The sequence below is a fragment of the Staurois parvus genome, unplaced genomic scaffold (genome assembly GCF_062004578.1).
Source record: "Staurois parvus isolate SC_StPar_1 unplaced genomic scaffold, SC_StPar_1.0 ptg000564l, whole genome shotgun sequence".
NCBI classification, from domain to species: Eukaryota; Metazoa; Chordata; class Amphibia; order Anura; family Ranidae; genus Staurois; species Staurois parvus.
This window is the reverse complement of record NW_028318360.1, coordinates 7,684,280-7,824,104: the sequence shown is the minus strand read 5'-3', so window position 1 is coordinate 7,824,104 and position 139,825 is coordinate 7,684,280. Positions and strand designations below refer to the sequence as shown.

Genomic DNA, 139,825 nt, shown 5'->3' with positions numbered 1-139,825 from the left:
TTGTTAAAAAATGCTACAGCACCCTCTTACCATAGGGCATGTCTAGGAATGTGTGGCATGGGAATGTATTGTGTGACACCTTGAGAAAACCAAGGATCCTAAATCCCATGAGACTGCGGTGTAGAACAGTAATGTCACCAATGCCTACAAGAAGCCAGGATGTAGGGGGTAGGGAGCTGAGAGGCAGGCAGACCTTGCAAAAAGTATCCACAGCTACATCTCAGATTTAAGAGACATTATCACATTTCATGGGCAGCAAAAATTCAACACCTGAGTGTGATGACCCTTCACCGTTCAAGATCTCTGGAATCATATGACCTCCTACAAGCAGAAGGTCATATTCATTTTTTAAATCTCATCCACCACCTCTTTTCCTCCCCCCACATTACCTCCACAATTTTCTCATTGAAAACTACAATTGTAGGAAGGATAAGACATTTTTTACTTATACATTTGATCACTAATTTTGGATTAGTTCTCATACTGCACAATTTAATGCACAGCTAAACATATTGTTATTTTTAGGTATACTTTTTTTTAACACTGGTATAAATATTTGATGTACTTTTGAATGGTAAATCTATTTAATATATCTTTTCCATATCATCTGCTAATGTCCCTCTTAATGTCTCAAATATAGATCTGTGTAAGAAAAGAAAGTAAGAGAATGAAAAAGAAAGAAATATGTATCTGTGTGTAATGAAATATGGCTGATATTGGATTACCACTCACAGCGGATGACATCTATGCTGTAGTAAATTTGTCCTCACATGCTAAGTATGTGAGGCAGCAGGCTGTTAGATGCCACTGCTGGGATGGGCACTCACACATTATCACAAATAACTGAGGTCACCGAAGTAAAAATAATTTGCCGTATAGTGCTATACAACATAATGACCATGGGGCAAAGTCTGCATCCTAATGTGGTATGTAACAAAGAACAGGGCAATCTTTAATCATAACACACTTGTGTTTAAGTTGAATAGTTCATGATTTGTTAACTCAGCCTGTGGTCTGCAATACAGAACTCTGTAGGTAATTACATTTGACATCAACCTTTGTAAGTGTTCTGCAGGAGATGGCAGAAAAATGAAAACAAGATTAGATTTCTTCTTATTAACGTGTATGTAAATCTTAACAGTGAACTGTTATTTGCTCCCCTTTGCTAAGTATAACATTGAAAGCCTATATTATGTTATATAGAAAGAGGGGGAGTTTTCTGTAGTCCAAACAGGCTTCTGGTCTTATGGTGACAACATTGCTCCTTCATAGATATACCACAGTGAGCAAGAGTTGTGTGTTACTGTCAGAATCACCAGATAAATAAAGGAAGAAAAATACTAAAATGATGAAAACTAATACAGCCACCACATCTAAGGACCAATAAGCTACAATATGTTGCATTTCTGTTCTTGGGTTTAGATATACTTTAAAGTAGTTGTAAACCCTTACATATACCCAGTGAAGTGACTGGCCTCAGGTGACACACAGAGATGAAACAAATCCTCCTACATAAGTTGTACCAGTCTATCTGCAGTCTTTTCTACGCTACATTCATCCAAAGTGCTGAATTTATAAAGCTTGTCTGAGAGTTCAGAAAACAGAGGGTGGAAAGCTGAATTTACACACTGCAGAGCGCAGTGAGGAGACTTTTGAGAGCTGATTGGAGAAGAGAGACACACACCCCTTCACGCAGCTCACAGGAACAAGACTGAGACTGTCAATCTGTTGGAGATACCTCCCATGTCACTATTTTTCTCTTGGTGCCAGAAAAACAGAGGAATGAGGCAGTAGACAGAAATGACACTCAGTACTCTTAATTTAGACAAGTACACAGAACCAATTTAAGGTACCAGTGCACATTGATCAGTTTATCATATAGGAGCAATCTGACTATTTATGAACCCAAAATACACTGCAGCAGATATAGGCAACCATTGGGACATTTTATTGGGTGGAGATCCTCAATATGATGACTAACACATATTGAAGGCTAGTTCTGTAAAAAGTGATGTCTTACTAATAGGTAAATCCCAGTAGGCTGAGTCAACTCCTGGAGCCTTATATGCCATTATCTAATAGTAGTTGGTGCTGAAGGTCCCCCACCCCTGTTCAGTGATAGCTGTTCCAGTTTGAGGTAGATGTCACATCAAACTGGTACAACCATCTTTGAATGGGGTAGGGGCCTTCAACACCATCTGTCTTCCACATACACTCACCGGCCACTTTATTAGCTACACATATTCAATTGGTTGGTAACACAAATTACTAATAAGCCAATCAAATGGCAGAAACTCAATGTATTTAGACAAGTAGACATGGTGAAGACAACTTGCTGAAGTTCAAACTGAGCATTAGAATGGGGAAGAAAGTGGATTTAATTGGCTTGGAATGTGGCATGGTTGGTGGTGCTAGAAGGGCTGGTTTGAGTATTTCAAAAACTGCTCATCTACTGGGATTTCAATGTACAACCATCTCTAGGGTTTAGAAAGAATGGTCCAAAAAAGAGAAAATAGCCAGTGAGCGGCAGTTGTGTGGACGAAAATGCCCAGTTGATGTCAGAGGAGAATGGGCAGACTGGTTGCTGTGACATTCAGATGGTAGGGTCAGAATTTGGCGTAAACAACATGAAAGCATGGATCCATCCTGCCTTGTATCAACGGTTCTGGCTGGTGGTGGTGTAATGGTGTGGGGATATTTGCTTGGCACTAGGAAGGTGTACTTAATATAGTGGCTGGTGAGTGTATAATATCATCATTGCTAACATCATTGCTAACCCAGGAAGCCAAATGCAGACGTCTTATCAACAGAGTTTCTGAGAGATATACCTAAGGTGGTTTTATGGGGTGGATGGACCTTGTAATGTTTATACTTTTAGGGTATGTTGGTTAACCGCTTCACGACCGTCCTATAGCAGAGCTACTGCTACAGAGCACCAGGGCTGCGCAAAATCACGTATTGGCGGCTACAGCTGTTGATCACCAGATCCCGGTCCCGATTCTCCGCCGGCACCCAGCGATCGCAGAGTATCACTAACTGGGGAGAGGTCTGTATGTAAACAATACAGATCTCTCCCCTGTCAGCTCCAGCATTCTGCTTTGTATAGCTCTGCATAGCAGAGCAATACAAAACAGCATGCCTCCTTAGTAAAACACAGCACACAGTGAAACACACACAACACGCAGTTAACCCTTTGATAGTCCCAGATGTTAACCCCTTCCTGCCCAGTGTCATTAGTACAGTGTCAGTGCTTTTTATTAGCACTAATCACTGTATTAATGTCACTGGGGATGTCAGTGACAGTTAGACAGTTCACCCCCTGTGTTAGAATGCCCGCCGCAGTCCCGCAGTCATGCTATAAGTCGCTGTTCGCCGCCATTACTAGTATAAAAGAAAAAAAAATTCCAATATATATACAGTATACCGCCATTTGTAAACACTATAACTTTCACGTAAACCAATTAATTTACACGTATTGTGATTTTTGTTAGCAAAGACATGTAGCAGAATATACTTTGGCCTAAATTTATGCCGAAATTTGATTTTTTTTTTATTTTTTTACTGGATATGTTTTATAGCTAAAAGTCAAAAATATTGTTAGTTTTTTCAAAATTGGCAGTCCTTTTTTGTTTGTAGCGCAATAAATACAAAACTAGAGGCGATCAAATACCACAGAAAGAATAATCCATTTGTGGGAAAAAAAAGACACAAACTTCATTTGGGTGCAGCGTTACAATTGCGCAATTGTCAGTTAAATTAACGCAGTGCCATATTGCAAAAAATGGCCTGGTCAGGAAGGGCGGTAAATCCTCTGGAGGGCAAGTGGTTAATATATGGGGCTGCTGATGTTGGTCTTTTCATGAAGATGCCAATTGACTGGGTGCTAGCCCAGAAAGAATGTCATAACTCCTCATATGTATACTTGTTCCAGGTTAGTGACTCAGAATATTGAAGCAAGAGGGTCAGCATGACAGCCAGGAAACTAGCATTTAGAGAATCATAGACAGCCTCCGGAATTATTTAAGCCTTTTGAGTGTGTGCCGAGAGCAGGGGCGGACTGACCATTTGGAAACTCAGGCACTGTCCAAGGGCCCGGGGTCAGTAGGGGGCCCCATGAGATGCCCCTGGTACCTTTTTCATAGGCTGATTTGAGTTTGGGCAAGGACACAGGGGCCCCATGATCCCCTATTGCCCGGGGGCCCCATGAGTTGTCAGTCCGCCCCTGGCTGAGAGCCAGGTAAGTTATTCTTGTTAGAGGTTAAGTATACAGTTTTGATTCAGCAAGCCTGTCTCCTGTGTCCTGACTATCTCTTAAGGTTGGAATACACGATTAGAGAATTGACCGATCGGTCATCCGACGACCGAGAGGCATTCGTTTGTTGGTCAAAATCATGGCCCAAATTAACCAATCTAAAAAAAAAGTTTATCGGGCAATACGTAGTGTTGGCGTCTTCCGTACAAGTGGAAGTGATAAAATGTGCGTGTGACCTTGTAGCCACGCCTTTCCGGCCAGAACGAGCAATATACACACCAATTAACAGCAATGAGTATAATACAGTTTATTACATGACCTATATACATAAATAGTGATACATAAAATATAACATGCAGAATTCTGGTTTCATTATCTCATTAGCCCAATCTACTTTTAACATTTGAATTTTTCGTTCAAAGATTCCTTGGACATAAACATCCGGATCATCTTCTGTTTCCGCTCATGCGTGATAGCGCTTGATAGATTTTTTTTGTACGACCGTCATACCACCGCATAGAAAATCGGTCGTTCGTATGCGAAACGACAACATTTTTCACTGTTGTTCAACCGGATTTTTTCATTCACAATATCGCTATCATCAACGAAGAGAAAATTGTTCGATCAGTGGTTCCACCAAAGTTTTCGTGCAATTTTCTTATCGTGTGTATGGGGCATAACTGTAAAGCACAGCAAACAAACATTCAAATCAGATGATTGCCATTGTTCTTATTAAGGTACCACTCAGTGGCGACTCAACTAATGCGCTTTTCAATAAATGTGCTTTTTAGATAAATAAAAAATTGTCTTCAGGTCTTGTTCCTGATAGAAGGAATACATTCATCGAAAGCCCTTATGCACAGCTATTGAGGCCAAAATAAAATACAGAAATTCCTAAAACAGCTGCTAAATACTGGATTCCGCTGTGGCTTCTCTTCCTGACTAGTGAAACGTTCCAATCAGAAAATGCTCCTTGTTATCTGGAAAGAGAAATTATCGACAGGATAAACTAGACCATGCTTGCATTTTCATGTTAAAGATGAACTCCAGCCTCCCTTCAGTCTTGTACACTTGTACAGGCTCCACTCCTGTACTGAAATTAATTGCTTTGATTTCACTGTACACTGTGAGCGCCTGCCAACCATGATCTGCTCTGCATTGAATAGATAAGCTCAAAGACCTACTGGTGACATCATTAGATTTTAAAAGAGGTACAAAAAAAAGGTTTTATTGAAAAATATTATTGTCATTTTTTTGGGGGAGAGGAGGGAGGCACAAAAGAAGGATAAAAAAATCCCCAGCAGATTAAACTTCAGTTTTAAAGCGGTATTAAATATTGTAATATATTGCGGCTTACTTATCATTAGATGTAGTGGCTGCATCAGTTTTCTTTTCTTAGTCTTTTTACCCTCTGCTATCACCGGTGATCTGGCCAGTAACACATCTCCTGTACAGGGGCGGACTGACAACTCATGGGGCCCCCGGGCAATAGGGGATCATGGGGCCCCTGTGTCCTATGAAAAAGCCTATGAAAAAGGTACCAGGGGCATCTCATGGGGCCCCCTACTGACCCCGGGCCCTCGGGCTGTGCCCGAGTTTCCAAATGGTCAGTCTGCCCCTGCTCCTGTATCAGAGTGCCCCCACTCTGAATGAAGGATCACAGGGGACACCTTTAGGCAGCAGAATTGTCAGTCTGGGGAGGAGGGGAGTGTTAGATGTACTAGCAGATTTAAATACACCAACAAATTGAAGCTAAAATACAGCTCACACGTTATAATCAGATACAGCAAACTGTTTTGTTATTTTTGGGATAAAGGTTTAACATAAATAAATAAAAGCTGATCATTTTAAGCACCCCTGCCAGGGATAAATGGCTTGTCTCATCTCTGTAAGCTGACACATTTGGAGGAGAGCTTTTGAAAAACAAAAGCTTTTTGATTTACTGGCTGGATCACCAAGTGAAAATAGAAGAAAGAAAGCCTTAAAAAAGAAAACTGATGAAGCCACCATCTAAGAATTGTTAAGATGCAATATAATAAATGCTTGCTTTTGAATTTAATACCACTGACTTGCTTAGGTCTTGCTTGCAAAACATCAGTGCCTACTGAAACTGAATGACTTAACATGTTGGGACTCTATAGCCTCCACCTGGTTCTGGAGGATCATGGGAACCTTCCAGAAGCCAGAGGTGAAAACCTAATGTGCATGTTTGTTGGAGTCTAATACCAGGTTTGGAGGCCCTGGTCGAGCGGTGAACCAGCCCATGCATATGGTTTTGTCAGGCCGTATGGGGAGTCGGGAGTGTTGAGAAGACTGTTGGTGGCCTAGGAGGGGTCCCCTAGGTCTGGGGGGGGGGGGGCTGTCCTCCAGGCTGGGCTTGGGCTGATTCAGAAGGATTCAATCAGCTGAGTAAGTACATCAGCACACCCAGGGATTCACAAGGGGAAAGGCTACCACGTGTGGCAAGCTTTCAAAGGACAGCGTTGGGCCTAATCCTTTATCCTTGTCCTGGGAGATCTTCAGAGCAGCCAGGAGGGCTGGTAGTGTCTGCATGCTGTGGAGCTAGGAGCAGTTCTACACGGGAGAGGAGACATCTCTGCAAGTAGTTACAAGTCAAGTTGATTTTCAGAGGGGCTGCGAGTTCCTCGCCCATAAGGAGCTGTTGCTACTAAAAAGACTGATGGCTTTCAAGGAAGAGAACAGAGCAGGATCTGTTTCTATAAATAGGAAGGAATGCATTGATTCAGTCATGTTAGGCATCCCATAATCCCTATTACCCTATCCAATTTATATTCCCTAATAAAATAACAAAAAACAAGCTCATGGACTATTCACTGACTGTGGAAAGTGTGGAGAATGCATGCACTCACGAGGGTAGCGCTACACTTACAAAGACAGGAGTGATTTTGATTATTCAGAATTAATATTTTTCAAAATGTTTTTATGTACTTGAATTTCTGAGAGTTTTGATTGCTAATCATATTCACAATTATTAAAATTCATTTACATATTCTTACAGAATTTTTTTGCTGCCATCCTTTATTTATTTCTTTTTTATTAGTTTATGATCTCATGGGTAGGCACCCATGAGATATTTGTCCCTTTTTAGTATATTGACTGTGTAGGGTATGTATATTATATATGGCGTGCTTGTTGGAGCCCAACCTCTGTAGCTGTAAGGTGCCAGATGGATATCAGGGATGGATGGATGGATGGGAGCAGTAACACTGAGGCAGCTCTTCTTAGAGTGGAAGCAAGGCTCTAATGCAGTAGCAAGAAAAAGAGAGGAAGGCGCCTCTAAGTGCAGTATTGACAATTTATTTAGTAAACAATGGAAAAATTGCACTTACAAGATAAATGGTTAAAAAGACTCATTGTGTGGTAATTAGATCCAGGTGGGACATCCAGCCGTCCAGCAGCAAACTATGTCTATAGGATCAGGAAGTAGAGTCCAGGATGTGCCTGTGCATCAAAAATGAAGCTTGGAGAGCAGAGTCAGATGTAGCAGGTGAAGGGGGCGGTAATGCATTTTGTAGCATGCTCAATAGGCTCCTTTTTCAGACCTGTATCTTGTAAGTGCAATTTATTCATTGTTTACTAAATAAATTGTCAATACTGCACTTAGAGGCGCCTTCCTCTCTTTTTCGTGACTGTGTAGGGTGCCTTCAGCTATTATAAATGAGTTTGAGAATACTAGCACACACCTTAAAGTGGAACTTTACCCATAACAACTTGATAAAAAATAATGTTACATTCCACATTAATAATTATGCTACCAAAATGAGTGTGTGCTGTAAATTGCCTCCAGCTTTGCTCCTATTTCTTCTTGTCAGAGGCTGCCATTTTGCTGAAGCTCAAAGTCCTGAGTATCATTAAATCTTTAGGCTCTCATCAGATCGGCCTCTACAGTTTTGCCGAAATAAAAACAGTGCTGAAAAATAGAGAGCAACTGAGTAGGCACAGAGCAGGGTGAGACAGTGAGGGAGATTTACTAAAACTGGTGCACTCAGAAACTGGTGCAGCTGTGTATGGTAGCCAATCAGCTTCTAATTTCAGCTTGCTCAAATAAACTTTGGTGATAGAAAGAACCTGGATGCTGATTGGTTTCTATGAAGAGCTGCACCAATTTTAGTAAATAACTCCCAGTGTAATACAGTAGTGATGGCCCGAAAAAAACCCTGTTCGAACCTACCGAAAGTTCGACCTTGAACTTAGAAACAGGGACAATTTACTGAGCGTTACGTTACCACATTTAAGTATGCGGTAAGATGCCGCTGAGATAATAAAATACCACATGAGTTATATTATTAAGTCATGCAGTATTTTAGTAGTGAAACATTCTTTAATGTTTCAGCTGTCAGCGGGGTTCCCTGCTGACAGCTGAATGTCAAAAGAATTGTCAGCTTTGCCCGACAATTAAAAGTTGTTTTTTTTTTAAACGGCATGGGGTCCCCCCTCCCATCCATACCAAACCGTTCAGGGGGAACCCCCACTCCAAAATAAAAAAAAAAATGGGGCGAGGGTGCCCCCCAAAATCCATACCAGACCCTTATCGAGCTTGCAGCCCAGCAGGACAGGAAGCAGAGCCCAAAAACTAAATTTGCCTCACTACTAGCATTTAATTAGGAGGTTGCTAAGGAGGAACTAACCATTTTGTGTCCCATATGCTCCAGGCCTTCCACAGTACTCTCACTTCCCTGGACCAAAACCCACCTTCTTAAATAAAGAATGTCCACATAAGATAATTTTTCAATGATTTACTTAAGAACATCACAAACAGAAACTTGGGACAACATCTTCTCGACTTCAATATCTTTTGTTACGGGGCAGAACACATCAGTGTCACCAACTTGAACCTCCAAAGTCCAGCCATCTTCTCAATTGCTCTTTCATGAGTTCCCTAGCACTGGGTCCTCACATAGAGTCTAGGTCCAGAGGGCCTATGATTCTTCCAGGCCACAAACCTTCATGTTCTAAGTCAAAGGTAGCCAATTGCCATCCTACTTCTGCCCAGGTCCCCACCCACACCAGATTTAAAAAAGGGCAAAGTACTGCACTTTCTAACATCATCATGGGAGTGATCTCTCTAAAAGGGGTACTACCATCTGCTTACAAGCACAGCCATGTCTGGGATACCAGATTTTCCTCTGCTGTAGTGAGGTAGCACTTACAGGTTTTGCCCCTCCCCAGCCTGTGAAAAATGGAGAGAGAAGCAGTAGTCTGATAGGTTCACCTCTCTTCTCTCTCCTCTTATCAGCATATCCTTTGATAGCATATAAGCACTGCAGAACAACTGATTGGCTCCTTATGCTGCTTCTTCCTTCCCCTCTCTGAGCTCTGCTGTATAGGAACTGCAAGAGGCTGACACCAGATCAGATTCAGGTACTTACACTGCTTGTATTTAAAAATGTTTCATCTACAGATGTACAAATGAATACCTAGCTGCATTAATATGAGTATTTTATATCTATCAAAAAAGTGTCAAAAATATGTAGTGAGCGCAAAGAAAAAAGAAATAGTGAATGATCAGCTAGTACAAAATGGTAAACCCTCCTAGTCCACTAAAAACAGAAACATGTACAGAAAGTGAAGTGCTTATGTCCATAAGCTGTGTATTGTGATGGCGTCAGTAGGAGGAGGGTCCCTTTAGAATGGGTGTGTGCACGAAACACGTCAGAGAGGAGCCTACATACTGACGTCATGCCGCCGAGTCCATTCGATGGTCCGGTGGCCATGTTTGTAAATTAAACTGTATTGCTTTTATGTGTTCCACGTGGATGCTAACATTTTTATGCAATAAAATACTCCACTATATGCCACCAACTCTGGGCTCTGGTTTCTGAGCTCTTTTATCTAGGATTTACTATCTCCTGATTGATTTCTTATCCATAGAGCTGATACATCTGCCTTAGAGGGATCCCTATATAGAGCCCAGCCGCACTGGATATTTGACCATCTATCCCTGCAATGGAAAGGTTACATCTTTTGGAGGGACTTCTGTACAGAGCCTAGTTGCCTCTTACTTCTGGTGAGTGCATAGTGGTGGAGGATTGTCACAGATGCACTCTTCACTGATGTCACCTTATGCCACTGGTCATGATTACAACACCATTGGACACTGCACTTTTTGGACTTTATTTATGATTTAAGTTAATCTTATATATATTTTTGTATAATGACTTCCTATATAATTTCACACAGGAATAATTTTGTGTTCTTCATATGCTTTGGACATAAGCACTGCACTTTCTGTATATGTTTCTTTTATATCTGTCTGGATTTTGGCTTTAAGCTACATGGATCATTCTGGATTACTTAGTAATACACAGAAGGCATCAGAGCTCTATTATTAGAAACATTGTAAAAAAAGTTTAAATAGCGTGCCCAGCATTTAGCTTTTTTTAATAATGTTTTCATAGAAATAATTGAAAAATGTATATAAAACATCCTATTATGAGCATAGAATATTTTAAAAATTTAATAAAATGACCCAAATCCTTTAAAGTTGTTAGTAAAAGCTCAAGGTTTTTTACCTTCATGCATTCTATGCATGAAGGTAAAAGACTGTCTGTGTGCAGCAGCCCCTCTAGCCCCTCCTAATACTTACTTGAGCCCTGTCGTGATCCAGCAATGTGCATGAGTTCCGAGGCTCTCTTGGTACTCTTACTCCTCATTGGTTGAGACATTGGTTCCCGCTGCTGCCAATCACAGCTAGTGAGCCAAGGGGGGAATGGGGCCGAGCTATGGCTCTGTGTGTGAAAGGGCACACAGGAGTGAACCTGCTTGGGTGCCCCCTAAGCAAACTGCTTGCTCTGGAGGCAGGGGCCAGAAGCCAGCGGGAGAGAAGAGGATTGCGGCTGCTCTATGCAAAACCACTGCACAGAGGAGGTAAGTATGACATGTTTGTTATTTTATTATTATTTGTTTAATTGCCTTCAACATCACTTTAAATTTGACTGTACACACTACAAAGGTGGGAGGATAAACAGCAACACTGAGTTTCCAAAGCTGAGTGCTTGGCTAGAAAATGGACTATGAAAACAAATCTGAATTCTGAACTTCATTTGGTAAACGTTTCTCCTTGTGCTCACTCTTCTGCTTTGTGGATACAATTTGTCTATGGGTGGCGTACACTGTCTTTTGTTAGAATCCCCCACTTGACACATTAAAGTGGAAGGCAAGTCAAATCCTAACTAAGCTTGAATATACTCCCTCCCCCACATTCTAAACCTATTCTATCTACCCTGCAAAAGGAAGGATGTCTATCCTTACCTATTCTGAAGTTGCACTGGTCTGGTCACATGATCAGCTGTCAGCGGCTGCTTCAGTGTAGAGGAGGGACAGACACCACAGTTGCCCCACAGTAAGCCTATGGGTGACGTCATCAGGCTCTGCAGCCATTGTCGCCGATCTCTCCTCTACACTGCAGCCATTTCTGGAGTGATCATGTGACCGGACCGGAATGACTTCAGAATAGGTAAGGATAGACATCCTTCCTTTTGCAGGGTAGATAGAATAGGTTTAGAATGTGGGGGAGGGAGTATATTCGAACTTAGTTAGGATTTGACTTGCCTTCCACTTTAATGTGTCAAGTGGGGGATTCTAACAAAAGACAGTGTATGCCACCCATAGACAAATTGTATCCACAAAGCAGAAGTATAGGCATCTTTCTTTTTACAAGGTATATGGAATAGACATAGAATGGGGGTCAGAGTAGATTTAAGCTTAGTTGGGGTTTGACTTGCCTTCCACTTTAAAAAAAAGTTTTGATTTTGTGCATTAGAACTGATCATATGGCCTCTCCGATACCCCTTTATCTGCCTTATGTCATTTAAAAAAAATGCTAAATTTTCCAGATTTCTTTCAAGAGTTGCTAAAGGTGGGTAACTAAAAGTTCTTGGAGTAAATAATGCTTTCCACATTTTCTGTGCTGGTTATAAAACAATTTCTGCTGAAAGGGAGGGTAGGCCAATCTGATCTGACCACTCCCTTTGACATGACCAAATGCCTAGCTTTCTAGTGAAATGCGCACCATAGAAAGATGATTGGAGCAGCATGTCCTTCATTATCTAGAAACATTTTAAAGTAGTAATAAAGGCAAAGTTTTCTTTATCATTTTGGATAGAGAAAGGGTGTGTTATAACCCGTTAGCTTTTTTTGTGTGTCCCATTTGGAAGATTTCGCTCGACTTCCCTTCCCATAGCCTAAACAGGAAGTGAGAGGAAATTCCCCAAAGTGGAGGAATCCCTGACTAGTGTTCCCATTGAAAGATTTCCCCCCTATACCTGTTCTGATGACAAACCAAAATTTGGGATTTTCATTCACTTTCACTATCGGTGATAACAGTAAAAACAGGGAGACAGAGATCAGTAAAAACTTGACAGGTGTTCTAACCCTTCTCCACTCTATCCAAAAAATGCCTTTAGTTATTCTTTAACTGCCTCCTGTCCGCCATATAAGGAAATGACGGGCGCAAGGTGGTTCTCTCATTCTGGGAGGATGTCATATGACGTCCTCCCACTCTAACCGCGCGTGCCAGTCAGTGCTGCCTATGAGTGCTACCAATCAGCACCACCTATCAGTGCCAGTCAGTGCCACCTATCAGTGCCTGTCAGTGCCACCTAACAGTTACAGTCAGTGCCACCTAACAGTTACAGTCAGTGCCACCTAACAGTGTCAGTCAGTACCGCCTATCAGTGCCACTCAGTGCTGCCTATCAGTGCGCCTATCAGTGCCATATATGAGTACTGCCTTTCAGTGCCCATCAGTGATGTCTGTGAATTCCCACCAGTGATGCCTGTCAATGCCCATCAGTGCCGCCTATCAGTGCCCATCAGTGCAGCCTATCAGTGCCCATCACTGCAGCCCCATTAGTGCACATCAGTGAAGGAGAAAAATTACTCATTTACAAAATTTTATAACAGAAACTAAGAAAAAACTTTCTTTTTCAAAATTTTCAATTGTTTTTGGTTTGTTCATCAAAAAATAAAAAAACCCAGTGGTGATTAAATACCACCAAAGGAAAGCTCTATCTGTCTCAAAAAAAAAAATTAATTCATATGGGTACAGTTTTGCATGACCGCGCAATTGTCAGTTAAAGTGTGATAGCGCTGAAAGCTGAAAATTGGCCTTGGCAGGAAGGGGGTGAAAGTGCCCGGTAGGCAAGTGGTTAAAGTGGAACTTTAGTAGCGAAAAAATGGTGAACAGGCAGGATTTTAGTGCAGAAGAGACATACTATGTTTCTTCTGCATTAAAGTTGCTTACCTGCCTGTCCGCACAGTACCTAAGCTGTGCATGCGTAGCTCAGTGTACAATTTTTTCATATGTCAAAATGAATAAACTCTTGCGCGTGATGATGTCATCTTGATCCTGCCAATCAAAATGGACAAAGATTAGGAACCCAGAAGAAGACCAGCCAAAGATGTCAGGGACCTTGTTTTAAAGAGCAATTTCAGTCACCCAGTGTTCCCTTCTCCTTACCTGTCATGTAGCATTGTCCTCAAAACTCATACTCACCTGCCCAATGGATCCAGCTTTGTCCTGCTGTGAGCTCCTTGGGTGACAGGTGCCTCTTCCTGGTTTAGGCAGCCCGGCCCCTGATGACTTGCTCCAGGCCTGCCCTCCTCCTGCTTCTGTAAATAGGACTTGAAACACCTTGGGATATATAGCAGACATGTCCCAAAAGGCTTCAATGCGCAGGACATGTCACTCTCCCTAGGCAAAAATGGCAGCTGTGGGGCTTGGTGGAGCAGGAAAAAAAATAAATAAAAAGAACACAAGCTGAGAATGATAAAAAAAATGATTTGATGTTTTGCAATGTGGTGGTGGGGTGAGGCAAAAGTCTACTTTTATTAGTTAAAAACCCCGGCTGTATGGGCTTTTTTTTACAAACTGCTGCTCTTCTATTCTTCTACCAAACAAAATGACCAGGTTCACCTCTATACCTCAGGAGCATAGACTGCAGCTTTTGCATGAATGAAACCTGCATACTGATACTGTGCTTGTAATCTTCATTCATAAATACATTGTAACAATTATAGTTACAATGCAGTTTCATCGTTCTTTTACATGTGGATGGGAGAGGTGTCTTTAATCTCCATAAAATGTCAGTTTCTGCAAGTGAAGAAAAGGCATTCATTGATTACAGGTATTTGTATAGCGCTTACAATTTACGCAGCTCTTTAAATATACTTTGTGCTGTACATACAAAATGTAATTCTCAATACAGATTGCTCCTATTTAATCACCTTTAGTCAACCTTAATGAGCCTATGGCTGTTTTTTGTTAATTTTTAACATATTTCTTATTTTGCTTTTCATAGATAACTTTTTTCTTTTATCTGTTTTTGAATAACATTGCATTAAAGTAGAACTATAGGCAAAACTTTTCCTTTTCATTTTGCATAGAGTAAGAGAGCGCTATAATCCCTGTCAGTTGTTTTGTGCCATCTGTGTCCCATTGGGGAGATTTACCTTTACTTCCTGTCCCATAACCAAAACCAGATGTGAGGAAATCTCTGCAAATGAAGGGAATTCCTTGGGGAAATCCACATCACCAGAACTAGTGTCCTCATTGGAACATTTCCCCTCTATTATTTTTCTGGGGACAACCCAAAATTTGGGTTTTCCTTTGCTTTCACTTTTGTAGCACCCTCCTAAGTAGCTAGGAAGAGCTCTAGCTTCAGTTGTTAGTAGGAGGCTGAGAAGCAGTCTGGGTGTGATAACCTGATAGGTCAAATTTAGGTCAGAGCTGAGAGGCTCTGCAGATCGTCTCTCTGTAATTTCCCCCTGCTTTAGGACTTCGGAGAAAGATCTAGAAGCAGTGGGCGGAGGTGAGGAGTGGATGGTCTGTACTCTTAGGGGATCCTGGCCAATCCCCAACAGGAGGCTTGAAAAGGGGCCATGATAGCCTTTAAGTGTAACTGAGCCTGCTCAGCTGGAGTAGTGTTCGGGTTGAAGAGGAGGATGTGAAGCTGGAGAGCAAGAGCCTGGGGGGGGGGGGGGCAGATGGGGGGGGGGCTCAACTCCAGGCAGGAGGACCTTGAAAGGAGGAAAGCTTGGGACTTCGCTGGTCCCCTGAGAACCACCTGTGAGGCGGGGAATGAGCGGCCCAACTAGAAGGCCTGATAACAGCCACTGACTCACTGGCAACACTGGAGAAGGACTAAGTGAGTAGACCTGCACCACCTTGGCTAGATAGAGGAAGGAGCACTGTCTTACTCTAACGTGGCAGGCCTGGATCCCCTACTCAAGGATTTCCCTCAGATAACTGGATGTGAGGAGGATTCACCTGGGGTCTGGGGGGTACAACTGGAGACACTGGCTAGCTCTCCAAAAGAGACTGTTTTGCTGTAAAAGCTTGTATATAGTTCCAGGAAGTTGTCCTTGGTTTCTCAGTTCCATTGGACATCCCATACCCCCTTACCCTATCCAAGTTCGAAATCCCCTAATAAAACTTCAAAACAAGGACTGGTTACAGTCTCCTGGATGCAAGTTGATGAAGGAAATGTGTGTTGCCTGGCTGTGCAGGACTATAAGGGGACCTAAAACTTCAACTCCTAAGTGGGTAGTGCTACCATTTCAATGATAATGGTAAACAGGACAAATAGAGGGTGAATCTCCCTAACGAGGACACAGACAGCAATAAAAACCTGACAGGTGTCCTAATCCACCTCCACTCTATCCAAAAGTAAAATAAATCCTTTAGTTATACTTTAATAAATGCTTTTGGCCCTGTTCACACCTTTGTATTTTATATGCGATTTAAATGTGGTGTGTTAAAAAAACCTGCTTGTTGCATGTGTAGTGCTACCCATGCAGGAGCCAGGTAGATTGAGTTTTCTGTTCTTCTACCTTCTCTGAGCACAACCGCAGCCCCACTGACACACCAGGTTAAGCAACTGAATACTGCACTGATACTTGGAGCACCAGTATAGATACCTTACACACAACTAAGGTTCAGTAATCAAAAAACATCAGACTGGTTAGTGGTAAATTAACCCAATATATTGTCACTGTTTGCAGTAAATTGCAGTATGCACAGAAATAAGTAAGTAGAGGATTAGGTCAATCATCTTTACTAGACAATATAATCTGTTCATTAGGCTATAGCAGCATAGAATGGAGTTCTATACAGTTAAATCAGCAATAAGTAATGGCATTAGAAAACAGTAACAGCAATGATAATCAATACGGCAAGAAATCCTCTGTGCTCCATAGGCTATATCCACTTTAGAGTGCACTCTATATGAATGGCAATGATAAAATGTAAAACTCCCTAAAAACACCTCTTACTATGGACAATAGGTAAAGTTCTTGTGAAGCAGCTATTAGAATAAGCAGTGTTTAGCCCTAGTTCTTCGGCTGGCTAGCGTTGGGGCCCGGTCTTTAATGTGGTGCACATGAGTACAATTCCAGTAAAGTCTGCATGCAGTAAATAATATTGCCTCTTAGATGGCCAATCCCTATATGCTCAGTCTTTGTTGGCAGCAATAGGTAATGGCAGCAGTGTCCTCTCACCAGTCCCAGTGATACAGCAATAGGGGTCTCACTGTTCAGATGTCAGCTCACTTTTGGATCTGCCTGTAGCGACTCAAGCTCTCAGCACACAGCTGCAGGCATGTGTCAGGTTGATGTGAACACAGGAGCAGCAATGTGCACACCTTGGTCTCCTCGCAGCAAAAAGGAAATCCCCAGCCTGTGAAAATACAGCTCTCTCTTTTTATACCCAGTTCACATTGGGAATTGTAGTCCAATAGTCTATTAACTGCCATTGTAAAGTTTCTCTCCTGAACTTCATCTCTCTTGATTCAATGCTGCTATACATCAAGTCTCTTGAGCACCTTTTCTTTGTCAGCTCCCCCTGGTGAATAAAGGCGAGGTAGTGTTAACACTTTCAGCTGAAGTCCATTGGGAGCAAAGAGCACTACAGCACTACAGCACAGTGTCCAAATGTCCAATACAATGTCCAAAATCGCTCTCTGTCTTTAGCCAAGCACCTGGTTACACATCTTTGATGCACTTTCACGAAAGTACATATTATATAGAGTTCAATGCTAATGCACCTAAAATACAACGCACCTAAAATACAACGCACCTATAACACACCAAACTGATGTCAACCAGACCTTAAAAACGCCTTTCTGTCAGAAGTGTAACTTTAGTGTCATTATAAATGGGACAAATCTCTGAATAACATTTGTACTCTTTATGCACAATAAAATTTAGTGTGGTCCATAATGGGTACACAGGTGCGGAATTGAAAGTAAAATGAGCCACCATGTTGCTTCCCTGTAGTTGCAGCTAGACTATATTGTCTCTTCAGCCACTGAGTGGGCACTGATGTGCTTTGTAACTCCCACGCATGCATTTTATAGCAGAGAAGCAGTTTGAATAGTTTTTTTTTTTTTTTTAACCCGTGAGCTTGTTTTTCAATGTAAGCATCAGCTTTGCTGTTTGTTGTAAATATGATCCGAGTGACTGTATAAAAAATAGTTAAACAAAGTGGTTTAATTTATTCTTATAGCATCATACGAGAGCATTTACATTTGCAACTGCATGACCTGTAGAAATATTCATAAGGCTTTATTTGGTAGAAAATGTATCCTGTATTGAAGGAGTTTGGCGCCACCTTGTAGCCAAATATATTAAGTGCCATCACTAGCTTTTCTGTATCCCTGAGATCCTACCAGCAGAGAATATACTGTGTATATAAAGCAGAATTTAGGAGAAACTTAGTGTGGGCAACAAAATCTTTAAAACACATGTAAATTCTTGATTAATACCCTAAAATGTTTAACTCTGAAAATGAATTTATCACATAAATTAAAAATAAATTCAAATTAAAGATGAACTAAAGTCAAACTGTTTTTGTTTTTGACAGATGTGCGGGTGCTTGGACATAGGCGCATGCGCACTCGTGCATACAGGCGCGCGCCTGTCACTAATGCTGGTGCCAAAAGGGCTATTTAAACTGGCTGTAGTAGTTGTCCCATTGCCATATGGTCTCATCCCTGCTTGTGTTCCTGATTCCTGTGATTGTCTTCTGATACTGAACCAGCTTGCTCCTGACCTCCACTTGACCGCTACCTTCCCCGACCTCTGGCTTGCCTTGGATTTACCCTTCTGTCTCTGCTCCTGTCTGATTGATCGTCTCCTGTGACCCGACTACTCTTCCTCCTGCTGCTTTATGCCTGATCTGCCTGACCAATACCGAACACGGCTTATCTGACAATGCATCCTCAGTACGCTGCTCTCGGGTATCCATCCATCCAGCACGGCTGCATCAGTATCCTGCTTCCTGCCTCTGGCATGTAGCTCATCTGCTTACCAGCTATTACTGGACTGATCACAGGCACTCATACCCCACTGTGCCCCTGCGGCCGCTGTCTCACCATCAGCGGTCCTTGAGCCGGAGTTGTATGGGAGGCCTGCCTCTTCACACCAGGCTCACTATCCAGGTACGTGACACCCAGGCTTGGGCCCTAAATACACTGTGCCACAGGTCCAGTCCCAGTATGTGGGGAACCGGTTGCTAGCGAAGGGGACAAGCATAACACCCCTTCACTACCACAGTAACCATCACCCTACGCTAAGTCACCCATTTCCTCTTTGGTTGGCTGCATTAAGCAACGATACATGTACAGTTGTCCCTAGCAACAACAAAATAGCCTGCGCTAGACAGCAAACTACATGCTAGACTAATGTAGCCCTGTTTTGGGGGGGGTTATGTGAAATGGCCCACACCAAACAAGCTATGGCGCTAACCTGTATGAGTAGGCAATCCTGAGCCTTCGCTATATGGAAGAGGGGGTTGTGATAATACAAATGGCAGTGCCTCCACCTAGAATAGGGATCCTGCAACTGAGGAGACTCACCCCTTTCTAGGAATGTAACAGGTAGACAACTTAAAGTAACTATACATAGCAGTATTAATGCACCCAGCTTATATTTCTAACATGGAAACATGTCACCACACCTGTATGAGATTAATGCAAAGTTTATATAAAGCAGCCACATAAAACAGGATGCATAAGAATAACATTCAGGAATCACAATTTAGCATAAATTAGGAGGTTGCAATTATACCCGGGTATATGTGCATGTAGTATACAGAATACCTCCAACCATGGGTTATAGCGCTGTCCGGTTGCAGGGGCCCCTGGAGAGGTGAGAGTCAATAAGATGCACGCTTCCACTTTAGATGCTGTGATGGCGTCCAAGTAACATGCGGATGATTGCACTGCTTGTCTGAAGATCAGCGATGCATCACCTAAAAGGATAAAATGCCCTATCTATCCTTACTCTTAGTCCCTATCCCTAAACTGGGCTGTCACTGCAACCGGGCCTCTATCTGTCTAAGTGGCCGTCGGATGCCTAACCTACCTCTAGCCTAATCTATCCAACGCTCCCTATGCTAATTCTATCTAAAAGGAGATCCAGACCAATAAGGATGCTATAGCTTTAAGCAAAGAGGCTGCAAAGATACACTGCAATTAACAGAAAGTTCACCTGACAGTCTTATGCAGGTGAAAACACTGATCTATCTATCTATATAGACAACTATAAGGATTCTGCAGTGTGTAAATAGAATAATGATAATGAACCACAACTCTCTCTCTTACAGAGATATTAGGGTTCCTATACAGAAGTTGAAATATAACAGAGGCAGACCTAATCTGCTTCAGTAACAACTACATAGATAACAGCCTTGTTAATCTGGATCATTACTCACAGAATCCCCATACAGTTCTCCCCAGATACATAGCACATGGCAGGCTGGTACCCTCTGCCTGATACTTCCTGGAAAACAACTATATAACATCCTGGGGTTTCTTGACCTCCTTGTAGGGGCAGGAAGCACACCTAGGGACTTGTCTGTAATGGGACCTCTATGGTAGTGGCTGTATATGGATGTAACAAACCACAACTAGTGTATAAAATAACAGTTCCCTACACTAACATGTACTGTATCTCCTCTAACTTACAGTCCCCTTGCTACAAACCCTCTTTTTTGGTTACTCCATGAAAAGCACAACTTAGGAAGACTTCAGACCAGGCATTTAAAGGAAAGGAAACAGTATTTACTGAAGTAATGCAAACATACAGGAAAAGTTCCAGCAAAGCAACCTCTCACATAATTCTGTACGGAGGTGCTCTAGTGGTAGTCATACCTGAGTAAAAGCAAAGGCCTTATAGTAGTCCATTAAAGGCAAGAGTAGATTATTGCCAAATAATTCCTCAGGAGGTAGCAAAGAGCCATTAGAGTCCATGATTGGCAGTAATCCACAAAGACAATAAGTCCATAATAGATATCAAAGAGTTCTACAAGTCCTTAGGTTCACAGGCCCTCAGGGAACCTCGACTGGCCCCCAGCTGCGGCTCAGTCTAGCAGTATTACAGCATACATTTTGGCAGTATTTCAGCAACCTTCCCTTGTAGATGCAAAGAAAGGCTCCTATTTATATGGCATGACCTCTAGCAGGTGGTGGGTCCCAGGATTTTGGTGGGAAAAACATGGCCAGCAACATTAACCTCTTCCTCATGGACCCATCCACCTAACTGATCATCCCTATATCATGTAGAATGTTTTTTCATGGCCATCCCTTCTTTTCAGCATACTCCTGAAGAAAGACTATTGTTCTGAAATGCGTTGGGTCTTTTAGCTGAAGTTAACTCGCCTTTCGCTTTCTTCTGGGTCACAGGAGATAGCGAACATCATCTCTCAGCTCACAGCATGTTTTACAGGCATTTTTCACCATGTTTAATGTATGATTTTAACATTTCCTGTAATGTGTCAAAATGTTGATGTTTCATAACAATCTTGTAATAAATGTATTGTTTTATTTATATGTGTTTTGAGTTGCCTTAAAAGTCCCAGTAGAAATTTTTGGGGAACATACCTCTGGGTTCTTATCAGCTGATGACATCACTGTTTTTTTATGTTGGAGGTGGCTGCAAAGTTGTAATGGTGCACAATGAAAACCTGTGACTTTGTGTAACTAAAATGTAGGCTTCAACCACCTGCAGGTTTGTATACAATTTTTGGGCAATTTTTAGGCATTTTGCCAAGGCACCCCTGAAGATACCTGAAGACACCCCAGGGTGCCTGAAAATACCTGGTGACACCCCTGGTTGAAAAAGGCTAGCTTACAGGTTTTGTCCCTCTCTCTTTCTGTCTTTGATTGGATAATAAAGGAGAAGCAGAAGAATGACAAGCTAATCTCTCTGTCACTCTGCCATCCTATCAGCATGTTCCTTGTATTGATTCCTGAGGCTCTTCCGCATTTGAGTTTCACTGCAGAGTTTCAGTTTTAGTGTCCAAGTTTTATTGCAGAGGGTATTGCAATTAGCTGATACCAAGTCAAATTCAGGTATTTACTCTGTTTACATTATTACAAAGAAAAAGATGTATTATTAAATACAGAGGTGCATTACCCTGCCTTTATCTTATCTGCCTGGAGCTTATTTGTAATGATTGATAAGGTGCATTGGGGTTTATGGGATTCCCAAAAAGATGTTACTTTACTTCCCTAGCATATCCAGCTCTAATAAGGAAGCAGAGGCGGACTGACCACTCGAGCACTGCTCAAGGGCCTGGGGCCAGTAAGGGGCCCCATAAGAAGGGCCATCTTTTTGCAATTCTCTACCAACAGGGAACAAATTGTGTGTGGTTAGAGCGGGTGATCAGTGCAGTGGGTGGGAGAAACAACTGAAACTAATCTTTTGTGGCTATCACTGCAGCAGCCAACATCTCCTGCTCCAGCTGCTGCAGGGAGAGCCACAAAATTATTATTATTATTACACAGCATTTATATAGCGCCAACAGTTTGCTCAGCGCTGTACATTACAATGGGAGACAATACATGAGACAGTACAGTAACAATACAATAAAATACACGAGGGGTTCGAGGGCCCTGCTCCTTGGAGCTTACAATCTAGGAGGGAGGGGATAGTGGTACAGGAGGAAATAGCTGTGGGGGATGGAGTGGTGTGGAGAGCGGAGGAGATCAGCAGTTAGGTGAGGGCAGGGTAGGCTTCTCTGAAGAGATGGGTTTGCAGGGTGCGCCTAAAGGCGAGGAGGGTAGGTGACAGTCTGATGGATTGGGGTAGTGAGTTCCAGAGGATGGGGGAAGCCCTGGAGAAGTCCTGGAGATGGGCATGGGAGGAGGAGACCAGGGAGCTGGAGAGTAGGAGGTCTTGTGAGGAGCGGAGAATGCGTTTTGGGTGGTAGATGGATATCAGGTCAGTGATGTAGTTTGGGGCAGTGTTATGAACAGCTTTGTACGTCAATGTTAGTATTTTAAATTTTATGTGTTACGTTACCGGTTCTGGGTATTTTCCCACCCACTGCACTGATCCGGATTTCTATCCCTGCCTGGACACCAGGGCCGGATCTAGCCGGTTTGATATGGGAGTGCAGTAAAAAATGTCAGGAGGGCAGAGGATAGGAGGTTTGCAGGGCAGAGGATAGGGTCAGCAGTTTGCAGGGCAGTGTACAGGGGGCAGCACTGCAAAGGATAGGAGGTCAGCAGAACAGTGTATAGGGGTCAGTAGGGCAGTCTGCAGGGGTCATCAGAGCCAAAGGCAGGGGTCACTGCTGGCAGGGCAGAGCCTGGACACAGACAGCAGAGCTCCTCCTCCCCACACAGCACATAGCTGAAACTGGATTTCCTTACAGTCACATTCTGCATGGTGTGTAGCTGGCTACTGCAGCTGCACTAGCATTCTGACCTGGGAATTTCACAGGTCAGAACTAAAACATAGCAGACAACTACACACCATGAAGATCTTGGCTGTGTAAGGGAATCCGATTCACAATGTCTGGGGTAGAGGGGTGCATGAAGGGTTGCCAATCCACAGCATCTTTTTGCAGACATGATACATGATACGGTCAGAGACTGCAGACCTACTAGAGGAGACAGGCAGAGACTGCAGACATACTACAGGAGATGGTCAGAACCTGCAGACCTACTGCAGGAGATGGTCAGAGACTGCAGATATATTGCAGGAGATGGTTAGAGAGGCTGCAGACATACTGCAGGAGATGGTCAGAGACTGCAGACATACTGCAGGAGATAGTCAGAGACTAATGATCAGTGGTGTGCTCACCCTCTGGTGTACAGTGTTAGTGTGCATAAATAAAAAAGTAATCAAGTGGGACAAGAGCCAGGGGAGTCATTCTCTACTCAGGGTGACCATTGCCCATGCTGGATGGGTGAACACACTGATCATAGACTTCTTGAAGATGCTGCAGTCCACATTTCAATCTGACACACTATTAGTGGTGATCTTAGATTGTAAGCTTCAAGGAGCAGGGCTCTCCTATCCCTCTTGTATTGAACTGTATCGTTGCTGTATTATCTCCCTTTATATTGTGAAGTGCCAAGCAAACCGCTGCCGCTATATAAATCCTGTATAATAATAATAATAATCTTCAGCTGTTTATATAGAGCTACTGTAGTCCTGTGTGATTTATTTGCTATGAACTTCATCGTACCTTCTAGGGAGCCTGTACTTCTGGTGTTTTGTATCCTCTCCCTCCCCTCCCCATCCACCTCCATTCTGGCTGCCAGAATCTTCTCTTCTGAAACAAATGTGGCCGGCTTAGGTAGGGACAGGTTACAGTGCTGTGTGACTGGCTAAGGAAGTGGTGGGAGGCGGAGCAAGTGATCAGCAGTCCCTCCCTCCTACTCAGAGGAGCGAGCTATTGGTTGACACACTGTTCATCCAGTATTACAATAATTATACAGACGGCCGACAACACTGGGAGGATGGGGAGGGTGGCAACTGACTTTGGAGGGGCACAAATAAAATCAGGTGGGGCGTAGCCCACCCCAGCACCCCCCTAGATCCGGCCATGCTATGAAGCCTAAGGGTGTACAACTCTGGTTTCAGAAGTCTTTGTCCAGAGTTGCACAGCCATGAGCATATACAGTATGTGCATAGAACCACTGACGATAACTGATGCTTTTCACCCATATTAGTGCACACACAGCCAGGCACACTTTCATTGGCTTGAATAGAAGAGACTAGGGGTGTATTTTTGATGTTTTATTAAAATGTTGAACTTGGATGGGGTGAAGCAAGCATGGGATACTCCAGCTGCAGAACTGAACTCTTTGAGGACTCTTCTCTGTCGCTCTAAGCTGTACAAAAAGTCCCACATGACTCTCTACTGCTAATAGGTCACTATGTCTTCTTTCCAAAAACTAAGAGCTACACACAGTCACTAAGGCCTCACAATACTCACAATACCACAGGATAATCAGTTGCCTCCTTCCGATATCCACCAGGCACTCTTCAGTGAGGGAGACACAGACTCACACTACCACAGGACAACTGGACACTCTTTGGAATTTCCTCCTGGAACTCTCCAGTGAGCTTCTCCAGACCCAAACCAACTCCAGGACCAGAATTGGCAAATAGACCCCCAAGCTTGAGTTCCAACTGAGACCTTGATGTCTTCTGAATGGCACCTCCAGCAATCCTGTCCAAGGGGCAGAGCCCCTGCACAGGGGTCCCCTCCAGCAGGGCTGGACCCAGGAACTTCTTACCCCTGCCTCAGACATCAGACTATTTATGAGCTCTCCAGCCACCCACTGGGCACAGCTCCCCAGGGATTGGCTGGATCTCTATAAATATTCAGGCTGTTTGTCTCATGCTTCCTTCCGGTATAATTCTACAATTCTCTAGAATCCAGAGGAAAGTAAGCAGAGCAGCAGCTTGTGAGACACTGAGCAAGCCAGAATAATCCACCCCTGCTCCACTGATTACAGAGGAGCTGTGCTAAATTTTCCCAACAGCCTACACTAACTAGGGTGGTGCTACATGTGTTTATATACAGTATGTACTTGTGTATATACACGTTATGTATAGCTACAGACATCTCTATGTGGCTGTATGCAGCATCTGTGGGCTCCCTGGCAAGGAAATATAGCACTACTCCCTTAGGAGTCATTGAGTTTTGGGTCCTCCTACAGCTCTGCACAGCTAGACAACACACATTTTCTTCCACACCTGCACACTGGAGACAGTAAACAGTCCACAAGCTTGGTTTTGTGATTTTAGGAGTTTAGAACTTGGATGGGGTTGAGGGGTGTAAAGAATGCGCAAGGAAACTGGAAACAGTGAGGACACACTCCTTAGCAACTATGTACAAGTCCATGGATGACAAGTCTCTCCTTTAACAACTTGCCCTCCAGAGGACTTACCCCCCTTCCTGACCAGGCCATTTTTTGTGTTACGGCGCTGTGTTACTTTAACTGACAATTGCGCGGTCATGCAACGCTGCACCCAGATGAAATTTACATCCTTTTTTCCCACGAATAGAGCTTTCTTTTGGTGGTGTTTGACCCGGTGATTGACTGCCAAGGTTCTTGTGCGCACCCTACCAAATATATATATATACGTGATTTTGCGTGACCCTGCCGCCCTGCAGCAGTATATCTTCTATAGGGCAGTGGGAAAGTGATTAAAGAGCTGTCCTGTGTACCTCTTCAGACCCCAGATGAATCCTCCTCTTCTCCCAGCTGCCTGAGGGTATCCCCGGGCAAGGAGACCCAGAAACTTGCAATTTAAGAAACAGACCCAGATGAGGAGCAAGCTGGGTTCTCCACCTGACTGCCCTCTCCTCTTATCTAGCCGAGGGGGTGTAAGGTTACTCACACTGTCCTTCCTGATAGCTCAATGGGTAGGTGGCTGCCTTCAGGCCTTTTGCTGGGCTGGCTCCTTCCCTGCTGTTCAGGCTGTCCTTCCTGGAAGACTGTGGTACAGTGGAGACTCCCTTGACAAGCACCCGCCTGTAGGTAAGCCCCATCCCTGGGCTTCCTCTTAGGCTCCAAACTCCAGTCTTCACTCCATTTTCCACACAACACCACTGCCCCTGCTGATCAGGCTCTCTCATACTTGAAGGGCTGTCCTGGACCCATGCCAAGCCTCCTGCTTGAGGATTAGCCAAGATCCCTTAAGTATGCAGATCAGCTCATCCTCACCCCCACCCACTGCCTTCTCCAGCTTCTAGAGCAGGGGAGGTATCAGGGATCTAACCTGCAGAGCCCTCAGCCCTGACCTAAAATAACCTGGCTGACTCACACCCAGGCTAACTCATCCCAGGCTGCTACTCAACCTCTACCTAAAAACTCAACTAGTTCCCCCTAGCTAAACTTGAGGGGCACAATCGAAATCTGATGCAATTTACATTAAATATGGCAAGATATGACTGCATGCATTCACCCTTAGTGTGTGTTTTGTCTAGATTTTACTATTGTCACTCATGGGGCCTAAGTACCCTATTGCATTCCCATTCATTACTACAATACACAGATTACTACTGTGACTGGATATATGTTGATGATATCACTGCTGATATAGTATCCATATGAAATGTATATGAGAATGAAAGTATCAGCAGAGGGATGTGACAGAAGCAAGTCAGTTTCCTGTTTATGAAAGAAAAAAAAAACATTTCCAGGACTGGGCAGTCAGGATCAGGACCGGTTATTTGCTGAGCTCAGAGCTTTGAGAACAATGGATGTTCAGGTTGTGCACAGTCCTGATGACTGATAAGAACTTATTATCATGCAGCTTTCCTCTGTGCAATCAGCTTTCTTATAGTACCTCTCTAATATACATTTATTTGTGTATCACATTAGGATAATTATAAATATTTTTTTATTGGCGTGCTAATTTTGTAAAAACATAACATAGACTGAATAATAAAAGAGACTGAAAATTAATTTTGATAATTATTAAGACAGTTAATAAGATAATAAATATTATATGGGATTTCAGGTAAACAAATACTACATGTTTCTAAAGACATGAGAGTACATTTGTAGTCAGATGGAGGATATAGTTCATGTCTGTTCTCAATGTGTCTTGGCTGCTGCTGTTGGGGGAAGAATTAATTGCCTGGGATGGGTTTTCTCAGTTGATTACTATAGTTGTGAGGCGAGATGTTAAAATTGCCTGTGTCTCTCACTTCCTGTCCTGGTGACACCCTTGTGTGTATTGAAATGACAGGGTGTCAGTAGGAGGGCAATTAAGAGGAAGTCTCCTCCCCACTCTATACAAAAGTAAAACAATAGTTTTGAAGGAAATTAGGTTTAGAACAATTCTGTCATCAAACTAAACATATTAAATATATTAATGCATACATACCTATAGCAAACAGACATAAAAATATTAAAAGGACACTGCAATATTTCAAGTGACAATTTCAGGTTTGTGCATGTGTTTGCAGACATATTGTAGTGCACCTTAAGATCCCACAAAAACAATGTTTTTTGTCTCTGGTCCACTCCTCCTGTTTTACATGTTTATTGATGTCACCTATCATAGTGGTGGGCCACTAGAGAAGCAAGGGCCAGAGCTGGTGACCACTGGTGCTGGCTTGGTTTTCTGGGGTTCCAGGGTGCCCTGCTACTAATTACAAACCCTGCGCAGGCACCTAGAGGTGCCAATTACATTATATGCAGGGGCGGACTGACCATTCGAGCACTCAGGCACTGCCCGAGGGCCCGGGGTCAAAAGGGGGCCCCATGAAATGCCCCTGGTACCTTTTATAGGCTTTTTTGGGTGTGTTTTGAGTGTGGGCAAAGACACAGGGGCCCCATGATCCCCTATTGCCCGGGGGCCCAATGAGTTGTCAGTCCGCCCCTGATTACATGCCTCTCAAAGTAATGAGTTTATTTTGGCTACAGATTTAGTTTAACCGCTTGCCGCCCTGCCACTGTGTATATACGTGTGCAGGGCGGCAGTGGAGCGCAAAAGCACGTTTTAAAATGTGCTCCGCGCTCCCGACACATTCGCGGGTAGGGGGCGCGCGCGTGCTCCCGCCGACCCGCGGGTGACACGATTTGATCCAGGAGGGATCAATCATTAGATTTCAGCCAGTGATTTCTGGCTGAAATCACATGATCGGTCCCTGTCCTATCCTGTCCTGTGTTGACATTTACACAGTGCAGGATATGATGTCATTCTTCTCTGCCTGGACACATTCCGTTCCAGACAGAGAAGAAGACATTCAAACAGTGAGTAAAACACTACACACTGACAGTTAGAACACTCTAGGTCACATTTAACCCCCTGATCGCCCCCCCCCCCAGTTAACCCCTTCACTGCCCTGTCACCAGTGTCACTGATCAGTGAACCAATTTTTACTGATCACTGTATCAGTGTCGTTGGCGACTTCCGATAGTGTTAGCGCCCCTCCCAGATAGCGCCAGATTGCCCGCCAGTACACTAGTAATCCCGTTTAACCCCTTGATCGCCCCCCCCAGTTAACCTCTTCACTGCCCTGTCACCAGTGTCACTGATCAGTGAACCAATTTTTACTGATCACTGTATCAGTGTCGCTGGCGACTTCCGATAGTGTTAGCGCCCCTCCCAGATAGCGCCAGATTGCCCGCTAATACACCAGTAATCCCGTTTAACCCCTTGATCGCCCCCCCCCCCAGTTAACCCCTTCACTGCCCTGTCACCAGTGTCACTGATCAGTGAACCAATTTTTACTGATCACTGTATCAGTGTCGCTGGCGACTTCCGATAGTGTTAGCGCCCCTCCCAGATAGCGCCAGATTGCCCGCTAGTACACCAGTAATCCCATTTAACCCCTTAATCCCCCCCCCCAGTTAACCCCTTCACTGCCCTGTCACCAGTGTCACTGATCAGTGAACCAATTTTTACTGATCACTGTATCAGTGTCGCTGGCGACTTCCGATAGTGTTAGCACCCCTCCCAGATAGCGCCAGATTGCCCGCTAGTACACCACTAATCCTATTTAACCCCTTAATCTCCCCCCCCAGTTAACCCCTTCACTGCCCTGAAACCAGTGTCACTGATCAGTGAAGCGATTTTTACTGATCACTGTATCAGTGTCGCTGGCAACTTCCGATAGTGTTAGCGCCCCTCCCAGATAGCGCCAGTTTGCCCGCTAGTGCACCAGAAATCCCATTTAACTCCTTTATCGCCCCCCTCCCCCCCCCCAGTTAACCCCTTCACTGCTCTGTCACCAGTGTCATTGATTACAGTGAACAGATTTTTACTGATCACTGTATTAGTGTCACTGGTGACTTCCGATAGTGTTAGCGCCCCTCCTAGATAGCGCCAAAAACATGTAGCAGAATACATTTTGGCCTTAAATTTATGACTAACTTTGAGTTTACGATATATTTTTTATAGCTGAAATAGTTTTTTTTCAAAATTTGCGTGTTTTTTTATTATAGCGCAAAAAATAAAAAGCGCACAGGTGATCAAATACCACCAAAAGAAAGCTCTATTTGTGTGAAAAAAAGGACGTAAATTTCGTTTGGGTGCAGCATTGTATGACCGCGCAATTATCATTTGAATTAGTGCAGCGCTGTATAGCAAAAAAAGGCATAAATTACAGTATCTATACCATAGTTTGTAGACGCTATAACTTTCACACAAAGCAATCAATATACACTTATTGGGATTTTATTTACCAAAAACATGTAGCAGAATACATTTTGGCTTAAATTTATGACTAACTTTGAGTTTACAATATATTTTTTATAGCTGAAATTAGAAAATATTGTTTTTTTTCAAAAGTTTTGTGGTTTTTTTGTTTATAGCGCAAAAAAATAAAAAGCGCACAGGTGATCAAATACCACCAAAAGAAAGCTCTATTTGTGTGAAAAAAAGGACGTAAATTTCGTTTGGGTACAGCATTGCATGACCGCGCAATTATCATTTGAATTAGTGCAGCGCCAAACAGCAAAAAAAGGCCTGGTCATTAAGGGGGGTAAATCCTCTGGAGCTCAAGTGGTTAAACATAGCTACAATCTGTTCCTCTTCAGTGCTCAATTGTCCCTCTATTCCAGTGTTTCTCAGTCAGGGTTACATGGAGCCCTAGCGTTCCTCTTGAGGTTGCTATGGGTTCCTTGAGCAGTAAGCAATTGCACATTGATTTTCCATCTACACTGACCACCAATGCAAGGGGACAATTGTCCCACTTACCACAAATGTGAGGGGTCACCTCCACATTAACCACTAATTTTAGACAACACCACAACTTCTGTGTTTTTCTGTTAATCATTTAGTTTCTTGAATTTTTTTAATTTTTTGGGGGAGTATTAAAAATGATTTGTGATGGGTGTCAGATACGCCCATAGGTATAATCATTGTATCTCAAGATCTGGAAATTATTCCTCAAGGGTATTTGGTTTGATGTAGAAACCTCCACAAATAAATGTACTATTTACCTAATAAAAGTGTTACATTGTATTAAAATAGACATATGGGTGGAATCCAAAATGACCTACATTAGCAGTCTTTATTTCTTTGTTTTATTACCTGGCGATCCAGCCAGTAAGTCTGTTATTTTTCAACTTCCTTTAATAGATCAGGCTGTCCTGCAAGAGTGGCTGTTAGAGAGTTGAGACAAATCATTTACCACTGACAGCCTTAGCATCTAAGCAGGCTCTATTTTTGGGAAATGTGTGCCTGGGGGGGACCTTTGGAGTATTTTTACTTTGTATTCAAGTTCATGTTTCCCCGAAACACACAGACTCTGACCCTTCAGTTGTTAGTGTAATTTAAATCTGCTAGTATATCCAACACACCCCTCCTTCCAGATTACAATGCTGCTGTCCAATTTATTTATTTATTATTACAAGTACTTATATAGTGCTGTCAATTTATGCAGCTCTTTACACATGTATTATACACTGCTCAAAAAAAATTAAAGGAACACTTTTTAATCAGAGTATAGCATCAAGTCAATTAAACTCCTGGGATATTGACCTGGTCAGTTAAGTAGCAGAGGGGGTTGTTAATTAGTTTCAGATGCTTTGGTGTTAATGAAATTAACAACAGGTGCAGTAGATGGGCAACAATGAGACAACCCCCAAACCATCAATGGTTTTACAGGTGGAGGCGACTGACATTTTTTTCCCTACTCCTCTTTTCTGACTGTTTTTCACTTGTATTGCATTTGGCTAGGGTCAGTGTCACTACTGGTAGCATGAGGCGATATCTAGACCCTACAAAGTTTGCACAGGCAGTCCAACTCTTTCAGGATGGCACATCAATAAGTGCCATTGCTAGAAGATTTGCTGTGTATCCAAGTACAGTCTCAAGAGTATGGAGGAGATTCCAGGAGAAAGGCAGTTACTCTAGGAGAGCTGGACAGGGCCTAGATGGTCCTAAACCCATCATCAGGACCGGTATCTGCTCCATTGTGTAAGGAGGAACAGGATTAGAACTGTCAGAGCTCTACAAAAAGACCTCCAGAAGGCCACTGGTGTGAATGACTCTGATCAAACAACCAGAAACAGATTTCATGAGAGTGGCCTGAGAGCCCGACGTCCCTTAGTGGACCCTGTGCTCACTGCCCGACATCATAGAGCTTGATTGGCATTTGCCATTGAACGCCAGAATTGGCAGGTCCGCCACTGGCACCCTGTGCTTTTCACAGATGAGAGCAGGTTCACCCTGAGCACATGTGATTAGCATGACCGTTTTGGTGGTGAGACAGTGATGGTCTGGGGAGGCATATCCATGGAGTGACCACTACAGGCTAGACAATGGCACCCTGACAGCCATTAGGAATCAGGATGAACTCCTTGGTCCCATTGTCAGACCCTAAGCTGGTACAGTGGGTCCTGGGTTCCTCCAGGGGCATGACAATGCTTGGTCTCATGTGGTGAGAGTATGCAGGCAGTTCCTGGAGAATAAAGGAATTTATACCACTGAATGGTCCTCACACTCTCCTGACCTAAATCCAATAAACCACCTCTGGGATATCATGTTTTGGTCCATATGATGCCACCAGTTTGCATCTCAGATTGTCCAGGAGCTCAGTGATGCCCTGGTTCAGATCTGGGAGGAAATACCCCAGGACACCATCCGTCAGCTCATTAGGAGCATGCCCTGGCATTGTCAGGCATGCATACAAGCACCTGGGGGCCACATAAACTACCGAGTACCATTTTGAGTTGCTGCAATGAAATTTCAGCAAAATAGACTAGCCTGCTGCATCATTTATTCACTTTGATTTTCAGGGTGTCTTTGAATTCAGTCCTCTGTAGGTTGATAATTTTCATTTCCATTAAACGATGGGGCATCCTTACGTTCCTAACACATTACCCAGTCCATATCAGTATCGAGATCCAGCAGGAGATTTTTCCCCATTGAGATCTGATGCGTTTTCAAAGAGTTCCTTTAACTTTTTTGAGCAGTGTATATAAATATATATATATATACAGTATATATATATACACATACACACACACATGGTTTGCCTTTCTATTTTAAACTGAATGGGTTGTTTTACGAGGTAAGGGTTCACATATTCTTTAATTGTTTCACATTTTCTAAATAAAAAAAAAAAAAAAAAACTGGAAGCGTACGATATGTGATGTAATTGGCTGTAACACAGACACTTTTAATCTCTGCCACAATGTTGTACAAATAAATACATTCCCTGAGCATACCTAAGCAAACATTCAGTAGCAGAAAGCCTCTGTGAACGCCATGGTCATCCGGGCCATGGTGTTAATGGTCAACTCTTTGTTAGTTCATAGAGTCCGAGCTGAGCTCAGGGTAGTTCAGTCAACAGGAAAGGTAAAGAGGTCAGACAGGAAGGGAAGTATCAGAAGGCAGTTCCTACAGAGCTGTACAGAGAACCCTGCCTATACCAGCCTAGTACTTGTCTGCCTGCTGGAGAGAGTTACTGCACAAGTACAAGGTAAGAGACCTTCCCATCATTCTACCTAGAAGGAGCAGACTGGTGTCTTCTAGCCACCTTGTCTATGTCCTTGTATGTTAGGCCTGCAACAGACTATAAACAGACAGCATGTGTTGGGATTTGTAATTCCTCAGCCCAAATAGCTATATACTACAAAAATGATGGTAAGACAGCCTGTTACATCTCCAAGGTGTAGAGCAAGTCATAGTGGAAGATAGCGGGCTACATCTTTGAAATGTAGAGCTGCGCAATAGTCCGAAATGCGATACAACATAATAGTGTAAGATAGAGGGTTCCATCACCGAAATGTAGAGCATCATCGTAGTGTAAGAGAGGGTGTTACTTCTTGGAAATGTAGAGCCATGCAATAGTCTAAGATACTATTTGTAGAGCAATGCCATAGTGTAAGATAGCGTGTTACTTCTCCAATATGTAGAGCAATGCCATAGTGTAAGATAGCGTGTTACTTCTCCAATATGTAGAGCAATGCCATAGTGTAAGATAGCGTGTTACTTCTCCAATATGTAGAGCAATGCCATAGTGTAAGATAGCGTGTTACTTCTCCAATATGTAGAGCAATGCCATAGTGTAAGATAGCGTGTTACTTCTCCAATATGTAGAGCAATGCCATAGTGTAAGATAGCGTGTTACTTCTCCAATATGTAGAGCAATGCCATGGTGTAAGATAGCGTGTTACTTCTCCAATATGTAGAGCAATGCCATAGTGTAAGATAGCGTGCTACATCTCCAATATGTAGAACAATGCCATAGTGTAAGATAGCATGCTACATCTCCAATATGTAGAGCAATGCCATAGTGTAAGATAGCATGTTACATCTCCAATATGTAGAGCAATGCCATAGTGTAAGATAGCATGCTACATCTCCAATATGTAGAGCAATGCCATAGTGTAAGATAGCGTGTTACATCTCCAATATGCAGAGCAATGCCATAGTGTAAGATAGCGTGTTACATCTCCAATATGTAGAGCAATGCCGTAGTGTAAGATAGCATGCTACATCTCCAATATGTAGAGCAATGCCATAGTGTAAGATAGCGTGTTACAAATCCAATATGTAGAGCAATGCCATGGTGTAAGATAGCGTGTTACTTCTCCAATATGTAGAGCAATGCCATAGTGTAAGATAGCGTGTTACTTCTCCAATATGTAGAGCAATGCCATAGTGTAAGATAGCGTGTTACTTCTCCAATATGTAGAGCAATGCCATAGTGTAAGATAGCGTGTTACTTCTCCAATATGTAGAGCAATGCCATGGTGTAAGATAGCGTGTTACTTCTCCAATATGTAGAGCAATGCCATAGTGTAAGATAGCGTGCTACATCTCCAACATGTAGAGCAATGCCATGGTGTAAGATAGCGTGTTACATCTCCAATATGTAGAGCAATGCCGTAGTGTAAGATAGCGTGTTACATCTTCAATATGTGGATTATTGCCATAGTGTAAGATGGCGTGTTACATCTCCAATATGTAGAGCAATGCCATAGTGTAACATAGCATGCTACATCTCCAATATGTAGAGCAATGCCATAATGTAAGATAGCGTGTTACATCTCCAATATGTAGAGCAATGCCATAGTGTAAGATAGCGTGTTACATCTCCAATATGAGGAGCAATGCCATGGTGTAAGATAGCGTGTTACATCTCCAATATGTAGAGCAATGCCATAGTGTAAGATAGCATGCTACATCTCCAATATGTAGAGCAATGCCATAGTGTAAGATAGCATGTTACATCTCCAATATGTAGAGCAATGCCATAGTGTAAGATAGCATGCTACATCTCCAATATGTAGAGCAATGCCATAGTGTAAGATAGCGTGTTACATCTCCAATATGCAGAGCAATGCCATAGTGTAAGATAGCGTGTTACATCTCCAATATGTAGAGCAATGCCATAGTGTAAGATAGCATGCTACATCTCCAATATGTAGAGCAATGCCATAGTGTAAGATAGCGTGTTACAAATCCAATATGTAGAGCAATGCCATGGTGTAAGATAGCGTGTTACTTCTCCAATATGTAGAGCAATGCCATAGTGTAAGATAGCATGCTACATCTCCAATATGTAGAGCAATGCCATAGTGTAAGATAGCGTGTTACAAATCCAATATGTAGAGCAATGCCATGGTGTAGGATAGCGTGTTACATCTCCAATATGTAGAGCAATGCCATGGTGTAAGATAGCGTGTTGCATCTCCAATATGTAGAGCAACGCCATGGTGTAAGATAGCGTGTTGCATCTCCAATATGTAGAGCAATGCCATGGTGTAAGATAGCGTGTTGCATCTCCAATATGTAGAGCAATGCCATGGTGTAAGATAGCGTGTTACATCTCCAATATGTAGAGCAATGCCATGGTGTAAGATAGCGTGTTACAAATCCAATATGCAGAGCAATGCCATGGTGTAAGATAGCGTGTTACATCTCCAATATGCAGAGCAATGCCATGGTGTAAGATAGCGTGTTACATCTCCAATATGTAGAGCAATGCCATAGTGTAAGATAGCGTGTTGCAACTCCAATATGCAGAGCAATGCCATAGTGTAAGATAGCGTGTTACATCTCCAATATGTAGAGCAATGCCATAGTGTAAGATAGTGTGTTACATCTCCAATATGTAGAGCAATGCCATGGTGTAAGATAGCGTGTTACAAATCCAATATGTAGAGCAATGCCATGGTGTAAGATAGCGTGTTACAAATCCAATATGTAGAGCAATGCCATAGTGTAAGATAGCGTGTTACAAATCCAATATGTAGAGCAATGCCATAGTGTAAGATAGCGTGTTACATCTCCAATATGTAGAGCAATGCCATGGTGTAAGATAGCGTGTTACATCTCCAATATGTAGAGCAATGCCATGGTGAAAGATAGCGTGTTACATCTCCAATATGTAGAGCAATGCCATAGTGTAAGATAGCGTGTTACATCTCCAATATGTAGAGCAATGCCATAGTGTAAGATAGCGTGTTACATCTCCAATATGTAGAGCAATGCCATAGTGTAAGATAGCGTGTTACATCTCCAATATGTAGAGCAATGCCATGGTGTAAGATAGCGTGTTACATCTCCAATATGTAGAGCAATGCCATGGTGTAAGATAGCATGCTACATCTCCAATATGTAGAGCAATGCCATAGTGTAAGATAGCGTGTTACATCTCCAATATGTAGAGCAATGCCATGGTGTAAGATAGCGTGTTACATCTCCAATATGTAGAGCAATGCCATGGTGTAAGAAAGCGTGTTATATCACCTGCAGGGTCTCCAGTATCTCCAGTACCGGAGTGCCATTAATTAAAAAAGTACTAGACCAAGTTGGAGTTATGTATGAAGAAGTGAACTACAGGAAACCTAAAATGTTTTGATGCTGATACTTCCTTGATTTTATTTTTTTCAACACTGAACTGTAAAAGAGCAGATGATTGGTAGCAGTGGGCAAATCGTGCTTTTAGAACACTTTGCATCATCATGCCCTCCCATTAGGGAATATTTATTATAACTGGATCAGATAGACTCTGGAGCAGTTGTGCATGCTGACCAATCAGCTTCTAGCTTCAGCTTGTACAGTTAAGCTTTGAAAATGAAAGACAGGAGCTGATTAGTTGCCATACACAGCTGCTCCATTTTTAAATGTTCCCCCCGTTGTGTTTACTGTTCTTATTCTTTCCAGTTATAAGAATGTGATGCTGGGATTGTAGTGTTCTGGAACATTAGGAAACATTTCTCAAACCGCAGTCACGCTGCCATGCTGAGCACAAGAACATGGGCCAGTTTGATGGCTTCTTTTTTATGACAACAAAATTCTTAGACACTATAGGAAAAATCTGCATCAAGTTGGAAATTCAGAAAGGCATTACTCAAAATGCCTTCAGCCAGCTTTAAAGGAGAAGTATGGACCGCGAAAAAATACATCTCCATACTCACCTCTATGCTGCAGCTGTGCCACATAGGCTCAAAGCCCAAGAAATGAGTGGTCACATGACCACCACTGCTGATCACTCAGCTCCCAGTCTATACACAGTGGAGAACACTAGAGCACCGGGCTGAAGAGGGGCTGGGAGCAGCTGAGAGGCAGAACCAGCTGTCAGTTAGGTAGCCTGGTAGATCCCAACAGTATTGTCGGGACCCTTCCAGAGCCTGGAGCGACTCAACCCTGTCAGCTGAAATGTGTCTTTCTGCACATGTTCCCAAAAGCTTGAAAAAAGCGCTACAAACATACGCTTGCAGTGTTATTAGTTCCTTAAGTGGTAGTAAACCACAGCTTGAAAAAAAAAAATCCCCTGCAAGGTAATGTCATAATGTGCTAGTATGCATCGCATACTAGCACAATATGAAGGACTTACCTTAAAATGAAGTCCTCCAGTGGTGCAGTGTTGCCGCTGCTGAGGCTTCCATCTTCATACGGTCTTCCTTCCGGGTTTGTTAGCTCTGACTGGTCGAGCCACGATGACGTCACTCCCGCGCATGCATGCGGGAGTCTCAGGCCACGGCATAGTGCTCTGAAAGAATGGCATGGGTATCCTGCTCCTTCAGAGCGCATGTCCCGACTATCAAAAAGAGTGAATATCTCCTAAACGGTGCACATTTAGGAGATATTCATTTTACCTACAGGTAAACTTTATTATAAGCTTACCTGTATGTAAAAGATACAAAAGTGAGTTTACTTCCACTTTAATAGCACCCCAAATGTGGCTAGCAGATGCACGTATTGTCATGCGATAAAACGCACAAAGCTCACCTCCATTTAAGTGAATAGGCTGCCCTAAGTGTGCCCTAAAGAAAGCAGCACACTGAGGACATATCCAAAATCATGGCTTTATTCTAGCAAAGAATTTGGCCTTGATCCCAGCCCAGAGAGCTTCCACACTGATGCTTTTCACCACTTAATGCTCAGCTGTGGATTGGTGAAACGCGTTACATGCTCTGTGAAAGTCTGACAGCTGCTGCGGCTGGACAGACCTAGGTGGGACACTCAGCAGTACTACCAATTAGGGCAGTATGTGCCCAGGGATGAATGTCCACAACACAGACTTGTATTTCAGGCATTTATCCCTGGGCACATAGTGCCCTAAATGTACATACCACTAGGTGTACTGCCCAGCCTCAGCAGCTCTCCGACTCTCATAGAGTTTGGAGCCTTTCCCTTTTAGGACATTTGCCAGAATCCTACATCCCATGCTACAGGAATACTCTGATGTGGGCAGTGTACATGGTCATGTGAATGAGCTCTGAAAAGAAATTGTCATGTCTAATTTTATGCAGGAATTGGAATATTCTGCCTTTAATTATTATATCCTACCCTTGCAGGCTTACCTATAAACAGTTCATATTTCCCATCTCATTACTTACCTTGTTTAATCCTGACCCTTTAGATGGGATGTCAGGGGTAGTACTTACCTGTTGATAGCCTGAACTTACATTGCATGCTCATAACTGAGGGGACAGTGAGGTCAGAAAATTTACAGACCAGCAGTGTCCAGCTTCAGATGACCTCTGACCCACTAAATCCATGAACATTCCTAATATTTTCCCATAACAAAATCCTTTTAATAAAAAAATACACAAATATTAGTGTTTGATATTTTTTTTTTTGGTGGGGGGGGCTATACAGCATCAAACAAATTAGTTACAGTATATGCAGTGTCGTGTATCCCGTGTCCTGCATGCTGCCACATCTGTTAAAATACTCCCTGCTTGCCTCATCCCAGCTGCCGCATGCTACCCTGAGTAACTGTCTTCTTATGATGCTGCTACTGAGAAAAGTTGTGCCATCTGCCTACCCCTTTCTGCTGTCTCCATCATTTATACTGTTCATATTCTTACTCTCACATAATGTATGGTGTTCTGTGAATGGACTTTCACAGAATGTGATGCATTTTGGGACAACAATAATATGAGTTCTGTGAATGGAGAGGACAGAAGAGACGACTAAGTAGTGCAACTTTTCCCTGTAGCAGCAGCTGCTGGTAATCTTCACAGAGCAGTAGACAGATGCTCAGTGGAGACACTGTAGGAAACATTTTTACCAAAGGGCAGCCACCTGCAGGCATGTTTTAATTTATGAAGCATGCAGGAGTGAGTGAGTGACCCCAAATGCACACTGTCTGTACTTGGGGGCACACACCCTCCCCTGCATACCTGTCAGATTAGCACATACGGCTGTGTTCCCATTTAGTAACATAGGCTATCTGCACGTAGCTCCAGGTACTTCAGCCGCATAAACAAACATCTCATTTATGCTGTATGGGCCTTAGCACCTATGTGAATGAAGACTTGCATATAACCAATGTGTATGGTGCTGTGTGTATGGTGCTGTGTGTATGGTGCTCTATCCCCCCAAAATCAGAATAAACTTCAGCTTTAAAATGGTAAATACACACCTGTTCTCTAATCACCTGACTAAGCATTCTCTCTGACACTGACTCATGTGAGCAGAGCTGGCACCATATTACTGTGTTCTATTATGCTTAGTGCACACGTGACAAGCTCACGTTAAAGCAAAACTAAACTGCAGCTGAGCACCACAAACGTAAAACACTACTTCATTCATTTTTTCACTTTTGAGTGAAAACCAACAATGTAATATATTGCAGCCTACCAATCATTTGGTGTGGTGGCTTCATTAGTTTTTCTTTTTGTAGGCTTTTTTCACTGGAGTACCTCCACTCTGGATGAAGGAGCACAGGGGGCACCTTCAGACATCAGCATTGACAGTCTGGGGGGATAGGAGTGTTAGATGTACTAGCAGATTTAGATACACTAACAAATTGAAGCCAAATTCCAGTTAATAATGTATAAGCAGTTACAGGAAACTGTTTTTTTTTTCTTTCTGGGATAAAAGTTTTACATAAATACAAGCTGATCATTGTAAGCACCCACACTAGTGTTAAATGGTTTATCTCATCTCTGTAACTGCATAGGTGTGCACAGCATATTGCATTAGGGTGTACACCCCAAAGCTCAAACATGCATGTGTGTAAGTGTGTATATATACAGCATTAATATAAACCTTGACAATTGTGTATAATCTCCTGTTTAGTGAATTAGTGAATACACCCCATTTATGACAATCTAAAGGCTAAGCAGGTAAATAAAGATCAAATATCGCAGATCACATACCTGCACTGCATCTGCATGAGCTTAAATACAGGTTGGAACAACCTAGAAAGGAAGCTAGGGATAAAGGATTTGGGATTTACATCCCATGATCATTTTCTTACCTCTCTTTGCAGAAGTCCTGAGATTATGGCTTTCCAAACAATCAGGGAGCTTGGTTTATGGTCACATGAGTAGCTGCCAGGCTTCCGGAATGGTTGTGAAGCTTGCGGCACTGTGCCGTTCAGAGAGGAGATCTTTCTGATGGCACATGATGGCACATTATCGTCTTGCCTGCAGATTCAGAGTGAAGAAGTGTTTCCACATTCCTCTTGTAAGCAAGGCTGCTCAATGAGAGATCTTTCCCATCTCCCCACCAGCACAGCTAAAGTGGTTGTAAACCCTTACATGAAGTGACTGGCCTCAGGTGGTACACAGAGAAACAAATCCTCCTACATAATTTGTACCTGTTTATCTACAGCTGTCTGGCACCTACATATTTTCAAAGTGCAGAATCTACACAGGATCCCTCAGCTCTGAAAAGCAGGGGGAGGGGAGCTGAAGGTACACTCAATGAGGAGAGTTCTGAGAGCTGTTTGGAGGGAAGAGACACCCCCCCTTCTGACAGCATGCAGGAACAGAGGCTGTTGTCAATCTGCATGAGGTCCCTCCCCTGTCACCATTTTTCTCTTGGTGTCAGGAAAACTTGTCAGAAGTGTCTCATGCTGATAGCTGAGGAACAAGGCAGTAGACAGAAATGATACATAGTGGGGGTTATTTACTAAAACTGTAGATTGTAAAATCTGGTGCAGCTCTGCAGAGAAACCAATCAGCTTCCAGGTTTGCTTGAGGGATGATAAGGGTGTGATGCATTCTGTTGGAGAGCTTGTTTTTTGTTTTTTTAAAAAAAAACAGACTTACTGACCTGATCACCAGACGAAAAAGAAGAAAGAAAACCTTAAGAAAATGAATGTAGCCACCCCATCTAAGAAATGGTTAGCTGCAATATAATAAATGTTTGCTTTTGGGTTTAAAACCATCTAAAGTGGAGCTCCAGTCAAAAAAAAAGAAAAAATAAAGTCAGCAGCTACAAAAACTGTAGCTGCTGACTTTTAAAGAACGTCCACTCACCTGTCCCATGATCCAGCGGTGTGTTCACACCATCTAGGTTCACCAGTTGTCCTCTCTCCCTGGCGCCGGCATCCTAAGTGTAGGCATCCATCCAAGGGCGGACTGACAACTCATGGGGCCCCGGGCAATAGGGGATCATGGAGCCCGTGTCCTTGCCTAAACTCAAAAAAGCCTATGAAAAAGGTACCAGGGGCATCTCATGGGGCCCCCTACTGACCCCGGGCCCTTGGGTAGTGCTTGAGTTTCTAAATGGTCAGTCCGCGCCTGCACCCATCTGTGACAGCTTGCGGCTTTACAGCCGGGTGCCCACTGCGAATGCACTGCACTTTGGGAATGGCCCCATAGTCTTCTGGGACCTGTCACGTGTCCCAGAAGACTACGGGGAGGGAGAGGGGAGGACAACTTTCCACTTCTGATCGCCTAGGTAGAAGTGGGAGCGGGTACCTGTCAAAATCAGGTACCTGCTCCCCAAAGCTGCTGTTCCTTAATGGGGACAAATCCTTAAAGTGGAAATTCCCCTTTTGGGTGGAGCTCTGCTTTAAACAAAATATTAAAATCTTTTTCTGTACTTGTACCTAAATGGGTATCAGCTGTAACAAAACTGCATAGAACAGGAGCCAGCAATGTAGTAATCATGACCCAGATGAAGTCACGAGTAGACGGTGACGTAACGCGTAGGTACGCGAGTCCGTAGTTCCGGTGCGTGGTGACGCACTTCCGGCGTGAGACGCCATCTTGCTATACCCGAGAGGTCCCACTCGCATGCAGTACACCCACACATCAGTGAGGAGGGAAGTTTGGCTGCAATGTGAGTGTTAAACCTTTTTACTCTATATTTAATAAATGAAGTTGACTCAATACTGCACTTAGAGAGTTTTTTTGGCTCACTGGATTGGTGAGCTATTACTCTTCAGGACCGCCCTGACTGAATAAGGGTATTTGGAACCCTGCAAAGGAGCTCCAGGGAAGGAAGGAAGCTGCTGGCCATTACATACTAAGGATCCAGGGTGATCCTGCAAGCCTGTTGGCCCTTAGGGGTCAGTAGGAGGAGGTGAGGAGGCAATCTAGCCATTAACGAAAGAGGATTTTTGCACAGTCACGTTTTTTCATCTATTATCACTGTTGCACATCGCATGATTTGCTCTATTTTTCACCTAAAGGACATTGTTCTTAATATTGTATATATTTATGTTGATTCATTTTGGTGATATATATGCTGATTTATATCACTGCTGCACATCGCATGATTTGTTTGGTATTACACTAATAGGAATTGTTTTTTGTTACCTATATTATGTTTATTTATTTTTGTGGCACTGTGTGAGCACTGTTAAAGTTTTTTAATTGGATGATGTTTGGAGTGTCAAATATCATACTGAATGGTGGGCACATTATTTTTATGGTCATGGTTTTGCACCTAATTTCTTATTTTTAATATGGGTTGGCACTAATCTTTTATTTATATCACTATTGCCATTTTTTATTGAATTGTAGTTTTTTTTTATTGAATTGTAGTTTTTTAGAGCGCTGCACTGTTCACTTATTATTCATTGACACTGTTATTTGGTATCAGTTTTTGAGTGCTGGCAGCTTAAGGAATAGGTTTAGTAGTTCCATTTTCAAAGCGCAGGAGGATTTTGATTAAATGTAGTAATCATATACACACATAATAAGAAAATGGCATCATATGAATTGACTTTGATACTTTGCATAAACAATTTAGAGTATTTATGTGTTAAATTTCAGTTGTGAAAAGTGTTACTTTGTAGCAAATGAAAAGTTAAAGTGTAACTGTATGGAGAAAACATTAGCAAGGGGCCGGGGTGAGAGATTACGTGGCCATGTCTCCATTCCTTGTTTGTTTTACTTTGTACTGTATGTCAGAATGTGCTGCTCAAAATAAACTGTGTACACACTTCGGGAGGACCTGCTGAGTGAAGTGTGGTTCAAGCATTCATTACTTTACCATAATAAAATATAATAACTAGGATTATTTTGATAAACACAGACACCCATACCCACTAAATCCCATACAAATGTTGGAAGCAGGAAAATAATAAAAAGTCTCAGAGTCCGCAATTATAGGCAAAGAGCACCTGTCCAGACACAAATGCTGCCTCTATATTCCACCAGAAAAAAAATATAAAGTCACAACATTATAAACTTTATGGCCACCATAAGTTTATAATGTTGTGACTTTATATTTTTTTTCTGGACTAGACCAGTGGTCTCCAAACTGTGGCCCGGGGGCCAGATGCGGCCCATTGCTTGATTTTATCTGGCCCTATTTTATCTACTGATACCAACAATTGGGTATAATTCCCCCCACTTACACCACTGAAAGGGGCAGAACTCCTTCCAATGATACCAATGATGGGGCACAATTCCTCCCAGTGACACAAATTATAGGGTCCACTGACAACAAACGATGGGGCATTATTTTTTTCCCACTGATGTTGGGAAACTTTTCTACTCCCACTGCCCTCGTAAAGTCTGAAGAACAGTAAACTGACCCTTTGTTTAGAAATTTTGGAGACCCCTGCACTAGATGAAAAGTCATTCAAAAATCTGTCATTTGGACAGTTTGTCCAGTTTTTCATTCAGTTAATGGGCACAAATCCAAAATTGGTAGTGATGTTTTTGAGCCAAAAAATCGAAGGAAAAGTTTGGAAAATGTCTGCCAGATGGACGATAAACTGAATGGTTTCTCACCTGTTAAAAAGTGAACTGTTGATACTGCGCATATGTGACCCCAAAGAAAAAAGCAGACAAGAAACTGATTCATTTATGTCCATTCAACATTTTATTGTTCAAAATTTAGTCATTACATGATAGCAATAGCATTTGCTCTTATGACTATGAGTTCATTTTTCAAAAACCCATTTGAACAATTTTCGACTAGTGTATGGCTAGCATTGTATTCTCTCTGGAAGTAAACTAATACACCAGTGCAATATCATTTGAAAAATGTTTTTTTTGGAATGTTCATTTGATTTTCTAATGGTTAGTGAGGTTAAATTAACGATCATTTTTAACTATAGTGATGTGAAAATTCAAAGGAGCAGGATGGGCAATTTTCCACGCTTCTTCTCTGAATGAAATTCTAACCGTGACAGTGATTTATGTTTGGAAAAAAAAAATCACACATATTGGTGCATGTTCTATGCACAAAAGGAACCTTTTTAATATGTCTGGGAATCCATTCAAGTAGCAGGTCTGGATAAAATTTTAAGGTCTTTCAAAGTAAGTTAGTTGACTAATTGATAGTAAGATTGAATGCACAAATGAATTATTTTTTTTAGAATTTCGAATGAAAGTTCAAACAAAATTCAAATGTTGTATGGTCAGCTTACAGTGGAACTAAACCCTCCTATCCTTTACAGCTAAGCAGAACTGCTATCTATATAAATTGCTAGGGGCACCTGTTCTAGCAACAAATACCTTGGAGGAGGGAATTCCCCTCACTTTGGAATTTCCTCTAACTTTCTGCTGCATCTGTGGAACAGGAAATGAGTAGACATTTCCCCAATGATACACAGACAAAAAAATAAATAAAAAAACAGGCAGGGGTTTTAACCCTTACCAATGTAGTGCCTGCTTGGTAGATAGGATTTTTTTTGATAGTTAGAAGCTTGTTAGAAGCCTGGGATGAGTCAGCCTGGGAGTGAGGTAGTGAGGTTACCTCAGGCAAGTTGAGAGGCTCTACAGGTCAGGGGAGGAAACCCAAAATTTGCATGTTTAAGGGAACTTGGCCAATCCCCCGGCAGGAGGCCAGGCATGGTGGCTAAGAGCAACCCTAAATGTGAGAGAGCCTGTCAGCAGAGGAATTAGGTGGAAGATGGACTGAAGGAAGGTGCTGGAGCATGGAGCCTGGGAAGGGGGGCCGGCTACCTACAGACTGGAGCAGACAAAAGGATCTCCACTGCCCTACAGTCTCCTAGGGAGGACAACCTGTCAGCAGGGAAGGAACCAGCCCAGCGTAAGGCCTGAAAGCAGCTGCCACCCACTAAGCTACAGGACAGGACAGTGAGTACTTCTAATTCCCTTGGGCCACAGAAGGGAGAGGGTGGTCAGGTACAATACCCAACTAGTCCTCATCTGGGACTGCTTCACAGTGGAATCTGGAATCCCTTGACTAGGGATACCCTCAGAACAGCCGGGTGGATGAAGAGAGTTTAATTTGGGGTCTGAGGAGGTACACGAAAGGGGACTCAGTGCTCCTTAAAAAGACTGATTTTTTATTCACATTTTGTACAGTGTTTGCTAAGAAGTTGTCCTAAAATTTTACAGTTCCTTGGGCATCCCATATACCCCTAGACCCCATCCAAGTTGTTTACCCCTAATAAAATTAACAAAAACAAGCTCAAGGACTGTTTTACTGACTCTGAGAGAAAGTGTGGAAAATGCGTTTTGCCTGGTCATGAAGAGCTTAGGGGGACCCCTCAAAAATCCAGCGGCCCTCAAGGGGGGTAGCGCTACACCTACTCTACCCAAAATGAAAAAAAAAGGTTTTGGCTATACACATGCTTTAAGTTTGTTTACACATGCTTAATCAGCCTCTGGTTTCTAATATCTCTGGTGGACTTTACCTAGTGCCATTGACATTATGGTGGGTTAGGAATTACTAAGAACATGGTGGGATCACTAAGAGACACAGAGAGCACACCTGGTAGTAACAGTTTACTTCTAGAGCTTCTGAGACATATGAGAGCCTAGCGAAGTTACCTATTTTTTTATTTATTATCGTTACTATTTAAATTGTACCGACATATTAACTTTTAGGCATTTTATCATCATGTGCACCAGGAATGTAAAAGAGTAAATGGTATTTGCACACATAACTGCCCATGTTCCAATGGGGGCAGCCCAAGGCAACATTACCTGGAAAACGAACAATTATTACACAGTTTAAAAAACAAACCTCATTATAAGTGGACAGTATGGTTAGAACGGTTCTAACTATAAAGGGCAATCCTACTTTCACATTAAAAGACATGAAGAGCTTAGTGGATATTATTTTCTATGTTCATTATTGTTTACCTAATTACATGAAAACAGATATGTGCTTGTACAAAATAGTATACAATGCTTTGATTTTACAGGTCTGACTAGTCTATTACTTTAATGGAAATATCATAAGGCCAAGAGGCACCATGGAGCCAGGTGGTGTGAACATACCGCAGCCCAACATGGTGTTCTCTAGACTCCATCCAATTGTAGAAGATGAATCAGAAGGAACAGAGGACTCAAGATCAAGTGGACACAAGGGCACAGCAATAGAGGAACAGAGCAGAAGTGACAGTACTGAGCCTGAGCATGGATCATCCAACCAGAGCCCTAAATCCTTTGTTGCTTCTGTGAAAAGGGCTATTTCTTCTATAGGTTCAAATGGTAAGACTTACTCTTCATCACTTGCTTTTCTTTTTGCAAATTATATGATCTCCAAGAATAAGAAAGAATTTTGTGAAATTATATACTGGCTTTATTCAAAAGCACACATAGTAAACATCACATAAAAGTAAGGGGCAGGAGAATGTTTTCCAGATACAAAGAGACTGATTGAAGACAATAAACCACAAAATTAAAACAATACATAATATACAAATTATGCTAGTTATGATGATTCCAAACTGACCCACATGTGTGTACTTGTTGTCTTAAATCAGCCACTTTGGAGTAGATTTGCTAAAACTGGAGAGTGCGAAATCTGGTGCAGCTCTGCATAGAAACCAATCAGCTTCCAGGCTTTTTGTCAAAGCTTAACTGAGCTAAAGCTAGAAGCTGATTGGCTACCATGCATGGCTGCACCAGATTTTGCATTCTCGAGTTTTAGTAAATCAACTCCTTTGTATCTGATTTTATGAATGGCAGGTATGAGTGTGATTGGCTTACCCACTACAGCTGGGAGCTAGATTGTTGTGGTCAGCGTGGTTTTATATAGAGGGCAGTAGCAGCAAGCCAAATTGTTATCGCTAAGCACCTGCTGGGCGCAAAATGTGTTAACATTCTCCTGTCCCCCACTGTTATGTGATATCTACTATATGTAATCTAAGAGAGCAAGCGAGCGCTTAAAACAAGATAAAGCTGCTAAACACCAAAAGGTACCATATAAAAGCTCCAAATAAATCGTAAAAGCAGGGATATCTACTATATGTGCTTGTGAAGAAAGCCAGTGAAGAGTGCAGCCATGCGGAGTGATTCTTTGTGTCTGAGTAGCGGTGCAGTGATTAACAGTGCGGAGCCTGGAATGGTACGGGTTTCTCTACATTTGTTTGTGGTTCCATTATATACATGTTTAAGATGTAACATAAAGGGTCTTATGCACCTAATATTACTTTAAAATTTACCTTTTTTGAATAAATATATGGGTTTGTGAAAGTGTAAGTGGGAGGTGCTAGATACAAGCATTATATTAGATCAGATCTCAGTGGACGTGAAAGTCCATAGTGTAGAAGGGCACCATTACACTGGTGTTCATGGAGAAAAGGGTACCATTACACTGATGGTCATTGGGAGAAGGACCTAATTACACTAATGGTCATGGGGAGAAGGACCCCTTTAACACTGGTGGTCACTGGGGGAAGAGCCCCATTACACTGGTGGTCGCTGGCAGAAGGACACCATTACACTGGCAGTTATTGGAAGAAGAGCCCCCCACACTATTGGTTATTGGGAGAAGGGTCTTATTACACTGATGGTCATTGGAAGAAGAGCCCCATTACACTGGTGGTCATTAGGAGAAGGGCCCCATTACACTGATGGTCATTGGGAGAAGGGCCCAATTACACTGATGGTCACTGGGAGAAGAACCCCATTAACAATGGTGATCACTGGGTGAAGAGTCCCATTACACCGGTAGTCACTGGGAAAAGGACACATTACACTAGTGATCATTAGGAGAAGGGTCCCATTACACTAGTGGTCACTGGGAAAAGGACACATTGGACTAGTGATCATTGGGAGAAGGGTCCCATTACACTGGTGGTCAGTGGGAAGAATGCTCCTTACATTGATGGTCAGTGAGAAGAAAGCCCCTTAAATTGGTGGTCAGTGGGAAGAGTGTCCCCATTCCACATAGTTAAAAAGATCATAGGCATAAGTGGTTATTTACCTGAGAGATAGAACTTGCTCCTTGCACAAGGAATTTTGGAGGAACCTGCTCTGTTTCTGAAGGAAAACCCTGGTTATGAATAACAATAGTTTGAAAGATAAGGAATATTGATTAGAGTAAATAACGTCTGTAGATCAAAATATAAAAAGGTTTGCATTGACATTAAGCAGAATGTTCATGTTTGTAGCATAACTATAAATTCATATTTTACTTGTAGCCATTTCTAAAGTGACCTGTAGCTTTGAATTGAGTTAGGCACCCTGCCTTGCAGTACACTGTGGGAATGTCATTTTTGGCTTCAGTGTTTAATGAACAATAGAGTAAAGCTGGTAATGATCAGGTTGTCTGGGAGAGGAAACTTGCACATGTGCTTGGATCACGCCTGTAGACAGCAGATAGAATCCAGCACATTGGCTGCTGTCCTACAGTAACAGTATGGGATGTCTGCTCAGACTCTCCATTAGTGGATGGGATTTCATGTCATTTGATAAGACACAAGTGTGGGAATTAATGGAACAAGACCTGTGTGAACATTCTGGTAGATTTGTTTTTTTAGAAAAATTGGTGCATAGGCAACACCTCAAAATGTGTGTAAAAGGGAATATGAAAAGCATTATACAGGCAATACACATGGACACATGTAACAGAAAATACATACATAGGATAAACTTCATCTAAACAAAACTGAATTAAGAAAAAACAGAAGAATAGCAGATTACCTCGCTGGTGACAAGCACTCTCTTTATGCCTTGAATGGTCCTCATGGGGACAGGAAATGAGAGCAATCTAACCAATGGGGTCACAGACAGAGGTAAAAACTCTTCCTTACTCTGTTCATCAGAAGAAATAATGTTCCTTATCTAAATTTAGCTTATGAAAACTCAAAATGTTTGTCCATGGCATACAGTACATCCAGAAAGTATTCCCAGCGCTTACCTATTGCCACATTTTGTTATGTTACAGCCGTATTCCAAAATGGATTAAATTAATTTTTTCCTTCAACATTCTACAAACAATACCCCATAATGACAACGTGAAAGAAGTTCATTTTGAAATCTTTGCATTTTATTAAAAATAAAAAACGAAAAAAAACCGCCACATGTACATAAGTATTCACAGAAAGAAAAAGAAGCGCCTCTAAGTGCAGCAAAACCACTTTAATAAATATCAAATGTAGGAACACTCACATGTAACAGTAGTAAAACAGGCATGTATTGGGTAAATATCCAAGAGTGTTGAGGAACGGCTGTGTTCCAGTATAGGACATCCGCGTCTACGCCCAGGAGCAATGTGGTGACAGGAGGAAGAAGCTGGCCGGCATGTGTAACCTCACTAAGATGGTTTCTTCCTCCTGTCAACAGGTTACTCCTGGGCCAAGACACGGATGTCCGATACTGGAACACAGCCGTTCCTCAACTCCCTTAGATATTTACCCCGATACATGCCTGTTTTACTACTGTTACATGTGAGTGTTCCTACATTTGATATTTATTAAAGTGGTTCTGCTTCACTTAGAGACGCTTCTTTTTCTTTCTCATCACACAGAGTTCCGCTACAATACTTTATGAAGCTTGCCTAAAGTGCCCCATGGACCTTCATATTTGAATCTATTGGACTTTATGGACTTTTTACAATCAGTTTGGTCAACTGGTGGTAGTGTTTGCGCTGATTATCTTTTCTTTTTTCACATAAGTATTCACAGCCTTTGACATGACACTCAAAATTGAGCTCTGGTGCATCCTGTTCCCACTGATCACCCCTTGAGATGTTTCCACAACTTGATTAGTGTCCACCTGTGGGAAATTCAGTTGTTTGAACATGTTTAGGAAAGGCATAAACCTGTCTATATAAGGTCCCACAGTTAACAGTGCATGACAGAGTACAAACCAAGCCGTGAAGTCCAAGGAATTGTCCATAGACTTCCGAGACAGGATTGTATTAAGTCACAAATCTGGGGAAGGGTACAGAAACATTTCTGCAGCATTGGGGAAAAAAAAGCAAACAGGTTCCCCAATGCACACAATTGAATTGGATGGGGGAATCCTCCTGACTGCACCATTTTATTCTGACAGTAGGATACACTGATCAGCAGCTGCAGTCACTGATCGACCAAAGTTTTCCAACAGTCCTGTTTGACAGAGGTTGATCATTAGAGTGGGAATGGCCATAGATGGATTGAAATTTGGTCAACCTCTGCTAAACCAGACACATTTCAATCCATCTATGGGCTGTTTAAGAATCTCGTAACGGTGAAGTGTCGTGCTTTGCACTGAACTTGGCAAACAACCACGGCAGCTAGCTAGCTAGGCAGCTGTCATTTAAGTCGATACTGTCACTTCTGAAAGCCTTTAGACTTTTTCTTCTCTTTCAGCTGAATCTTGTGTTCCGGACTTTGTCCACGTTAATGATTGCTTAAAAGAGAGACCCATAAAGTTCTCTGACCCAACAGATGCCTTTGTATCAGGTAGGAAACTTCTAAGCATTTCGGTTTATACTATGTGTTACTCATTGATTGCTTGGAGAGTAAGACTTTGTTTAATTGAAAATGCAATTTCATTAATTTTTAATATTGAAAGCAAAGCACCCATCTATCCATGTCATCATACTTTATTTTTTGAGAAATCACTTTGATAAACACCCCCTTAGGATTTCTAGCCACGGCCATTTTGAGTAAGGACAGATTATTCATGTAGCATTTACTCCCTGGAATCCATCTGCCTTTAGCTCAGGCATGCATGCAGGAGCATGTGATTAGCTGAGAAAGCCTCACCTCTTCTTCTCTGGATGAAAAAGAAAATGCCCATGAAGACTCCTGGGATATGACATCATTTTTAGCCTAGGCTAGAAATCAGGAAGAAACTGAGGAAATGTAAAAAATTTAAGTTTAAAACAGGGAAATATAATATACCTTCCTATGTATTTACTAATACTCGCAGCATAAGGATTAAATATAGTTGATGTTGATTGAGAGAGCTTAGATCTGCTTTAATAGTCTGAAATGTCCTTATGACAGTATCCCAAACCAATGAACTAAGTGCATAAAGAAAATCTTCAGTTGTCATAGAAACTAAAAATATAGAATCTCCTTTTTATGTTTCTACCGCACATCCCCGTCTCATAGTCTCAATGCCTGCTGACTGATTTCATTCAGAAAATGACACCTTGTTAATCTAATTTAGTAGAATTTCTGAAAGGGTAAATAACTTCCCACGCTCCCCTCATACTTCTGCAGCTGAGGTCCACCAAATGTTTATATCTTGCTGGCTAGGGATGGCCTATATGTTCGCGTCAAAAATTGGATGTTCGTGTGTTCACTGAACACATGAACATCTGGTACGTTCATCAGGCCGTTCACCCCACAATGCAATGCACTCTGGTGGCGCATTGTAATTGGACAAAACATTGCACCTGACCACAGGTCAGGTGCAATGCTTTAGCCAATCACAGAGGAGTTCACAGGAAGAGCCATGATTGGCCAAACTCTTGGAGACTTAGGTCAATCATGGCTGAGGGGCTAAGTCCGCTATCTCCGCCCAATTGTACACCTGACCGGCAACTGTCAGAACTGTCATTAATAATTGGGCAGAGTTAGCAGTGATATCACCGTTAGCTCCGCCCAATTGTGGATAACAGTTGCCAGTCAGACATACACAATTGGCCGGAGCTAGTGGTGACATCACAGCTAGCTCTGCCCAATTGTTTACATCTGACACGCAAATGTCAGATAGTGGCAAGTACTCAGCGGGTGGCTTTTTTTTTCTATATCAGGGAGTCGACGACGTTGTGACAATGCTGGGCACCATGATTAACAATGGATTACAACGCTAGAACCTTTTTTTTTTAATTTTTAATTTCTTGTTCAATAAAGGATTTTTTCAAAAGTCTGGTCTCTATTTTTTTCACACTTTTAACCCTTTAGTGAATGGGTAGAGGTACAAGTATCCCTTACTCTTTAAAAAGAATGGGGGGGGGGGGTCAGCATCAGGGTGCCCCCTTATTTAAAGGGGTACCCTGATGCTAATGAGCCCCTGCTGCTAGCAGACCCCCACAACCACTGGGCCAGGGTTGGGGGGGAAGAGGCCCTCATCGGCATGGGGACACCATCCCAATGCTGAGGGCATGTGGCCTGGTAAGACCCAGGGAAGGGGGGCGCACTAGTTTGCCCCCCCCCCCCATTTTCCTAGTCTGCCAAGCCTGTTCTTAGATCAAGGGTCTGGTAGAAATTTAGGGGGACCCCCACAAGAATTTTGGGGGGTGGTGTTCCCCTTAAAAGTTCTACCAGGCCTAAAGGGTCTGGTATAACTTTTAGGGGGAACCCCACTCACTTTTAAACTTTTTTTTTTTTTTTTTTGGACTGTGGGGTCCCTCCGAATCTTTCTACCAGAACTAAAGGTTCTGGTATAGATTAGGAGGGGAACCCCATACTTTTTTTTTTTTTTTTTTTTTTAAATGTCAGTCAGGTTCTATACATTGTATAGATGTGAAACTTTGAACTTAAAAATGGTACTTTTTTTTTAATGCTTTTTTTTCACTGATTCATGTCCCTCAGGGCAGTACTCGAGTCCCAATAACCTATTTATGGCCAATACATTGCATATAAGCCTTCAAAATGGGCACTTTTTAATTTACAATTTCGAGTCCCATAGACTTGCATTATGTTCGATGTTCGTGGTAGAACTTTCTTTAGGTTTGAGTGTTCTACTGTGAACCGAAAAGGGGGCTGTTCAGGCCATCACTACTGCTGGCCTGGCTCTTCTACAGGGCTGAAATGTGGCTTTAATTCCTAAAGCGTGTCTAAACTCAAAAACGTAAAATATTGCAGCTTCCAACGCCTTAGATATGGTGGTTGCATTAGTTTTGTTCTTTTCAGGCTAAGAACATTTTCAGCAAGTTCAGAAATTATTTGTTAATCTTGCCAGGAAATGTCATGCCCTTGTCCCTTTCTGTGAGCTGAAAATAAATCACACACATTATCTTTATTGTGTAAAATACTAGTCTTATCAATCAACCAAGTAAAGGAGATGAACAAAGGCAGGCATGTCTGGAGCCCAGCCTGTGTGACAACCATGGCTCCCCCCATACACACAATCAGGGCTTTTTTCTTCAAAAATAGGTGCAGGAACTCCCCCTTCTGAGCCACTTCTTGTCTCCTCCCCCTACTCCCCTCCCAGTGCCTCTCCTTTTAGAGAATACAGAGCCAAGTATCATTTTGTGGCACTAAATAATTTCTTTGGAATTTGTTAATGATAACAAAAGCAGAAAAATGGATCCCCCACAGCCAGCAATAATAGATACTCTCCAGCAACTATAGATTGATCCAGAAAAAATGGACCCCCAAAACAAAATACTACCCAAGCAACAATAAGCCACCAGCAGCTACAACAGATCTCCCAGTAGCCAGCATCAATAAACTTTCCAGCAGCCAGCAACAATTGACAATATACCACTCCCTCAACAGTAGATCCCTTCCAGCAACAATTGACCCCATCAACAATAGATCCCCCACGAGCAACAATAGACCACCACACAAAATAGATCCCCTTCAGTGACAATGGATTCCCCAGCAGCCAGCAACAATAGATCCTCCTACATACCCCAGCACCCCTTGCCATTGCAAACATTCAGTGCTGGAACTGCGTTCTCACTGAAAAAGAAAGCCCTGGATACAATTTATAAATACGTTTATCCATGAAAGGAAGTGTGATATACACAGGATTACCAGGAAATATTTAAGGGAAAAAGCTTAAAAAAGAAAACTAATGCTGCCCCCACATCTAAGGATTGGTAAGCTATAGTATACTCTAGGGGTAGACTGACCATTCGGGCTCTTGGGCACTGTCCGAGGGCCTGGGGTCAGTAGGGGCCCCATGAGATGTCCCTGGTACCTTTTCATAGGCTTTTTTGGGTGTGGTTTGAGTGTGGGTGAGGACACAGGGGGCCCCATGATCCCTTATTGCCCGGGGGCCCCATGAGTTGTCAGTCCGCCCCTGGTATATCCCATTTCCATTTTTTGGGTTAAGTACACTAAACTGGCGCTACCAAGTTTAGAACAATACATGCTGAATTCTGATTGATCACTATGGGTAGCATTATTTAGGAATAAGGCCTTTTCATTAAATATGGCCCTAAGTACCTCTTTATAATGTACGCACAGTATACTATTCTGAGAGGCTGAAAAGAAATATAAGATAAATTATATATTAGACAACCACTGTACTTGCTCTGAGCTGCCCTGAATACGTCTATCACAGCCCCGTTGATAGTTCTGTGGTTTGTAGCAGGCATAGAGAAATTAGAAGGATTAACTGCTAATGTATAAGGCCTCATGCATACGGGGGGGCATTAGGGGCAGACACAAAAGTACATAAATACCAGCGCATACCCAAGCTCAACTGTTCTTGGGTATGGGGGCTGCACACAGCACCTGGGCTCCTGGTTAATGGAGAGAAGCTAGAATTTTATGATGTACTTCCCTAATACGGTACGCCCGTGATCATGAGCTCATGCTTTCATGGGTAGAAAAACTATTGAGGTTACCATGTTAAGGCAAGTATTGGGAGCTCCGGGGATGGGGGCTGCAAATGTGCAAAAATGGATGAAGAACAGGTTTACTGTGAAGCTGAGGTTTACATTAGGTATATGGACTATTTTGGATAGTTATATTTCTCCAGGTTGGACCAATATTAGTATGTATGTGCCATACCAGGTCGATCCCTGTTGTGCTGGAAATCACTGTAGTAGGCACAGCTAATACAATGATTTTTGCTGACACAGGCCAAGTGACTGCACTGCTGCTTAAAGAAGAATTCTGGGATAGGAAAAAAAAAATCACCCATTAGCACACCTTCCTACACAAAACATCAAACAGTTAATACAATTTTGAAAATCCTTACCATTTAGGAGAAAAGTCTAACCAAATTTTTATGACCTCATCTCTGTAATTCAAAAGACAATAGCATCAGCTCTGCCAAGCAGGAGGTGTAACAGAAGGGATTACATTATATCCTCTCCTCTCTTTGCCGTAAAAGGAAACTACACTTCCCATCAACCACACGGAATTGTAGTGAATATGGGTGGGTGCACTAGGCCTGTCTTGGACCGCCCTGCATTGCAAGTGGGGCTGAATTTCATCACTGCTTCCTGGAGAAAGAACTACAGGAGGGATGTGCTAAGACCAGTGGCTGGGAGAATAGGAGGCATAGCCGCCACTGGCCTTACAAACAGGAAACCAAAGAGAATTACCAGTTTGATTTGAAAATGAATAAGCTATTTCAGAGCAACTACTGAGTGAACCTGAAGATGAATTAAATATTCAGTAAAGGTAGGCAATCAGCAAAAAGGACATGTAAAGAAGTTTTTGCCGGAGTTCTACTTTAATGATTACAGGAAGTAGCTTCCTTGGCATAGGTTCCATTCAGAGAACACTTTGCATTTTCTCATTGAATCCATTTCTCTTTGAGGTGGCTCACCTTGCCTCTTTGCCTTGTCCAATCAAATAATGCTTTGCATTCATTGATAACCTGCAAAGAGTTCTCTGAATAGTGTCCATGACGAGAGGGGCACTCTTGTGTTCACTATGCAGCAGGGCAGCCGCTCGGTATGGGACCCAGAAATAAATGAAGATCGCTGTTGTAGAGGTTCCTACAACAATGGTTTCCAGCTTTCAGGGGACCCCACAGGTATGCCACATACACTTTTATATTGGACCAAGCTGTAACTCTTACAAATTGCCATATATAAACTTCAGCTTTAAGTGAACCATTGGTCCTGGGACAGAAGGTATGAAAAATTTACGGTACTCAATGTTAAAGGACCAGAGGAGCCATCTGTTCTGGCGGTAACTTCAAAGGTGAAATTTCCCCTTACTTCTTGGAGATAACCTCTTACTTCTTGTTAAGGTAGAACATGTAGAACATGAGGGAAACTCCTCAATGGGGATACAGACGGCAACAAAAACTTCAGATATTCTCCTCCTTACCCAGCCTAATGTAACGTGGTTGTAAACCCTTACATATACCCAGTGAAGTGACTGGCCTCCAGATCCAACGGTGGTATCATTCCTCTAGGAATAAACAAACAATTAACCCTCACAGTGCAGGTACAGCCCCACTGCAAGTGATAATTTTTTTTTTTTAATAAAATGCTGTCTTCACCTTTTGCTTGTTGGATGTCAGTGCTGCTGTTCCTCGGCAGCCTCTCCCTCTCTTCATGTACTCCAGTGATAGCAGCATGTCAATTCCCAGAATGAGGGTTCCTTGACCCTCATAGGGAAAGGGAGCCTTGACTGATGGGGGCATGGCTTGAAATTGGGTGTGGTTGCTCGTGCTGTGTAAATTGGCCGAAGTCTATTGGTCAGATGACTTGAGGTGACGGGGTGGGGACTGAACACATTTATAATGCTGTTCTGAGGTAAGATCTTGACAGTTGAAGAACTGTGTTTTGGAGGAGTTGCCCACCCGCTTGCCCTATTGTTGTTGTGTCACAGCTTCTTCAGCGGAATTTGGACCTTGCCAGAGATAACGTTGCCATAATGGGCTATGCCCTTGATTGGAATGTTGGAATTGGTCTAATGTCTGTCCAGCACTTATGGTAAGGACAGGACCCTTTAGACTTGTTTAACCCAATGTTAAAATGTGCTCACAGTACAACTGTGACTGGCACTGGTTAAAATGTTTTTTTTTTTAATTGGCCCATGTTTGAATTCAAATAAAGTTATGACCTTGCCCTTTTTTCCAACTAAATTATTCTACATGTGTTTTTCTTAGATGGGGGCAAGGTTAAGGTAATATCCATTGGTATTCAGGCCTATGCTCATCAGCAGTCATGAGTTCCCTGATGGTGAACAGTGGACAATACTTGTGTATTGCTTTCTCAAATGGCCACTTATAAGTTCCATCAAAAGCAGCTGTGAAAGGGTGACAAGGGAGGAACTGGGAGACTAATTATCACCCAAGTATTTTTGAATTAAATCTGTAGATTTAAAAATATTTAAAATGACTTTTGCATTTACATATACATAAGGCCTCATGCACAATGGGCATTTTTACAGCTGTTCCTAGGGGCATCTCACATTTTTTTCCCCTGCTTTTAAACTCCCCTGCATGTTAACCTATGTGTCCATGCACATATTAGTGGCAGGAGAGTTTAGAGGCAGGAAAAAAAACACTGCCAGTACTTCCAGGAGCAACGGCATTTTGGCAAAAAAAAATGCTTGATGCGCATTAATGCTAGGCACGTTTAAAGTTTGAGCATTAATTCATTTCAATGGCCAGAATAAATTAAATTAAATTAATTAATGCCCAAACGCTTGATGTGGGTAAACGTGTCACACACCTTTACAAGCTTCTGGCTTTTTTTTGCCGAAATGCTGCTGCCAGAAGGACACTTCTAGGAGAGTTAAAAAAAAAACCTCCAGCATGCACAAGGCCTGAAGCTTACGTGAGAATCTGGTTTACATTGTGGATATTGATGTCGCATTTCACATGTCTTTCTATACTTTATGCTGAACACCCAAAACCATAAATAAATAAATATAAATTAAAAGATATATAAAGAAATATTATATAAACAAAAAATCATCTTAAAACCCCCCCAATAAAACACATTCTTTGGCTAGATGTTTCCCACAAGCTCGATATTAGTTTTCCTTATCAGACATTCTGGAAGTGGAGCCAAGAGCTGAAATCTCTGTGATAATGGAGCTGCATAACAGGGTCACATGAGACGGGGGAAATCAATTTGTATTAAAAAGGAAATGTTTTCTTGATGCATTGGTCAGACGGAAGGAAGTTGGCCAGGATATGCGGCAGGTTTACAGGTCCTGAAATGACACAGTGAAGGCAGTCAGGGGGTTTAGTAAACAATATAACTTGCTGACACATGGGTCCTATATGAAGACCGTATGTTGCTGAAACAGCAATAGTAAAAGATTATCTAGAAGACCAAGAAACCCGGGGGCCTATACATAAAACATCAGAAATTAGTTTTTGCTTTTTTATGATCATTTTAAGGGTTTCTCTATTTTGCTGACTTTGCAAAAAAACCTCTGATCAATATTCCTGTTTACATATATTAATAAATAAGATGAAATCCTGAAATGGTGTATAAATACAGCAAAGTAACTAATTTGAGGAAGGAACAGCCCTGTCTGTGACATCATGTGGGCTTTAATCTGCTCCTAAAATGCATGAAGTGCTTTGTTGCTTTATTTTTGATGGCATGGTTCTTTTCAGTTTGGTTTCGTGTAATGTAGGTTTTTATTTGGTTCACTTTGCTGCAATTTTGGTGCCATTTGCAGTGTGTGCATCTTTCCTGGAATACAAGGCAGACCAGGGCTAATTATGGCCCCAGAGCAACATCTAACCCTTTGGTTGTCCCTATCTGGCCTTGACAGATATTTAAGGCAAAAAAATAACTAATGGACTTTTTATGCACATAAAATATTGCTTTATTAACATATCACATCTAAAACATATCTTGCATATATTTGAAAATTGCATTTAATAAAGTAACATTTGTTTTTATTCTTTGTTTTTGCGCCTAAAAAGTCCATTAGTTATCTTTTTGCCTTTAAATATCCTCCAATTGGGACGTGGCACTATGACGTTTTCCTGGATGTGACCTCCTACCACCCGATGGTCACCCCATTTTCTCTTTTTCTGGCTCTGACAGATGTCCATGTAGAGAGCTGCAAGAACTGGAAGGAGAAAGCCTGAAGAGTTGATCGGTACAATTGGGAGGCTCTGTTCTGGAGGGAGAGCATTGCTTTGGAGACGTCCTTACGCTCTGCCGCCACTCTGCTGCCTGGCCAAGTTCTTCCTGTGTTAGTGCTTGCAATCTGCAGGAGCCATGACTGTTCTTCATTCCAGGTCAGGATCTGCAGAAATCCCTGCTGTACCGATCTCAGGCTCTCTTCTTCCAGTCACAGTGCTTTTCAGACGGCATTTGAGAGGCAGGTGTTATATCATCTCCTCAGTGCATGATTTAACCATGCTGCGATTGCACATGGTTGCAGTGCAGCCCTATTGAACTCAATGGACAGGTTTGACAAGCTGTGCTGCTTAATTCTACAGCCCAAGTTTCAAATGCAGTTTCCGTGGCATGTGCACAGCACTGGCTGTTATATTACCAGTCAGGTGGATGGCTGGGAGTAAAACCATGGCTCAGCTGCCATTTTTACTACCCCCCAGCTGCCTGTTTGAAAGATATTTCTTGAACAGTTGTACCTAATATTCCTAGCACCAGGTGTTTGTTTTCTGTATGTTTATGTACTTACAGACCTTCACAGGTCCAAAATTAATATACAGGCATACCTCGGCTTACAAATTTAATGCTTTCTCCAGGATGTTTCGTATTACGAAAAGTTCATAAACCGAAATGCGGTTTCCCATAGGAATGCATTGAAAGCCAATTAATCCGTTCCGAAGGTCAGAAAAAAGTTTAAAAAAAGTCTTATCTGTTCAAAACTCTTTATAAAGTGCACTTCAAAGGCAGAAATACTGTACAGGGACATGGTTAAAAATTTCCAGAATGACTTCAGGTGATTGTAGCCGTATTAGTGCATTTGCATCAGAAACAATTGAGTACTGACGTGATACTTTTTGCAATCTGCAGGAGCCATGACTGTTCTTCATTCCAGGTCAGAATCCGCAGAAATCCCTGCTGTACCAAAAGCTTGTCCTCAAAATTGTATGTTAGTGCAAATAAAAAAAGTATCACTTCAGTACTCAATTGTTTCTGCCAGAATGACTTCAAACTCGATGCAAAAACCGCTCCAACACCTCCACACTCAACTCCACGTACTACCCACAGACTCCAGCATGCACGGGGCTGCCACTATAAACCTGCCAGGTGCAATTCATCCTGGGGAAACTTGCTTTGTATTGCATTGAAAACCAATTAATCCGTTCCGGAGGTCAGAAAAAAGTAAAAAAAAAAGTCTTATCTGTTCAAAACTCTTTATAAAGCGCACTTTAAAGGGATGGGCTCAGCGCTATAAACCTCCCAGGTGCAATTCATCCTGGGGAAACTTGCTTCGTATTGCAAAAAAAAATTCATAAATGCATTGAAAACCAATTAATCCGTTCCGGAGGTCAGAAACAAGTAAAAATAAAGTCTTATCTGTTCAAAACTCTTTATAAAGTGCACTTTAAAGGCACGGGCCCGGCGCTATAAACCTCCCAGGCGCAATGCATCCTGGGGAAACTTGCTTCGTATTGCGAAAAAGAAAATTTGTAAACCAAAGCATTTTCAATGAATTTACGTTTGTAAACCAAAAATTACATTAACCGAGGTGTTCCTAAATAGAGATACACCTGTATAGCAGAATTAAGTTCGCCCCTCCACCACAGTTTACTTTCTCATGTGGCCCAATGGGAAAATGAATTGCCTATCCCTGGTCTAAGGCCTCATTCACATGTAAGTCCTAGAGTCCATGAATTGGATATGTGTTTTTGTGGCTTAAGCTGCCTGACAGTGCATGCAGGAAGCCCATTCAAGTCTATGAGGGATGTAGTGGAAACACAGCCGCTCGTCACAATGTGATAGTCCTCAATGGATGAAGACTGTACTAAAAAAAAAGTCTAACTTTAGTTTCTAAGTGCAGATATGTGAAGGGGCCCTCAGTGGACCCTGTAAGTGAGCACGATTGCATTAGAGGTCATGTCCACTTTGAATGCACCCATGTTGCTGTGCAATGCTCTTGGTAAAATACGGACATGCTGCCCTGCAGCTATCAAACCTGCCTGTACTAAGGTGATCACATCTCCTGTACAAGAGATAGCTTCTACGCAGTATCTGATCATGGCCCGTTCTATTCATTTACAGTATTCCCCATCTTTATCTAGTTGGTCCAGCTAGGTGTGCCATGTGGTCAGGGGTGTATTTACCACAAGGCATTTGCCTAGGGTGGCATTTTTCAGGGGGGGCAGCACTGCCCCTTGGAAGAAGGGACAAGCGTGGCATGGGGACCTCTTGGGTTCCGAGAGAGGCTGCGGGTTTCATGACAGTGAATGCATAGCCCGACTCTCGTTCCTGGGGATGTCCAGAGCTGTGAAGGTTAGTCTCTCTCTCTCTCGCCATGGGGGGCAGTGGTAGTGAAAGGCTCTCTTGGGTGGGGGGCTGGGGTGTTGTTGATCAATGTTAGTCTCTCTGGGGAAGGGGGGGCACATTTTGTGTTGCCTAGGGCAGCACAAAACCTTAATACACCACTGCATGTGGTGCATTTACAGTGAATAGATCTGTGTGTATGTACTGTACCCCATTAAATGATCTTGTCTTACAGATCTCAGTCTCCACCTGGTCATGGTCAGAAAAGGAAAACCTGACACTCAGCTGCAAGCAGAGCTCAGGAACCGGCTGCGCCTGCTGGAGAATGACAGTAAGGAGGTTGCTGCCGTCTTCTGCGTAAGTTCATATACTATTGATAAAGCCAGGCACTGGGAGAAGAAGTGTAAAATCAGCACAGTGCAGATTGATATGCATTTATTTCAGCTTACTGCTTCAGCATTTCTCTTCTTGTAGCTAAAATAATGCCTATTCAGTGTAAAGGAAACTGAGGAAGTATTGAGGTTGTCATTGCTGACCTCTCCTCCTAAAAATAATAGTTACTTGTCAGTCTTTCATCATTACTCTCAGAGTCACTGACCGGAACGAGGGTGTAGATTAGGGGCTCTTGATTTGACTTACACTTTTCTCATTTTATTTTATTTTTTTATTTCAGGTACTTATATAGCGCTGTCACTTTATGCCATGCTTTACATATATATATTGTACATTCACACCAGTCCCTAACCCTCAAGCGGCATACAATCTAAGGTCCTTAACTTACATTCATACATACACATACTAGGGCATATTTAGACAGGATCCAATTAAAGCGGAGCTTCACCCAAAAGGGGACATTCCGCTTTAAGGACTGCTCCCCATTAAGGATTGGCACCTTCGGGGGGGGGGGGGGGGGGGTAGCGGGTACCCAAATTTGACAGGTACCTGCTCCCACTTTCGGTCCGATTGCCTAGGCGATTGGAAACGGAAGGTGTCCTCCCTCCCTGTAGTCTTTTGGGACACATGACAGGTCCCAGAAGACTACAGGACCATTCATGAAGCGCAGCGCTACTCACGTATGCGCAGTGGGTACCCGGCTGTGAAGCCACAAGCTGTCACAGCCGGGTGCCCACACCGACTCCTGGGATACAGGCCGGTCGGTGAAACGAGCTGCGGGGGACACACCGCGGGACCGAGCAACAGGTAAGTGGCTGTTTTTTAAAAGTCAGCAGCTACAGATTTTGTAGCTGCTGACTTTTATTTTTTGACAGCGTGATTGGAACTCCGCTTTAACCTACCAGTATGTCTTTGGAGTGTGGGAGGAAACTGGAGTACCCGGAGGAAACCCGCGCAGGCACAGGGAGAACATGCAAACTCCAGGCAGGTGGTGCCTTGGTTGGGATTCAAACCAATGACCCTAGTACTGCCAGGCAGAAGTGCTAACCATTTAGCCGCTGTGCTGCCCATTTGCATGTTCATTGTAGGTCAATTACTCAAAAAGCAAACAAACGGAGGCAACTAGGGAACTAGCAGGGCTCAAATCTGCCTCTACTCAGCCTAAGAGTTGGTTTTATATATAGATCTGCAATATAATGCTTTTTAAGATAATACCTTTTTGTTTTTTGTTCTCTTTTTTAGTTTTTTCACTTTAGCATAGCACAGTAAAGCATTCTTAAAGTGTTACTAAACTCCGGACCCTGCATCCTCTATATCTGGTCTCCCACAGTACACACAACATGGAAATGCAATTATTTTAGTAAATTTAGACTGCTAAATACCTTTTCTCATGAGCAGTTAGAGCAGTCTTGTGACTTTTATCAGTGTCCAGCAGAGCACTGGTTAAAGCTTGTAGGAGGAGTTTTCATTCTCCCCTGATTGTCCTAGGAGACTGCATAACCCCTGACCCTCTGTCTGGACAGTGCTGACTGGCCCTGGGCTGATCACATGAACTTTCCCAAGAGAAAAAAAAACTCTCTAGCAATGCACACCAAACTGAGCATATGTGGCTTGCCCCCAAGACTTTGTTCTATCAGCAGATGAATTGGGGACAGTAGATGGGGAGGATCAAAGAAGACAGGATCAAAAATCCTTTTTACACAATGCAGAGGATTAACTCTTAACCATTAATCCACAGTAAGTATACCGAGCATGCTTTACTGCAGACTGATTTTACTGTTGTGGGTTTAGTAACACTTTAACAAAAAGGAAATTATTCACATACCTCATCTTACCATATATCCCAAAAATAAAAGGAAAATTTCCACTTTCAGGACAGTGGACAGAGCCAAGAAATTATTGCTTTAGCCCCTCTAGCCAGATGTCTATCTAGATCTAGATGTGAAATGCAAATATATCCTAATAATATAGAGCCATTTGTCCAAATTGCATACAGGTGTTTCAGGCTATTTAGGCATCATCAGTGCAGTGTATGGAAAAGATTGCTTTTATTTAGTAGGATTTGGGGCCCAATGAGACAGTGGGGTTTATTCACTAAAGCTGGAGAGTGCAAAATCAGGCTAACTTCTGTATAGAAACCAATCGGCTTCCAGGTTTTATTGCTGAAGCGTAATTGAACAAGTGGAGGTTAAAAGCTGATTGGTTTCTATGCAGAAGTGAGCCTGATTTTGCACTCTCCAGCTTTAGTGAATAAGCCCCACTGTGTCCTGTATTATTATACTGCCTACATCTTAGAATACGCTCCAATACCTTTTCAGTGCTTTGTATTGCATTGCAGTATATCCTCCTGGGTACATCTGGCCCTGTTTTTGTGCAGCCTGCAGAAGGGATCATATGGTTAGCAAAGGAATTGTACTAGAAATACGAACCTGTTTAAAATGTTTATAAATGCAGCTGTGATGAATTCCACAAAGGTATTGTTGTTCATTATCTTGCAGGCTGGGCTTCCAGCTGTGTTCTCAGACATATATGATACATTTCAAAATACAAGGTAAACATTTTTAACGAATACTGGCACAGATAAAGTAAAACCTGCCTTGTCACAAGTTATTGACATTCATAAATCCATAGTGCCTTCAGATTCGGAGATAGATTATGACCAGAGGGGCATATTGTGCAGTAAAGCAGGCCTTTACCCAAAAACTTGTTACCCCCTCATTCCCTTCCATCTTTAGCCTCTAATGACATTGCAGATTTGTGTGTGTGTGGTCAAGTATCTCTCTTTTCTTTGAAAGTACCTGCTTGAATGTCCTCAATCCTTGCCCTGGTCCTATCACTCCCTCTCTTCCTGTCCTCAGAACCAGACTCATTGCAGCCTTCAGTCCAGGGGCAGACTGACCATTTGGAAACTCAGTCTTGTGACTTTTATCAGTGTCCAGCAGAGCACTGGTTAAAGCTTGTAGGAGGAGTTTTCATTCTCCCGATTGTCCTAGGAGACTGCATAACCCCTGGCCCTCTGTCTGGACAGTGCTGATTGGCCCTGGGCTGATCACATGAACTTTCCCAAGAGAAAGGGCCCGGGGTCAGTAGGGGGCCCCATGAGATGCCCTGGTACCTTTTTCATAGGCTTTTTTGAGTTTGGGCAAGGACACAGGGGCCCCATGATCCCCTATTGCCCGGGGGCCCCATGAGTTGTCAGTCGGCCCCTGCCTCAGTCTCATGCATGTGCAGTGGGGAGCTGGCTGTGAGTCGTTAGGAAGTGAGGCCCTGAGAAGAATCAGTTGCTTCATATAAGTCATTTTTTACATGTCATGGGGAAGTTCTTCTTTACAGTGTTACTAAACCCAGGGCCCTGCATTCACTAGATCTGGTCTCCCACAGTACACACAACATGGAAATGCAATTATTTTAGTAAATATAAACTGCTAAATACCTTTTCTCATCAGCAGTTAGAGCAGTCTTGTGACTTCAGCAGAGCACTGGTTAAAGCTTGTAGAATGAGTTTTCCTTCTGCTCTAGGAAGCTGCATAACCCCTGTCCCTTTATCTGGACAGTGCTGATTGTCCCTGTGCTGATCACATGCACTCTCCCAAGAGGAAAAAAAAACCTCTAGCAATACACACTAAACTGAGCATGTGCAGAAGGACTTCAGTCTGTCTTATCAGTGTGGATATTTGAACAAGAGGAGGGGCAGAGAAAACAGGATCAAACAGCCTTTTTACACAATGCAGAGTATTAACCCCTTAGGTTCCACAGTGAGTATAACAAGCATGCGTTACTGCATTTACAGACTGATTTTACTGTTGTGGGTTTAGTAACACTTTAATGGGTGGACACCCTTACTATAGAAAAAATAAGAGCTGCTATATAAAGCATATCATTTATGTTGGGTAGGCATTGATCTGAGTGGCTTCAAAAGATCTATTGTGACTTTGTTTTATGTGTCAGGCTGTAACTAGTATCGCTGTCTCGAAATTTCTGTCTCCTTAACATTGGACAGATAAGCCATTTGTCAATCAATGAACAGCAAACATACCTTTGCATTTCTTGTGCCAGGTTGTAACACTTTCCAGAATATACATTGTGCTGCGGCTTTTCATATGTCATCATTAGGTGGCTGTTATCATAACAAAATTATGTGCTGCTATATCAAACCAAATTATCTCTTATTTGTGCATAAAGTGTATGGAGCTGCTGCAACCACCCAGCAGTGTACTCAACCACCAAAAAACCTAAATAATAATAGTGTAGTAGTGCACTGCTCCTTTAAAAGAAAAAAATTACTTTCATGAATTTCAAACTACAATAATATAACCAAAATCCTAAATGTAAACACCGTATAAACAATCAACAATAAAGTACGGTACATACATATCCACAAGCAGTGTCTCAAATATATAACACACGTGTGCAGTGTTCAACTTCCAACCAAATGTCTCTCAAATTTAAAAAAAATAAATATAAAATTATATATATATATATATATATATATATATATATATATATATATAAAGTCCTTCTGTGTGACACTCCACTCAGAATAAAATAGGCAAAAGCAAAATAAGCAAAAGCTAGCTACCACTTCACACGTAAGGTCCATTTAAGGTCCCGATTCCAAATTCTTGCAATTCCAAAGTCACTCAAACATAAAATATGGATGTGCTCATAGTGCAACACATGATGCATGTATTACAGTCAATAGTGCACTCACATATATAAGAAAAAAAATTGAACAGTAAAATGATGAGAAGCCAACTTCTCAACAGACATCTGTTTTTTTTCGTATGTAACGTCACCAGCACTGCCTGATGTGTTGCGTCATGGGTTACATGACCTCTTCAGAGTAAGCACCTTGCTCTGAAATTCACGTGACCAGTAACATGGGGGGAGATTTACTGAAACTGGTTCACTCAGAATCTGGTGCATTGTACACGGTAGCCAATCAGCTTCTAACTTCAGCTTCAATTTACCGTATTTTTCGCTCCATAAGACGCACTTTTTTCCCCCCAAAAAAGGTGGGAAAATGTCAGTGTGTCTTATGGAGCGCATATAAAGTGGCCGGTCCGGTATTTCTGCCGCCACCATGTCAGAATACCGGGCTGGCCGCTCAGCTGTTCTCTCCTGCAGGGCCTTACCTGTTCCTCGCTCCAGCGCTGCACAGTCTTCCTGCGGTGGCTTCTGTTACAGCCGGATGTCCACTGCGCATGTGCTGCGCTTTGTGAATGATCCGCTGTCTTCTGGGACACATGACAGGTCCCAGAAGGCGCCGGGCCATTCACAAAGCGCAGCACATGCGCAGTGGACACCCGGCTGTCACAGAAGCCGGCCCGGGAAGAAGAGGGAAGGACAACTCCGCAGAAGTGGGAGCGGGTACCTGTCAAATTCAGGTACCCGCTCCCCCTCCCTCCCTAAAGGTCAGCAGTCTCTGGTCATTCCCTGCACTGTCTGCAGTCTCTGGTCATTCCCTGCACTGTCTGCAGTATCTGGTCATTCCCTGCACTGTCTGCAGTCTCTGGTCATTCCCTGCACTGTGTCCGCAGTCTCTGGTCATCTCCTGCACTGTGTCCGCAGTCTCTGGTCATCTCCTGCACTGTGTCCGCAGTCTCTGGTCATCTCCTGCACTGTGTCCGCAGTCTCTGGTCATCTCCTGCACTGTGTCCGCAGTCTCTGGTCATCTCCTGCACTGTGTCCGCAGTCTCTGGTCATCTCCTGCACTGTGTCCGCAGTCTCTGGTCATCTCCTGCACTGTGTCCGCAGTCTCTGGTCATCCCCTGTACTGTGTCTGCAGTCTCTGGTCATCCCCTGTACTATGTCCACAGTCTCTGGTCATCTCCTGTACTGTGTCCGCAGTCTCTGGTCATCTCCTGTACTGTGTCCGCAGTCTCTGGTCATCTCCTGTACTGTGTCTGCAGTCTCTGGTCATCTCCTGTACTGTGTCTGCAGTCTCTGGTCATCTCCTGTACTGTGTCTGCAGTCTCTGGTCATCCCCTGTACTATGTCCACAGTCTCTGGTCATCTCCTGTACTGTGTCCGCAGTCTCTGGTCATCTCCTGTACTGTGTCCGCAGTCTCTGGTCATCTCCTGTACTGTGTCCGCAGTCTCTGGTCATCTCCTGTACTGTGTCTGCAGTCTCTGGTAATCTCCTGTACTGTGTCTGCAGTCTCTGGTAATCTCCTGTACTGTGTCTGCAGTCTCTGGTCATCTCCTGTACTGTGTCTGCAGTCTCTGGTCATCCCCTGTACTGTGTCTGCAGTCCATTGGTTCAGAATATTTTTTTTCTTGTTTTTCGCCTCTAAAACCTAGGTGCGTCTTATGGCCAGGTGCGTCTTATGGAGCGAAAAATACGGTAAGCTTCGGCAATAAAACCTGGAAGCTGATTGGTTTCTATTCAGAAGTGCACCAGATTTTGCACTCTCTAGCTTTAGTAAATAAATCCCAATGTGTCATTCTGAATGGAGTGTCAGGGATCTTTTTCACTCTATATTATATTATTTGAGAGAGATTTGGTTGGAAGTAGAACACCACACAAGTGTTTTCTATGTTTGAGGCACTACTTATGTACAGTATGTGTATGCACTTTATTGTTTGTTTTTATGGTGATGATATTTAGGATTTTAGTGATATTATTGAGGTTTGAAATCCATCATAAGTAATTTTTTCTTAAAGGAGCAGCACAATACTAAACTATTATCCTTTTTGTTAACAAAAAATACACATTTGCTAGCTGAGGTAAGGTATTTTGATGTATGAATGTAAAAATGTACTGCGTGCATACTAAACTCTGCACAATATACTGTGTGTGTGTGTATATATATATATATATATTGTGGGAACTCGCTTCAAGTGGTAGAGCTCTTCTTGTTAAACACACAGCAACTCGCTTTCTTTTCAGGGCTTTTTTACCCACTTTTATTTAAGAAAGTTCAAGAAAACACAAATGCTTCCCACGCAGGGGTATCCACCATCAAACACAACAATATTCAGCCTCCTGGCTTGCACGCAGTTTTAAGTCTGCCTCCTGCAGACTCTTCCCAAAGTATGGCACTAGCACACAGCTAGTCCGGCTTCCACCTGACTCCACGGCAGAGACCTCCTGCCTGCCGGGGTGGAATCCTCCTGACTCTGTTTGCCGGGGTGGAGCTCAGAATCATGGCCTGGCTTCCCCCAAAAGGCCTGCACACACCTGTGCAATCAGCACGCTGGCTGCTCCCAAAATATGGGCCCAGGATTGGAGATTTCATCCCTCCCAAATCTCTAAGAAATCTCCAGGCTACAGGTCCCAAAACAGGCTTTACAAACCAAAGAGGAAACTTATAAATCAGTTTCCTCTGCATTGTGAGAACTGCCTGGAGCCCCTCAACCTGTATAGTTGAGAATCCTGGGTCTCCATGATGATTTCCACCGTGGCAGGATACCGCACTGCCACATATCCCCCCCCTTTGTTTTGATCCCGTAGGGGGCAGAACACACAAGCTCAACCTCTCTAATTTGGCACCTCTGTGCCAGCTTTCACCTCTATGAGCCCATTCCTGACTAACTTTGCTTTCTAAGGGAAACTTTCCTTCCTGTCTTATGAGACGACTTTCCCTGTGTTCTATTACATGGACTTGGGCCCTATAAAGACTCCGTGCCTTTTTACGGGTACGCTTCCAAAAGCGTTGCCTCTCTATTTTCCTTGGGGCCACCCAAGTCACCTTCCCATTAAGGAACTTCCAAAACTTGGTACATTTCTGAGGATGAGGTTGACGCCTGAGTTTTAGGTGTTGGATAACATTACAGCTACGCTGCACTCTCAACCGCCGGTTTCCCTTTACCTTTGAAGGGGTCACGCTTTTAAATACAAAAAGTGTGGGCTCTTTTATTGGGGTTACCTTAGTCCCTCTCTGCATTCTATGTACATGCATCTTCTTACTGACCAAACTTAACTCTGCTTGTTTCCCCCCGTACACTGCATGCTTCCTTTTGTCACGGACATTCTCAGACGACAATGTCCTACTCTCCTTCTGAAGGACAGCCCAATTGCCTTGCTCTTCAGATGTTTTTATGTCAGAGGACCTCTTTAAATAATCCACTTCCTTAAAGTTTTCCTTCAGGGCAGATATGCCATTTAAAGTTTCTCTTCCCAGACTACCCTCCTGAACCTGTAGGGGGCCTAATTCAACTGCAGCTTTTTCCTCAGCTGTGTCTACCACATCATTATATTTACAATTTACCAGTGCATCGCACTTTTCCTCATCAACATTTACACGGGTCTTGCATTTTTCCTCCTGGCCAGAAACATCCACACCTTTGTCAGAATTAATTTCAAAGTTTGGCAGGGCAGTGTCTGGAGACCAAGTGCACAGCGTGGAGTGGTTGTCTCCCATGGCAACGTCGCTATCCACCAGCTCCACTGGCACATGTACGTCTTCCAGCAACTGTCCTGACACCTGACGGTCATAACACAATTCCACATTTGGTTTACTGACCCCAATCACTTGATTTGTGCCATCTGACACTTCCACCAACACTGGCTCATTTGGTATCACACTATTTGATCCTACACCATTGGATCCTTTGTGGGTTGTGGGCACGATCTCTGCTATGTGCTCAATCTCACTTGGCCCGCCCATATTGGGAGGGAGACCATCTGCAGCAACAGCAAGTGTGCCCTTGTCTATAAGCTGATCTGCCGTCCCTCCATTTAGCACAGCAGAAGTCATGTCCACTCCACTGTTGGAAGCAGAGGTCCCTTTTAACAAAGCCAACAGGTTTTCAGCCCATCTGTCCCAGTCTACTTTCTCTGCGCTCCAATCAGAGGTACTACGCAGTACCGCACCAACTGTCGGAGGAGACACAGGACAGAGTGGCTCAGCAGACACATCACATATATCACTTTTGTTCAACCAAAACTGTGGCACTAAATTTTTAACCTCAACAGGTTGCAATACCACACCCTCACCACCGTACTCTGATGGCGCTTCATTCACCTCATGAACACTTCCATACCTATTGTCATTACTGACAGACTCCATTAACCCATTATCACCAGGAGCATTTTCAAAAATTCCAGTTTTAGCATTTAAATTATCAAGTACTCTCTTGTCCAGAGCAGCACCATAGTTGTCCAAGGCAACCTCTGGCTCCAACACACAGAGCTCCCAGGAGGTTTCCATGGACACCTTTGCAGCCTTGGATACTGTTGCCAAGGGCAACAACATATCTTCAATCATATTCATATAAACACTATTATCTTTAGTGAGCTGTGCTAGCTCATCACCAACCATAACATTATATTTACCAACAGTAACACTTTTGTCGGCATGACCATCAGCATTCTCATTGCATATAGACATCACTGTGGTTTTTGCAGGTAATCCCTGGCTATTACCCAGCTGAGCAGCCTGTGAGCCATGCTTCACAGCACTCTCTCTCTTTAAAGGGACACTATATTCAGTTTTAGCAGCTCCATAGCTGACCTGGGAAATCCTCTGCTCCGTCACTGCGGGCTCCTGGGAGGTTTCCCTGGGCATCTCTGCAGCGCCTGTCACTAGGGAACACGGTGCCATGACAGTTTTGGTCACCCCTAGTTTACCTTCCCCAGCCTTCTGCTGGATTATAGCAGGCACATGCAGAGTCCCCATGTCCTTTTCCATATTTAGTCCTGCTGATCGTTGGGCTTCCTTGGACTCAGTCCCACAAACTGAAACAGTCTTACCCTTTCCTGAAGCAGGTGTCATAGCCTTCACTTGAGTGCGTAGTCTCTCCTCTGCTTGGCTTTGGCCACCCAGTTCATCCATGCAGCTATAGGATGATACCGTGGCAGGCACTTCTGACTCCTTGGCACCCCCTGCAGGCACAACAGGTACTTTTTCACTGTTGCCATAGGTGGCTGCCAACATTTTTAAAAACGAATCTGGGCTTGCAGATGAAGACTTTTGCTCAGTAGCACCCTCATCAGTGGTATTCCATAATCTGGGGCAGGAAAAGATACCATGCCCAAACTGACCACATTCCAGGCAGGGTATTACCTTCTTGGGATACGGAACGACATCTCCCTTGTAGCCCCTTCTCCTGGTTGGCAGGCTTTCTCCTGTTGCTATGGGAGATGGCACTCTCCCAGCTGAACTTTGTGGGTTCCTCCAGATGCGCTGAACTCTCATTTCTGCGTTGTCACAATCCTCTGCAGACGACACTCCTCTTACATGGTCCGCAGGCCTGAAGTCACATGTGTTGCTATGGGCAACCACATTCTTCTCAAACTTGTGGTCAGGCTGTCGCTCCTTCCTTGCACTCAGAGCCGGCTTGCCTAACACAGATGCAGTCCTTTGCTTTGATATGCAACTTTGCAATGGAGGCTGAGACAAAGGGCATTTAGAGACAGTGTGCCCCCACTCCCTGCACCGCAAGCATCGCTCTTGCCAGCGTGTCTTGTCCAGGCTCCCCACATTGCAGCCTTTTTCCAGCTTAGGACTCTGCACATTCATAGCTGGTCTCCTTTCACCAGTGTTGCCAGCAGCAACATGCACTTCCCACTTTGGCAAACTTTGTTCATCCATGTATGGGGCTCGTTCTGGTGATAACAACCCCTCCAGCCATAGGGCTCTGTCTCTCATTTCCGCAAATCTTTCTTCTTTTCTTTGCTTTGACCGCCCCATCTTCACAGTCACTTCACAACACTTTTGCACAGTCCAGCAGCAAGAAATGAAGCACTGTCTCTTTAAGGCAGGTTCTCCTCACCTGCACACACACCAAATTGTGCTGTCCATTGCACAGAAACACAGTTCATATAACTGATGAACTTACTTTTGCAGGGATCTCCAATTATGCCCGCATCCTCCACCATATGTGGGAACTCGCTTCAAGTGGTAGAGCTCTTCTTGTTAAACACACAGCAACTCGCTTTCTTTTCAGGGCTTTTTTACCCACTTTTATTTAAGAAAGTTCAAGAAAACACAAATGCTTCCCACGCAGGGGTATCCACCATCAAACACAACAATATTCAGCCTCCTGGCTTGCACGCAGTTTTAAGTCTGCCTCCTGCAGACTCTTCCCAAAGTATGGCACTAGCACACAGCTAGTCCGGCTTCCACCTGACTCCACGGCAGAGACCTCCTGCCTGCCGGGGTGGAATCCTCCTGACTCTGTTTGCCGGGGTGGAGCTCAGAATCATGGCCTGGCTTCCCCCAAAAGGCCTGCACACACCTGTGCAATCAGCACGCTGGCTGCTCCCAAAATATGGGCCCAGGATTGGAGATTTCATCCCTCCCAAATCTCTAAGAAATCTCCAGGCTACAGGTCCCAAAACAGGCTTTACAAACCAAAGAGGAAACTTATAAATCAGTTTCCTCTGCATTGTGAGAACTGCCTGGAGCCCCTCAACCTGTATAGTTGAGAATCCTGGGTCTCCATGATGATTTCCACCGTGGCAGGATACCGCACTGCCACAATATATATATATATATATATATACATACACAGTGCTCAGACTAATTGAGTACACCCCTTTTGAGAAGTAAGATTTTAGTCAATATCTTAATGAACACAAGCACACTTTACAAAATTTTGACAAAACTGAGTTTTATGGAATATTTGTTTAGCTCATTACATAAAAGTAAGGTTAATAGTCACTCCAGAGTACAGAGTCCCAGTAGTCTTCTTTTTCAGCATTGGCCCTGGCAAATTCTAGGTGGGCTTTTTTGTTCATGGGCTTTAGGACAGGTTTCCGTGGTGGACACACCCATGCATGCCACTCCTCTGCAGTGTACGCCGTATTGTGTCACGGGAAACAACCACCCCAGTTTGGCTTTCTATTTCTTTAGCTATTTACAATGAACTTGCATGGCGATTTTTCTTCCACCCTTCTCATCAGAAGACGCTCCTGTTGAGGAGTTAACTTCTGTGGACAGCCTGGACTTCTCTATGAGATGGTTGCAGTTCCATCTTTGTTACATTTTTGTATCACTTTTTCTACAGTATTCTGACTGATAAGTAAAATGTTGCTGATCTTCTTGTAGCCTTCACCTTTCTTGTGTAAAGAAATTATTTTCTTTCTCAGGCCTTGTGACTAGAGATGAGCGAATCGAAGTAGGCGAAGTGGAATTCGTTTCGAATATTGGAAAATTTTCGATTCGCGCAGAATCCGAAAATTAACATACTTCGGATGCGCGAATCGAAATTTTTCCTAAAATGGCGGCGACATGTGCGGCGACGGAGCGGGGATGTCTGGGAAGGCGCGCAGACAAGGCGCGCTGACCCATAATGCATTCATTAATGACATGTGATCGCATTAGCCAATCAGCAGCAAGCCAGCCAGCACTGTGTAATGGTCGAGCTATAAATGGCGGCCATTTTAGAATTCTCCATTTGCCTCCAGTCATTCAAGAGAAGCAGACCGCTCTCTATTAGGGACAGAGTTGGGGACAGAGAAACGTTACTTAGGGACAGAGAAACATTACTCAGGGACACAGAATCTTTACTTAGGGCCACAGAAACGTTAGTTAGGGCCACAGAATTGTTACTCAGGGACAGACACAGAATTGTTACTGAGGGCCACAGAAACGGTACTTGGGGCCACAGAAACGTTACTCAGGGACACAGAATTGTTACTGAGGGCCACAGAACTGTTACTTAGGGCCACAGAAACGTTAGTTAGGGTCACAGAATTGTTACTCAGGGACAGACACAGAATTGTTACTGAGGGCCACAGAATTGTTACTGAGGGCCACAGAACCGTTACTTAGGGCCACAGAATTGTTACTCAGGGACACAGAATTGTTACTGAGGGCCACAGAACCGTTACTTAGGGCCACAGAATTGTTACTCAGGGACAGACACAGAATTGTTACTGAGGGCCACAGAATTGTTACTGAGGGCCACAGAACCGTTACTTAGGGCCACAGAAACGTTACTCAGGGACACAGAATTGTTACTGAGGGCCACAGAACTGTTACTTAGGGCCACAGAAACGTTAGTTAGGGCCACAGAATTGTTACTCAGGGACAGACACAGAATTGTTACTGAGGGCCACAGAATTGTTACTGAGGGCCACAGAACCGTTACTTAGGGCCACAGAAACGTTACTCAGGGACACAGAATTGTTACTGAGGGCCACAGAACTGTTACTTAGGGCCACAGAATTGTTACTCAGGGACAGACACAGAATTGTTACTGAGGGCCACAGAATTGTTACTGAGGGCCACAGAACCGTTACTTAGGGCCACAGAATTGTTACTCAGGGACACAGAATTGTTACTGAGGGCCACAGAACCGTTACTTAGGGCCACAGAATTGTTACTCAGGGACAGACACAGAATTGTTACTCAGGGCCACAGAATTGTTACTCAGGGCCACAGAACCGTTACTTAGGGCCACAGAAACGTTACTCAGGGACACAGAATTGTTACTGAGGGCCACAGAACCGTTACTTAGGGCCACAGAATTGTTACTCAGGGACAGACACAGAATTGTTACTGAGGGACACAGAATTGTTACTGAGGGCCACAGAACCGTTACTTAGGGCCACAGAATTGTTACTCAGGGACACAGAATTGTTACTGAGGGCCACAGAACCGTTACTTAGGGCCACAGAATTGTTACTCAGGGACAGACACAGAATTGTTACTGAGGGCCACAGAATTGTTACTGAGGGCCACAGAACCGTTACTTAGGGCCACAGAATCGTTACTCAGGGACACAGAATTGTTACTGAAGGCCACAGAATTGTTACTGAGGGCCACAGAACCGTTACTTAGGGTCACAGAAACGTTACTCAGGGACACAGAATTGTTACTGAGGGCCACAGAACCGTTACTTAGGGCCACAGAAACGTTAGTTAGGGCCACAGAATTGTTACTCAGGGACAGACACAGAATTGTTACTGAGGGCCACAGAATTGTTACTGAGGGCCACAGAATTGTTACTGAGGGCCACAGAACCGTTACTTAGGGCCACAGAATTGTTACTCAGGGACACAGAATTGTTACTGAGGGCCACAGAACCGTTACTTAGGGCCACAGAATTGTTACTCAGGGACAGACACAGAATTGTTACTGAGGGCCACAGAATTGTTACTGAGGGCCACAGAATTGTTACTGAGGGCCACAGAACCGTTACTTAGGGCCACAGAAACGTTACTCAGGGACACAGAATTGTTACTGAGGGCCACAGAACCGTTACTTAGGGCCACAGAAACGTTCGTTAGGGCCACAGAATTGTTACTCAGGGACAGACACAGAATTGTTACTGAGGGCCACAGAATTGTTACTGAGGGCCACAGAACCGTTACTTAGGGCCACAGAATTGTTACTCAGGGACACAGAATTGTTACTGAGGGCCACAGAACCGTTACTTAGGGCCACAGAATTGTTACTCAGGGACAGACACAGAATTGTTACTGAGGGACACAGAATTGTTACTGAGGGCCACAGAACCGTTACTTAGGGCCACAGAATTGTTACTCAGGGACACAGAATTGTTACTGAGGGCCACAGAACCGTTACTTAGGGCCACAGAATTGTTACTGAGGGACAGACACAGAATTGTTACTGAGGGACACAGAATTGTTACTTAGGGCCACAGAATTGTTACTCAGGGACAAACACAGAATTGTTACTGAGGGACACAGAATTGTTACTGAGGGACACAGAATTGTTACTCAGGGACAGACACAGAATTGTTACTGAGGGCCACAGAATTGTTACTGAGGGCCACAGAACCGTTACTTAGGGCCACAGAATTGTTACTCAGGGACACAGAATTGTTACTGAGGGCCACAGAACCGTTACTTAGGGCCACAGAATTGTTACTCAGGGACAGACACAGAATTGTTACTGAGGGACACAGAATTGTTACTGAGGGCCACAGAACCGTTACTTAGGGCCACAGAATTGTTACTCAGGGACACAGAATTGTTACTGAGGGCCACAGAACCATTACTTAGGGCCACAGAATTGTTACTGAGGGACAGACACAGAATTGTTACTGAGGGACACAGAATTGTTACTTAGGGCCACAGAATTGTTACTCAGGGACAGACACAGAATTGTTACTGAGGGACACAGGATTGTTACTGAAGGCCACAGAACCGTTACTTAGGGCCACAGAATTGTTACTCAGGGACACAGAATTGTTACTGAGGGCCACAGAACCGTTACTTAGGGCCACAGAATTGTTACTCAGGGACAGACACAGAATTGTTACTGAGGGACACAGAATTGTTACTGAGGGACACAGAATTGTTACTGAGGGCCACAGAAACGTTACTTAGGGCCACAGAATTGTTACTCAGGGATACAGAATTGTTACTGAGGGCCACAGAACCGTTACTTAGGGCCACAGAATTGTTACTCAGGGACAGACACAGAATTGTTACAGAGGGACACAGAATTGTTACTCAGGGCCACAGAATTGTTACTCAGGGACAAACACAGAATTGTTACTCAGGGACACAGAATCGTTGAATTAAAGAGTATGTCAGACAACATGCAGAGGAGTGGCAGAGGAGGCAATGTTTTAGGAGCGAGCAGACGTGGCAGCAGAGGAAGGGGTCGAGGCAGCACTATTCGCAGCCAGAGGCCAGTGCTCCCGGTGTCATCCAGCGGTCGTGTCTCCACCGACAACCCTGCCGTCATCGATTGGTTGGCTCGGTCGTCTTCCTCTTCCCAGGTCACCTCTGACACCTACAGCCAACGGTTGGTGGGTACGTCAGACACAACCGTTAGTTGGCATGGCCCGGGAGCAAGCCCACTGAAATCACGTGTCCTCTACCTGCCCCTGTCCTTTGGTGTTCCCTCACCAAGCGAAGTATCGCATGCTGTGGGCTCAGCCCCACTGTACAGTGAGGAAGAGCTAACAGAGGGCGGTCAGGAACGGGGGGAGACATCCTTTTCAGCAGCCAGGCGAAGAAGTACTGGCGAGGAGAGTGGCTCGGTAGCCGGTCTAGAGACAGGTCTGTCTCCTGACCCAGACGCAGCCGAGGGGGCTAGTAGTGAGGCGGAGACCCTACTCGATGATGAGGAGGTTGATCGCACTTGGCAGCCTCGTCGTCATCAGGCAATTTCTTCCGCATCATCAGGAGAAGAGGGTGGCAGCTTGGCAGCGAGCGAAACAGTCGGTGGGTTGCCCAGGAGGCAGCAGGGTTGCAGCAGTGTCAGTGGAGCCAAACGGCCACGGAGTAGAGCACCAGCTCCACTGCAGCCTACCACCACGGCCAGTAGTGGTGCCGGTGTGCACGGAGGAAGCAGCAGTCAGCCAGTGAGGAGTATCGGGGGCAAAGTTTCCTACTCGGCGGTGTGGCAATTTTTCGTCAAGCCGCCCGAGGAAGTAAACGTAGCCGTATGTCGACTATGTGGCCAGAAAGTCAAGCGTGGCCAGGGGGCCCATGTTGGGACTACAGCGTTGCGGCAGCATATGCAGCGTCGCCATTTGGTGGCCTGGGAAAACCGTGATAAAGATACGGCGGTTCTGCCCGCCCCAGCTCCCGCTCCATCACCCGCTCCGTTACTTGCTCCGTTACCCGACGTCAATCGCCCTCCATCAGCCAGTCAAGGCTCCAACACCTCTGCTGAGGGGAGTTGTCGCTCGTTGGCATCTTCCGCTCGTTCAGATGCTCCTTCTCCTGCTACTCCTCTTCACGGATTCCGTCAGCAGTCTTTCTTGGAATCCGTTTCCAAGAGACAACAGTTTGCGAGCACGCACCCGACGGTGCAAAAGCTGAACGTCCTCCTGTCCAAGTTGCTGGTGCTGCAGTCCCTCCCTTTCCAAGTGGTGGACTCAGCACCTTTCCAAGAAATGATGGCTTGTGCCGCGCCGCGGTGGAGAGTGCCAAGCCGTCATTTCTTTGCCAAAAAGGCAGTGCCAGCCCTGCATTCACATGTAGAAGAGATGGTGGGCCAGTCTTTGAGCATGTCGGTCTCTGCCAAAGTGCACGGCAGCGCCGACGTGTGGAGCTGTAACTACGGTCAGGGACAGTACATGTCATTTACGGCCCACTGGGTGAACGTGGTGCCGGCACAGCCGCACCAGCAACTTGGACAGGTCACGCCGCTTTTGCCTCCACGTTTGCACGTCCTTGGTCCACAAAAGATGTCCGCCTCTACCACCTCTTCTTCCTTCGTGTCCTCAGCCGCCACCCCCGTGCCAAGTCCCATTACCCGACCGGCATATCACATGTGCAGGGCGCAACGGTGTCACGCTGTGCTGCACCTGGTATGCCTTGGCGAACGTAGTCACACAGGGGAGGAACTTCTCAGTGTAATGAACAGAGAAATCGACAGATGGCTGTCTCCGTGCAAACTGAAAATCGGAACCATGTTGACCGACAACGGAAAGAACATGGTGTCTGCTCTGCGTCAAGGAAGGTTGTGCCATGCGCCATGCATGGCTCACGTGTTCAATCTGGTTGTCAAGCGGTTCCTAAAATCCACCATCCCACTGCAAGACATCCTTAAAATGTCACGTAAACTTTGCATGCATTTCAGCCATTCCTACACCGCAAAGCACACCCTCCTTGAGCTGCAGCGGCAGAACGGAATTGCACAGCATCGCCTGATCTGCGACGTTGCAACAAGGTGGAATTCAACCCTACACATGTTAGACCGCCTTTACGAACAGCGAAAGGCCATCACCGATTTCCTGATGTTACAAGCGGATAAAGGTACTCCCCTGTGTAACTTTGATGTCAGCCATTGGCAGCTCATGCGTGACACCTGCCGCTTGCTCAGGCCCTTTGAGGAGGCCACGCTATTCGTGAGTCGGCAGGACTATGGGATGAACGACGTCATTCCTCTGTTGCACGTCCTGGAACAAATGCTGTTAACAATGGCTGGTCAGGGTGCGGTAGACGTGGCGCACAGATCTCAACGCCACATGACCCCTGTGGGGGCAGGACAGGAAGAAGAGGAGGAGGTAGAGGAGGACATTTGTGCTCAGGAATTATTGAGTGAAATGGGTGGTTTTTCCACTCAGCGGACAGGAGTGGAGGAGCAGGAGCATGTGGTAGAGGAGGAGGAGACAGAGGACCCAGACGCACCGTGGCAGTATGCTGTGGAGATGGAGGCAGGGAGTCCCTCGCATTCCTTGGCACAAATGGCCCATAGCATGCTCGGTTGCTTACGTAGCGACAGCCGAATAATAACCATCAGACAGAGGGATGACTTTTGGCTGTCCACCTTGTTGGACCCTCGCTACCGTTCAAAAATGGTGGCCTTTTTCACACCTGCTGAGAGGGAGGCCAAAATAACGTACTATAAAAACCACCTATGTAGTCAGTTGGTCTCTGCCTTTGTGCGTCAACGTCCATCCTCAGACACTGTGGGCCCTGTGCGCTCGCGTTCCGCTGCCATGGAAGCAGGGGAGGGGTGGTAGGAGTAGTGGTAGCTCCACCAGCAGCGGCTGCCTCAGTCTGCAGTCGATGATGAGTAGCTTTCTTCACCAGCGCAGTGAGGAAACTACTAACCAGCCGCAGCAGCAGCAGCATCAGGTGGACCTGGAGCAGGACCTCAAACAACAGGCTTGGGCCTACTTGGACAGCACCCTGCCAACCGAGGTAGACAATCCCCTTGACTACTGGGCAACGAAACTTGACCTTTGGCCCCAACTAGCTGAATTTGCCCTTGAAAGGCTGTCTTGCCCGGCCAGTAGCGTGGCATCGGAGCGCGTGTTTAGTGCGGCAGGAGGTATTGTAACTCCGCGGAGGACACGACTGTCCACCCAAAGTGTGGAGAGACTCACGTTTGTGAAAATGAATCAGGCGTGGATTAGTCTGGATTTCAAACCACCAGTTCCTGACACAACTGACTAAATCCGCCATGAATCATGCCCCAAACATGTGCCACTTTCAGGTCTCCTCACACTGCTGGTGTGTTGAATTTTTTGACATAGGGTGCTGGCAGATTACGGGCCTCCCATAGCTGCTGCCAGGCCCCTAATCTGCCATGGGCCCCTATACCGCCTCCTCATGCAGCTGCCAAGTCCAGAGTCTCTCATGGGTCCCTGTACGGCCTCCCATTGCTGCTGTCTCCATCGCCACACTCTGCCATGCGCCACTTTCAGGTCTCCTCACACACTGCTGGTGTGTTGAATTTTTTGACATAGGGTGCTGGCAGATTACGGGCCTCCTATAGCTGCTGCCAGGCCCCTAATCTGCCATGGGCCCCTATATACCGCCTCCTCATGCTGCTGCCAGGTCCAGAGTCTCTCATGGGTCCCTGTACGGCCTCCCATTGCTGCTGTCTCCATCGCCACACTCTGCCATGTGCCACTTTCAGGTCTCCTCACACACTGCTGGTGTGTTGAATTTTTTCACATAGGGTGCTGGCAGATTACGGGCCTCCTATAGCTGCTGCCAGGCCCCTAATCTGCCATGGGCCCCTATATACCGCCTCCTCATGCTGCTGCCAGGTCCAGAGTCTCTCATGGGTCCCTGTACGGCCTCCCATTGCTGCTGTCTCCATCGCCACACCCTGCCATGTGCCACTTTCAGGTCTCCTCACACACTGCTGGTGTGTTCAATTTTTTGACATAGGGTGCTGGCAGATTACGGGTCTCCTATAGCTGCTGCCAGGCCCCTATTCTGCCATGGGCCCCTATATACCGCCTCCTCATGCTGCTGCCAGGTCCAGAGTCTCTTATGGGTCCCTGTACGGCCTCCCATTGCTGCTGTCTCCATCGCCACACTCTGCCATGTGCCACTTTCAGGTCTCCTCACACACTGCTGGTGTGTTCAATTTTTTGACATAGGGTGCTGGCAGATTACGGGCCTCCCATAGCTGCTGCCAGGCCCCTAATCTGCCATGGGCCCCTATATACCGCCTCCTCATGCTGCTGCCAGGTCCAGAGTCTCTCATGGGTCCCTGTACGGCCTCCCATTGCTGCTGTCTCCATCGCCACACTCTGCCATGTGCCACTTTCAAGTCTCCTTACACACTGCTGGTGTGTTCAATTTTTTGACATAGGGTGCTGGCAGATTACGGGCCTCCCATAGCTGCTGCCAGGCCCCTAATCTGCCATGGGCCCCTATAGCGCCTCCTCATGCTGCTGCCAAGTCCAGAGTCTCTCATGGGTCCCTGTACGGCCTCCCATTGCTGCTGTCTCCATCGCCACACTCTGCCATGTGCCACTTTCAGGTCTCCTCACACTGCTGGTGTGTTCAATTTTTTGACATAGGGTGCTGGCAGATTACGGGCCTCCCATAGCTGCTGCCAGGCCCCTAATCTGCCATGGGCCCCTATACCGCCTCCTCATGCTACTGCCAAGTCCAGAGTCTCTCTTGGGTCCCTGTACGGCCTCCCATTGCTGCTGTCTCCATCGCCACATTCTGCCATGTGCCACTTTCAGGTCTCCTCACACACTGCTGGTGTGTTGAATTTTTTGACATAGGGTGCTGGCAGATTACGGGCCTCCCATAGCTGCTGCCAGGCCCCTAATCTGCCATGGGCCCCTATACCGCCTCCTCATGCTGCTGCCAGGTCCAGAGTCTCTCATGGGTCCCTGTACGGCCTCCCATTGCTGCTGTCTCCATCGCCACATTCTGCCATGTGCCACTTTCAGGTCTCCTCACACACTGCTGGTGTGTTGAATTTTTTGACATAGGGTGCTGGCAGATTACGGGCCTCCCATAGCTGCTGCCAGGCCCCTAATCTGCCATGGGCCCCTATACCGCCTCCTCATGCTGCTGCCAGGTCCAGAGTCTCTCATGGGTCCCTGTACGGCCTCCCATTGCTGCTGTCTCTATCGCCACACTCTGCCATGTGCCACTTTCAGGTCTCCTCACACACTGCTGGTGTGTTGAATTTTTTGACATAGGGTGCTGGCAGATTACGGGCCTCCTATAGCTGCTGCCAGGCCCCTAATCTGCCATGGGCCCCTATATACCGCCTCCTCATGCTGCTGCCAGGTCCAGAGTCTCTCATGGGTCCCTGTACGGCCTCCCATTGCTGCTGTCTCCATCGCCACACTCTGCCATGTGCCACTTTCAGGTCTCCTCACACACTGCTGGTGTGTTCAATTTTTTGACATAGGGTGCTGGCAGATTACGGGCCTCCTATAGCTGCTGCCAGGCCCCTAATCTGCCATGGGCCCCTATATACCGCCTCCTCATGCTGCTGCCAGGTCCAGAGTCTCTCATGGGTCCCTGTACGGCCTCCCATTGCTGCTGTCTCCATCGCCACACTCTGCCATGTGCCACTTTCAGGTCTCCTCACACACTGCTGGTGTGTTCAATTTTTTGACATAGGGTGCTGGCAGATTACGGGCCTCCCATAGCTGCTGCCAGGCCCCTAATCTGCCATGGGCCCCTATATACCGCCTCCTCATGCTGCTGCCAGGTCCAGAGTCTCTCATGGGTCCCTGTACGGCCTCCCATTGCTGCTGTCTCCATCGCCACACTCTGCCATGTGCCACTTTCAGGTCTCCTCACACACTGCTGGTGTGTTGAATTTTTTGACATAGGGTGCTGGCAGATTACGGGCCTCCCATAGCTGCTGCCAGGCCCCTAATCTGCCATGGGCCCCTATACCGCCTCCTCATGCTGCTGCCAAGTCCAGAGTCTCTCATGGGTCCCTGTACGGCCTCCCATTGCTGCTGTCTCCATCGCCACACTCTGCCATGTGCCACTTTCAGGTCTCCTCACACACTGCTGGTGTGTTGAATTTTTTGACATAGGGTGCTGGCAGATTACGGGCCTCCCATAGCTGCTGCCAGGCCCCTAATCTGCCATGGGCCCCTATACCGCCTCCTCATGCTGCTGCCAAGTCCAGAGTCTCTCTTGGGTCCCTGTACGGCCTCCCATTGCTGCTGTCTCCATCGCCACACTCTGCCATGTGCCACTTTCAGGTCTCCTCACACACTGCTGGTGTGTTCAATTTTTTGACATAGGGTGCTGGCAGATTACGGGCCTCCCATAGCTGCTGCCAGGCCCCTAATCTGCCATGGGCCCCTATATACCGCCTCCTCATGCTGCTGCCAGGTCCAGAGTCTCTCATGGGTCCCTGTACGGCCTCCCATTGCTGCTGTCTCCATCGCCACACTCTGCCATGTGCCACTTTCAGGTCTCCTCACACACTGCTGGTGTGTTCAATTTTTTGACATAGGGTGCTGGCAGATTACGGGCCTCCCATTGCTGCTGCCAGGCCCGTAATCTGCCATGGGCCCCCGTACCGACTCCTCATGCTGTGACGTTGCAACAAGGTGGAATTCAACCCTACATATGTTAGACCGCCTTTACGAACAGCAAAAGGCCATCACAGATTTCCTGATGTTAAAAGCGGATAAAGGTATTCCCTGTGTAACTTAGATGTCAGCCATTGACAGCTCATGCGTGACACCTGCGCTTGCTCAGGCCCTTTGAAGAGGCCACGCTATTCGTGAGTCGGCAGGACTATGGGATGAACGACGTCATTCCTCTGCTGCACGTCCTGGAACAAATGCTGTTAATAATGGCTGGTCAGGCTGCGGTAGACGTGGCGCACAGATCTCAACGCCACATGACCCCTGTGGGGGCAGGACAGGAAAAAGAGGAGGAGGTAGAGGAGGACATTGGTGCTCAGGAATTATTGAGTGAAATGGGTGGTTTTTCCACTCAGCAGACAGGAGTGGAGGAGCAGGAGCATCTGGTAGAGGAGGAGGAAGAGGAGACAGAGGACCCAGACGCACTGTGGCAGTATGCTGTGGAGATGGAGGCAGGGAGTCCCTCGCATTCCTTGGCACAAATGGCCCATAGCATGCTCGCTTGCTTGCGTACCGACAGCCGAATAATAACCATCAGACAGAGGGATGACTTTTGGCTGTCCACCTTGTTGGACCCTCGCTACCGTTCAAAAATGGTGGCCTTTTTCACACCTGCTGAGAGGGAGGCCAAAATAACGTACTATAAAAACCACCTATGTAGTCAGCTGGTCTCTGCCTGTCTGCGCCAACGTCCATCCTCAGACACTGTGGGCCCTGTGCGCTCGCGTTCCGCTGCCATGGCAGCAGGGGAGGGGTGGGGTGGTAGGAGCAGTGGCAGCTCCACCAGCAGCAGCTGCCTCAGTCTGCAGTCGATGATGAGTAGCTTTCTTCACCAACGCAGTGAGGAAACTAATAACCAGCCGCAGCAGCAGCAGCATCAGGTGGACCTGGAGCAGGACCTCAAACAACAGGCTTAGGCCTACTTGGACAGCACCCTGCCAACCGAGGTAGACAATCCCCTTGACTACTGGGCAACGAAACTTGACCTTTGGCCCCAACTAGCTGAATTTGCCCTTGAAAGGCTGTCATGCCCGGCCAGTAGCGTGGCATCGGAGCGCGTGTTTAGTGCGGCAGGAGGTATTGCAACTCCGCGGAGGACACGACTGTCCACCCAAAGTGTGGAGAGACTCACGTTTGTGAAAATGAATCAGGCGTGGATTAGTCTGGATTTCAAACCACCAGTTCCTGACACAACTGACTAAATCCGCCATGAATCATGCCCCAAACATGTGCCACTTTCAGGTCTCCTCACACTGCTGGTGTGTTCCATTTTTTGTCATAGGGTGCTGGCAGATTACGGGCCTCCCATAGCTGCTGCCAGGCCCCTAATCTGCCATGGGCCCCTATACCGCCTCCTCATGCTGCTGCCAAGTCCAGAGTCTCTCATGGGTCCCTGTACGGCCTCCCATTGCTGCTGTCTCCATCGCCACACTCTGCCATGTGCCACTTTCAGGTCTCCTCACACTGCTGGTGTGTTCAATTTTTTGTCATAGGGTGCTGGCAGATTACGGGCCTCCTATAGCTGCTGCCAGGCCCCTAATCTGCCATGGGCCGCTATACCGCCTCCTCATGCTGCTGCCAGGTCCAGAGTCTCTCATGGGTCCCTGTACGGCCTCCCATTGCTGCTGTCTCCATCGCCACACTCTGCCATGTGCCACTTTCAGGTCTCCTCACACACTGCTGGTGTGTTCAATTTTTTGTCATAGGGTGTTGGCAGATTACGGGCCTTCTATAGCTGCTGCCAGGCCCCTAATCTGCCATGGGCCCCTATACCGCCTCCTCATGCTGCTGCCAGGTCCACAGTCTCTCATGGGTCCCTGTACGGCCTCCCATTGCTGCTGTCTCCATCGCCACACTCTGCCATGTGCCACTTTCAGGTCTCCTCACACACTGCTGGTGTGTAGAATTTTTTGTCATAGGGTGCTGGCAGATTACGGGCCTCCCATTGCTGCTGCCAGGCCTGTAATCTGCCATGGGCCCCCGTACCGCCTGGTCACGCTGCTGCTGGTTCCACAGTGTGACATGGGTCCCTGTACCGCCTCCCATTGCTCCCACTCTGCCATGTGCCACTTTCAGGTCTCCTCACACTCCTGCTGATTTCCATTTTGTCATAGGTTGCTGGCAGATTACAGGCCTCCCATAGGTGCTGCCAGGCCCCAAATCTGCCATGGGCCCCCGTACCGCCTCGTCACGCTGCTGCTGGGTCCACAGTGTGACATGGGTCCCTGTACCGCCTCCCATTGCTCCCACTCTGCCATGTGCCACTTTGAGGTCTCCTCACACTCCTGCTGGTTTCCATTTTGTCATAGGTTGCTGTATGGCCTCCCATTGCTGCTGCCTCCACCGCCACACTGTGGCTCCAAACACTGGTTTTGGCCCCGTGACTGGCCAAATGAGTGAAGTGTGCGGTGATTCTAAGATCGACGGCACTCATCTGCATGTCATACTGACTGACAGTATTATTTCTCTTCCCCAGCAGACTCCAAGGGCATTTAATTTAAAGGTACAGTGTTCTGCACTAATATTAAGTCTCTCTGAAGCCTAGAAACACCCTTTTTTAAGTTAAATTCACAGCGAATATATTCGACTCGAATCGAATATTTTCCACGAATTCGCCGAATCAGTCGAATCGAATTTTTGAATACTTCGCTCATCTCTACTTGTGACATTTCTATTCCATGTGGTGCCATTGCTGTGAGCATGAAATGGGAAGGGGTTTTCTTTGTTAAATAATTCCCTTTTATAATCAATTGTCTACTGGACACCTGTTTAACCCCCCTGGCGGTATTCCCGAGTGTAGTTTGGGGTTAACTTTCAGCACCACAAGCGGTAACCCCGAGCTACACTCGGGAATACCCTGCAGCGGATACCTTCTGCACTTACCTTGTCCTTCACTCCCGTGATGTCCCCCCGGCAATGTCCTCCGGCCGATGTCGGCATCTGTCTTCCGGGTTCCGTTCCCTGCGAAGTCAGGACGTACGGGGGACGGAACTGGAGGGAAATTTAAAAATGTCAAAAAGTGACATTCACTAATACACTAAAATCACATAGTAAAACATTACTGTATGAAACCATTTCACATACATTTTGTCCCGAGTGCTTTGTCCTGTGCCCTGCCTGCATTTTTACTGTTCTTTCTGCCTGGAAACTGAGAAACGTCCATGGCGTCCAAAAAGCGTCCCTTTTGCTCAAAAGCGGTTTTAGACCAGCTAGAGAACAGTGATAGTAAATTTAGTACCACTTGCAGAATTGAGTGATAATGATTCGTGGGGTGCTTGTAGCCGTATTAGTGCATTTGCGACAGAAATGCATCGCTTTTGATGTATCTTATCTGTAGCCCTTTTTTTTTTTTTTTTTTTCTCAATCCCTTCTAACATTCTGCTTAAACTTTGTGATTTGTATAGTACTGCTTGGACTTTGAAGAAGGGGACATACCCCGAAAGCTTGTCCTCAAAATTGTATGTTAGTGCAAATAAAAAAAGTATCACGGACAGTACTCAAATGATTCGTGGGGAAATTCGTCATCAGACACTGAAATCGATTTTGCAACTATGCTCACTGATGTGCAAACTGGCGCTATATTTCACATTTCAGTGTTTTTGGTTTGTTTATATTATAGAAATAAATTTATTATTTTTATATTATTATTTTTTATGATTATTTATTAAATTATAATTTATGATTTCGTGTTTCAAATTTTAACATACCCGGGATATTTACTAGACTCTTGTTTGGACAGATTTCAGTGAGTTATTCCTAAAAATTACACTGTTCAACAAATTTTTATTTTTTGCCAGTTTTGGAAACAAAAGGATCCATTTCTTAATGAATTTCACATTCTGAGTTCAAATATAACAATGAAATTTGTCAATTGGCTCTAGTTTTTCTGTAAACGGAAAGTTTTCTACTATAGGCGTAATGACTACATAATGCACAATAATTATATAGATAGATGTCTTTCCACAAATATAAAGCAAGTGATATTGACTACATAACAAAGCCTAAATGGCATAATATATTGCATAGGATTACCAAGAAAAATTATAGCCATAAGCTAAGTTGAATCATTTTAATACTTAGGATTCTCACTAGTTTTGTCTTCAGTTTGTGTCGGTTTTGCTTTTCTTGGCTTTTCTCTTGTATTCGAGGAAAGGGCTATCTCTTACAACTGCACGTGACTACACGCTTCAGGTTCTTCCTCACTTGACTCAACCACGAAGGATTCTGGTGCTTTAGGAATTGGTAGCCCCTCTCCGTGAGGAACTGGACGTATTGCCGAAGGAATATTTGGATAGTGCACAGATAACTTTTTCTTCTTATTTAGCCCTTTTACAATTGGAGGCACCATACAAAAGTAACAATTACTAACATGATCTGTTGGCTCTCTCCAAATCATTGGCACAGCGAAAGGCATAGATGCCTTTTTTCCATTCAACCATTGCTCCAGTGCCGTCCCACAAGAATTGCAGCATATATGTGGTGCCCAGCTCTTGTCCTGGTCTCCTATCTTGCAGCCAAAATACAAGTTGTAGGCTTTCTTAATCATTCCTGTTATCCTCCTTTTTTGTGAGATAAAAGTTACTTCACCGCAGATATAGCAGAAATTATCTGCTTTATTCACACAAGTTCGAGGCATTACTGAGTAGCCTATATAAGCATAAAACGAAATGTAAAGACGCTGTCGAACTACAATCAGCTACAGATACTGCAGCTTTTATGCAGTGAAGTGATGCAATTAAAGGCCAATATTGCATCATCTCAGTATACATGCAATTTTCTATTGTCACCAGTATCAATTGCGCAATATGCAGCTGAAGTTGCATCATAATTTTGAATGGCTTACGTCATTAGATGGGTGAATATATCATGGAAACTAGAGCCAATCAACATTTTTTAGGGTCATTTTCGTTTTCAGCACCCCAAAATTATGTAAGATTAGCTAATTTTATGCCCAAAACTTTTTACCTGTTGAACAGTGTTACAGGCCTACAATAAAAAACCAACAAATTTCCATGCAAAAAATGTACCGCTTTGAGTACAGAAATACTGACATAATCAGACCGCTAGGGACGTTAATGAATAATCAGACTCACCTGCAGTTGAATTCTTGTTAATTTTGTTTTCTAAAATTTAGCTTTGGGGTGTATTCATTTTTGCAACATGAATCAATTTGTTAAGAAAAATACTTTTTGTGTGTGCAAATTAACAAATCTTGGTCTGCATCTGTGGGAGTATTTTGTAGTATAGTGTCCCATAGAAAATGTTGATTCTGAAAGGAAAGTAAAGGTTTTCTGACAAATCTGTTGGGGTTTACTCATTTATGCTGTGATAGATATCTGTATACATACAGTAAAATCCAGTAGTTGCCATTGAACAGCTATCCGAGAAGAAATGGGTACAGGTGCTCAGCAAAACATGAAGTACATATAGTCAAATGGTGATGAAGTTTTATTTCAACAAGCCTGTGCTTTGTCGAAACATTAAAAAAAATTATTAAAAAAATAAATAAAAATATATGTATATGTGTGTGTGTGTGTATGTACAGTCATGGCCGAAATTGTTGGCACCCTTGATATTTTTCCTGAAAATCAAGTATTTCACACAAAAAAGGTATTGCATTAACACATGTTTTGCTATACACATGTTTATTCCCTTTGTATGTATTGGAACAAATATAAAACAGAGGCAGAAAAGCAAATATGACATAATGTCACACAAAACCCCAAAAATGGGCTGGACAAAAGTATTGGCACCCTTAACTTAATATTTGGTTGCACACCCTTTGGAAAACATAACTGAAATCAGTCGCTTCCTATAACCATCAATAAGCTTCTGACACCTCTCACCCGGAATTTTGGACCACTCTTCCTTTGCAAACAGCTCCAGGTCTCTCTTATTGGAAGGACACCTTTTCCCAACAGCAATTTTAAGATCTCTCCACAGGTGTTCAATGGGATTTAGATCTGGGCTCATTGCTGGCCACTTCAGAACTCTCCAGCGCTTCTTTGCCATCCATTTCTGAGTGCTTTTTGACGTATGTTTGGGGTCATTGTCCTGCTGGAAGACCCAGGATCTTGGACGCAAACCCAGCTTTCTGACACTGGGCCCTACAGTGCGACCCAAAATCCTTTGGTAATCCTCAGATTTCATGATGCCTTGCACACAGTCAAGGCACCCAGTGCCAGAGGCAGCAAAACAACCCCAAAACATCATTGAACCTCCACCATATTTTACCGTAGGTACTGTGTTTTGTTCTTTGTAGGCCTCATTCCGTTTTCGGTAAACAGTAGAATGATGTGCTTTACCGAAAAGCTCTATCTTGGTCTCATCTGTCCACAAGACGTTTTCCCAGAAGGCTTTTGGCTTACTCAAGTACATTTTGGCAAACTGTAGTCTTGCTTTTTTATGTCTCTGTGTCAGCAGTGGGGTCCTCCTGGGTCTCCTGCCATAGCGTTTCATTTCATTTAAATGTCGACGGATAGTTCGCGCTGACACTGATGCTCCCTGAGCCTGCAGGACAGCTTGAATGTCTTTGGAACATGTTTGGGGCTGCTTATCCACCATCCGGACTATTCTGCGTTGCAATCTTTCATCAATTTTCCTCATCCGTCCACGACCAGGGAGATTAGCTACAGTGCCATGGGTTGCAAACTTCTTGATAATGTTGCGCACTGTGGACAAAGGCAAATCTAGTTCTCTGGAGATGGACTTGTAACCTTGAGATTGTTGATATTTTGCCACAATTTTGGTTCTCAGGTCCTCAGACAGTTCTCGTCTCCTCTTTCTGTTGTCCATGCTTAGTGTGGCACAGACAGACACACAATGCAAAGGTTAAGTGAACGTCTCTCCTTTTTATCTGCTTTCAGGTGTGATTTCTATATTGCCCACACCTGTTACTTGCCCCAGGTGAGTTTACAGGAGCATCACATGCTTGTAACATTCTTATTTATCCGCAGTTGTGAAAGGGTGCCAATACTTTTGTCCAGCCCATTTTTGGAGGTTTGTGTGACATTATGTCGAATTTGCTTTCTTTCCTCCCTTTTTTTGTTTTGTCCCAATACACACAAAGGGAATAAACATGTGTATAGCAAAACATGTGTTAATGCAATACGTTTCGTGAGAAATACATGATTTCCTGGAGAAATATCAAGGGTGCCAACAATTTCGGCCATGACTGTATATGTATATGTGTATATATATATAATCTCAACATTTCCATTTGCCTGTTTGCATTTGGCAAGGGGAAATAACGTGGGAACGAGTCACTGGACTTGACTCTGGGGATAGCCAGCTGCTTCTTTCATTCTGGAGAGGGTGCTGCAGTTATTGCTTGAATCTACTGTATCGCTCTCTGCAGGTGGGTGGGCATGAGGGTTGAGCACTGGTCATGGTGAGCTGTGATTGGACAGCCTGCTGCCGGGATGGCCCCTCTCTCCTGATAGGAGAATGCAGAGCCTTAGCCAGGAGAGACAAGCCAAAGCCCCTCCCCCTCTTCACTTCCCTGCCAAGGAACAAAAAAAGCTTTTCCAGCTCCGCCGCTTGCTGACATCACTGACATTTCATCTGTTGTCAATAAATAATTTCCATCCTGTTCCGCAGTGGTGGTGGCATTGACTCCTCCACCTGGACGGATCCCCTAGACCTTGAGAGCTGAGTGCAGCTGGCTCAAATGAACAGGCACTGAAAAGCAGCAGGATCAAGAGCATGGTGAGGCTGGCAGCAAAGTAACTGCTTCTTCTGGGAATTCTGCTACACTCAGCCTCTGCATTACTGTGCACTGTGCCCTGGTGTGTGCTCTGTACTCTGCTGTGTTCTCTGTGCCCTGCTGTATGCCCTTCTCTGCCTTATACCCTGCTATGTGCCCTGTACTCTGCTGTGTTCCTGATGTGTTTTGTATCATGTGTGCCCTGTACCCTGCTGCACCACTGCTGTGTACCCTGTACCTTGCTTTGTACCCTGTTCCCTGCCGTGTTCCCTGTATCCTGCTGGACCCAGTCCTGTTCCCTGCTGTGTGCTCTGTGCCATTATTAGTGAGGCCGTTTCATTTCATTAGATAATTTCCAAGGGCAGAATTAGGGGCGGGGCAGGGTAGGGGTTGGGTGGAGCAACTGGTGACAAGTAACTCTTAAGGCCTGGCTAGTAGCTCAGGACTGAAATTTTGAGTTCTGCACATATATATTTTAGTAAAACATGGCAATTAGGCTCCAGGCACATTTGGCTTAAGGGTTCTTCTTTAGAAGTGTAGTTAACTCCTTCATGCTGGCCATATACATATATGTGGCCTTTTCGACGGGTGGGCCCTAACGCTGAGAGGCCACATATATGCTCACCTAAAGATTACCGGCGGCTAACAGCTCCCAATCTCTATTTGTAAGTGGGAGCTTTCCGATAATCTGACTGCTGTGACAGCCAATCACGGCGGTCACATGATCAGAAACCCCACCTCACTTCCCGACCTCTGAAACCCCTTCAAGGGCCGTGAGGCGCCGGTGCCAGGGGGTTAAAGATGGTTTCCAATCATTTTATAGATGAACTATAACAAATGTATTGTGTAGACTGCACAGAGCATAGAGGTATGAAGAAATGGATCCTACCAAAACATAGACTCCAATCTTCTGTATATTTCTCTAATATTCCTGTACTCATATGCTGGCTGGAGGTTCTTCTGTCAACTTTTTAGTTGGCCATTCATTCACCATTATCTCTCTTGTGGAGAATGGCCTTTGTTGCTTATTCAAAACCAATCACTTTACTTCCAGTAGGCCAGAATCCTTTGGGGGTTGCTAGCAACATAAGGAATAAAAATAAATGTGGATTGAAAGAGTGAAGTTCTGCTTTAAAGTATCTGATGCTACATCTGTCCCCCACAGCTTCTAAGACTGAGAAATGAGGGATCAAACACTGTTGATTGCTCAGTTCTCAGTCTTCACTGAGCAGAGAGCCGGTGGCTGTCAGTCTCCGGCTCTTTTCTCTTCTCGTCCAGCGCTCACTGTAAAGGACTTGAGCAGAATCCTGAAAGACTGAGCCAGGTGATGGTCCAGGCATCTGGGTGGATCCCGACTTTAAAGTCGTTAGCCAACAGCAAGATTTAGCCTGCTGTTGGCTGAAAATGGGTCACAGGGGTGCAGAACGAACTGCACTCCTGTGATCCACAAAAATAGAGTCAAATGAGCTTTGCTATGCTTCTCTTGTAAAGTTCCAGAAATTAAAGTGCTACTAAACGCAGAACAGTAAAATCAATCTGTATATGCCGTGAAGCATGCTTGTTATACTCACTTTGGAACCTAAGGGGTTAATCCTCTGCATTGTGTAAAAAGGCCGTTTGATCCTGATTGCTCTGTTCCTCCCCTTGTTTAAGCGACCACCTCTTATCTCCTGATAAGACAGACTGAACCGTAGGCATTTGCACATGCTCAGTTTGGTGTGCATTACTAGAGAGGTTTTTTTTTTTCCTTGAAAGAGTGCATGTGATCAGCACAGGGCCAATCAGCACTGGTCAGACAGAGGTCAGGGGTTTTGCATCCTCCCAGAGCAGAAAGAAAACTCCTCCTACAAGCTTTAGCTAGTGCTTGTCTGAACGCTGATAGGTCACAAGACTGCTATTTACTGCTGATGAGAAAAGGTATATTTAGCAGTTTGTATTTGCTGAAATAATTTAATTTCCATGTTCTGTGTTTTGTGGGAGACCAGATATAGTGAATGCAGGGTCCTGGGCTTAGTAACACTTTAAGTAATTACGTGTTGACAGGTTCGAATACCATAACAAGATAGCAATGTAACAATATAACAACAGCAGCAGAAGGAGTAAACACTGATCATGAAGCAAGATCAGCAAAGTATACATGCTCCAATATGAAATCTGTAACCTAAAAAAAAAAAAAAAAAAAGACAAAAAATAAATTAATATCAAAATCACAATCAAGTACTTGATGATTTTGCTGGAGTAAAGTCTGTTTTGTCACATTGTTAAAAGGAAATCTATAGTGAAAGAAATACAAGACTGCCATTGCTAAGCTTCTTCTAAGAATATTAATTGCCTGGCTGGCTTTGCCTTCAACACTGTCTAAGTGACAGTCCTGGAACAAGCATGATCACACTATCACAGTGAATGTTGGTTGTGTTATTTTCACAGGAGTTATCAGCAAGGCTGTTATCTATAGAGAGTGATAAAGATCTAATAACTGTGACCTTCCGAACATTTGAAGAGATCTGGAAATTCTCCACCTATTACTCACTTGGTAATTATCTCAATCTTTTTTTCTTTATAATTCTGATTATCTTGAAACACTTTACAATGCATACAGTGTATACCCTAATGTTTCTGTGGATACCATCAGTACAAAGGAGGCATCAAACTTTATAAATTAAACAGAACTGTGTAATTTAAGCCATACTTTGAACCAGGGGTCTCCAAGATCATCCGGAGAGGCAGATGTGGCCCTTTGCTAGACTTTATCTGGCCCTTGGGGCACTATTCCTCCAATTATATGAGGCACTATTCCTCCCACTGATACCAACAATGGGGCACTATTTCTTCCACTAATACCAAAGATGGGCTTTTTTCCCAATACCAATGATGGGGTACTACTCTTCCTCCTACTGACTACCAACCCTGAGGCCATGCTTATTTTCACTGATGCTGGGCCCAGGATATTTTCTACCATCATTGACAATCCGACCTTAAAGGCTGAAGGACCGTAAACCGACCCTTTGTTTGAAAAGTTTGGAGACTCCTGCTTTGAACCAACAATTATATACAGTTTTTATGGCATCATTCTCTGACCAGTTACAGTTCAAACTTGTCTACACTACTGTCTATTATACTTATGCATTAGTGGCAATACAGACCGCAACAAGAGACAAAAGGCTTGAAGGTCCTGTGGGTTTCCTACATATAATCTTACCAGCATATTCTAGTTTAGCTTTGGGGCCTTCTCACCATGCCTGCCAGGGAATATCTATAGTATTTGCTCAGACTTTCAACTGTATTCACAACACAGATCTTTAGAATTTATCTGCACAGCCAAATGTCTTTCTAATCTGTGCTGTAAAAATTGCAGCCGGAATGTGATTGTTTGCCATTGGCAATATGTTCTTTTTACATTAATATAAATACTAGATTATAGTGGATTTTCCAGTGTATTATATCTGGATATATCTCCAGTTATTTTGGAAGTTATTTTGGTCCCTACTTTGCTTCAAGTTCCAATAGGGCAGGAGACCCCAAACCTTCAGTATGATGGCCTCATTGTATATTTTACAAATTATTTGTGGGGCAAAAAAAACAAAACAGTTTTATAATTGAATTAATAAACTTGGACATGAATGAATAAACATGCTTCAATAACTAACTTCATATCAGAAGCCCCCCCCCCATCACACCAGAAGTCCCCCCTTTTATGTCAGAGTCCCCCTTTCACATTAGTGCCTTCCCTTCACATAGGAGTCTCCTTTTTATATCAGGGTGCCCATCAGGGATCACCTTACATCAGGGTCTCTGAAGTCTTTCTGTACATTAGAGTCCCCACTTACATTAGGGTCCCTATCGGAGTGCCCCTTTACATCAGAATTCGCCCTTATGTTAGGGTCTGAATGCTCAGTTTGTACAATGATTCTGAGGATATGCCACTGACCCTGGTGCGGGCCAGGTAAAATCCAAAATGGGTTGCATGTGGCCTGTGGGCGATAGTTGAGACCCCGCATTAGGCAATAACACAGAGTTCCCTTGCTTGCAACTGCTAGGCCTTGTACATACTGGCCTCATCTTATAGAAGAGCTCTGTGTCCAGCAAGCTTATGAGAATGTACCTACAAATGTTCCAGCAAGCTTCAAGCAGGTTACTGGAAGCTTTTCAAGCAACTTTTTTAATAATTTTAATTTTGGCATGTTAAAACTTTTTATTAATTTCAGAGACATGAAAAAGAAACCGGCGTAGGACGGTCCATTAACATATACAGGCATAAAATGAATACAGAAAAACATGGTGTCCTACAGAGAAGGAGGATTATTGCATAAAAATCGTGTTACGAGGAACCATAGAAAAACATGAAGGGACATAGTGGTACAAGGGAAGATAGGACCTGAATGTACAACTGAGAGGGAGCACTGTTCCCAATAACCATTTGGGGGTTCTGTATGAGGCATGAGGAGGGAGGAAAAAGTGAGCAGGAAGAAGAAAAAGAAAAAAAAAGGGGGGGAGAATTAGAAGAGACTGAAAGACAGAGTAGAGGAGAGAGAGAGGGTGTGTGACTTCCATAAGGGAATAGAAATCTTGGAACCAGGTCAATGCAAGGACTATCACGATGCGGGATTAGAGGACATCAGGGAAGGAGCAAAGAGTCATCAAAGTTTGGTGGGAGAAAACGTTCCACTCATGGGGTCCAGATCAACAGAAACTTAGGGACCGAATCTAAAATGGTGGCCTCAACTTTGGCGTGAATCATTGCTTGTGTGACCTTGTTTTGCATTGCTAGCATACACAGAGATGGCAACTTCCACAATTTGGCCATAATCTGTTTAGCTGCGGTAGTGATTTGCAGAAGTTTAAATTGGGGTTTGGAAATGGAGTTGGGGCACAAGTTTAAGAGTGCTACAATGGGTCTGGTGGTATTGATTTTGCAAAAAGCTGGGATAACATATGGAAAACTTCAGCGCAAAAGGTTTGGGCAACTGGGCAGGACCACCAAACATGGATGTAAGTCCCTACCATCGCACAACCCTGAAAGCATTCAGAAGAGTAATTGGGGGTATATTTAGCAATCCTCGCCCGGGACCAGGTGCCACCTAGTCAAAACTTTGTAATTAGAAGCCACCACTTTCTGTGAGGAGGATTTGGTAGCAGACCAAATGTGGTTCATTTTGGCACGTTAAACACAGATCTTAACATTAATATTGGTTGTCACTTTCAACAAGCTGCTGGCAGGGCTAAAGCGATATAGAAGGGCAATTATTTCAATTAAAATAGATATTATACTTACCTGCTCTGTGCAGTGATATTGCAATCAGCTTTCTTCCTTCTCTGGAGTCCCCCGATGGAGCTCTCCACTCCTCTCTTTCAAGTTGCCCTATAACAAGCCATGTATTATGGGTTCACTCATGCAGGCGTGCTCCCGAGTCAGGCTGTGTGTGTCCATAGACACACTCCCTCCTCACAGGGTTTGACTAACAGCTCTAGGTGAATTCAGGAAGAGAAGAGAGTGGCGCGACCAGCAGGGACAGCTCTGGATCATGAGAAATGTCAGGTAAGTGTTTAGGGGGGGATGACAAGTAGATTTTAGAACCAGTTTAGTAATGCTTTCAGCAGCTTCATCACTGGCAGAACCTGTTAAAAGTGTTGAAAACTTAGTCTTGCTAGCAGCTTGTTTAAACTGGCCACCCACTGAGTGAATTTTGTTTGGTTCACCAGGAACAGTAGGTGCTCTTGCCGACCCTGTCTGCTTTGGCTTTTTTTGAAGGAGCCAGTTGGAAAATGTTCAGGTAAACAGTGGCTGCGTCCACTGCAGCCACTGTCTGGGTAAGCTTCAGCACCAGTTGTCAGAACACAATGGCCCAGCTGGGGGATTCATATTCTACACTGTTTAGCATGGATGGAGGAGTCTGTTAGGATATAACAGCATACGGTCAGCTTTATTGTGGAAGCCAGTGATACAATAGCGATGGTATTAAACCCAAGAGCATTTATTATATTGCAGCTTACTAGTTCTTAGATGATGGCTGCATTGGTTTTCTTTTTTAGCCTTTCTTTTTTTCTCTTTTCATCTGGTGATCCAGCTAGTAGGTCTGTTGTTTTTTTTCAAAAAAACATGCTCTCTTGCAGATGTATCAGTTAGAGGGATGAGCCAAACCATTCAGCACTGACAGGGGTGCTTACAATGGTCAATTTGTGTTTATTTTTGTAAAACCTTTATCTTAAAAGGAAAAAAAAACCTGTTTGCTGTAACTGCTTATCATGTATGATCTGGAGTTTTGCTTCAATTTGTTAGTATAGTTAAATATGATAGTCCCAATACAACCACACTGGAGGCTGCATACAAGGTATTGTTTCGTTGGTATTGGGTTCCGGCTCGCTTGGCCCAGGCGAACCCTGCGTGCAGTGATCGATGCTTTCAGGGTTGTGGCCATTGTGGTGATGTATTGCATATCTGGTGGCCATGCCCGAGACTGATTGGTTTTTGGTCTCGTGTGTTTGGCCTCCTTTTCACCTTGTTCCATCTGTCCATATGCCGGTATGCTTTGCTTCATTGTCCCATACCAGGTCTCTTGGCTCACCAGCAGAAGTTGGCTTCCTATTTGTTTTTGTTGGCCACTAGAACAATTGCTCAGGCATGGAAGAGCCTGTCTGTCCCTCTTCATACAGTGCGGGACCGTATGACCACTTTGATGCTCCATGAACAGATGTCGAGTATCTGTAACGACTCCCAACGGAAATTCTTGAAAATATGGGAGCCGTGGTTGCAATATACCTTTCCCACGCTCCCCCCGGCTAGTCTGGGGTTGTGATGTTGCTCGGTATTGGCGTTCCTGGACCCCTGCTCTTGGTCTTGTCTTTTTCTGTCTGTTTTTGGTGTGGCGGAGAATAGCTGCCTTTAGTTTAAGTTACTGTCCGTGTTATACTAATGTTTTTGTCATTTATGTGCCATTGATAGCCCCTGCGTGGGCGCACCTTTTGCTCTGTTGGTGTTAGAGCACTGTTTTTTAATTTTTGCTTTATGTGCAATTGATAGCCCCTGCGTGGGCATGTTTTGTTGCTCCTGTCTTAAACTGTTTATAAATTAATAAAAACATTGAAATACAAATATGATAGTCCACCTAACACTCCCCTTCCCCAGATTGACAGTATTGCTGTCCAAAGGTGCTCCTGTGCTCCTTCATCCAGAGTGGAGGCATTCTAATACAGGAGATGTGTTACTGGCCAGATCACCAGGTGAAAACAAAAGGAAAAAGACTAAAAAAGAAAACTAACACAGCCACCATATCTAATAATAGGTAATCTGCGATATATTAAATTTTTGGTTTTGGGTTTAATACACTTTAAGATCTGTGTTTTAACATAAAAGAAGTGAAGATGAAGGATTCCTTACAAGTTTCATGAAAGCTGTTCAAGATTTGAGGAAAGGTTTGCAATTGTTTTGTAAAAGTTTGTTGTACATATTGTTCTTAGCTTCAGTTCATACTACTGCGACCTGAAAGTCATGTGATTTATGGTGCAACTTTGCCAGCAGACTTTCTTGCGATTTGCTGGCAACTTGAGTTTCATACCATGAGCCTGGGTAATCTTCCTGTAATGTCGGATCCAGATTGCATCAATATAGATGAGGATCTGACTTGGAGGCGACTTCCTATAAAGTCTATGGGCACAAGTTGGATAGAAGTCGCCTTGAAGTAGTACAGGAACCTTTTCTAAAGTCGGAGTGACTTCGGTAGGGCTAATTAAGACACGGTATTTCACGTCATGTGACTTGGGGTCCCAAAAGTCTGATCCCAAATCGTGGCAGTGTGACCCAAGCCTTATAGAAGCTGAAGGCCATGTGTGCATAGCATTGGGGTTTGTTTATATGGTCTTTTACGGGTCTGTCCAAGCCCCACCTGAACATACTGCACTCAGGCTGTTTTGCCCACGGTAGTCCAAAGCATTTGAACAGAAAACAGACCTATTTAGATAGGGCTAAGAGCACGTGATCACACCGGTTTCTTTCCTTGTAGGGTTTAATCATTTGTTCAGCAGCAGGTGGGAATCTCAGATGCATGAGCTGTTAGCATGAGCCCCTACTAAATCCAGGTGTGAAGAATGCTAGCTTCACAATTTCCTGGTAATTTCTGATATTTCTGCTCCAAAATTAAGCAATTTTCTCAGGACAGGGATTGGGTTTAGTCCTCTGAAACTTGGCTGGTTCTAGGAGGAAGTTGGTTCTAGGAGGAACATTTCCAGGAAGATACAGTCCATTGAGGGGATCAGAAACAAACTATGGTCTGGCCTTTAACTAAATGTTGCTAAAGTCTGTATATAAAAGATTTGTTTCATACCGTATTAATACAGGCTTCTTGAATCACTGTATGGAGAACATATTTTTGGACCAGACCTTTTGGCTGACCTCACTAGAGGATGAAGGTGCTGGAATTCAAGTTTTGGTTAATGAAGAGTCGCTAAACCACATTTATAAAGGTCTACTAATGGAAGAAGGTCAGTAAAGTGTTTTGTTACTTTCTGTATTGTGCGTGATTTTCAAATACAGTAGAAAGAAACACTTCTTGAAACGATGTCATAGGAAATCCATACAACAGATCCCAGGCACACAAAGCTGTTCCTTTTCAATAACCACTCGTTTGATTCTGTTTGTGTGCCGGGGATTACCACTGAAAGAAGGTGCACAGAAAAAGGATGGGGAGGCAGGCAGGTACATCTGGAGTATTGGTCCCCCTATCACTTTCATCCTAAGGCCTGGTTCACACCTATGCGTTTTTTTTTAGAAACGCACTACCATCCATATAACATGGTTTCCTATGGGACACGTTCACATATATGCGGTTTTCAGCTGCTGCGTTTTTGGAAAGGGTCAGGGACTTTTTTAAAAGCAACAATGTGTGTTTTTGGTTCAATAGACTTCAATAGACCTGCACCAAAAATGCTAGTGTTTTGTTTTTGGAGCGTATTTGCCAGGTTTTGCTTTTTTTGTTTGACAGCTGAGTGTGATCAACAAAATTTGAGGAGAAAAAACAGTGTGCCCCCCCCAAATCCATACCAGACCCTTATCATGGCATGCAGCCCAGCAGGTCGGGAAAGGAAGGGGATAAGCTAGCGCCCCCCCCCCCCAACCCCCCTTGAACCATACCCAGCCACATGCTCTCAACAAAGGGGTGTGCTTTGGCCAGTGGTTGTGGGGGTATGGGGGCCCCCAGATCCTCGCCCCCCCATTTGAATGAGTATGGGGTAAAACTGTAGTTTAGTGTAAAGTGTAGTGTAAATAAAAAAAATAGAGGCAGTTTTTGATACGTCCTTTAATTAAAAAATAAGTGTCCCCTGAAGTACATCCATGGTCAATCATGATGAATGCCGCTGCAGACCTCAGTGGCCCCGCCCCCTTGTGACGTAACCAACAGGTGTATGCTAGGTTAATGACGTCACAAGCGTGGGGCACCCCATTTCTTAGTTATTTAAGAACTGTCAGACGGCGAAGCTGTCAGATCACGGGAGCCTTCGGGGCGTTTATCGTGATTGACACGGGATCTGCTCCAGGGGGACATTTATTTTTTTGTTTTTTAAAGGACTTGCCAAAATCTCTTTTTGTTTTTATGTACACTACGCTTTTTTTCTTTCTCTGATACGCCCCCCTCCCGCAGACCACCACACCCACCAGCCAGGGTTGTGGGGAGGAAGCCCTTGTCAATATGGGGACAAGGTGCTTTAGGCAGGGCAGAGCCCCCCTTCTGCAAATCACCCCCCCATGTTAAGCTGCCACGCTGCATTTTGGGGGGGACCCCATGTTGTTTTTTTGTAATATTTTTCATGTCGGCATTCAGCTGTCAGCAGGGAACCCCGTTGACAGCCGACGAGTCATTGGTTGTTAACCGCTACCCTACTGCCCTATAGCAGAGCTACTGCTACAGAGTGGCAGGGCTGCGCAAAATCGTGTATGTGTGTGTGTTTATGTAATGTGTGTATGATTTTGCATTTCCGGGTAGGAGACACGCACGCGAGCCGCCCTACCCACGCCACCATTGGCAGCTACAGCTGTCAATCACCGGGTCCCTGCCGGAGATTGCTGAGGAACACTGACAGAGGAGAGGTCTGTACGTAAACAATACAAATCTCTCCCCTGTCAGTACCGGCATGCTGCTTTATATTGCTCTCCAGAGCAATACAAAGCAGCATGCTTACACCGTAAAACACACACAGCACAGTTAGTAAAACTGCACACAGGTAACCCTTTGATTGCCCCAGATGTTAACCCCTTCCTATCCAGTGCCGTTAGTACAGTGTCAGTGCTTTTTATTACCACTGATCACTGTACTAGTGTCACTGTGATGTCAGAGGCAGTTCGTCAGTTCCCCCCCAGTGTCAGAATGCCTGCTGCAGTCCCGCTATAAGTTGCTGATCGCCTCCATTATTAGTATAAAAAAAAATTAAAATTAAAAATTACAGTGTATATATACCGCCATTTGTAGACGTTATAGCTTTCATGCAAACCAATTAATTTACATGTATTGGGATTTTTTGTTAGCAAAGACATGTAGCAGAATACATTTTGGCCTAAATTTATGTAGAAATTTGATTTAAAAATTTTTCTTACTGGACATGTTTTATAGCAAAAAAGTCAAAAATATTTTTTTTTCAAAATTGTCGATCTTTTTTTGATTATAGCTCAAAAAATAAAATCCGCACAGGTGATCAAATACCAATGAAAGTAAGCTCTATTTGTGGGGAAAAAAGGACATACATTTCATTTGGGTGCAGCGTTGCATGACTGCTCAATTGTCAGTTAAAATAACGCAGCGCCGTATTGCAAAAAATAGCCTGGTCAGTAAGGGGGGTAAATCCTCTGGAGGGGGAGTGGTTAAGGACGTGGCTGCTGCCCGCTCCTTAACAACCAAAATGCAAAACACATAAAAAAGCATCAAACGCACGTTAACAAACACAAAACTGAAAACCTCATCAACCGCAACCACATAGATATGATTCTACCCTAAAAAGCAAAATATTACTTCAGATGGACCTGTCACTGTTAAGTTAGGAATTACATTCGGCTATAGAAATGTGCTACAGTCCTCCTCATGGGAAGAACCATTTTGTTGCTGGTAGCCTGGTGTCCTGGGGACACTATCATCCTTGTAATGTCCTCCATGCACTCCAGCCTCTCCTTTTTACTCCTTTTCCTTTTTAGTTGTGGTCCTGTGCAGGGCTGCTATTAGAAACCACGGGGCCCCATACAGCCAACTGGACAGGCCCACCCCCCACCCCAAGAAAAACTGTTTACTATGCTTTATTTAGGAATTAATGCAGTGAGTGATCAGTACCAATCAGTCATTGTGTTCAGTCAGGAAAGAAAGGGGCTGGTAAATGCGACTTTTTTTACCGCACCCTTCCCCCCCCCGCTCTCCATCCTGAAGAATCCTATTATGTGCTTGCAGCTGCTGCTGGGAAAGAGAGGAAGGAAGGCAGCAGCACTGCGGAGATGGGGGCACATGGGAAACTGGCTGGCTGAAACATACGGTGCACAGAGAGGGTGATGGGGGGGGGCAATTACTGGAACTGATCCCCTGTATGGCTTTCTCTGCAGCAGCTGAAAGCAAACAGAAGAGAGAGGTGAAGAAGGCAGCTTTCAGCTGCTGCAGGGAGAGCCATACAGGGGATCAGTTCCAGTGATTGCCCCTCCATAATGATCACCCACCCTGCCCACATCTGATTCACCCAGCTGCCTGTGCCCCCCTGCTGGCCTGGACCCCGTACAAGGGGACGGGTGGTACCCCCTTATCCACAGCCCGGATCCTGTACACTTTTCTATGTACCTGTACACAAATTCCATAGTCCATAGTTTATCTTTGGAGCAAACAAGCGAGAAGGTGGCTATGTTCCTACATACAATGGGACCGTGGAGAACAAGTGTAGCTACCCTCTAACAGGAAGTTGGATCACAGCAGCAAAAAGAAGGCATTTGGAAATTTGAAGGAGGTTGAGAGCAGTAGAAGGGACTTCTCTGAGAATACATACTTGAATAGATTTTTTTCTTTTTTTAAACCAGAGTTTATTGTCACTTTAAATGCAGCGTGTATTGCACTGTTTCAGTTCGAGATTGATTATCTCCGAAGTGATCTGAGATGAAAGTGTGGTCTACCTTCTAAAATGCATACCTCTCCAGAATTAAGATCATATCAAATTTTAACATATTGAGTTTCTTTTTCTCAGGGATATATTTCACTCTTTGCGCTGACAAGTATATAAGACAAGCCACTGTTGTTGATCACAAAGTTCAGATAATTCAGTCGAGTCCGGCAGCTCAGAGACACACAGCAGGGTGGACCCAGCCCGATTCCTCCTCTAGTGAAGACAGAGGACTTTCCATAGATGCTGAACCACTCTGTCCATTTCATCAGTAGGTAGCTGCCTTCTTTCTTTCCTTTCCACTCTTTGCAATTAAAGTAAAATGTAGAAAACATTGAATTACTTATTAACCTTAGTATAAGAATATACATAAGTTAAACATTTCAGTCTATTCAAGGAATGGTTAAACCTAATTAAAGTGACATGCCAGCTATGCAATATGGGTAAAAGAATGTGTGTGGTACCAATAAATAACATACTGTGCATAGTATGGAAAGATGTACAAACATCTGCTATCTGTAGCCAATAATAAATTGCTTTGTTTGTTAGAAAAATACTTAATGATGGCTCCAGGCAAATGCTCCAATTTAGCTCTATTTGTTTGCTTTCTTTTTATTTATTAATTCATTTTACGTCTTTTATTGTGTTTATAGGTGGTTCTTGAGAGCAAATGTAGGTTCAGACCTTGTAGATTTTGAGAAATCAGAGCTGAGAAACCAAATAGGTAATCCTATGTAAATCCTTTTTTTTGCGTATTTTAAAGTGGTTTTAAAGTCAAAATGTTTTTTTACTTTAATGCATTCCTTGCATAAAAGGCTAAGTTCACCTTCGGGAGCATGTTACATGTTCCACCTGTTTTTAGGATGGAATGTGTAACATGTTTGCGCTCCTGCAGCCTCTCCCTGATCTGTTCCGTCCGTTTGACAGCAGGCCGGGGATCTTCTTCCCGCACCCACTGTCACAATTTAAAAAATTGTGGGCTCCATCCACACGGCTGAGTCATTCATTCACAGAACTCTGTTAATGTGCTGACAGCCTTTGCAGCTGATGGCTTGTAGTTCTCAATGGGGCGCTGGTGATCACTCTCGTTGTACATTGATTCCTCCTGTTATTCTGTAACTGCCTGCCCATAGGAGGTATGACCAAACAGATACACTGACAGCCTGCAGAAGCCCTGCATTGCACCCATGATCTGCTGGTTGTGGGTGCAATGCTTTACAGGCTCCTACAAAAAAAATAGTAAATGCAAATTTTTTTTTACCTGCAAAAAAGATGTGCATTTGCTTTATATTTTTTTTTTTTAAAGGTGAACTTGGCCTTTAAGGTAAAAAGATCCCACTAACTGTTCTACCCACCTCTAAACACTTACCTGACTCCTGTCACTGCTCCAGCACTGTCTATAGACACATACAGCCTGGCTTGGGAGCACGCCCATGCAGGTGTCCCCATAGCACAGAGCTTGCTAAGGAGGCACCTGGATGATGGAGAAATGGACAGTGCCAGCAGGGAGTTCCAGAAGAGGCAGTAAAGGCTAAATCTGTGCAATATCATTGCACAGAGCAGCTAAGTAAATTCTCCTTTTTATTTTAATTTAAAAATATTTAATGTTACTTTAATGATTTGTTAAAAAATGTGCCCTTAAGGGTTAAAAATGTGTTGGAACAACACAATATCATACTCTTCTACAATTAATTAAATGATTTTCTGATTCAATTTTCTAGCAGTTATAGTTTTATACAACTGCTAAAAAATAAAATGTCTCCTTGTAGCCATAGCAAAAATCCGGATTATTATAAGGATTTCCCCAAATTCTTACCACCTTTCACTATAGCTTACTCAGACAATCCAACAGTCTGCCCAGGACAAGCCATTCTCTCTAGGGTCCAGGGGCGGACTGACCATTTGGGAATTCGGGCACTGCCCGAGGGCCCGGGGTCAGTAGGGGGCCCCATGAGATGCCCCTGGTACCTTTCATAGTCTTTTTTGGGTGTTGGAGTGTGGACGAGGACACAGGGGCCCCATGATCCCCTATTGCCCAGGGGCCCCATGAGTTGTCAGTCCGCCCCTGCTAGGGTCGTTATAAACATTGCAACTATTAGGCAACACCATGGCATTATCTTCTGTTTGGAAACTTGCACCTGTGTTCCTCTTTCCTGTGTGTTAAGTAGGAGGGTGTACCTGCTCATATGATCAGTCCCAGTGCAGGAATTTACATTTCTGGGGGTCTTCTGTAACAAGTGATGTATGTAACCAGTATAGAAGGATGCATAACCAACAGTGGCAGCATGTGAAACTTTGGGAAAAAAATAGCCAGCTCTCCTTCAACACTTTGGGATAGATTTACTAAAACTGGAGCACTGAGGATCTGGTGCAGTTGAGCATGGTAGCCAATCAGCTTCTAACTTCTAGCTTGTTCAATTATGCTTTGGCAATAAAACCTGGAAGCTGTTTGGGTTCTATGCAGAGTTGCACCAGATCTTCAGTTTTAGTAAATAAACTCTTTTGGGTCTAAAAATGGGTAAATAAATGTGCTAAGTGAATGTGTCAATCGTTTGCATTGGTACAACGAGCATTCACCGTAAGTTGCTTTATATGTTTATTTCCTACTATGATCATCACCATTTAGTGGCAATAATTTAGTATATTTTCTGATTGAGGTATTTCAGGAAAAATAACACTTTTATACAATTCTTGCCACTAGACGGTGCTGACAACCCTAGGAAATGTATAAAGAAAATCATGGTGAAGATTGGTAGCCCTGTACAAAATTAATAGCACTACCCCCTTAGGAGTTGCTAAAGATTTGGGTCCCCCTTTAGTCCTGCACAGCCAGGCAACATGCATTTTCTTCAGACTTGCATTCCATCTTGCATCCAGAAGACAGTTAACAGTCCTTGAACTTGTTTTTTTAAGTTTTATTAGGGGAATTTGAACTTGGATGGGATTGAGGGGTGTATGGGATGCCCAAGGAAAAGTAAACTGAAGACAACTTCCTGGCAACTATGTACAAGTGGTTTTTTTACAGCAAAAGTTCTTTCTTGGAGAGCTCTCCAGCCTCTGCTGGTGTACCACCCCAGACCCCAGATGAATCCTTCTTTCATCCAGCTATCTAGAGGAAATCCCTGGTCAAGGGGATCTAGTGCCTGCCACTTTAAGTTGAAACTGTCCTGGGTAAAGAGCTAGTCAGGTTTCCCACCAGAATGCCCCTTTCCCTTTAACTGGCCCAGGGGGTGTAGGATTACTCACTCTTCCTCTTCTGTGTGCTTGTTGGGTTGACTGCCTTTTAGGCCTCCTGCTGGATTGGCTCCTTCCCTGCTGCACAGGTGGTCCTCTCCTCCTTTCCAGCAAACCTACTTGAAGGTAGGCCCCTTTCCACTGAGCCCTCTGCCAAGCCTCTGCACCTCAGCCTTCTCTACATCTTCCAACCAAACTCTCCTGCCTCTGAGCATACTCAGTCACTCTGAGGGCTGTCCTGACCCCTTGCCAAGCCTCCTGCCTGGGGACTGGGCAGGATCCCTCAAGAGTGCAGACTCTTCCTCACCCCCTATCATTGAGTTCTAAAAACTTCTCCAAGTCTTCAGATCAGGGGGAGGTATCAGAGAGCTGATCTGCAGAGCCTCTCAGCTCTGACTCAAATTTGAACCCTCTGACTACCACCCAGGCTGCTACTCAGCCTTCTATCTAAAAATGAATTTATTAGCTGCCCCTAGCTAACTAGGAGGGTGCTACATAATTGACACATTTTTGATAGATTTACACTGTGCTATTGTTGGCCATGCCTAATGGTTTAGACTGATTTATGTTAAAAAGCAGAGGTGTTAGTTGCATACATTTGCAAATACTGTACATGTGGAGGATACAATGCTTTGTTAGGGCCCCTCTGTTAAGTGTGGTCCTTAAAGGCTTCTTCACAGGAACACCCAGCCCCATGCAGCGTTAAGAGCCATTTGTTTATTTTTCTGTCCTTGTGCCGAGCTGCACGCAGGTAGCTATACAAAGTGAATGGACATGTATTGGCTGTACAGACTCACCTACACAGCTGGGTTTGATAGACAGGCGGGGATGGCTGCACAGAACCAAAGGCTCAGGCTGTGTGCAGTCAGTAACTACCAATTTCATGCATGGTGTATGTTTCCAACACACTTACTAGCTGGTACATGCAATGGTGGCCAGACACCCTTCAGTACTGGCTATACACAACAATGCAGGAGAGATGTTTTAACTTTGGATGTGACTATTACCAGCACCCCCAAATATTCACGCTACCCATTCTTTGGACATTCATACACTAGCTGGCTGGTAAGTGTGCTGGATAAAGTGCATTTTTTTTTAAATAGATGGTTAATGATTGCACAGACACACTGGAGGTCAGCTGCTATTGTGCTATGTCACCTTCAATCTAATAGCTAAGTTTGTTTCAAGATGGGAACTCTGTTAGATTACAGTTAGGGACCACACAAGGGGGCCTTATTGAGGCAGTGTGGCTTCCACATAAATCTGCAAATGCATTGCATCTTATATTAACAAAGTATTGAGGGCACACTGCATAATATTTTATATGGTTTTACATGCTGGCACCACTGGCCGTGCGCTCTTCTGGGCACTCTGGCCATGCATACTGGTTAAAGGTGACAATGTGGAAGAGGATGTTGTATGTTAGCTTTATAAACCTGGCTGGGTTTTAACCCTACTATGTTCATGGGCTTTAGATACTCTAACATTAAATTGCAAAAAATGTTTTATGCAACTTTTTGATATTTTTATATCAAAGATGAACTGGAGAGAGAGATTTAAGAGACACAAATTAATGCAACTGTGTAACCATTATTACATCAGTAAATGCATTTTTATGAATGCAAACAGTGTAAGTACCTGAACCTGTATCTGAACTGGTATCAGTCTCTTGCATTCCCTGTACAGCAGTGCTAAAATGTGAGAGAATCTAGAAACACATGGAACAAATGAGGTTATGTGCTAAAAAGAAGAATGCTGATAGGAGAGAACAGTGTGACAGAGAGATGAGCTTATTGCGGTGCTGCTTCTCCTTTCACTGTCCATTCACAGGCTATGGAGGGTCCAGGACACTCTTGGCTGAGGACGTGGGCTGAATGATGTTGGCCTTTAGACTGAGGACATCTAGCAGTAGAAAAAAGTACTGCAGGAGAATCTCAAATTGAAGCTGAATATTTCAACAAATCTGGGTTGGTTATTTTATCAATAAATGGGCCATTTATTTAGTGTAATTTTTGGCTGGTGATCTGCATACATTTTCAGCAGAAGCAAGATTTTTCTTTAAGGTTTAGTTACAGACAGGCTGTTGAGTGGAATATAATCTGGTTGTTTGGTATTTGCATATACATGATACTGGATAACTTTCTATGGTGCTATTTGACATCTGCATTCTTTGTCTGATTAGCTGTAGGTTGGACAGAAGCTGTAGTAAATTATGATAGCGATGCTCCGGATGAGATGTCCTATCAGAACGGGGACATCATTGAGACAGTCAGCACATACATAGAATGCATGGAGTGGTTTGTAGGAAGAAATGTGACCTCTGGCTGTGTGGGCTTTGTGAGGACCAGAAATGTGAAACCTTACACATCGGATCATGGGTGAGTGCGGCAACAAAAAAGAGAATTCATGAAATAAGCAAAATCTTTTTGAATGTAAACTAAGGCGTTGGCGTATACTAAACTGAATGTATGCCCAAGAATCAACGCTAAGAAGACGGGCTAAAAGTCAATATAAAACTCACATAGAGGTAGGTCTTTATTAATCAAATTGTTACAAATGTATCCAAACGTGTAGAGCAATAATATCCCTTGACTTGAAAAAGCGCATGCACATGAAACGTGTTGTGGTTACCAGCTGAGCCTGCATTCCACTCCCAGTGCTCCATTTCCGCTTTCTTCCCGGTCGCAGTGACGTCACTTCCGGAGTGTCACGATCCCTGGCTGGTCCAGGAACACATCGAGGAGAAGCATCTCTTCCCGGTTTGGGAACGCAGGTGAGCAGGCATTCCACCTTACAGCCTGGGGACATTATTGCTCTACACGTTTGGATACATATTTAACAATTTGCTTAATAAAGACCTACCTCTATGTGAGATTTATATTGACTTATAGCCACAGTCTACTTAGCTCTGTTTCTTGGGAATACATTTATCACTTCTATCAGTGTGACACCAGAAACAGTGGACAAGTGGCCCCAATATGTGAGCTTATGCACTCTGATCCTTTGTTCCAGTATAGTAAACTGACTATTTTTTTTCACCTCATCAGAACCACAGATCATTTTGCTTTATAGTGCAGCAACTGTTAATGTACTGTAGAAGTAAAGCCAAAACTTTTTTTTTTTTTACTTTTGGATAGAGGAAGGAATATTCAGGGAGAGAAGGGAAATGTGTTCAGTTCCTGTCCTGTAGGTAAAAAAACTGGAGTACTCAGAATCTGGTGCAACTGTGCATGGCAGCAATCAGCTGCTAACTTCAGCTTGTTCAATTAAGCTTTGCCAATAAAATCTGGAAGCTGATTGGTTTCTAGGCAGAGCTGCACCTGATTTTGTACTCTCCAGTTAGAGTAAATCAACCCCCACCATCTTCAAAATAAGAGACCACCCATCTTAAGCCAAGTACACAAGATCAGAAAATCATATGAAAAATACTGCTTTCGAAGCAATCATACGATAATGTGATCGTTGGTACACAGCTTTCGTCTGAAGTTATTCCAAGGGACAAGAACAAAAAATGTTTTCGTATGATACCAGAAAAATTTTAGTTTAATCAGTACAGTTTTTGCCTAAAAATACAATACAAATACAATACATTATATCACTTTCAAATTTTTATTCTGTCGTACAAGAATTTTCATAACTTTAATCGCTTGCCGGTTGCCCTATAGTAGAATTACTGCTAGAATATATATACGTGGTTTGCCTTTCCAGGTAGGCTAGGCATGGTGGCTAGGCATGTCAATCACCGGGTCCCGGCTGGAGATTCCCCGCTGGCATCCGGCGATCTCTGTGAAAAGCTGATAGGGTAGAGACCTGTGTGTAAACAACACAGGTCTCTCTCCTGCCAGCAAAGACATGCTGCTGTGTATTTCTCTGCGCTTCCTGTCCAGTGTCATTAGTACAGTGTCAGTGCTTTTTATTAGCAATGATCACCGTATTAGTGTCATTGGGATGTCTGTGGTAGTTAGTCAGTTCCCACCCAGTGTCAGAATGTCCACCACAGTCCCGCTATAAGTCGCTGATCGCCGCCATTACTAGTATAAAAATTTTTTTAAAGAAAAATTACAGTATATATCACCATTTTGTAGATGCTATAGCTTTCACATAAACCAATGAATTCACATGTATTGGGATTTTTTTTAGCAAAGACATGTAGCAGAATACATTTTGGCCTAAATTTATGAAGAAATTTGATTTTGAAAATTTTTTTTACTGGATATGTTTTATAGCAAAAAGTCAGTTTTTTCCAAAATTGTGGGTCTTTTTTTGCTTATAGCTCAAAAAATAAAATCCGCACAGGTGATCAAATACCACCAAAAGAAATCTTTATTTGTGGGAAAAAAGGACATAAATGTAATTTATGTACAGCATTCCATGACTACGCAATTGTCAGTTAAAGTAATGCATCTCAAAAAATGGCCTGGTCAGGAAGGGGGGTAAATCCCCTGGAGGGCAAGTGGTTAATAACCTTTTAACTTTCAATATGAGCCTAGCATGCAAAAAAAAATGTACGATCATTCGTCTGATATCCTCATCATGTGTACAGGACCTAAGACAGTTGTAATTTGACCTAAGACAAACAGGGCGTGTCAGCCAGCTGAGACACCAACAGCAATAATCACTTTAGAACCCATGCATCCTCTTTCCAAAATTAAAAAAAAACAGTTTTTGGGCTTTAAAATTAACATTATTAAAATGTATCTAAAGGCATTCACTGGAATGGATAACTATTTTTGCTCAGTATTGGCATAGTCAATTATTTTTTTTATTTCATGTGGTTTTTGTGTATAAATAAAACAAATTACTGTGTATGCAATTATCCTCACCACTAACGTTACCAAAACAATGCTACTTAGAAGAAGATGAACCATTGACTATTAGCCAATTTAATCACCTTCTGGTAATATTAAATACATGTTGCTGTAAGCTGTTAGTTTAAAGAGATCCTGAGAGGGAAGGTATAAAGTGTAGGCCACTGGAGGCCATGGAAATTTTTTTAATTTCTTCAAACAATAGTGGAAATTTGTCAGCTATGGGGATGGTTTTGTCTCTATCTTTATACTAAAATTAAATCAGTTGATGCGTTGCCCTTGTTGTTGATTATCCGTCAAGAATCCATTATTTTGCCATTTTCTTTGCTTAAAGAATAATTCAAGGCATATGCATGTTATACATAGTTACATTGGTCCAGCTCGGAGCAATGTAACCATGTATATGGCGCACGTAGCCGAGGTCCCTGAAAGCTGGATATCACTCAAGCAGACACCACTACTCCAGTGATCTCCACTTGCTTCCAGGTCCAGTGCTGAGCAACTGGCCTGATGCCTTGTGAATATAGGAGGAACCTTTACCTCCAGATTCTTTACACCGAGTGGAATCCCTTCTTAAGGGAGATTATAAAAACCTACATTTGTGATCAATATAACATCCCAGGCATCACCACTACACTCATAAGAATGTAAGATACAAAGGAAGCCCAGCCTGCATTTTGAACCAAACGCAAACAGACATCGTAAATTTTGGAAAAATCATGGTAATAATTGGCCAACATTTTTGGGGATTCTTAGTCAACCCAAGACTGAAGATCTATCATGGCACATGACATATACTAAACATTATGTGATTATTATAAGCAATGCTTGCCTAGAATGTACATATCATCTGATCAGTCCAAGTTAATTGACTTTATAGGTAATAGTAAATACTGTCATCCATTACATTAACTACTTTTACTCTTTAATTGCCCAGGCAAGGAAATTCATCAACTTTTGTATGGGAAGATACAATATACACAAGGAGCACAGAAGACTTTGATTTGGATGCTGCAAAAGCATTACTGCTTAAGATATCTCATTCTGATGTCTGCCATGTATATAAACTAGGTAAATAAATATGATGAAGAAAATAAGAATTGTTCAGTCTAAGACACATATACAAGTTTAACATGCCTCTGTGTTGGAAAAAATATCAAATATGGCCAAGGGTATTCACTAAGTGGTAAATGTCATTAAAGGTGCAGGTAAAGCTACCTTGTTTTTCAATAGCATAGTACAATGCACTAACCACAGCCATGATTGGTGAGGAGACTGATACTAAACTGCTTCTTCCAATTGCTGGCACCCAAATGACATACACTGCTGCACCACAGGGGGAAGTTCTACACACCCCCTCTCCTCTATGTGTTAAGGCCACGGACCCAACATCTTGCCCAGGCTGCTCTCAACTTAAATTCCAGAAAATAAAGTCTTATCATGACCATCATGGGCAGAAAACCCATGTAAGAAACATCAGCAGTCAGTTGATTTAGGCATAAGGAGAGACAAGACGCATTTTGCACATTGTGCTAAGCACATCAAGGCTTTCTTGATGTCTATGCTGTTTGAATGCTGATGGTTTTTAATAAATGAGCGTGTAGGCACTGAACTCTAGCCATGTTTTTTTTTTTTTTTTTTGAAACGCATGTTGGCACACACTTAAGCACCACATGTTATAAATGCTTCTTGGCCCTGAGCAGTGCGCAACTTGCATTCATCTACAGGGGTCTGTTTATATTGACTAATTTAATGAGGTGGTGCTGGGGGGCTAATATTGCACTGACCCTCTAAGGTTCACTCAGAGCTGTGCTAGAATGATGCTCTCATTAATTTAAAACTCTTTGTTTCTATTCAAAGATGAATTTGAGAAGATAAAAGTTTACAAAAATAAAGGTAAGAACTGATTTATTACATTTTTGGAAGTCATACTTGTGAATGAACTAACCTGATATGTCACACTGGGACTGCTATATATGGGACCATATAGTGGGCAACCACTGCAGCTATGATGCAGGCAATATAGTACATTACAATATGGAGAACTTGCATTTGTTCTGGACCTATAGGAAATCTTCTAGATTAATATTTAAAGTGGGAATTCACCCTAGAATAACAATGCGAACATAAAAACGCCATATACATATGTACTGTATCTTTATAAATGCATAGCACCAAATTAGACTTCTGTCTGTGCTCAGCTGCCAGTTTTCCAATGCTAATTGCTGGACATCAATTACCAGTGACACCATGAAATTGATGGTATTGCTCATCCCTCCTCATTTTACCTGGGTACGATGACTGCTAAGCAGAGGTCCCATGCTTCAGGGGGTCCATGCAGCTCCCCTGTCACAATTGGTTTCATATCGGGATAGCCGCTGCAAGCCAGCTTCTTCCCCTTTCCCTCCTGCCAGGATTCAGCAGCTGCAAGAGGAAAATGGTGGGCATTGGTTCCTTTATATATGCCACCTCTCCTATCCAGGTTATTTGTTCTCTTCTGGGCCCCTGTGTGCTCGCATAGTACCCCCCCTCCCCATCCTGAAATTATCCCCGCAGCAGCCAGCTTGAAATGGGAAGTTGGCAGAATGGGGAGGGATGCTTTCAGGATGGGGAGCAGAGGAAGGGGCTGGTAAATGCACACAGTAAGTGATCGGTACCAACCGCTCCTGTATCCATTCTCAACTGAATTGTGTTTAGTATGCTTTGGTTTGTGAATGAACAGAAAGCTCTGTAAAGAGTTATTCCTGTCCATTTATTCTGTGCAGTTGAGCCTGCAGAGATGGAGATTGAGGGATGTGAAACATCAGAGGTCTGTTTAGGCCCCTGATATCTCATCAAAACCCCCCCACAGGGCTCCTAAAAAAATTTAGAAAATACAAAATAAAACTAAAAAAATTGCTGGAATTGTCTAAAGGTTTATAGCAGTGCTAATAGGATTGATTCAGAAATATAGACACAGCGATTCAGTGGATGAAGGTTCTACTGTATATGAATACTACCCACAGTTGTACTATGCTTAAAAATAATTCTTAGATTAAACTTTAAAAATTGATTGACCATTAAAAAAAAATCTGCATCTTATTTGCATATATAAATCGGTGCATTAATATCAGTTTTCTTCTGTTTATTTTTAGAAGAACAGCAACCAACATCAAGTAATGACACCGACAACTTAAAAGAGACATTAGAGGAAAATTTGGTGAAGTCTGACACTTGTCCAGAAGAATCCACTAACTATGAAGAAAACACTGATTCTGCTGAGGTCCAGACAACCTATGATACATGTGAGGACACACGCTTCTGTATTTGTGAAGAGCAGTATGAATGGCAGGAGTCATTACTTCAGTTTCTAAATAGTGGAACTTATCTCCCATGCTTCAAGAAGCTCTATGATGTCTCATATACTTTTCTAACCAGCCTGTTCTATGAATATGGAGAAGAGGAAGATCTGGTTCGGTATCTCAGTGTAGCACGGGAAGCTGCAAAGAAAGCCAACATGACCTGGGCCCTGGCAAGGCTTTGCTTTCTTCTCGGCAGGCTTTGCACCAGAAAGCACAAGTTCTCCCAAGCTAGAGTTTACTTTGAGGAAGCAATGGGGGTCCTAAATGGGGATTTCTCAGACATTTTCCTCTTTACTGCAATCCACATGAATTTAAACGCTATATACCTGAAACAAAAATCTAAGGAGAAGAGTTTGCAAATGCTGGACAAGTCTTCATCCCTTATCCTTGGACTACAAAACTATATTAGTAATACAGACATGGAACCTGTGGTTCTCAAATACGCCCTAAAAAAGGCCATATTGAGCCAAGACCAGAAAAGTGAAAGAAATGCTTGCTTCCTCTTGGCTAAAACATTCACCAGTTCAAGACGATATGATGAAGCTCTTCCCTACATAGAGCGACTACAAGTTTTACAGAGCATGACAGGCTCAAGCGACTGCTTGCCATCAAGATACTACTTCCAACTTGCTGACATGTACAGCCACAAGTGCCTGCCACATTTGACCCTGAGCTGTGTAAAGGTGGCTTCTCAGACATCTTGTAGCACGATGGACTCATTAAGAAGGGTTGATTTCATCATCAAAAATGCTTCTAAGCTTTGTGGAATGAAGAGACCTGAAAGTAAGACATTTCCAACTCAGACTGCCTACCACCTGAAATGTGCCTTGTCATCAGTGGTCACCAAACAAGAACAAGAACTATGCACTTTCATGTGTCTAAGTATAGCTGAGCTTTGTGCAGCTCATCAACTGTATAAGGAAGCTCGGTCTTACATTATGAAAGCAGTGAACTCTGGTATTAATAGGCAATATATGGTGGATATTTGGATCTGGCTTGCCTGGCTGTATATGCTTGATAGACACAGTAATGAAGCTGTAGATATACTGAACTTTATGGTGTCATTTTCAGGTTGTACAGAACACCAGATGGGCATTGTACACAATCTCTTTGCTATTGCTTTACAGCGAGGAGGTATGATTAAAAATGCTGCTAAACACTACTTCAAAGCTCTACAGATCTCAAAGGACACAGACAACTTCCATAACCAGGCGGTGGTGTTGGCAAACCTTGGCACACTATGTTTACACCTGAAAGCTAGGATTGTGGCCGAACATTTTTTAGTTAAATCTGTATCTATTTACTCCTGTATTCCACTTGTTGATAACAGAACTGATTTTATTCATGTTTTACTGGTCCTTGGTCACCATTACATTGCTGGAGACCAGAAAGAAACAGGAAGACTTTATTATGAATGGGCTTTACTTGTAGCAATTGAAGCAAGGCACTTACAAGGTATGTTCAGAGGGTCTTAAGCTGGAAATAGTATACCACCAAATTACCTTTTTCCTGATATACACAAAAGTATGCAGGCTCATGTCTCACAGTTATGAATTATATTGTGTACGGTAATCCCTAGGCCAGTTATATTGTGCCATTCCCTATAACACTATCTGCTGATTGAACCCAGTGAAATTGCTGGTTACGAATTATAGACGTTTTGTTTCATTTGATTAGTTCAGTTTGTTTAATTAATTTTCAGAATTTGTTTCATTTTATCAAATTTGACCAAATTTGAAATTGCAAACGGATTCGAAAATAATTCTAACATCACCATAGCTCAAATTACAATTTTTATTGTTTTTTTTGTAAATTATTCTTTTCTATTCCATTCTTTTCTATTCTATTCTAGTATTTTTTATTATATTTTAATGTATTCTATTTGAAATTTGAATTTCGGAAGACTATTTTATTCTACTCTCGTCTAGTGTTTTTCTATGCTATCCTTTGATTTTCTATTCTAATCTTTTCTAATATATTCCTTTCTGTTCTTTGATTTTCTATTCTAATTGATTCTATTCCTTTAATTTCAATTCTATTTTTTTTCTATTCTAATCTTTTCTATTCTGTTCTTTTGCTTTTCTATCTTTGATTAATCTAGTCTAGTCTTTTTGGATTCGAATAGTTTTGGATTTCAGACGAATTTTGTTTTGTTATTTCAGATTTGTTTAACTTCATTACTATTGTAATTTGGATACATCCGAATCTCAGAATAACAGAAAATTAATCCAAATTTTGATTCATAACAAAAAGAACTGCACGTGTCTAATACATTGTTTATCAACAAATATCTCTGACATCTTCATCGCTGCTTCACACCTTTGTTCATACATTGTAATGAAAGTCAGGGCCATTGGAAACATTTGTTGTTCATGTGTTTTAGTGAAATCTTACATTTATTCCTACTGGTCCTCCTTATGCAAATCCTCACAGTAAACGACGCTCCTGACCCTCAGTGCACCACCGCTCGTACATTAGAAAGCATATGATGTGGAGCCTTGAATTGAAATAGTTTTGGGTACGTTTTTGTTGGTACATGGACCACAAAGAACATGCATATGTGTAAATGGGCCCTAAAGAGGCCAATCTTTATATACAATGTTAAAAATGTTTTTGTACTTTTTTTCTGACATTGAGCTACAGAGAAGGTATTGGGTGATTTGATCTCTCAAAACAAGTTTTCTTTAAACCAGTTAGAAAATAGTTAATTGAGAGAAAAGCCAAATGGACCACACGGCTTGTGAGATCTCTGTGCAAATACATTAGAGAGAGAGAAGAATAAGACTTCTGAGCTTGGCACTTACAGTGGGTTTTGTTGTACAGGGCAGAAAAATATTAGAATCCAATGGGTAATTAAAACCACAATTTCCTCCAAAAAATGAACATGAAACAAAATATACTGTTTTGAAAAATTTTAAAGAGCAAAGGAAATACAACAGTAAAATAGGTGAACCGCTTACTATACCTATGAAATATTGCTCCATTCTTAAAGTCAGGAGGCACACTTAACCTTCATAAGAATATGTTGCATATCCTGTTTCTAGACCAAGCAGGGATATGATAATTCCTCTGGATGGCAAAACCAACTCTTACAATATGTTTTGTGTCTTGGCACCTTCCTTGGAGCACATGTATATCTTTGTATTTGCTGCTTTCTGAAGACTGCAGTGATAACAAAAAAGATGCAGAAGTACAAGTAAGCCGTTTGATTACCTATTATAGGGAACTTAAGCATTTAATGTGCCATATTGTTAAATGTAACAATTACCTATCATCTTCATCTATAGCCACTTTCAAGATAATGAGCTGCATTCAATAAGTTTAATTGTCCAAAAAGTATATGTGAATACCTACTTTGGAGACTCCCAAATCATTGAAGCCAATGGCATGTATCACATGGTATATGTGTTACTACAACAATGTTCCATTGCTTATTGGCTGCTTCTGCAAATGATATAATAGAAAAGACTGGTAAGATGGCACCTCTGTGTTACTCACATGGCTTGCTTTTAAACTATAACCCCAACTTAGCTGATGTGGCTGATGACATTATACTTGTAGGCAGGTGCAGTCTGCTTTCTGCACTGTAGGTGGTGCTTGACTGGAGTGGTACTGTATCTGGAGAGGAAGTCAAGTGAAACTTCTCTGTGGTTTCCTCAGTCACTGAAGCAGTGTTTTGGTTGGCTATGCTGCATCCAGCTGACCCTGGTAGCCATCTTGAGTCAAGCAGAGCCCTTTTAAGTGCCTGCCCCCAGGTTTTGTGGCACATTTGCAAAGTGGCTAGTGTAGGGAGGGATACCCCTTCTGTCAAGGACACACTAGCAGTTGGGTCAGACCAGCCATGCTGCACTCCACCTCCCTTTTTTCCCTATTTTGTGCTTGGGAGGGAGGGAGGAAGCCAGCAGCACTGCAGGGGTGGGGGCACACAGGGAGCCTGGGCAACAGGGGGAAATGTATGGTGCACAGGGATGGTGATGGATGCACCGGAGGGCAATTACTGGAACTGATCCCCTGTATAGCTTTCTCTGCAGCAGCTAAAAGACACCAAGAGGAAGAAGAGAAGGAGTCAGCTTTCAGCTGCTGCAGAGAGAGCCATACAGGGGATCAGTCCTAGTAATTGCCCCCCTGTTGTTGCAATCACCCTCCATGCCCACATCTGGTTCATCCAGCTGCCTGGTCCCCCCTGCTGGCCTGGGCCCTGTACAGGAGGACTGGTGGTGTCCCTTATCCACGGCCCTGATCCCTGTGCAGGCAGTCCATTTCATGTCATTTGGGATGCGGTGGCTGAATGGACACAATTTAGCAGCCATGCAAATGCGTTCGGGGCCATGTGTCACATGTATATAAATATTGGGAGCAGCGGCTGTGTCGATGCAACCACTGCATTCCAGTTGACCTGAATGGGACTGCTTGCATAGGAGTACACAGAACACCTGTGCAGCCCAATGCAGCAAACACAGCCCTCACAGAGGCTTAAGTTGTAGTATGTCGGTGTGAATGAGGTCTAACTATGAACAATCATAGCAAATGTTTTATTTGCTCCCTTTTTATCTGTTAAATATGCCATTAAAATTGCTTTGTTGCATCTGTTTGATAAGTGCAAAAATTACCTGATGATCCTGCCAGAAATTGAGTGTTGTCCTGTGAACTCTGCAGTCATATTTCAATCCATGGTTTAGCCTAGCATAGAATTTTACAGTACACCCCCCATGTTATCTAGATGAGAAGATAGGAAGGTATTCTATAGTCCTAGAACACTTCCTGCCTTACATGACAACAGGCCTAGATCTAGAAGTGCCGGGGTGGGCTGTGCCCATTTGACTTAAATTGCACCCCCCAAGTCATTGAGACTGTATCCACTGGTCCATAAGCCAGGTATTTTGGGACATTTGATGTACTCTGGTGGGGTCAATTGATGTAATGAGGCACTGTGTTGGGGACAGTTGATGTAAGGGGATGCTCTGATAAGAGCAAGTGATGTAATGAAGCACTCTGATGGGGACAATTGATGTAAGGGGGCACTCTGTTGGGGATGGTTGATGCAAAAGGAATCTCTGATGGGGACAGTTGATGTAAGGCAGTACAATGATGCCAACAACTGATGTAAGGGGGCACTTTGAGGCAGTTGATATTAGGGGCATTCTGATGAAGACATTTGCTGTAAGAGAATTTTCTGATGGGGACAGTTGATGTAAGTGGACTCACTGATATGGACAACTGATGTAAGGGGGCTCTGATGGGTCCATGATTTCAAGGGGGAATCTGATGGGGAGCCTGGTGTCAAAGGGGACATTTATGACAACTCCTGATGTAAGATGGAGAGAGAGTAGAGTGAGCCAATATTGTCACTTTAGGACAGGATTTGTGTCACTGGCAGGATCAGAGGAAGAAAATAAAGGGAAAATGCCTCAAAAAAGAAAATTAAAGCAGCCACCACATCTAAGGACTGGTAAGCTGCAATATATCATTTTATTTGCTTCATTCATTTTTTCTTGAGCTTGGATACACATTAAGTTGTAGGAGAATTGTTGATTTTGCCTCCCCTTCCAGTTGTCTATCTCTCTTCACCTTCTCTTTAGTTATTCAGAACATCAGGCCAGTGATATCTATCTCTTAAAACCAGTCTTTGTACTTGAAGGTAACCAACATTAACATAGGACATGTCAGTACTTAAAGGGAAATTATAATGGTTTGGGGTACATTTTATTTTTTAAGCCCAACTCCAGGCTGAGTTCCCTCACCCCCCACGACAACTTTACTTTTCTAAGGTAATCATCTGTCTGGTTATGAGATTTCATGGGTAGTCCTAAAAGCTGCACACAATGGTGCCACATAATCCAAATCCGTTTGGCATTATCCTGTGATCCCACTGGGCATAGTCACCCTCTATATTTATCCTGATGACCATTATCACCATTGTCATGATTCATTCAATATGCATATCTAAATGTGTGCTTGAGCTCTAAAAAAAATGTTTTTTTACAGTAGGGAAGCTAAGGATAGCCTACTAAATATGAGAGCCTAGAGTTCCACCTTCCAGCTGGAAATACAAACATGAAATATTAATATGCAAATAAAATATACACAGAACTGCACATTCCCATCAAAACATTGGTGGCTTAAAAAGAACCTGTGCTGTGGAATTTGTGTCCAAAATAAGGCAAAAAAGAAGGCAAAAGACCAGTCCCCAGTGTTGCCTGTGTTCTCTCTGTAGCAGATCATTCAATCTTACTATATCTTGGTCTACTTTGTGTCTACCCATAATGACTGGTGATCCGAGATTACTGATGTAGTAATGATCAAGAAGCAGTAGGGGAGGTGGAGGAATCAACAGAATAAATATACCAGCTTTTGAGACCCTTGTAGTGAGACACCTCGGGTAGAGCTTGCTATACAGCAGTGGCAGACAACCTTGGTACTCCAGCTTTTGGTGAAACTACAAATACCATCATGCCACTGCCTCAGGGAGCAAGGTCTGTGTCTGGCTAAGCCTTGCAATGCCTCAAACGACTTGAAGTTTCACAACAGCTGGAGTGTTGGGGTTGCCTACACGCGCTACATCAATCCCTCAACAGAACAATGAGCAACACAGTAGTGGCATCATCGAATCTCACTCCAAATCTTGTGCGACTAGCAGTCTGAGGCAACAGTGCCTTAGATGATCTCACACTGCAGATATACAGCTACAGTGCCTTAAAGTATTCATACCCTTTGAAATTTTCCACATGTTGTCATGTTACAACCAAAAACGTAAATGTATTTTATCGATCTTTTATGTGATAGACACAAAGTGGCACATAATTTTAAAGTGAAAGGAAAATGATAAATGGTTTTTAAAATGTTTTACAAAGAAATATCTGAAATTTGTGGTGTTTCTGCTGACACAGAAACATATAAAAGCCAGACTGGAGTTTGCCAAAACTTACCTGAGGAATCCAAAATCTGTTTGGGAGAATGTGCTGTGGACAGAGGAAACAAAAATACAGCTTTTTGGTAAAGCCCATCATTCTACTGTTTTCACAAAAAAAAAATGAGGCCTTTTACCAGTTGACAGCCAGGCTATAGCTGAATGACGGCTACAGAGTGGTTGTCCAGTTCTGGGAGGGCATCATATGACGTCCTCCCAGAACGCGCCCTCCCGTGCGCCCCCAGCGGTATGCACCTGACGATCTCTGTGATCGCTGTGTCCAACGACACAGCTGATCACATGATGTGGTAAAAGGCCAATCACAGCGGCCTTTTACCACGTGATCAGCTGTGTCCAATGACACAGCAGATCACTGAGTAAATGCAGTTGCCGGTTGTTGGCTGCACTTTCCTCGCGTTGTCACAGTGTGAGGAAAGTACTGCCGATAACTGGCAATTGTCAGAAAACAGATCGGCACTGATCATCAGGGCACTGATGATCAGTGCCCTGATGATCAGTGCCCAGCAGTGCCACCCACCAGTTCCCAGCAGTGTTCCCCATCAGTGCCACCCATCATTGCCAAGCAGTGCAGCCAGCCAGTGCCCATCATTGCTGCATATCAGTGCAGCATCATCAGTTTCGCCTATCAGTGCCTATCAGTGCTATCTATCAGTGCAGCCTCATCAATGCACATCAGTAAAGGAGAAAAATTACCTGTTTGCAAAATGTTATAATAGAAACAAAGAAACTAAACAAAATAAAACACCCAGTGGCAATTAAATACCACCAAAAGAAAGCTCTTTCTGTGAAAAAAACAATAAAAATTTCATATGGGCACAGTGTTGCATGACCGCGCAATTGTCAAAGTGCAACAGCACTGAAAGCCGAAAATTGGCCTGGGCAGGAAGGGGGTAAAAAAAGCCCAAGAGACAAGTAGCTGAAGAAAAGAATATAAATTAAATGATTAAACATGGTGGAGGTTCACTGATGTTTTGGGGTTGCTTTGCTGCTTTAGGCACTAGATGTCTTGACCGTGTTCATGGCATTATGAAATCTGAAGACTACCAAAGAATTCTGGGGTGCAATGTAGGTCCAGTGTCAGAAAGTTGACTCTACATCAGACGTCATGGGTCTTAAAGCAGGACAATGACCCAAAGCACACATCAAAAATCACCCAGAAATGGTTTCGGACAAAGCGCTGGAGAGTACTGAACTGGCCAGCAATGAGTCCAGATCTCAATCCCATGGGGCTCCTGTGGAGAGATCTCAAAACAGCAGTTGGGAAAAGGAACCCTTCCAATTTGAGAGACCTGGAGCAGTTGGTGAAAGAAGAGTGGTCCAAAATTCCAGTAGTGAGGTGTAAGAAACTCATTGATGGTTACAGGAAGCGATTGATTTCAGTTATTTTTTCCAAGGGGTGTGCCACCAAATATTAAATTAAGGGTGCCAATCATTTTGTTCAGTTCATTTTTGGGGTTTTGCGTGGAATGTGTCAGATTTGACTTTTTGTTAATCTACTCTGTTGTGTCATACCAATACAAACAAAAGAAATAAACATGAGAATGCCTAAACATTTGTAATTGCAACAATTTTCTGGGTTCAGTGGTGCATTATCTGACAGAAATGTAGGGGTGCCAATATACAATAATTGTAGGAACCTCGTTATTCACTTGTGCTGATTGCAGCATTCCTAAAAAGATTACTGAAAGATACGGAGGAAGCTACTAAACTCTGAATACCCTGGACCTGAACAACTATTACATGATCTTAGATTTGTGTTAGATAGATATGGCAAATCCTCAAATACCTTTTATGAATTGCCATTCCATAGCTCTGTTCTGTTTCCTTTTGGACAGGTCAGCTCCATGCCGTCCAGCTTCTGTGTCAGTTCTACAGCACATGTATGGTTAATGAGGCTCAGTGCATCATTTACAATGAATACCAATTGTCCTTAGCCAGGAAAATGGCAGACAAAGTATTGGAAGGCCAAGTACTTGAAAACATCAGTCAACTGTACTTATCTCTAGGTACTGAAAGGTGAGGCCAAAATCTAAAATTGTACTGTTTGTTATGATATGGTATGGGAATAGGTTTTAATAATGTATTTTTATTTTCTCTACAAGCTTTTCTGCTGTACCACAGTACCAGTGATAATGGAATATCCACTTAAGCTGGCCACTGAATAGCTGAATCTGACATCTCAAAGTTTTTGCCCTGGGTAGAGACACTTTAGCACAAACAGTACCACATAATGAACAAAGGAGTGGAGAAGCACACAGTTTTAGCACCTTTTGGAACCGTTCTGATCACTTAGTCTCCTGATTGGATGGTGGTTGTTCGGGGCTGACATATAAATTCTTGCCCAAGCCATCAAAAATAACTAGAAGAGACTGCATTTTCACACTATAAATAAAATAAAGCTTGCCATACATTGCTCAAATTAAAGGCAATTCCTGCTGGCTCAGCCGAAATGAGTCTTTTGAAAAATTAAAGGCCAAACAGTGCCTGCATCTGATCAGATACAGCAGCTATTCAGGTATTCTGAGCACAATAGCCTGATTACATTTATTATGTTCAATCTACAGGCTGAACAAAACAAATGTATGTATGTGTGGCCAACATGATTCTAAAGCCATGTTTTAATAGAGGATTAGAACCCCTCTCTGGTTTTTATTACTGTGTGTGTCCCCACTGGGGAGCTTTAGCTATAGTGACAACTGTCTAACAGAGGATTTATCTTCCTTTTGGTGAGCCATCAGGATGTTGATTGCTCATGTAGATACTGCTGGCCTCTGGGGAAGTGCAGCTTGGTTCGGCGGCAGTTCGACCTACCCTACCTACTTGACAAAAAATGTGCTCCAAAACCCGGGGGCAGGGACTTCTTATGACCCTGCTGACCCCAGATGGCTGCCAGGGGGTCACATGGATGCAGCGTAGCCAATGAGGAATGCTGCTCCATGACCCAGGAAACCATAGAGAAACCAGTTTTCCATTGACTCCCTCCGCAGGCTGTGGTACCACTTGGTACCACCTGTAGTTTAGAAAACAGACTGCACCTACCTACAGGCTAATAACTCCCGATCCAGCAATTAAAGTGTTACTAAACCCACAAGAGTAAAATCAGTCTGTATATGCAGTAAAGCATGCTTGTTATATTCAGTGTGGAACCTAAGGGTTAAACTTCCACGTTGTGTAAAAAGGCTGTTTGATCCTGTCTTTTCTGATCCTACCCTTCTTCTACTGTCCTCAATATATCTGCTGATAGTACAGAGCTCTTGGAGTCAGTCTGCACATGCTCAGTTTAGTGTGTATGGCTAGAGAGTTGTTTTTTTTCTTTGAGGGTGCATGTGTTGAGCACAGGGACAATCAGCACTGTCCACACAGAGGGTCAGGGGTTTTGACGCCTCATAGGACAGAGCAGAATGAAAACTACTCCTAGGATTAGTTCTCAGCTGGACACTGATAGAAGTCACAAGACTGCTCTAATTGCTGATGAGAAAAGGTATTTAGTAGTTTATATTTACTAAAATAATTGCATTTCCATGTTCTGTATACTGTGGGGGACTAGATATAGTGAATGCAGGGTCCTGGGTTTAGTAACAATTGTTTTTTGTTATTTTATTAGGGGAATATAACTTGGATAGGGTAATAGGAATTATGGCATGCCCAACTTAATTGAATCAAAGCACGAGGACAACTGCCTTCCTATTTACAGAGACAGATCCTGGATTGTTCTACAGGGGAGAGGAGACATCTCTGCTTTCAAGAAAAAGAACTGCTCCCAGCTCCACAGCCTGAAGACACTACCAACTCTCTTGGCTGCTCTGAAGATCTCCCAGGACAAGGATAAAGGATTAAGCACAGCGCTGTCCTTAGAAAGCTTGCTACATGTGGCAGTCCCTCTCCTTGTAAATCCCAGGGTTTGCTGATATACTCACTTTGTCCTATTTGCTCTCATGCCTTGATCCTGTTCATGCCGTACTGCTGAACAGATCCTCCTGAGCCAGCCTGAGCCAAGCCTAGAGGTCCAGAGGTCAAGTGGTTAATACCATAAATGTTACCCTAAAATGTAGAATTAGATCTACTGTAAGGTTGTTTTATGCTATAGTCCAATGCTAAATTCAGATATGTTGCTTTTTTTTAGAGCCTGCAGGTCAGCCCTGGAATACACCAAAAGGAGTCTGGGTATCTTTATTGACCTTCAAGCTAAAGAGAAGGAAGCCTACGCATGGTTAATGGCTGGGAAAATATATTATATTCTGGGTCAGAATGAGCTGGTGGATCTTTATATTCAGGTACAAAAACCTATGTAGATATAACAAATGGGGTGTGGGCTAATGTATATATAACCACACCAGAGTGTGGTTGTAAATGGGGTTTACTCAGAACAGAGACCAGTCACTAGTAGTGTACCTTAGGGCTCTGTACTAGGTCCTGTTCTATTTAATCTATATGTCAGTGATATAATTAAAGATTTGTTGGGTAAGGTATGTCTTTTTGCTGATGACACAAAGGTGTGCAATAGGGTTGATATCCCTGGAGGTGTCTGTAACATGGAACATGATTTGGTATTGCTGGAATATTGGTTAAAAAAGTGGAAATTGCAGTTCAATGTTTCTAAATGTAAAATAATGCACCTAGGAAAAAATAATCCCTTGAGAGAGTACAACATTGGGGGTACAGTGTTGGCCAACACTTCAGAGGAAAAGTACTTGGGGGTACTTATTTCAGATGATTGCAAAATGAGCAAACAGTGTGGCCAGGCATTGGAGAAATCGAATAGAATTCTAAGATGGATCACTAGAGGGGTCACCAGCAGGAGGAAGGAGGTCCTGGTTTCCCTATATAGATCTTTAGTTAGACCTCATTTAGAATACTGTGTTCAGTTCTGGAGACCTCACTTACAAAAAGATATTGATAAGATAGAGCGAGTCCAGAGATGGGTAACAAAAATGGTGAAAGGTCTGGGGGATAAACATCTCAAGAGCGACTTCAGGAACTTAACATGTACAGTCTGGAGGAAAGAAGGGAAAGGGGAGACATGATTGAAACCTGTAAATACATCAAGGAGGTGAATAAGGTTCAGGAGGGTAGTATTTCTACACAAAACCAAAATCAAGAACACGGGGACATGACCTTAAATTAACTGGAGGAACGTTCAAAACTAATCTCAGAAAGTGCTATTTTACTGAAAGAGTAGTTGATGCTTGGAATAATCTTCCAGTAGAGGTAATGAGCCAGTCAACAGTAAATAGCTTCAAACATGCTTAGGACAAGCTTACCCCACCCCCCCCCCCCAAAAAAAAAAAAAAGTACACACTTTAACTAAAAATGGGCAGACGCAATGGACCACTTGGTCTTTTTCTGCCATCACCTTTCTATGCTTCTATATGCAAAGATTGGCAAATGTATGCATTTTCTTCACCCTTTAAATATGTGTCTATTTTAGTTAATTTTTGAATACACAGTACATTTATCAATCTTTTAGAACTTTTTCCAATAAGGCCTTTTTTACACTTGCATTGCCCTCTGAAAAATGATCCAAGGTGGACCGTTTTAAGAGTAACTCCACTTTAGTTGAGAAAAAAATCCCCTCTGGGTGATCAATGTCCATTGAAAGGATTTTAACAAACTTTGCTGCAGATTCCCACCTGCTTAGAAAGAATAGCCCATTGTTTGGTCATACCCTGTGCACAGAGACTGGTTCATTATAATCAGCTGGTGCACTATCAGTGCTCTGATGAGAAAAGCTGCATTGCCTGCATTTCTTTAAAGTAATTAACCCTTTGAGAGTATCTGACCAAAAATGACATTTTTGTTACAGAGAATGCCCAAATCCTGAATTGTATCTGAGTGCAGAGTTCTTCACACAAACAGGAAATTACATTTCTGGGGGGACCAACAGGTTGTAGTAGGCCTCCAGGCAGCCATATTTCATTGCATTTAACAGAAATTTGCAGCAACTGTAGATTGAAATGGAAAGGTTATTTTTAATAGTATTAAATTACAACATGGCTTGTAGAATTGTATATTCTACATATTTTTTTTATTTTGTATTTTATTTCCCATGAAAGTGGCATTACCGTTTAAACCAGTTGCCAACCACCTACAGTACATATACTGCGGGCAGACCCAAAACACATGGCCAAGGCAACAAAGGAGTAGCTCAAGAAGAAGCACATTAAGGTCCTGGGGTGGCCTAGCCAGTCTCCAGACCTTAATCCGATTGAAAATCTGTGGAGGGAGCTGAAAGTTCGAGTTGTCAAACGTCAGCCACCAAACCTTAATGACTTGGAGAGGATCTGCCAAAATCCCTCCTGAGATGTGTGCAAACCTGGTGGCCAACTATACGAAATGTCTGACCTCTGTGATTGCCAACAAGGGATTTGCCACCAAGTACTAAGTCATGTTTTGTAAATGGGATCAAATACTTATTTCCCTCATGAACATGCAAATCAGTGCATCATTTGTTAGACATGCATTTCTTTTGAATTTTTGGTTGTTATTCTGTCTCTCAGTGTTACAATACACCTACAATTTGATTTTTAGACTGATCATTTCTTTGTGAGTGGGCAAACATTCAAAATCAGCAGGGGATCAAATAATTATTTCCTTCACTGTACATAGACCTTGTTTCAGTGCATTTGGAACTTTCTTGACAATACACTTCCTTGAAATCTCAGATCTCTGTGTGTTGTTCCTTCCCTCTTGGGTGCCTACTATCTGGCCTTACTCTTGCCTACAAGCCTGTAATCCTTAAGGTGAAACAAACATAAAGGCCAAATCCAATGAAATCTGTAGCTGCATTTATGGGTGGATGGTGTAAGATTTACCCACCAGTTGGCTTCTTACCAGGGGCGGACTGACCATTTGGAAACTCAGGCACTGCCTGAGGGCCCGGGGTCAGTAGGGGGCCCCATGAGATGCCCCTAGTACCTTTTTCATAGGCTTTTTTGAGTTTGGGCAAGGACACAGAAGCCCCATGATCCCCTATTCTTTGGGGGCCCCATGAGTTGTCAGTCCGCCCCTGCTTCTTACATCTCCCAGGGAATATACAGTATCTGCTGTAGTCTCTTGCCCCTTCCATCTACTACATTTAGACTACATTCACTCAACTGCATGTGTGAGGATAGTCAATTTGTTGCATTCAGTGATGGCTAAATGCTTCCTCTGGATGCAGCAACACTCTGTGCTATGGCCACATTCAAACTGGCTGATTAGCTGTGGCCAGCACTCTGCAAATAGCTGATCCTGAACACACGCCAGTTGCGTCTGGGGTCGATATGAGGCTTTAATCACATGTAACTGCTCAGCGGTTACAATGAACAGCGGTGGTATTGGTCATTGCTTTGTAAAAAATACAAATATGACAGCTGCTGCTGGCCATATGCAGGGTGTGCAGGCAGAGTTTAGAACCATTGGTATGAATCTAGTGTATCTCACCAGCAGCCACCCCTGTGTGGGTATGTGAATGTAGCCTTAGGAACCCAAGTGATTATGGCCTGAAAGATAAATAAAGGACTAATGGACAGGTTTAGGCTGTCCTGGAATCCCACCTAAAGGACCATCCACTTTTTGTCTGTCAGCAGGTAACTGCATGAATTGTGGAGCTTAAGATCTGAATGAGCTATTGGAGCTTGTGCTGTATGATGTACATAAATGTATATGCAGAACTATCAATAGACCATGTAATCCATTATTTAAGACCCTGCAAAGGAGTTGAAACACACATAGATCCATAGCTCTGCTCAAGACTAGTCTCTCTTATATAGTACATCCTGAACATCCTGGGTGCTGGCCATTGTAGTTTGTCTCCACTCTCAATTAGGAATTTGAAAGAAGGTCAGCTGCACTCCACTTAGCTTCTCTTGCAGTATTTTTTAATAATTGATGAATTGACTGCATACAGTAATCTCTATGCAAAAACCAACTCTCCTCGAAGTGTTTCACCACTCCTGGCTTGCTCATGAGGATAGGGGAGCAAGCCAGGGGTTTTGAAATGCGTCAAGGAAGATTTTTTTTTGCGTGAAGACATTACTGCATGCAGTCAATTCATCGATTATGAAAAAATACTGTAAGAGAAGCTAAGTGGAGTGCGGCTGACATTCTTTCATATTTCTGCAGAGGAGTTGTCTGCTGTATGCTACTTTTAGGTATAGAGGGTCTTGTGCTGCCCCATTAATGTATGGTTGTGGCTACCTGAGTAAAAGAAACAAGAGTATCAGTATACATAACAGAATATAGAAATCTACCAAAATGGAAATTTGCATGACGTTGCCATTTCTGGATGGCATATGATTAAAGAAAGAGAACCTTTTTATGACTACTATATCCATATACATCTTTTTGAAGCTTTGACACTTTGTTCTTCCCAGGTAGCTCAGAATGTAGCTCTGTGCACTGGAGACCCAAAGCTAGGAATGGCCCTGTATGAAGCTTGTGGAGATATATTCTTCAATGGGACTAATGACAGAGACAAGGCCGTGACCTTTTATCGGGTAGAGTATGAAGTAAAGTTTATTCTACTGTAAACATTTCTGTAAACATTTCTGTAAACATTTTTAAAGCTTGTATATGTAGAGCCACCAGTGCATGATCAAGGGTCCAGTTGGCCTTGCTGTGAAATGCTCTCTCAGTGAGGAGGGGGGGGGGGATCAGGGGGAGCAAACAAGATTAATATGCATACTACACTCAGCGGTAACTTTATTAGAGACACCTGTTCAATTGTTTAGTAACACAAATTGCTAATCAGCCAATCACATGGCAGCAACTCAATGTATTTAGGCATCTAGACGTGGTGTAAGTGACTTGCTGAAGTTTAAACCAAGCATCAGGATGGGGAAGAAAGGGTATTTAAGTGACTTTGAACATGGGTTTTTGGTGCCATGGGCTGGTCTGAGTATTTCAAAAACTGCTGATCTACTGAGATTTTCATGCACAACCATCTCTAGGTTTTACAGAGAATGGTCCAAATGATCCAACACCTTGTTGAATCACCTTGTTGCCACGAAGAATTAAAGTGATTCTAAAGGCATTTTTGTTTTCAATAACAAACATATCTATACTTACCTGCTGTGTGCAGTGGTTTTGCACAGAGTAGCCCGGATCCTCCACTTCTCGGGTCCCCCACCTGCACTCCTGGCTGCTCCCTCCTGTCAGGTGCCTCCACAGCAAGCAGCTTGCTATGGGGGCACCTGCTGTCCTGTGTGTTTATGCACACATGGAGCTGCGGCTTGGCCCCACCCTCTCTCTTCTCATTGGCTCACTTGTGATTGACAGTAGAGGGAGCCAATGGCTCCCACTGATGTCTCAGCCAATGAGAAGAGGGAGACCCGGGATAGTCGAGACTCCAGTGAACATCGCTAGATCAAGAGGGGGTTTGAGTATAAAGGGGGGGGGGGCTGGGGGGGGGGGACACTGCACACAGAAGATTTTTTACCTTCATGCATAGAATCTGAAGGAAAAAGGAGTCCAACCCAGTACTTGCAAGGTGTACCTAATAAAGTGGCCTGTGAGTGTATATCGTATGCTGGACTCTTCTTTATTATTTTTTTCTGGTACTTATAAAGCGCTGTCAACTTACACAGCTCTTTACATATACATATATATTGTACATTCACATCAGTCCCTAACCCTCAAGGGGTGTACAATCTAAGGTCCCTAACTCACATTCATACATACACATACTAGGGACAATTTAGACAGGAGCCAATTCACCTACCAGCAGGGGCAGACTGACCATTTGAGCACTCGGGCACTGACTGAGGGCACGGGGTCAGTAGGGGCCCCATGAAATGCCCCTGGTACCTTTTTATAGTTTTTTTTGGGTGTTCTTTGAGTGTGGGCAAGGACACAGGGGCCCCATGATCCCCTATTGCCCGGGGGCCCCATGAGTTGTCATCCGTCCCTGACTACCAGCATGTCTTTGGAGTGTGGGAGGAAACCCAAGTACCCAGAAGAAACCCATGCAGGCAGGAGGTGACGTGACTGGGCTTTGAACCAATGACCCAGCACTGCCAGGTAAATGTGCTAACCATTTAGCCACTGTGCTGCCCTGAACCTTTCTTTATAAAAAAATAACAAGTATGTTGTAAACAACACAATATAACTATCAAAAACATAATATGTTTCAGCAATATTGAGGAAAAACTTTGTAGAGGAGGTGCAGCCGGGCAGAGGGCCCAATTTGACTGCCTGCTTCTTATTTATTTATCATTGGCTGTGCTTACATTCTATTAAGCTTTGTTCTGATGCCAGGTGTCTAGAACTCTTAAGCTGGCTATACACCAGTAGAATTTTCTTGGAAGTTTTATGCTAGTTAGTGGGTCAAATTAACTTTCGCTTTTGACTGTAGTGACAATAAAATTCAAAGAAGCAAAGTGCTAATTATGTTCTTCAATAAACACATTTCCAACAGTATGTGTTTTTTAATTTTGGAAAGTCCATTAATTCCAAAATCATATTAAAAACAAATTAATTTTTGAAGTACTTTTGAATGGCGTTCAACAAGTCATCAAATGTACTGAGAATTTTTGTTCATACAAAAATCTACTAGTGTATGGCCAGTTTTAGTTTCAGTGTAGTGACTGAGAAGTGAAAACACTGGCAGTGTCTGAAGTGTTGCAATGTTCCTCACTATCCTTAGCCTAAAGCATTTACCTAACAGAAGAACTAAACTGTATCAGAGCATCATAAACTATCATATTATATCATAATATTCAAAGCAAACTCCTCCATCCATCCATGTCTCCATATTTTATTTTGTTGAGAAATCACTTTGAAACACCCTCCTAGCATTCTAACTGCAGCCATCTTGAGTAAGGGCAGGTGATTTATATAGCAGTTGCTTCCTGGGATCCATCTGCCCTTAGCTCAGGCAAGCAGGTAAGGGGGTAGGCTTAGCTGAGAAAGCCCCTCTCCCCTTCTCCAGATGAAAGAAAAAAAAAATTCCCATGAAGACTCTTGGGATGTATGACATCATTTTGGTCTAGACCAGAAACAAGGAAGCAACTGAAGAAATGTAAAAAAAAAGTTTAAAACAAGTAAATGTAATATACAGTATCTTCCAATCTCTTTGCAGCATACGGATTCCTAATAGTTGATGTTGACTGAGAGTGCTTAGTTCTGCTCCAACTACACCCCCCTCCCCTTAAACCCAAATCAGCAAACACTTACCTGACTGAACCCTATACTAATCTTCAACACTAGGATACTTTTTTTGTAAAATACTTACCTTCCTCTTGCATCGGGAGCCTCTGCACTAACACACAACAGTGCCGGGATGTCTTTGTTATATTTGCTGTCTAACACCCAGTGATTGTATAAGGACTAAAAAAAGTTACATTTTGGCTTTTCGCAGCATTACATGATATGAAGGGTTTCGCTTTACATTTTGCACCAAAGCCCTGTGGTTTTTAGACTTATCTTTGGCTTTGCACTATAAATGTTTTTAACTATTTGTCCAGGATCGCGCCCTTCCACTTGCTGTGAAGACGGGGAACGAGAAAGCTGAACTTCAGCTCTGTAATAAACTCTCCGGCTTATTGATGAGCATTAAAGAATATGAAGAAGCACTGGACTATGCCAAAACAGCGTTAGCACTGAGTGTGAACCTAGGTAAATACTTGACTTGTTAGCAAACCCACTGTTGCATTAAAGAGTACCTGTATCCCAACTCTTAGTTCTTACAAAAAAACTTCCAAAAATTGTCCATTACTCCCTTTAAAGTGGTTGCAAGGGCTCAAGGTTCAGTAGGCCGATGAAGGAAGTTTGTTGTTCTGCCGAAAACGCATTCCCTAGAGACATACACACTCACTCCCTCAGTGGTGTTACCAGGCTGCTCATCCTGTCTTGCACAACATTCCTTTCCAGCAAAGCTTTGGTTCCAGCGATCCGCCGATCAACTGATTCACTAGTGCACACAGCAGCTGAAGCTTTTGCACTTTTTGCTACGCCCCGTGTTTGCATCCTGCTCTCCAAGGTGGCCATCCTCTCTGCATCTGCAGTGGCTGCCTCTCCATCCGGCCCCCAGTGGATCGAGCCATCCATCTGCCTGCGGTTATGGACTTTTGCCAATATGACTGAAAACACATCAACCTTGAGTGCAATATTATGATTTTAATGATCTTTTTAATAAATTGACAATAAATTGACATTCCTTAGGCACCTCTCTCCCCTTCCCCATTTATTCACTCAAGGTTTTTTTACCTTCATGCATTCTTTTCAAACCTTCTGCATGCTGCCCCCCCCCCCCCAGCCATCTTCCCCCCAGACCCACAATACCTACCTGAGCCCCATCTCAATCCAGCGATGTGCACGAGAGCCTCAGCTGTCCTGGGATTCTCCCTTCTCATTGGCTGAGACAGCAGCAGGAGCCATTGGCTCCCGCTACTGCTGTCAGTCACAGCCAGTGAGATAATGAGGAGAAAGTGGGGGCAGAGTCAAGCCATAGTTGTGTGTGAATGGACACACAGAGCAGCGGCTCTGTGGACACAAGAGCGAGCCTACTCAGGTGCCCCCATAGCAAGATGCTTCCTGTGGGGGCACTTGGCAGGACTGAGGGGCTAGGAGCATCAGTGGGGGACCCAAGAAGAGGAGGATCGGGGCTGCTCTGTGCAAAACTACTGCACAGAGTAGGTAAGTATGACATGTTTGTTATTTTTTTTAAAAATCTGCTTTTACAATCACATTAATATCCAACGAAGAACCCTTCTATGCTCCTCTGTGGTTTAAATCCACTGGCCACAATTTAATAAAGTAGTTATGAAACATTTCTGGTGATACTAATTCATTAAAGGAGACGTACAGCCAAAGCACTTCACCCATTTTCAGCCAACAGTGGGCTAAAGTCTGCTGGTCCAGGCTGGGGAACATTAAAGTCGAGATCTACCCAGATGTCTGGACCGCCATGCTGAGAGCATGAGCCAGCCGCTCCCGCCCGCTCCAGTGAGCCTTGACAGGGAGGAGGGCGGGGGGGGGGGGGGGCAGAGCAGACAGTGGTGACTGACAGCTCTTTGCTCAGAGTGTCAGGGAGAACTGAGCGGTCAGCAGTGTCTGATCCCTCAGTTCTCATTATTAGAGCTGGTGGAGGACAGATGCAGTATCTGATCAATGCTGCATCCACCTAGGCAGGGGTGTCCCTAGGGTTGGTGTCACCCGGTGCGATAAAACTTGGTGACACCCCCTCCGACGATCTCCGTAGAATGGATTGATTGAGACTCCGATCCATTATGCTCCCCAATCCGCAGATCCGATCCATCTTGTGGGGATCTTCGGCTTTCTTTATAACTCACCTTTTCGTGGAGCGGGTCCGGTGTCACCCCGTATAGGTTGCATGCCGACGATCCCCGTGCGGTCCGTGTCACCTGGTGTGGTGCTCACCCCCCGCACCTGCCTCGGGACGCCACTGCACCTAGGTAATGATTTAAAAAATATTGCCACAAAACCTTGTTTTCTCCCCTCCAAAATAATACTACTTACCTCTGTATCATAAACAATAATACAGGTATTAGTAGGCCAATTAATACACTGGGACCATATCTGAAACTGAAGAATGGCTCTGGATCTTAACTGGTTAAAATTACACTGGTAAGTACCAGTGAGTACTGGCAGTTATAACAGCATATTTTAATCAAATTCAAGGTCACTGGATTAAAAAAGATTTTTACCTTTCTTTGATCAAACTTTCCCATCACTATGATGGTTATATGTTTTTGCCAACATAATCAACTAGATAACTGTCTGTATTTTAGGTAATCAGCTGAATGAGCGGGTCACTTATCACAGACTAGCTGGAATCTATAGTCACCTGAATCAATGTGAACTGGCAGAACATTTTTACCTGAAGGCCCTGTCCCTCTGCTCTTCACCTCTGGAGCTGGAGGAAGAGGCCATCTACTACATGAAGGTCTACCTCATCCTGGGAGACATCATATTCTACGATCTTAAGGTAAGGAAGAAAAAAAAACACAACCAAACCTAATAATGTGAACCTGATTATAGCATATCTCTGGTACAATCCAATTTACTTTTATGATTCAAAGCCCAACTGAAGTCTCACCCCTCCACACGTTATGATGTTTAACTGCTTTTTGCGTGGAAATTATTTGAAATGTCTTTTTCTATTAGTGGAAATGATCCTTCTGCCCACACACTCCAGTGCTCTATGCTGTTATACAGGGCCGGTGAAAAGAATTTTGTCTATACAGGCAAAGGTGCATTTTACCCCCCCCCCCCCCCCCATGCTGGCACCCTGAGTGCTGCAACCACTGGTACTGATGATTGGGTTACAATAACTGGGACTGGTGATCGTTGTGCCAAGACCTGGGGTACTGGTGACCGTGTTGCTAATACTGGTGATTGAGGTGCCAAAAATTGGGGGAAATGTGATTGGGTTTTAAGTCCACTGGTACTGGTGGTCGGGGTGCTATAACCATCAATTCTCACTGTCTGGGTTACTCACCAGGCTGGGCTGGAGATGGAGCGGACTCCCAGTAGGGCCCCAGAGGAGTGGAGTCCGTCAGCAGGGGAGAGCTCTCCTGATCCTGCAGGGAGCTGATGCACAATCAGACAGGTAGCAACAAGGTGGGGACAAGGTGCATTTTCCACCCCCCATCCTGGCACCCTAAGGTGGCTGCCTAAGCAGCCTTATGCTGGCGCCAGCCTTGAGTGCTGAAACTGGTGGTACTGGTGATTGGGTTACAAAAATGGGGACTGTTGATTGGTGTACCAAGATCTTGGGTACTGGTGATTGGGTTGCTAATACTGGTGATTGGGGTGCCAAAAATGGGGGGGGATGATCGGGTAACTGGCAACACCCGCTGTCTGGGTTACTTGCCAGGCTGGGCTGGGGATGGAGTCCCAGTAGGGTCCCAGAGGAGTGGAGTCCCTCAGCGGGGGGTAGAGCTCTCTGATCCAGCAGGGAGCCAGCGCACAATCAGACAGGACGCAACAATAGCACTGAGCCCCGGACCGACAGAGCAGGAAATACAGGCAGAGGGAAGGGACGAGGTAGAGTTGTGAGGGAGAAGAGAGGGAGAGAGCAAAACAATGGGGGGGGGGTGAGTTGGGAGAGGAAGAGGCAGCAGAGCAGGGATGGTTCAAGGATTTTTTTCAAGGGGAAGGCGCATTTTACCACCCCCCCCATACTGACACCCTTTGGCGGCTGCTGGTGTAGATGAGTAACATCCACACCCCTCATCATAAGTGTCCTCACACAGACTTGTAGTGCTGACAAAGGCATTTCTAACGAGCTCTGTTAGCAGATTTTGCCTGGCATACTACCTATTGGGCCTATTGGACATACCCAGTCAAATCAAGTCACATCCTGTGCAATTGCTAGAATAGTAATGTGGTGGTAAAACTATGAAAACACATCTTGTTAGAACAAAGTCTGTCTGAATTTCTATTTCTTTGAATTCAATTGGGCTTTAAGTGGACCTGGAATTTGAAGCATTTATTCCCCACTTCTTAACCCCCAATTTACCATCACTTTACTGTACACCTAACTAAAAATCAAACCAAAGACTAGTGGCCTTCTTTCAACTTCATTTGGGCTGAGGCACTATCTGCTATCTACTGTATAATGGGAGAGTCTATAGAGTCAAAGCAGAGCCTCGTAACCCCTAGATGATCATAGCTTGGGTCAGTTTACTTTACCCTGTTCACGCCGACAGTACGCAAATATGCAGCCTCTCAGTGGCTGGGCCTTGATGCCATGCAGCCGCATAGTTGCGTACAAAAAAGAAACAAATGTGCAGAGAGCGTGCCTTCTGCACGGTCCCAGCACATTTACCGGAAAGGTCCCATTCACTACTTTCGATGGGGATCTTTCCGATCACGTGACCGCGTGACAGCCAATCACGGCAGTCACATGACTCTAAACCCTCCCCTCCCGTCATCACAAACCCCAAAGGGCCAGGAGGCGCCGGTGCCAAGGGGTTAACAAGAAAAACTTTTTTTTTCCTGGTCCCCCAAAGCAATCAAATCTCAAGGCAACACCAAGGCAATAAATTGAGTCCAGAAAGTTCATGTATTTGCCAGGAGGTGGGGCAGTGACCACATGGAGAGCTCTAAATCTGTAGGGCCATAGATTGTGCAGTTTTCTTTCCTTCCACACATTCAGTGTTGATGGGGGAATCCCTCCTGTAGCACTATTGTGTTATGCCCGTGGGAACCCTTCCCTGCCAACAGAACACAATGATTATTGTGGCTGGTTATAGCTGGCAATACTAATCGTTCATGCCCATACATGGATCGAAATTAATTCAGTCCCTGGTGAACCAGCTGAATTTTGATGTATGGCTGGCTTAAAACAGATATACTGTATGTAGGACAAAGCAGGATCACAAAGCTATCAAGGTAATAGCAGGTCAACTAATCCGTACCATATGCCTATTATTCAGATTAAGATAAAGACAATTATTGTGTGAATACCTGTGGATTATAACTGATATTCTACCATTTCATGAAATGTTCCACTTGTATTATAGGATCCATACGATGCAGCAGGATATTATCATCTTGCCCTGGCGGCCGCAATAGATTTAGGCAACAAGAAGTCCCAGCTGAAGATTTACACCCAGCTTGCTGTTATCTATCACAATTTTCTGGTGGACAGAGAAAAATCCCTTTACTTTTATCAGAAAGCCAGGACCTTTGCCACAGATTTGAATGTGCGAAGGATCAACCTCTCCCCCACGCAGTATTATTAGACTCCGCCCTAAAGGTTGATAAGTGGACAAATACAAAGGGCTTTATTTAACATCCATATGTAAAATCAATGATATTCAGATATCAATTAACCAGTTTAAAAATCAGTTTATTGCATCCTGCACTTTGTAGACTAAATAAAGCCTGTTTGTGATTGGTTGGCGTGGCTCAATGCACTTTAATATTAGTGTTCACTTCAATTCACCTAAAAAGGTAAGAATATCTTAAAGCTACTATGAGCTTATTTTAATAGGCAGCCTAAATGCTACAAAACAATCAATGAACATTTTCTGAATCTTTTTGTTGATGTTAAGGAAAGCATTCCCCTAGGGCAGGGGTAGGCAACCTTCAGCTCTCCAGCTGTTGCAGGACTACAAGTTCCATCATGCCTCTGCAAGTCATAGCTGTAACTGTCAGTTTTGTAAAGTTGCAATGCCTCATGGGAAATGTAGTTCCACAACAGCTAGAGAGCCGCAGGTTGCCTACCCCTGCCCTAGAGCTAGGCTCATTGAGAAAATGTTTCTTCCCTTACAGCCCTGATTAAAAGCTAACCAGTTCCTCAATCCAAGCTACATAAGAATCTCCTGTTCCAGGTTTTAATTTGACAGCCAAACCAGCCAGTGGTCAAAACACCTGTACAGCATCAGCATCTGATTAGATGCAGCCCCTGTACAGCTGACAATTCTCCACTCAGCTCCTTCAATTTTGCAGTTGGGAGAGAGTCAGCCTATAAACCCACCTACTGAGTGAATTTCCGTGGATTCTTCAGGAATCAGATTAAATTTTCTCCATGTATAGCCAGCTTTAGAGACACAGCAGAAAGTAAGGAAACATTATGGGGATTATTCACACAGCAATTTGCTTTAGGAATAGACCCATATGTTATATACAACAGTTTGATAAACATAAAATATTTGATTTGTATGCAGTAATACATTTTTTAAATACACACATTTCTGTCATTAACAATGTTTTTATTGTTTAATGGTCCAATAATTATTATCTTTTTCTAAAATTGGTTGATTTGTATAGATTACTG

General features: G+C 43.5%; 1 protein-coding gene across 1 annotated transcript; it reads left to right on the top strand.

The window, feature by feature from the left end:
* The first annotated feature begins 46,337 nt into the window (after positions 1-46,337).
* SH3TC1 (SH3 domain and tetratricopeptide repeats 1) lies at positions 46,338-138,945 on the top strand. Its single transcript, XM_089691576.1, has 17 exons — positions 46,338-46,604; positions 50,696-50,788; positions 61,607-61,728; positions 94,103-94,208; positions 100,007-100,150; positions 103,871-104,057; positions 104,440-104,510; positions 109,203-109,398; positions 112,766-112,899; positions 113,689-113,724; positions 114,963-116,624; positions 123,933-124,113; positions 126,221-126,371; positions 130,452-130,574; positions 133,542-133,692; positions 135,828-136,024; positions 138,567-138,945. The coding sequence occupies exons 1-17, from the start codon at positions 46,367-46,369 to the stop codon at positions 138,786-138,788; spliced, it is 4,014 nt and encodes a 1,337-aa protein (XP_089547702.1). The 5' UTR covers positions 46,338-46,366; the 3' UTR covers positions 138,789-138,945.
* Positions 138,946-139,825: the final 880 nt, after the last annotated feature.

Coding starts and splice junctions, on each gene's coding strand:
- SH3TC1 (XM_089691576.1), top strand. CDS start 46,367: ATGGAGCCAGGTGGTGTGAACATACCGCAGCCCAACATGGTGTTCTCT. Junction 104,058..104,439: donor CCACTCTGTCCATTTCATCA/GTAGGTAGCTGC, acceptor TTGTGTTTATAG/GTGGTTCTTGAGAGCAAATG. Junction 109,399..112,765: donor CCTTACACATCGGATCATGG/GTGAGTGCGGCA, acceptor TTAATTGCCCAG/GCAAGGAAATTCATCAACTT.